We start from the raw sequence: 143,792 nt of genomic DNA on the forward strand, positions 1-143,792 counted from the left end.
GCGTTTTATGTATTATACCGAAAGAGACAACAGACACAAAGTTCAAGAAAAAAAATATTAAAAGATTATTTTCATCCATTTTGACTAAGGAGTAACAGACAGTCTTACAAGCAGTTATCTATATATCAATGTTATTTATGTCCGTATATTCAGAGACATATGTGTATATATGTCTCTGGTATATTATACAAAATGATAGTACAAAAAAATACAAATAGGAAAAAAAATGAACATCTCAATGTGTACATCTCACTACACAAGTTTACTGACATCATAGCCATTACTAGTCCAAACCAGGGAATAGTATATCTAGCATATATATGTTCCAGTCCAAACTTAGGCGTCACAGAAAAAAATAAATAAATAGCCTTTCAAGACATCATATTCGTTTGGATTATGTCATTACAAGGTATATTAGATGTTAGATATACGTCCTTGGTCATTACTACGAAATATGAGCGGATGGAATATTTCAAGGTCTGAAAGCCTCAGTTTATAAATAAAAAGAGGATATAATATCTGAAATTTCCCTTTTCAACTACCAGCCATCCCGTCGCAATATATTGTTTGTCATTTACATAAATGATTTACCAGACATCCTTGACTCAGACTGCTACATGTTTGCCGATGATACCAAAGTCTTTCGACAAATACAAACAACAGATGATAATGATGCACTTCAAACAGATTTATCTCAAGTTTTAACAACAGGGCAACAACATGATAACAACCACAAATACAACCTGTGTAACACCACACTAGAGCATGTAGACAAAGAAAAAGACATCGGAGTATCCATTGACAACAAACTAAACTTCTAGCAACATAGTGAATGAAAAGATAAATAAAACCAACAGTATTATGGGATTAATTAGAAGGACATTTACCTGTCTCAATGAAGAAATATTCCTACTACTGTTTAAAGCATTAGCAAGACCAAACCTCAAATATGCCAACGCTATATGGAGCCCATATAAAGTTAAAGACATAACAGCAATTGAAAACGTTCAAAGGCAAACAACGAAACTGATACCAACACCGAAAGATTTAGAGTATGCAGAACGATTGAAGAAGCTTAAATTACCAACACTTAGATACAGACGCATGAGAGGTGACATGATAGAAGCTTACAAACTAACATCTGGAATATACGATAAAGCGTTGCCTAATTATTATCATACAGCACTACTTCTGCAACTAGAGGACACAACAAGAAACTGGCTATACAAAGGTGCAACAAAAATACAACTTTTTCACCCAACGAATTGCACCAATATGGAACAGCTTGCCCAGCAATGTTGTAAATGCACCAACTATTCTAGACATTCGAGAGCCGACTAGACAAATTTTGATGAGATGAAATCTAACTACAGAGCAAAAGCAAACACAGAACCGGAACCGAAACAAGTCAGCAAATAACTGAAGATCTGAGCTGTATCTGTATCTGTTATATAAATTCTGCCAATGTAGGCACACCTCTTCCGAGTATTTTAGTTCACAACATGAATAAAAATTTTATTCCACCAATATCACTGACTGTACACTATTTACATCATATTCTTGACGATAAAATTAGGCATAGTGGAGTGATCCAGCGCTCAGTTACAGACTATATAAGACTATGTAAGAATATATTGATGATCTAGCACTCTGATTTATTCATAAATATCTATTCAACGTGTCCTTGCGGGGGTTACTTCTAGTAACGTTAAAATAAAAATGTCCTTATCAGTGTAATTTCATGTATTCTCCCCTTTTTCGAAATCGTAATTAAATCGTATCCTTTCAGTCGAAGAGTTATAATTTCATCACTATCAGAGGGTTCAGAGGTCACTGGGTCATTATTTGTGTCGATAAATACAACAGAATTTTGTTACACTGTGAAAAGGTAAATTTAATTCAATTCGTATTCAATTAAAAATTTCATTTAAAGTCAATTATGCATTAAAACACCATAAGCTTTCCTGAGCTTTTCAAATCGACTGAATAACAAAATATAAACAAACATACAAAAGTTTTGAAAACAACTCCATGATTATTTTCATTTTCCTTGTCAGATTTTTCAATGCAAATGTTATAAATAGATTTAAATTACAAGGTCTTACACAATTAATACAAAATCTTCATTTTTTGCCAAACAGTTTGTCACATAGACATGAAGATTTGTACGTAGGTCAACCTACATAGAATATACATGTACCCTAGGTATATATATATGTATATGGGACACACTCACAGAGGGACTCGTCTGGTCTCCACTGGATGTTAAGCAAACAACAAACAATCCCATAATCTATTCTGGTCTCTGCAGATTTAGCTTTACTTCGGGTCAAATATTGGTGTAAGTATAGGTCAGTATAGTATAGTATAGTTTTATTCAGGCAAATGCAAGCACACATACAAAAATTCACAAGACAAGACAAGACAATAATATGTAATATATATACTTTTAAAATAGTATCATAATATATTTTTTAAAAAAGTGCTTAGAAAAAAGCCTGGGATATCCCATAAAAGCTTACATAGTATAGCTTATTTCCAATGGGGTCCCTTGTTTGAAAATATATAAAAATAGTATTTCAATTTATTGTTAAAATTTGACTTTCACAAAAGAAAAGAAAAAAAGATCAAATGTTTCTTAAAAACATATTTAAAATCTCCAGTTTCTATATTTCTTGCTGTTATTTTTAATTGTTCTTTAAATGCAGTCTTAAAAGCAGATCTATTTGATATATTTTTTATATTGGATGGTAGATTACAGTTTTTAATATTTGGTACAAAATAATTATTATGTGCAGCACTTCTGGTATTAAGATTATCTAAATCAAAATTTTCACACAAATACTCTGGAGCATGTCCATGATATATTGAATACATGGTTTAATTTAAATTGACTAACTCTATCTTTTACACATAGCATATTGACTTTGTCTAAAATATCACATGTAATTCTACTCCTTGGACCCAGACCAAGGATGAATCTCACCACCTTATTCTGTACAACTTGCAATTATGTTGTCATCACTTTGCCCAGACTACTATACCACAAAGACCAAGAATAATCGAAATAGCATTGTATCAGAGCTGATGTGAGAGTCACCCTTGATCTAGTATCCAAACATTTTGCATTTCTATATAGAAATCTTAATCTTGCATTAAGTTTTTTTATGATAATGGAAACTATTTGTTCACAATTAAAAAAAAAAATCAACTCCTGAAATAGTTGACACAATTTGTCGATTTGATAAAGTGATCATTACATTTGACCTTAAAATTAGTATTTTGCCTATCATTTTTGGAAGTCCAAAAAGTATAAAATTGAGAATGGAAATGGGGAATATGTCAAAGAGACAACAACCCGACCAAAGAGCAGACAACAGCCGAAGGCCACCAATGGGTCTTCAACTCAGCGAGAAAATCCCGCACCCGGAGGTAGTCCTCAGCTGGCCCCTAAATAAAATTGTGTACTAGTTCAATGAAAATGGACGTCACACTAAACTCCAAAACATATAAATGAACTAAAATTAAAAAACATACAAGACTAACAAAGCCAGAGGCTCCTGACTTGGGACAGGCGCACAAATGCGGCGGGGTTAAACATGTTTTGTGAGATCTCAAACCCTCCCCTATACCTCTAGCCAATGTAGAATAAAGAAACACATAGTATACATTCAGTTTTTCCTAATGACTGATTTTTCTAATTAATCCCATAATACTGTTGGTTTTATTTATCTTTTCATTCACTATGTTGCTAGAAGTTTAGTTTGTTGTCAATGGATACTCCGATGTCTTTTTCTTTGTCTACATGCTCTAGTGTGGTGTTACACAGGTTGTATTTGTGGTTGTTATCATGTTGTTGCCCTGTTTTTAGAACTTGAGATAAATCTGTTTGAAGTGCATCATTATCATCTGTTGTTTGTATTTGTCGAAAGACTTTGGTATCATCGGCAAACATGTAGCAGTCTGAGTCACGGATTTCTGGTAAATCATTTATTTAAATGACAAAAATTACATTGCGACGGGATGGCTGGTAGTTGAAAAGTGAAATTTCAGATATTATATCCTCTTTTTATTTATAAACTGAGGCTTTCAAATAAAACCATGTATTCAATATATCATAGACATGCTCCAGAGTATCTGTGTGAAAATTTTGATTTAGATAATCATAATACCAGAAGTGCTGCACATAATAATTATTTTGTACCAAATATTAAAAACTGTAATCTACCATCCAATATAAAAAATATATCAAATAAGTAAAAGGGTTGATATTATACAAAGGAGAAGACATATTTAACTATGAGATAGAAAGTAGAAAATGTACCAAGTACTACTCACTGGCAGCCAGTATAGTCTCCATTGAATAATTTCTAATTTTAATTCAATACTATTGCATTGGTGATGACATGTATCTCAATGATTGGTTTAATAATAGAAGGTGCAAACAATTATTTGATGAAATGAATTGATATCATAAGATCAGAGTAAAATTACTGTGCTTTTGATATGCTTTAAGTAGACAGTTTCTATGACATTGATTACCAGTAATGGCATGCATATTCAGGATAACACTCATTGGCCATTAGCAAATATTTTCTGCTAGAGGGAAGAAATATAGGAAACTGTACTTTGAAATGCCAGGTACAATTGAGAGATGAGGGTCCTGTTTAAATCTGAAGAAACAATTAAAATTACAGCTTAATGTTTCAGTGTGATTTTTCAACAGACCAGAATGTCATACTAATATGCACATATCAGGACCTTACAATGTACAAACTTTCATGAACATCTGAATAAGTACACAACATACTGATATGCTCATCTTTTTTTGGAACTAAAAATGTACAAATCATGAACACCTGATTAAGTATTTAAGAGGACTTATGCCAACAAAATGCAAAAGGTAAATGGTTCTGTGGAGCCCTGTGTCTCGCCTGCAATTGCTGTCGTAAGTGTAAAAGTGTAATTTTGACTGTAAAAAGTGAGTCCATTTATCAGTAAATACAGAATTTAATAAAAAAATTAAAAGTTTCATTAAATTCTATGAAGGGTCTGTAAATTTAAAAATAAGAAGATATGATATGATTGCAAATGAGATAAGTCCATTTATCAGTAAATTGTGAAAAAATGAAAAAGAATATTTTCATTATTTTGCTCTGGATACTGGCTTTTGACTGGGACTTTTATACTAGTCCCAGCTTTTGATCATAAAAAGCTTCTGTGCAACTTATGTCAAATTTGAAGAAGGTTTGACAACGTTATTGATGAATGAAAAATTTAATCTTAGACTGTATTTTAATGTAACTCAGTCCATTTATCAGTAAAATACGAAAAAAAGAAAATAAAGATTTTCAAATTTTGCTTTTGGTGATTAGATAGTATCTGCAAAGTGGGATGTTCACGGAGAAACTCTTTCAATGCAACTGCTCCTGCAGTATGTAACTTGTTTTCCGCTAAATTCTATGGAATAAACAATTTTGATAAAGATATTACAATACAGCTTATCGTTATAATACTTCTTCAAATTTTCATCCGAGTTCTTGTTTTCAAATTATGAATCCAGTTCATCATTTGTTAAAAATTTTGCATTACTTTGATTTCCATTTTCAAGTCTTTCTACAAATACTGTAGTGGCCTGTAATTAATCAAAAACGAAGATGAAGATCATTGAAGTCTCGAAATTCAGAAAGGTTTTGCCAAATACAGATAAAGTAATCTATTCCTGGGGTAGAACATATCCACACCTTCGTTTTAGGACACCACAATGTACAAATCTCAATGAACATTTGATGAAGCATTTATGAGGAGTTATGTCAATCTGATCAAAATTCTGATCAATATTAACTCGCGTGCTCGTATATGAGGATAACGAAATCAGAGGTCTATATTTTAATTAGATTGGAGTTATTGCACTGCTCGTTGTGGACATAATGTAAGCGTACTTTAATTCCGGGGTGTATTTTTTCCGACATACTTATAATCACTGGGGAATATTGTGTGAAAATAGTGTAATTGAGATTTACTATTATTGATTTGTTTATTTATATAACATGTTACTTTCTTTAAACCGGTTATATAAACAAACACATTGTATTTTGTATACATGTGTATTTCAAACGATTTCGAAAAATGTTTGTTTGATTCTGATAGGATTGATCTGGTCATAGTTTATCAATACGTAAGTAACCAGATCAATCCTAGCAGAATTAACCAAAACATAAATAGAAATGAGAAGATGGGGTATGATATATGTAATTGTCTGAGTTTTTTCACACTTGACTAGCTAATACAATTCACCTATGTTTTTTTTCGTAATTTTTAGTGAAATTCATTATCATTATCTTTTTTATCGAAGAAATAACTAGAAATTTTTATCCATAGCACATCCCCCAAAAAGCTGAGCCTCATTTTTTGTCATTTCCCCTCAAGAAAACCCTCCTTAGAATGTTTGCTTTATCAGGATTGTTACCTGCAGAAAATCACTTGTGTAATCATTCCTTGAGCAAAATCACTAGTGTAATCATTCCTGGTTTTAAAAAAAACCGCTTTTGTAAACATTCCTGGGTTAATAAACACTAGTTAATTTTGTCCATTTTTTACATAAATTACCTATGCAAGTTTTAGTTAATTTAAATATCCCCCAAAACACCAAGCCCCAATTTTTATATATTTCCCCTTCAAGAAAACCCTTCAGAATCTTATGGCGAGTGTTGGATATTTTACACTAGACCCGGATTAAAAAACCTAGTGCATTTTTGTTGGTGGACATAAAACACTAGGAATTTTCATCCTTCGGATAAAGTACACTGGCGGAATCAACCCACTGTTAACACACATGTCTAAGTTCAAAGAAGAATTACTATGTGATTGGTCAACGGACCATGATAGCCGACTAACGTATGCGGCATATTCATGTGAGGGTCTTACAATGTACCTGAGACTACTACTGGTACCTTTGATAACTATTTACACCACTGGGTTGATGCCACTGCTGGTGGAAGTTTCGTCCCCGAGGGTATCACCAGCCCAGTAGTCAGCACTTCGGTGTTGACATGAATATCAATTATGTGGTCATTTTATAAATTTCCTGTTTACAAAAGTATGAATTTTTCGAAATACTAAGGATTTTCTTATCCCAGGCATAGATTACCTTAGCCGTATTTGGCACAACTTTTTGAAATTTTGGGTCCTCAATGCTCTTCAACTTTGTACTTGTTTGGCTTAATAACTATTTTGATCTGAGCGTCACTGATGAGTCTTATGTAGACGAAACGCGCATCTGGCGTATTAAATTATAATCCTGGTACCTATCTCAGAATGTACAAAGGTTTCACAATGCCCCATGTAGATAAATAACCCTTGCAATACTGACTCTGAGGGACCCATGACGGGTGGTCGTTGCAAGGCAAAATTGCTGCCCCTATCCAATTGCAACATACGAATACCCTCATTTTCCGCTGGCAGCCCAAGTTTCCGGTCCGTCATCCCGGTTAACTTACCTATATTAATCGTAAGCTGTACTGAAATTTTCATGACTTTAGAGCATTTTTTCTTGTAAGATTTATTTTGAAATGAGTCGCTGGCCCTTTGTTATAAATTTTAAATACATGGTATATGAACACTATTAACATTCCCATAGATTTTAATTTATTTTACCTTAATATGTATTTAGGGAAATATTATATGTAATCTTGTCAGTCCAAAAAAAAGAATGGAACAGTAATATTTGATGAATATATAGTTTATACAATAAAATGTGTTAAATGCTGAATGCACAGGATATCCATGAAGTCGACGCTATTAAAGCGTTTCCCGTTTCTTAATAACTATCGCGCAAGGGGAGGGGTATAGTAAAGAGAGTGAGAGTAGGATGTACACAATGTATATACAGCATTTATTTCATTGTTTAATTGTTTGCACCTGAGGTTTGCACTGAATAGTAAATTTTCTATTTTAATACCACATGATTAACACTACTATGGTCGTCCTTCTTGTTTCGGGTGAATTTATCAACTCTGATACAATCCTTTGTTGTTTTTTTAATATCGGATATTGCAATAAGGGATTGTATCAGAGTTGATAAAAAAACAAGGTAAGACAAGCATAGTAGTGTTAAGTATGTGGTATTAAAATAGAAATTGAATATTTAGTGCAAACAATAAAAAAAACAAATCCTGTACCCAAGAGCCTGTGCAACGGAGACATCAAAATCGTCCACAAATGTGCAAAAACTACTGGACAGGAATCAAGTTAATATGAGAAATCTTGGTAAAAGCTTTTGATGGGGACGCAAAGTTTAAAATCAGATTTCGATTTGATAAAATATATATTAACAGAGAGCTGAGAACAAACTTAGAATAGGGTAAATGTAATGCCCAAGTATAGGGAACACAAAGTCCCTAAACTGACAAAATAAAGGAGTATGTAATAACATCCTTTATCGTGTTTTCGCATCGTCTCTCATGGCGTTCAAATCAATTCAACAGTCGAGTCACTCAACTATTCTGTGACTTTGAGCTATCAAACAATGTTTCTCGTCATTTTTTAGACAGTAGTCCCACTGTTGCAATCATCAACATCAAAATAGAACCAATTCATTTTACATGTGATCGTAAATTATAAATGTTTTACCTCCACGTAATCATGCTCTCAATTTAATGTTAATGTGTTAATGTAGAAAATGTTGTGTCTTTACAAATTTGTATGAAATGTATTTATTTGGGTATAGTTATGTTTTATAGCCCGATTAATCAGTTTATAGGTTTATTACATGCCATCAGCCCAATGAAGGCGAAATTATGTTTTCCTTAGATATACTTAGATTCTTTGCATTTTACTGCACCTGCTCTTCTTACGTGCTGAGCTGTGCGGTACCAACAAGCATTTTTGTAGTTTCCGGACAATAACTTGTGTGTAAGTGTATGGATCTCTCTGAAATTGTACTACAAGGTTCCATACAACAAAGGGAAGACTGGGATTGAATTTGGGGGTAATTGCCCCAAACGTTCAGGAATAAGGGGCAAAAAAGTGGCCAAAAACAAGCATTTTTTCTAGTTTCCAGACAATAACTGTGTTAAAGTTTATGGAATTCTCTGAAATTGTGCATTTTTCCTGAAAAGAAAATAATCTTCAAAATTAAAAAAAAAATTTGGGGGGTTTCAAAAAAGTTAGGGGGGATTTTTTTTCAATAATTTTTTTTGGGGGGGGATTTTTTGTTCTTCAATTTTTTGGGGGGTCATACTTTTTTCTTCAAGATTTAAAAAAAAATTCAAAATTTTTTTTGCGGGGGAACAAATTTTGTTATATAAAAGCAACAAATACTGATATGGCAGGAGATACACACCAAACAGGGTGTGCAAATTATTATAAATAACAGAATAACTAAGTATTGTGCAACAGCACAATATTGTGCAATAGCACAGTATTGCGCAATAGCACAGTTTTGCGCAATAGCACAGTTTTGCGCTATAGCAAGAAATCTTCAATTGAAAATAAATACAAATCTTTTAACCAATTTCAATGGGGTTAAATTAAGTCTTTAGTTTTTGGGGATTCTAACCTTGTATTACTATTTTGGATATTGGGCCCCATTTTTAAATTGGTCTACATTGAGGTCCAAATGGTCCAAAATTAAACTTTGTTTGATTTCATCAAAAACTGAATTATTGCGGCTCTATGATATGCTGAATCTTATAGTGCATTTAGATTTTTTATTTTGGGCCCTGCATTCAAATTAGTCCATATTAAGGTTTGAAGGGTCCAAAATTAAACTTTATTTGATTTCAACTAAAATTAAAATTTTTTGTGTTTTTTTATATGCCGAATCTAACCATGTTGTTAGATTTTGGATATCAGACCATACTAGGTAAATTAAATGTCCCATTTCAAATTTTTAAGTTTTTTGACCACATTTATTTTGTGTCAGAAACCTATATTATGTCAAAAATTTGATCACAATCCAAATTCAGACAGTATCAAGCTTGAATATTGTGTCCAGACTTGGCCCAACTGTTCAGGGTTCGACCTCTGCGGTCGTATCAGGCTGCGCTCGGCGAAGCATTTTATTTAAAAAGAATTTACAATTTGAAAAAAAAATACTCTCCATTTTTACCTAGTAATTTCATTCATATATTGTGCAAATATAGATGTGGTAGTCGCCATCTGCCGATGGAGTCTAGACGGTGGCAGGGTTTACCAAGAGAAGACAGTCTGGTAATCAAATAATCACTATAAAAACGGCCAAGTAATCACATAATCAAAAACCCCATGAGGGGGCTCTTTTATATAGAGTATGCCGTCTCTATGACTCAAATGACGTTGTTGATGAGTATCATTACATTATGAATTGTAGAAAATTTGAATTAGAAAGAAAGATTTTTTTTACCACAGTACTGTTTGTCAAACCCTAATACCTATACATTTGATCAACTGTTTAACTCATCAAATATTGTTATATTATAAATATATATTCATTCAAGATAAAAGATATGAATTTGACAGACACAATAAATCAAAATAACATACAGTGTTTACCTGTGTTTAAAGTAATTGCAAATGGCTGATATTTTTGTTCGAGCATATTGTTTTTCTTAAATTGTTTAACATTTCATAGCGGTACAACATGTTACTTTTATTATTCTTCCCATAGTTTATTTATTTTGTATTTACATTGTATCATAGGTCAAATTTATTTGTTCAGTGTATGTTCACTGTAGTTAATATGTCCTTTGATTGAGTTAAGCCATTTCAGTTGAGATTTTATAGTGTGTCTTTCTATGTTGTGATGTTACACTATTGTTTCAGAAAAAGGGTGAAGGTTTGGTACCATTAAAACGTTTAAACCCGCTGCAATTGTTTGCACATGTCCTATGTCAGGAATCTGATGTTCGGTAGTTGTCGTTTGTTGATGTGGTTCATACGTGTTTCTCGTTTCTCGTTTTTTATATAGATTAGACCGTTGGTTTTCCCGTTTGAAAGGTTTAACACTAGTAATTTTTGGGCCCTTTATAGCTTGCTGTTCGAGGTGAGCCAAGGCTCCGTGTTGAAGACCGTACTTTGACCTATAATGGTTTACTTTTATAAATTTTGACTTGGATGGAGAGATGTCTCATTGGAACTCATACCACATCTTCTATATCTATATAGCACTAGACATGAATAGGATTTCACAGTTTCAGACACCAAAATGATTTACAGTTATGATTACTAAAAAATATAATTTAAAAAATAAGATTATGGAAATAGTCATTATTTTGATATTTGACTAGATTGTAATAGTTAATTAAATAGACTAGATTTTCAGTGCAGCCTAATACCTTAGGATGACCCAAAAAGTTAATAAAAGTTATTTCCGGTGGGGTCCTTTAAAAAAAGAGACTACAAGTTCACACCATGGTTGACACATATAAATAAAAAAAAATCATTTAAAATCATCACAGATAAAGGCTCCAAGCTTCAGTAAAATTAATAAAAAAACAAATTCACTATTAAAGATGGATTTAAATTTATCCATCAAAATTTTGTTTACTTGTACTTTAAAATTATATTTCTTTGAGCAACTTTTAACTATTTCTGGTAAAATGTTCCAATCGTTTATTCGATTATAAAAAGGTGTTAGATTCACACCGTTAATTCCAGGTATATAAAATCATGTTACTAGATCTTGTGTTGAAAGATGTTTCATTTCGATCAAAATTAATATGCAAATAATTTGGGCATATATTGATAAAAATGTTGAAAACATGATTGAGTCCCATTTGTTTGACTCTCTTACTAATATTTAAAAAACCTAATTTTTCAAATTCAATATATGTCACACTTTTCCTAAGATCATAAAAAATTAAGCCTTTGGTTAACCTTTTACACTATAGAATTGACAATATAATCACCAGTCAGAAACTGATCAATTATTGTTCCCAAATATTTTACAAAGTTTTTGGATTCAATATTAATACTATTACAAGAGATAGGAAAATCACCCGGTATTAGAGACTGAAGTTTTCGACGAGGACCAAAAATTATACTATCCGTCTTTCCCAAATGTAGGGACAATTTTATTGTCAGTTAACCACTCATGGCAATGAATCCAGCATTCTGGATAATTTATGAGCGATGAATTATTATTAGAAATATTATGTAAATTTACCAAAGTTATAAATGTGAAAGTCAGTCTTCCAAATTAATTTCGTTGTATTGTTCACACATGCATGTAATAATTGTACCTTAGGCCACACCAAATAAATTTCTAGTTCTTCGGACACTTTCCTTCGAAAAAGGGTAGCGAGCGAGCGAAATTTTTTTATTTGTTTTTTTTTTCAAAATTGGATTTTTGGCAGGCGAAAGGTTTTTTTTACTAGCGAGCGCTATTATTTTTGAAATATTCAAAAAATAAAGTTAATGAAAAGCATTTTATGCAAGCGAGCGATCAGAAATTTACACAGTTGTGGTGCTTCATGTTTTCATTATCTCATATCCTGGTTCTTGTATTACCCTACTTTGCTTCTCAATTTGTTTTCTGACACCCTGTTGAATTTTTTCACAACATTTCCAGTACAAATATGGTGAATTAGTAGCAAAGCTACAACCTCGTGTAGTCTGCGCTCAAATAAAGATCATGTCTGAACATGAAAAAGTGCAAAAGCTTTGAACAGGCAGACATCCATGTTTGATGTATTACAAAAATATATATACATGTGGATATTGCTCTGTGTTGAAGGCCATACGGTGAATTATAGCTGCAAACCTCAACAAAATTGGTCTCTGGTGAAATGTTGCCTCATTGACAATCACACAAATTCTTATTTTTTAAAATTTTGTTAATTGTAAAGTTGGATTAATGTTTTATATTCAGTTACCACATACACTTTCTTGTCAAACACCATGCTTTAAAACTTTGCAATGATACTAGCAAATATAGACCAAAGATTCAAGGAAAAAACCTTTATTCTTAAACAGATAAAAAAAGTAAACAATAAATATCAACAGTATAATATAAAGAAATAAAAAGTAACAAAATAGCCTCCCTGGAATGTCATTCAAGTATAATACTGTTGATGCAATGTTGTAAATATCATATAAAAAATCAGTAAACAATTATGATATGTAAAATGGTTAAATGACTAGATTTTCATATGGAAATTAATAAAAATTACTAGACTTCAATATTGAATAAATCAAAATGACACAGATTTAATATTAATGGATATATCACTTTCAGTTATGTGTTCTAGAATTTTATATCTTAAAAAGCAAAAACTTTCAATATACTATTACAATTTGAAGGATTCCCAAACATTTATGTTGATTTAAATCATATCACTTGGTAAACTGAAATATGTCAGGAAATTTTTTTAAAACAATGCTACAAAACTGTTTGAACATTATATTTTTCTAGACGAATCAAATTAAATAATAACAATTCACAATAAATAGCAATATCAAATGCACATTTTCTAACTGAAACTGTACATTTTTTGGTATCCTTATAAATACTGGTATAAAATATTCATTTATAAACATACTGGAATACCGAGATTTTACACTAAACCAGTGAAATAATTGGCCTTTTATATGATAATGACTGATGAATTTTAATTTGGATTTTGTAACTTATAAAAATGAACTATTTAAAAAAAGTCTTAAGATATTGATTCGAAAAATTAAGATTTGATTCTGCATTGAGCTCTCAATTATATCATTTAGATTTTCAAAAAAATAAAGACACCATACTCCTTAAACACAATTTATACATCATAATACAGTGCCATAACTCCTATATGTCAAGTAAGAAAGAAATACATCACGTTCCTTCAAACACAATTTATACACCATAATGAATTGACATAATTCCTATTTGTCATGTAAGGAAAAATAATGACTCATAGATCCTTCAAATAGATATAAGAAGATGTGGTATGAGTGCCAATGAGACAACTCTCCATCCAAGTCACACTTTGTAAAAGTAAACCATTATAGGTCAAAGTATGGCCTTCAACACGGAGCCTTGGCTCACACCAAACAGCAAGCTGTAAAGGGCCCCAAAAATTACTAGTGTAAAACCATTCAAACAGGAAAACCAACGGTCTAATCTATATAAAAAACGAGAAACGAGAAACACTTATGAACCACATCAACAAACGACAACTACTGAACATCAGATTTCTGACTTAGGACAGGTGCAAACAATTGCAGCGGGTTTAAATGTTTTAATGGTACCAAACCTTCACCCTTATCTGAAACAATAGTGTAACATCACAACATAGATTATTATTGTTTGTCTGGACTTTTTCCAATGTCGGAGGTCATGGTGTGTTGTGTTTTCCAGTATCTTTTATCAATTACACATGTCACATGAAACTCATACAAGATTTCACCTGTGCATCTGTTGGCACTATACACTATTCTTGGTTTATCGCATTCACCACATAGAATTGCATCTCTGGCTCTACAAGCCTTTAAAAGCTCACGGTTTGTTTTTTCTAATTCAACTGCTGTACCAAAGTCAGTGATATTTCTTGATGAAGGTCTGTGAGTCATCAAGTGGCTGCCCAAATAACTGAAATCATGCATGAATAAATAAATAGCTATCCATAATGAAAATGCATATATGAACAATTGAGCACTCACAAACATGTTTTTCAACACTAAATTTTAAGGTGCCTGGCTGGAGACTGTTATTCAATACTATTTATTATATTGTAAATCAGGCTGCTGTGTTTATTTTGTACAATATTTTACTTTTTGTCATGTCAACTGACAAAGACTTTCATAGCTTACTAAACAGTATAGCTTTTGCTCATTGTTGAAGGCCTTGACCTATTATAGTTGCGTTAAATGTAGATGTATTACATCTAAATTTTTTGGTTTCTGATGGAAATTTTTACATCGCGATGACCGTGAGGGCATTCCTATGTATTGCTATCGCCTAGATTTCCATTGCGTAACATTCGTTTTAGGTTTTTAACCGATCTATAAACATGATAAATACGCGGATATTAAAGAGTGCAAAATAACATTCCTTATCGTTTGTTATAAATACATCTCTTCAATGAATACTGATAAAAATATTTTTGTTTAGAACATAAAATAATAATATGAAAATGTTTTGTCGTTAGATATATATATATAAGTAAAAAATCATTGATATATCTATGCACACGTACCGAAAAATTGAAACATGCGGAAGAATATCTCAAGAACGTTTTGCGACAATTATATTTGAAATATATGAAAATTATATATACATGTAACTGTTATATTAATATAATATATAACAACAAACCAGTGTATACTGATTTGTATCACTACAGTATAATAGTTATTACGGTGAGGTTGAATTTCCTGTCATTTATTCATCATCCACGCACGAAATTGTCACAGTAAAAAAAATATCTCTGTACATTAACCTCAGTCTCAGGTATAGAGATGTGATTTTTTTCTGTGACAAGTGCTCTTGACCATCCACAAGAACTTGCGGTCATCCGATGTTCAGTACTTCAGTAGTTTGATTTACATTGGCAATTAAAGTTATTTTCATTTGAAATAATGGATAGGAATGAATAAAAACATTGTTACATTTGTATGGTTGTACACCTTATAGTGTTATTATTAACATTTGATTAATAGTCATCTTTATTATTTACCAAACCAAAAAAAAGCTGCATTTCTGTCCCAAATATATTGATGGCCTTAGGTGACCTACATATATATTATTATAATAAAGCAGATTCTAAATTGTGCTCAGATCTATGTAAAATAACTCACCTCTTCAAAGGTCTTATATTGTTGACCACTTTCATTGGGGACAGGATATGGTTAAAAAGATAATTTCTCTATCATAGAGTCCTCAATTCTTGGTGGATTCTCGAGACAATATGTACACGGGTCATCTCCCATGCCTTTCATCACTTAAAAGCTGTAGTGACTGCTTTTGCAGTGTTTGGAAATGAAGTCCCGAATTTTAAAAAACAAAAAACATGCTGTAACTAAACTTTGATAACATGTTGAATATTAAATATAATAAAGAGCTGCGCCATGAGCGCATGATATGCCCGTCACTTTTTCAACGAATAAAGTTCCATAACTCCTCAAATTCATATCAGAAATTAATAAAAAAAAAAAAGTAAAGGAAGTTTATTTTAATAGATTTAAACCAGTCACCAAAGTTTCATGAAAACTGCTTCAAGCATTTTTGAGTTATTGTCCAAAAACTGGAAAATCCCCCCTTTTTTTATAGATATAAATCATTTTCCAATATAAACACATAAAAAATTCAAAATTTATAAAAATCAAAAGGGAACTTATGTCAATATAATTCACCAAAGTTTCCTGAAAATTGGTTAAAGCGTTTTTGAGTTATTGTCCGACATAATGACGACGGACAGACGGACGGACAACGGTATAACATAATACGTTCTGTAAACAGACGTATAAAAAAAAGAAATAATAATTTATTTCATAAAACTATAACTGTGTTAGTTGTGTAGCTGTTTCATTATTAATGACAATTAGTTTTTTCAAAACATTACTATTCTTTTATCAAATTGATAAACATATATATTCTCAATATTATTGCGCATTTTCGAGTCTCAACTTGTAGTGATTCAAACAAGTTTGTGAAATATACATAAGATATCGCACTTGGGGAAAAGACTTAATAAACAATCTCAAATTGTATGCTCACGGCAAATACAAAAACATGTCCTTTTTCATAGATCATATTTTTTCAAACAGTAATACATGTAGTTCTGAAAATTTATACTATCTTTTAAATATTATCAAAATCCCAGAGCAGTGATATTTAAAACAAATAACAAAAATATGCATGTTGTTAATAAAGAAACAGACAATTATCAATAGAACCTGGAGTTCTTTGCATTCTCTCAATTCTTTTGTGGAATCCTTAGGGTTCATCCTGTCTGTACTTGCACCAATGGCATCATATAGAACCTCTACAATCTCATTAATCACTTCCTGTGGAACACCTCTGTATACACTCAATGGAGTTCCTTTAAGCTTCATTCGACCAAATCTTCCATTAACTAGCTCTATCACTGGCTGAATACTTGTTTCAAAGGCATCTTTCAATTCCGGCTTGAAAGTGGCAGCATTTCTGATTCCATTTAAGGTAGATTTGTTTTTAATCATTTTCTCAAATTTTTGTGGCATTTCTCCACGCTCTAAAGCACAACGTTGGAGAGCTAAATTCAAAAGTGACATCACACGCTCAGCTGGGTTCACCCAGCTATGGTTTGGTGCAGTACATATTGCTCTCAATAAGTCTAAATCTAAATTCGTAAAGATGTGAATAAGAGATGCTTTCACAGTTTCATATGTGACTATATGGTCTGGACCACCATCTGTTAACATACACATGATAGGGATTGCAAGGTCCCCGTCATCAATGGAGTAGTGATCTTGTAAAATCCTTGTTAACTCGGTTGAATGGCGGAATGGGGAGGATGCTTCAAATACTTTGTCATTTGTAGTGACAAAAACCTCCCCGCTATAGAAACTATCATTTGCGTCCCTGGGAATATTTGTCATCAAAGTTACGGAAGGTACTAGACCACCAAGGTGAAAATCATGGTCAGAAGCTACCAACTGTTGGCCATTTGCTGGTGCCAGAACCCTTTAATGTGCTCTCAACCTAGTGGAAATAGGGATGCCAGGCTCTCCAATAGGAACAATGGCTTTGTCATCCATGCAAACAAAATAAGTTTCAGTTCTAAATTTTACACAGAACTCTTTTGAATATCGGAACGAACATGCGATATACATGTATCTAGCATCAGGGTGGTTTACTCGTGCCTGTCTTGTTTGCACCCTGAATTTAACATCAAATCTATCAGTATACCTTAAAGCTGTTTTGTGTAATGGATTTGTAGGCATAAATTGAAGCCTTATCAGTTCTGAACTAGGTATTGGTATATCATGGTCATCAGGTAAACGTTTTGATACTTCAGTTTTCAAATCCTCAACAGATATGGCTAACGGTAAATACAGTTCATTACCATGACGTCTTTCGTGGACTGACATCATTTGCTGATCAAAATATTTACCCATAGCTTCAAAAAATTCACCAAATTTTGTATCCAAATCTTTTCCATTAGAGATCTATAGTCCAAAAGCAGTTGAGGGTCGTCACCATTAAGCAGAATTTCTGCCTCTCTCTCTTGGATAGCACGCTGCTCTTCATTTTCTATGGCAGTTTCAGTGTTAGTTAATTCATGGTATATGCGCCTTAGAACAAACTTGGGTGCTTTCACATACTGATAATATTTATTTATGAAATGCCTCCTCATTGATCTTGTTCAGACACACAACTGATTACACAAATTAAGAGCATACTTTTGAAACGCGGATATTCCGAATCGTTTTACAAAAATCCGCATGTATTTATCTTTTGAAACAAAAAAGTTAAGTATGTCTGTCCAAAGGATAGAAATGTCCAAGAAACCGAAATTTTAAGTAAATGTCTAAAATTTCGACCCCATTTATCTTTGAATTTAGCATATATATTTTTTTATTACATATTTGAATTAACTAAGTGAAAAATAGCTTGTATGCAAATTTTCGCAAAAAAATCACCGTGGGCTCAAAACTGTATCGTATGCCCTTAAGACCGATGGCTACAGTGCTGAAGTTCCCGGGTTCGAATCTGACTCGGGGCGCTGGAAATTTCAGTACATCAGAAGGGTGATTTTCACCCTCCCACACACTTCTCTGGTACCCAGACCGGAGTTTAAACTAAGATGGGTACTTTGGGGCCTCGGTTGGTCAAAGTTGCCCCCTACTTTGACCTGGAGATCAATCTACTGATATCTCTTCGGTTTGTCTGTTCCCGCCGAGTGCCCCGGTGGTTCTCTCCGAGTACTTCGGCTTCCTCCACTATAATAACAGACTTCCCGGTGTCCTAGCACTCCATTTGGTTGGGGTGGGGATTGTCCTTGTTAATATTGTTGTAAATACGTTAGTGACACATCTCCATTAATCCCGAAAAGGAGTGTACGCGGATTCCACTGTACCCTCGCAGCTCTCGAGGGGTGCTCCGAATAACGGAGGAATCTACCAGTACGTACATACATACTTTTTAAAAAAAGTACTTTTTTCTCGTCGATCTTTCGCAACACGCGGGAAATCCGACGAACGAGGTATTAATTTGGCGTGGCCTTATAGTTATGTTTATATATGTTCTCTGTAACTATGTAATTGTAGTTTTATGAGAAAAAAGTCATTCATTCATAATCCGTTTTGAAAGTGACAGTTTAAATCCGTGTCAATCCCGGTCGTTGCAGAACCTACCTTATTGATTAAAAAGAAACATTTTCGTCTTGAATGTGCATGAAAATGTTACAACTGGACATCAAGCAAACTAGAATCAATAAACAAAAATATGATGAAACAAGAAATGATCAATATCAACAAAACAGCGCTCTTATTGCAACATTTATAAAACATCGTTTTTATTGCTGTACGGGTAAGTCTGAGCAAGAATGAACTAAATAAAATGTCTATGCACCTTACAACAAGGTGAAGAATCCCTTATGGCATATTCTTTGATAAAAATGAACTATTCGACAATAACTATGATTTTCACAGAAGAAAAAAAAACCCATCCAGACAACGCTTTGTATCAAAGGTCATCATCAAGACCTTTGTAGAGAACAAACTAAGGTTGAAATGGGCAGTCAAAATGAATACATTTACACCATTTACCGGTAAATTTCTTATTAACTATACAATGCTTATTATTAATGATCAAATACATGAATTTTAGGGTGTCTTTTCTGTACATTAAATACAAATGATCAAATGTCTGAGAAATATTGAAATCTATATAAATATATTTATGTGCGTTTTGCGGAATGAGTTTGAAAGATTCGGCAATGATTATATAACGGAGAGATTAAATAGGTAGTGTAACAATTAGAAGATAACTGTATTGTATTTAAAGCTCCGACGGCATCAATTGATGTTTTGTTGCCGTCGGAGCTTAAAATACAATATTATTATCTCCATTCTAATGAAACTGACAGAAAACTACGTCAAAACATACATTTCAAATCTGTGATACGTCGTCTGCGCTTGCGCGTACGTTTTCATAACATCAATTGTGAATTGATGCCATGAAAATTGGTGACTTTATCCAATCAAAATGCACGTTACAAACAATGTTGCATTAAAATTGTTGTTATACGTTTAGCTGAACACACCTAGTTCATGGGTAACCAATCTCTAGCTAAGGGGTTCAATTGAAGTTCACATGAATACGGATTTAATGCTGACACATATTATCGAGTCCGTGCATCGTAATTTGTTTATTTTAGACTTTTTATTATTCGGATATACGTTTTAGTATGTTATAAATCAAATATGAGAATTAAGTCAAATCGGTCAACATAAACTTGACAGCTAATGCCCCTTTTAACAAAGTAAATAAAAACAACCTTGATGATGAATTTATTGATACATTTATTTTACTTTTCTTCAGGTTCATGTATGAATTAGTGTAACAAGTATGTGAAGGCACGTTAAGAATCTACTGTGCGACTTTCCTAAGTTTTATGACAATATTTTTATCCGTTGTATCATGGAAATTAAAGTCTACCCAGATGAACCGCTAGTGGATGACAAAATCAGTATAACAATATCTGGACTATCACCACAACAGAAAGTTACAGTCAAATCATCAGTTACTGAAGGAAAATATACATTCTCATGTTCAGCGTGTTTCATCTCAGATTCTAGTGGACATGTCTTCGTTGATAAACAGCCATCGATACTGGGAACCTATACAGGTGATGAAAAAATCTCCTTTACACTGATACATGTACATTATATCTCTTCAGTCTTTCAGTACGTTTAATTTTGTGTGCAAAAGTACAAAGTACCAAAGCTATCATGCGGAAATAGGAGTCACGAGATGATACCAGGGTCAATAAATGAAAAATGCTATATAATGATTAATTAATCGACCCGATACTCCGGTCCATTGTAGTTGCAGTTCAGTATGCACGTAGAGAAAGAGATAAAATTATAAGTGTAATATATTAACTATACTTAGCGGCTTATATCTCATTCCATAAAGGTCAATTTGTCTAGATAAATGGACTTTGAAATTTACTTAACATATTTTTTTCATTAGTTAATTAGCATTTACATTTACATTTGATAACATGATATGCAAAATTAAGTATATTTCTGTAGCAGATATTAATTCATTTCAATACGATATTTATAAATGCAGGCATTCTTCATTAAGTGTTCAAGAAAGGTAAAAAAAAGTTATACATTTTCTTCTGTTAATTGCATATTTGGTTTTTAAATACAAATTATGTATTAGGCGAACCTTTGTTGTCCGTTTGCAGAAATATTTCTGTTACGGAAACTTATGTAATGGTTGATCGATTGATCCTCCTGATAAGTCTTAGCTCCTACCATTTTCTATATTACATTTTGTATGGTAACACGAATCGTAAAGGAATTTACCACTCCCTGGGACGAATACATATATTTATTGGTCCTTGCCAACATTTAAAATGATAATTGTGATGCTCATCTGGCATCTGCCGTCTGTTTTAGCTACAATCACGCAAACAAATCATGAATGTTAGAGACAAAAATTGATTCTGATTTATTAATGTTAAAATTTGATCTTTAAACTACAAGACCCAATGATTTTTGCTTATTGGATGACACAAACACGCAGAATGGATATGGTGTCACACATTATTGAATTGAACCATACAGGTTTATTGATTATTTTTTATTTGATCTTAAATCCCCGGAAAGTATTGAGTTAACTTCAATAGCAGGAATAGTGTATTTATGGTCTTGGGTAAAAATGTCTACATTTCATGTCGGTCAGATTAAAAATATTCAAACCCGACGCTAATTTTGATTCTGATTTGACAGTATTCAAATCTCCAATTCTCTGTTTAAGCTATTTGAATGATTAGTATTTTCTCTTCAAAGATTCCCCATTCAGTGAAAGCCATTTTGTTTGGCTTACAATGTTGCAATGGTGACACAAACTCCTCAATCAAAGGCAACGGGATATTCCTAGTACTTTTGATAGATAAAACAAGTTTTTGTACTTTACTGTTGGTCTTTATCTGCATGTTTTTATACGTATTATGGTGTAGATGTGCCGAAGTATATATAAATTATGGGTTAGCCATGATGTACAACTTAGTCTATATGTTATCCGATGAAGGTACCCATTATTGTTGATCCTGATCCTGTTGATCAATACTGCACAGTAACTGTTGGTTTCCACTATTTTGTCACATTTAGTTTTACCATTTTTACCATGTCATGTATACTTCTATGATACTGGTTAAACAGCCATCATAGAATTTGGATTATGAAATAATGTCTAGAAGAAAAACTCTCATACAATTTATAGGCGTTGATGGTATGGGCTTATTCTGGAGTATGACAGCAGATCTTGGCCAGCAAAAAGGTTTGAGGTATCTAAAACGTGACGTAACAACACCCCAAGTTGTCAATTTATCTGTTTTCGAAGGTCACCATTCCTGGAATGACTGTCACAATATAAACCAAGAACCTTTAGTTTCTACGAAAGTTGAAAGATGGTTTTTGCACAAGACCGTGAAAAGAGAAGTAATTAGAGATGGGATACTCAGGGGAACTTTATTTACTCCTTCAGGTATTTTACTAATTCTTGTTATTTACAATGCATACTGATATTTCTCGATAAATCTTTTCTATGTTTTATTTTAGATTATTTTTTACTTGTTTATGCACGGATCTTTTTTGTATATATATTGGAGGTTATGCTTACTGTTGCCTTCTATTATATATAGAAATTTCAACAGTGAATGGATAAACATTTGAATAAAAATCGTAAAGTTCACTTCAAATCGATGATATAGGCATCCTTATTTAAATTTTGTGTTATTTTTAGCTCACCTGGGCCAAAACCAAACTTGGCCACAATCATCATTGGGGTATCTAGTTTAAAAATGTGTCCGATGATACCGCCTGCAAACCCAAGTGGCCAACATGGCTAAAAATAGAAATTAGGGGTAAAATGCAAGTTTTGTCTATTATTTTGAAAACCGTTATAAATAGAGAAAAATCTGACAGGTGCAGAAATGTTCAGAATGTTGAGCTCTACCAATTGTCCATATACGTCAAAACTGTCAGACGACTTTTTATAGGAGTTATTGCCCTTAAATGACATTACCATTTTTTTTTCATTTTTGCCTATTATCTTGAACTATAATAGATAGAGAGAAACTTAAAATTCCAAAAATTATCAGCATAACAAGTTCTACAAATGAAACTATATGGTCGAAATCGTCATCAGACTCCTTATTAGAGTTATTTCCTTTGATGATGATTTTACTGTAAACATATATTTTGCAGCTATAAGAAATCATTTTAAAGTTGAAATGTTCATTTTATAAAATGATTTACTCGGTATGGTATATATACACGAAGGACTCCTTCAGTATGTGCGTCTTTAATCAAACAAAGTCATACCGTTTACAGATACCAAATTATTATTATCTTCAGGGCCAGGTCCCTTCCCTGGAGTAATTGACATGTTTGGAATGACAGGTGGACTGATAGAGTTCCGTGCAGCCATATTGGCGTCCAGGGGATTTATTGTGTTTGCACTGCCGTACTTTCAATATGATGATTTGCCTAAATATGTGAAAGATATAAATTTTGATTACCTCAAGGTATGTATTCAAGAAAAAAAAATATAACAACCATATAATTCTTCACCAACAAAGTGTGGCTTTCATCATTCTTTTAGTGATTTTTATTCAATTTTTATTATATTGAAAAAACTATAGTAATGAAATACAAATGTGAGCCAAATTGCTACAATGCTGCTTCTGCTTTTGCTTTTGCTTCTAATGACGATGAAGATGATGATATAAATCATAAACATATTTTTTCATTGTTGTACTGACTGTTCAATCAAGTGTTGTAATTCTTTATTGGAAATGATTTTTTTTTCTATAGGAGTCAATTGATTGGTTCAGTAACCATTCAGACGTTATTAAAAATGGTGTAGGAATTCTTGGTGTATCAAAGGGTGCTGAAATAGCATTGATGCTGTCGTTAGAATGTCCTCAGGTGAGTTAACCAGACCATTGCTTTGGTGAAATATCAGCTTTTAAAATAGCGATACATACATTCTTAGATTTTTTCGCAGATTTTTCTTAAAGAAAAAAACTAAATAAATACAAACACTGAACAGTACAGTGTAACTTTCTTGTTATCTTTGTTCATCAGAAGACAAAATAAGTCATTTCTTTAATAATGATACCCTGTATTTATAACTCAATCAAGTCAAATTAATCATAAGACTGCACGAACATATTAAGTATAACTTAATTTAATATTACAAATACAAATTTAGCTTCTTTTAGAGCTATATCAACATACAAATCTAACTTCTTTCTTTGACAAATAAGAATACTTGTTTAGGTATTCCTTCTTGCTGCAGCTCTTTCTCTCTATACATAAATAAAAGGAATGTAGACATCGACCCAACGAAACAAACCAACGAAAGTATCTAGGAGTCAACAATAGCCAGGTGTCAATACAATATATCAAGCTCTTCCCATGTCTTAAAAAAGTGGTGAATAGATAATATTGAAACTATCATAGAGCTACCATAAACACCAAATTGTCGAAATTACAAAAAAATAAAAGATATGACGAAAGATAACCACTGACAAGGTTCCTAGCTTACTGCGACAGGCACATGCATTGGGGACAGGATCTAACTATAATTTTCAAACCTCTATCCTACCCCTTTTAAACTTGATCAGTGAGACTAACAAATGATACATAAAAGAACATAATCTGTATATCAAACTTTTATTTGTTTTTCGTTCATTATTTTGTACATAAATCAGGCCGTTAGTTTTCTCGTTTTAATAGTTTTACATTTGTTATTTCGGGGCCTTTTATAGGTGACTATGCGGTATGGGCTTTGCTCAGTGTTAAAGGTCGTACGGTGACCCATAGTTGCTAATTTCTGTGTCATTTTGTCTCTTGTGGAGAGTTGTCTCGTTGGCAATCATACCACTTCTTCTTATTTTTATATAAACAATATCAAAGAATGCCTGCATTTTTTAAAAGCAATATCTAAGTCCTGAATCTGCTGATATGAAATCATGCAGTCCTAAACTCTAACATCGGTGACTGCACTATATACCTAACGTATTTTTTCTTCTTTAAAATCCCATAATGTCATTACTTTTCATTCTCAAAAAGGAATATAAAATCCAAAACAAAAAAATATTCCTATTTTAGCTACCTTTTTGTAAACATCAAAACTTAAAACAGACTCAGCTATACACATTTTTTGTTTTGCTTAATTCAGAATCTATTTATAATACTTCACTTGCTGCTTGGCTTAGTCGTAAGCTAATTAGATGTTTAAGGCAATATACATGCATCATTTTTTTTAAATTTATTTATAGGTGAAGTCAGTTGTAAACATTAATGGAACTCCATTTTGTTCACATTATCCTCTGGGTCCATTTACAGACTTTGTTGAGTAAGTACAATATGTAGGCAATATATGGACTTCAGTTTACTCTTGGAAAACATGTTTTATTTAAACATGTTAGTGACATTGAACAAGCTTTTGGTAACTGCAAGTTCCCTTGGATCGTTACTTTTATCGTACTCAGAGTCTGTGATCAACAAATCAAAATACCGGATTTGATGTTTCAAGCACAAATATAATACTCCGAGTGCTGAGTAGAGTTTTATGACCGAGGGTCCAGGTTTGGGAGAGTTGAGCGCTCACATACATGTTTAACACATTGCAGGAGTCTGTAATTCAAAGGTTGTTTAATGGGTGTCGTTGGTTGCTGTCTGTCATTCGTTTATTGTGTTTAGTAGCATAAATCAGGTTTTTCTCTTTTGAATTGTTTCACTTTTTGTCATTCCGGAGTCTTTTATAGGTTCACACAGACATATGTGATATCAGCTGATCCATAATAGTCCAGATCCAAACAATCATATGTGACATCTGCTGAAAAAGTATAGTCCAGGTACAAACAGACATTTATGGCATCAGCTGATCCATCATAGTCCAATCACAAACAGACATTTATTGAATCAGCTGATCCATCACAGTCCAGTTACAAACAGACATTTATGGAATCAGCTGATTCATCATAAACCAATTACAAACAGACATTTATGGCATTAGTTGATCCATCATAGTCTAATTACAAACATACATTTATGGCATCAGCTGATACATTATAGTCCATGTACAAATAGACATTTGGGGTATCAGCTGATCCATCATAGTACAGTTACAAACATACATTTATGGCATCAGCTGATCCATCCTAGTCCAGTTTCAAACAGACATTTGAGGCATCAGCTGATCTATAATAGTCCAGTTACAAACAGACAATTGGGGCATCAGCTGAAACATCATAATATAGGAAGAAACAGAAATATGTTTTAATGACAGATGCTCAATTCACTAGCAATTTAACTAAAAAGTCTTATTTTACCAGAAGCTACGATGATCTGAATTGTAACGATTGGTATATGTCGGTGAAACGAAAGGAAGGCTAGATAAACGTATGTGCGGACGTAGATCAGACATCAACAACAATGCAAGCGACATTGTTTACCAGCATTTTAACCAGCCTGATCATTAAATCCTTTCTATGCAAGTTCGCATCATCGAAAACAATATATAACAGGACTAACAATCCTCATCTTGCATCACCTCTCCTTAGACAAAAAGAAACTACTTGATTCGACAATTGGGAAATGCGACACCATTTGGTTGCAAAAAAAGATTGATGGTATAGGTATTCTATCTAGTCCTTCCTTTAGCTCGGTGAATGTGATGAATATTTTTAACTCTACTCCTCGACGTAATCGCAGTCATGGTCATCGTCATTATACATCACCTACTCTCTATGATGTCTCTATTAATGACCTGCCGCCATTTATACAAAAGCTGTTACGTATTCATCATATTCGCACGAAGCTTTATTCATTACCCCTTTCAAAACTTCATTCTCTGTACAACCTATGTTTGGGAACCACTGTTACAAACCCCCATTCAAACCAATACAAACTTACAGCTATCATCTCGGATATTGCAAGTCACAGACTTTTCAAACCAGTTCACATTGGAAAAGATGAAAAGGAGAAAAGATCCTTTCTAAAACTTTCCTTTGCCAACAAAGTTCTCGGTGCCATCAACTTCGGCAATATCCTTCATCATAAATCAGTTCACTTGTAAATGCCTCCCTGTTTTAAAGATCAGTCTTTACCTATCATTTCTTATACCTATACCAAACCAATTACAAACACGTGTTGCAGGATCTCAATATTGACGACTTCAAGTCTAAGCCTCCTGATTGCATCTGTGATAGTTCCCATTCATATATAATCCAGTTGGCCACGTTATTACTGGTGACCTAAACATTGTCATTGTCTAATGTGTTATCCAACGGCCCTAAATATCGTGAGCTTAAATCCATCAATTAGAAACACCAAACTTCAAAATACTGATGGATTCAGTCGAGGATTATGCCAGGTAATGGGTTAAACGTGAGAAAGAAGACGTAGATACTCTCTCCGAATGGATTAAGGTTGTGAGGTCGTTGATACAAATCAGAATTTAAAAAACTGAATGGGTCTGTGAATACCCATGCCACATCAAACTTTAAAGACCAAAATGCTGCAAAGCACCTGTCCTACCTCGATGCCAAATATGTTGTTGTCCCCGTAGATATTGCCCCAACAACATCATTTTTGTGTGTAAATAACATTACATAAACTGCTTGATAAATGAATTAGGTATTGACAATTCACTTGGAAACTCAAAATGTACCCCCACGACACTTACCACGGAGGAAATCCTGGATAATCATAGGTCTGTTCTTTGTTCCTTAGGAATTTCTACCAAAGATGAAGAACTGGTTCTTCCATCACTGTATTGGATACCCAAACTACATAAGTGTCCTTACAAACAACGTTGTATTGCTGGGTCTTCCAAGTGCTCCATGAAACCTTTTTCTAAATTATTAACATCAATTTTATCAGCAATCAAAGCCGGGCTTCAAAGTTATTGTGAAACTACCTATTCTAGAGGTGGCGTGAATCAGATGTGGATACTAAAAAATTCCGAAGATCTTTTACCAACGATCTAAGACTCTTTCATCTTGCAAAAGTATTAAAACATTTGACTTTTCCCCATTCCAAAATTAAAGACAAATTGAAAGAGTTGGTCCTGCTTTGTTTCATAAAAAAAGAATAACCAACGTAAACGATACACTTAGGGAGGAATACATCGTACTTTGTAAAGAATCGCTTTGATTCAAACACCAAATTCTCTGAAACTGACATTATAACGATGCTTGATTTCTTGATTGACAACATATTTGTTTCGTTTGGAGGACGTGTTTTTCAACAAACAATCGGCATTTAAGTGGAAACCAACTGTGCTCCTCGTCTTGCCGACTTGTTCCTTTTTCCATATGAGGCTGACTTCATACAGGAACTTCTTAGGAAGAAAAAAAAAGAAGTTAGCAGTATCCTTTAAATTTACTTTCTGCTATATAGATGATGTTCTCTCACTAAATAACTCAAAATTTGGTGACTTCGTTGAATTCATCTATCCTATCGAACTTGAGATAAAAGATACAACAGATACAATTAAGTCTGCCTCATATCTTGACTTACATCTCGAAATTGACAAGTTCAAAACAAAACTTTACGACAAAAGAGATGATTTCAGCTTCCCAATTGTTAACTTTCCATTTCTATGTAGCAACATTCCAGCAGCGCCTGCATATGGAGTATATATCTCCCAGTTGATACGATATTCCAGGGCTTGTATTTTCTATCATAATTTCCTTGATAGAGGGTTGCTTCTCTCATGGAAGCTATTAAACCAAGAATCCCTTCGTAAATTTTATGGACGCCATCACGAGTTGGTTGACCGTTATGGAATATCCGTTTCACAGATGATAGCGGATATGTTCCAATTGTCGTAACTACAATCCCGTCCCCTTTTCCCCGAATTAAACTTATTACCGGGTTTGTACTAACATGAGCAACACGACGGGTGCCACGTATGGAGCCGGATCTGCTTACCTTTCCGGAGCACATGAAATCGACCCCAGTTTTTGGTGGGGATCGTGTTGCACCGTCTGTATTTTTCTATGTCGTGTTTTGTGTACTGTTGTTTGTCTGTTTGTCTTTTTCTTGTTTAGCCATGGCGTTGTCTGTTTATTTTTGACCTATGAGTTTGAATTTCCCTTTATCGTTTGATCATTTAATTTCACATTCAAATCTATTGATGATGTTCTTTCCATCAACAATCCAAACTTTTCTGACTGGGTTCCATTAAAGGGGCATTAGCTACGAGATATACAAAAAATAAAGTATGATTTTTTTTTTGTTCAATCATTAATGAAAGCGAAAAAGTGAAATAATAATTAATTTTTAGCAGCCAGTTTGGTTCAATTGTGTCCAAATAAGCTTAGAAATATTGCTGGTGAATTATTCACTTGCAAGTGGATAATTTGACCTCACTAAATCCGTATTCATGTGACTTTCAATTTAACCCCTTAGCTGGAGATGGGTTCCGCATGTTTTCAGCTATTAAAAGGAAAAGAATGTCAACATTGAATTGTGAAACAAGGATGAACCATTTGGTTGACTGATTCGATCCATAAAATGTCATTCTTATACAGGTAAAAACGATGATAAACACTTTTTAACCTACAATATGAAATCAAACAGACCTAGACAAATCTAATTACACGTGGTTTCTATCTATTTATATTTATGTTTATATAGGGATATATGACCGTCGTCAGTTTTCGGAGGTCATCTCGATGGTAAATTAGATGACGTCTAGACAAAAATACACATGAAATGTTGATATATATTATCGAGTACATGCATTGTTAATTGTTTATTTTAGATTTTTTGTAATTTAGATATACGTTTTAGTATGTCATAAATCAAATATGAGACTTTGAGTCAAATCGGTGAACATGAATTTGACAGCTAATGCCCCTTTAATATATCCTCCAGAACTAGAAATTAAGAAACAACAGACACGGCTTCCTACGCCTCATTTTTAGACTTATACCTCGAATTTGACATAAGCGGTCATCTCAGTACCAGAATCTATGACAAACGAGACGATTTTAATTTTGAAATTATCAATTTCCCCCACCTTAGTAGCAATTTACCAACTTCACCTGCATATGGGATATACATTTCCCAACTCATTCGGTATTCAAGAGCTTGCAGCTGCTACTCAGACTTTATAATAAGTATCTGAGCAGAAAGTTGATGAACCAATGTCAAAGAACGTCTCGTCCTTTTTGTAAAAATGTTCATCGGAAGATACCAAGACCTTGTTGATAAATATTCCGTATCAACTTCACAAATTATACATGATAGTCTTGAAGTATACATTCTAGGTACTGACGTTGTTTATCATATTAATTATGTGTTATAGTGTACTTTTATTTGTCTTTGTAAATTATTTCCCAAACTGTTTAGTCCATTTTTAGTAATATCCCTTTGGCGTGGCTCGGTACTTATACATCCCGTCATTGTGTTATTGTGCTATCGTCAATTTTCTATTCTTACCTTTCATTTTTGCTTATGTGCTTTGTCTATATAGAAATAAGAAGATGTGGTATGAGTGCCAATGAGACAACTCTCCATCCAAGTCACAATGTGTAAAAAGTAAACAGTTATAGGTCAAAGAACGGCCTTCAACACGGAGCCTTGGCTCACATCGAACAGCAAGCTATAAAGGGCCCCAAAATGACTAGTTTAAACAATTCAAACAGGAAAACAAACGGTCTAATCTATATAAAAAAGGAGAAACGAGAAACACTTATGCACCACATCAACAAACGACAACCACTGAACAACAGGCTTCTGACTTAGGACAGGTGCATACAAGTGCAGCGAATTTAAGCGTTTTAACAGGCGCCAACCTTCACCCTAACCTCAAACAGTGGTGTACATTACAACATAAAAAGACACACTATAAAATATCAATTGAAATTGCTTAACTCGATCAAAAAGACATATTGAAACAAAAACAAGTAAACATACACTGAACGAATAAATTTGATCTATGACACAATATAAATGAATAATAATATTAATAAAAAAGATGTAAAACATTGTCAGAAAGACAACTATAACCTGGGACAAAATGGCGTTAAATAAAATAACGTACACAGGTAAATTTGAATATAATAATTTTGTTGTTAGGAGTATGGAAATATTTTTGACAAAATAAATAAATTTGTTGTTCACAGTACGAGTACAGAAGTGAAAATTTATCGTCATACTAAATACTTATCAAAGGTGATACATATTAAAAATAGTGAGACGAGATATAACACAAAATAAGTAAACATTGAATAACAAAAAGGAATTACAAATTGTGTCAAGAGGTTAAATTACACGAAAGTACGATTTGAGAGTATTCGCAGTTTACTGAAAGCTAGTTAAAAACCAAAAACAATTAATAATAAAAAATCATGCATCAGAGACTAAAATCAGTTGAAACACATCTCAGGGATTTAGTGTTTTAACGCCATGAACAGTCAAAGAAGACATGACTTGTGCAATGCCAAAATAAAATTATCGACAGGCAGTAGGATAGTTAGGAATTAACCTTAAAATAAATATGTATAATGTTATATATAGTTAAAGCAATCTCTTAATAGAAAATAAACGTGGATGTATATTTATACATCCCAGAAAAACCTTTCGAAAAAAATACAAATTTAGTTATGTTTTAATTTGTTGATGACAAAATCGATTTTAGTGCCATTGTAAACAATATTCAAAGATCTTATTACAACATTAATAAGATAACCTTTACTAATAAGTTTGTTTAAAGGTTCGATGAATTTACACGGACCACATAGTGATTTCCGCGCTTTTAGTACAATATTACCGTAAAATTTAGGATGTGAAATACCGTTTTTAATAAGTTTTCTACAGGTACAGCCAAAATTTATTAATCAAATCTTTGTATTTATGAAAGAATTTAGTAAATGTCTTAAGTAATTTATGGTAACGAAATCCCTGACTTAATAATTTACCAGTGATGCATTGATTACGTTCGTTAAAATCTATGACATCACTACACACACGGGCATAACGAACGAGTTGGGATATATAAACACCGTATGATGGAGCCAAAGGAACATCGCCGTCTAAAAAAGGAAAATTAACAATAAGGAATGAAAAATCGTCTCTTTTGACGTAAATTTTTGTATGGAGTTTCCCTTTAGAAATTGAAATGTCTGCCATTTGGTTTTTCTTTGTTGACTTTATAACACAATGTTGATTGCTGTACCCTTTTTTTTTGACTTTTTTACCTATTATGTCTGTTTTTTGTTTCACACATTGTTGTCAATATAACGGAATTTTATGCGACTGTCATACAAGTTAGAGGTTTAACTCGGTATAAAACCAGGTTTAGTCCACTATTTCCTACATAAGGAAATGCCTGTACCAAGTCAGGAATATGACAGTTGTTTTTCATTCGTTTGATGTGTATGAGCTTTTGATTTTTGCCGTTTGAAAACGGGCTTTACGTTTTGAATTTTCCTTGGAGGTCGGTATTTTTTTTTAATTTTACTTTTTGGTATCTTTCGCCTCTCTCTTACATTAGCTGATCCATCAAAGATAAAGAAATGCAACAGTAGTATACTGCTGTTCAAAAGTCATAAATCGATTGAGAGAAAAAAAATCCGGGTTACAAACTAAAACCGATGGAAAAACACCAACTATAAGAGTAAAACAACGGAACAACAGAGACACTGAAGTGCAACAAAAACAAATGCCAACATACATAGAAACGAACTGTTTGAAACAACTGCCATATTCCTGACTTGGTACAGGACATTTAAAGAAAAAATGGTGGGTTAAACCTGGTTTTATGGCTAGCCAAACCTCCCGCTCATATGGCAATGTTAAAAAATATCGCTAAAATGACAACACTACGTGACAGAAATACAGCACAAACAAACGCAAGAACACTCAGCACAGAGAAACGCACAAATAAATAATATAATAGTCGTTACAACATGTAAACCGCAGAATAACAACGAACATCTTCTATTAACGACAGCACAGGACATCACAAACAGTGACGTATTTTTGTAACGAATATATAATCTTGAAATTCATACAATTATTTTCACAATACTAGTCCAAACAATTATCATGACTATGACGGTATTGACGCGCGTCTGTTACAAAATTTCAATCCTGGTATCTATGATGAGTTTTTTTTATTGAAATGTTATTTTGAATAAATGCTGTGACGACGTCATAATTATTTGGACTAACACAATACTTTATCCATGGAAAATGGAAATTAACTCGACTATACTGACAAATAAGACATATGTGAAATGTACCAAAAATACAGAATTCAAACCACAAACGATAAGACATAGCACAATATCCAATCATAACAGAAACATCATAAATAAATACATGAATGTTGAATGTATAAATACCGAGACACGTCGTATATGAATGCAAATTCACACTCGGCAAAACAGTCATATTCGGGACATAGATGTTAAACCACAATCTAAGAAGTGGTAAACATGTCATTAGTTAATTTAGACACAGACACATCGTATAGATCAACCAATTCGTGATGGTGTCCATAAAATTTACGGAGTGTCATTTTTAATCTTTCCTCTTCATAACTCTGTTGATGCAGTTTCTGCGTAAGGAGCACACTCCTGTATATGAAGTCCGTATAGTGTGAACATACACGATCATAACGTATCAATTGAGATATGTAAACACCATACGACGGAGCAGAGTGTATGTTACTGCTGAGAAATGGGAAATTGATAATTGGGAAGTTGAAATCATCCCGTTTGTCATAGATTTTAGTAGAACAGGTACAAACAGACATATGGGACATCAGCTGATCCATCATAGTCCATTTACACACAGAAACGTATGGCATCAGCTGATCTATCGTAGTCCAGTTACAAACAGAAATTTATGTCATCAGCTGATCCGTCATAGTCCAGTTACAAACAGACATTTATGGCATCAGCTCATCTATCATAGTCCAGTTACAAACAGACATTTGGGGCATCAGCTGATCTAATATAGTCCAGTTTTTTAAACAGACATTTATGGCATCAGCTGATCTATCATAGTCCAGTTACAAACAGACATTTATGGCATCATCTGATCCATCATAGTACAGGTACAAACAGACATATGTTACATCAGCTGATCCATCATAGTACAGGTACAAACAGACATATAAGACATCAGCTGAACCATCATATTATATGTACAAATAGACATGTGACTTAAACTGAAACATTCTAGTCCAGGTACAAACAGACATATTTATTTGGCATCAATATGAATGAAATGCAGGTCCTTTGTCTACCCTACACTTATAAGAATCTGAATAGCATGAACTCCAAACCATCGAAATCATTTAGACACAAAATAAGCTTATAACTATTATTTCAGGTTAGGGTGAAGGTTGGCGCCTTTTAAAACGTTTAAACCCGCTGTATTTGTTTGAACCTGTCCTAAGTCAGGAACCTGTTGTTCAGTGGTTGTCGTTTGTTGATGTGGTTCATAAGTGTTCTCGTTTCTCGTTTTTTATATAGATTAGACCGTTTTTTTTCCTGTTTGAATGGTTTTACACTAGTCATTTTTGGGGCCCTTTATAGCTTGCTGTTCGGTGTGAGCCAAGGCTTCGTGTTGAAGGCCGTACTTTGACCTATAATGGTTTACTTTTACAAATTGAGACTTGAATGGAGAGTTGTCTCATTGGCACTCATACCACATCTTCTTATATCTATTATAAGTTTAAACTCAGGGAATTGTCTTAAAAACCATATGAATTTTATGTTCACAGGAATTAGCTATATTCTTTTTCCAATTGCTATGTTCGTTTGTCAGCCCAGGTCAGTTTTATACGCGCATCTGGCGTATAAATATGAATGGCTAGTCTCCTTTTTTTTCCTTGGTTTATATTTTATTTGAAACTTACATTTGTAAGAGATACATAAAGTACCGGTACTTTTCAGTACACAATATAAATTATTTTTTTCTGCAACTAAATTGTACAAGTTTTCATATTTGCCTTCTTTATTTGTCAATATTTCGTAATGTTGGAGAAGTTCATTTTTAAAAATTTGAAACACATTGATTTGTTTTGTTTTCTGCTCGGATATATAATATGTTTTATATATAGTAAAAAGGTATAATTGTTAGAAAATCGTTAATATTGTAATAATTTGTATCGTTTATCTTGTATCCATACATAAGTGATGCATGTGATATTATATGATGTCCTATTTTAAGTTTATCTAGTACTAGTTTTATTTAATCCCAAAATAATTTCAGATATTTGCAGGTCAAAAAGTAATGTTCATAATCTTCAATGACATTACATATGTTGCATAAAGGAGTTTTAGGTATTTTCCAAGAGAAAAGCAATTGTTTAAAAATAAAGTACAACATTTGTTCTCTTTTTCTTGTATTGTGATCTAAATTAAGCAGTCTGTCCCATTTTTGAAATCCTATTGCCTTCTAATAATATCTATTTAAAAGGGAGATGTAAATGTCTATGGAGGAAAATATTTTTATTGATACCATTTTTCCTTTTCTATCTTGAAATTTAAATTCGGAGTCGGTAGCAACTTTTGTTTTAATTGATTCTTCCTTTGTTAGCTCTTGAAACCACTGTTTTGGTATTGCTTTCATCAATTTAGAATATTCCGAAAATCAATTAGCTTGGCAACATAGTTTATCTAAAATCATATTTTGATTAATTTTTCCTTTATCATCAATTATGTCATTTACAAATTAAATTTTACTGTTTATCCATTTTTTGAAAATAAGACATTTACTATTTAATTTGATATGTTTATTGGCCCTTATAAGTTGCTGTCTAATATATTTATATGATAGTCGGTCTGGTTCTTTTTCAGAGTTTGAATCCTTTAAGTAAAATTCTGGAACAATTTCTTTTAGTTTATTAATCGAATTCATTTTAAATATAAGGAATTCTTGTCCAAATTTGTCCAAGTAGAAATTTGGTAAGACTTTCCAATTGGGTGATTGGTTTTCGTTATCAATGAGTCTTTTTACCCAATTAATATTTGTGGATTCTTTATATTTATCTATATCTATCATTTTAAGCCCGCCAGCATGATAATTTTTACTTATAATAACTCTTTTAACTTTTTCTGGTTTATTGTTCCATATAAAACTATATATTATTTTTTTTAAATTTTGCGAGGTATTCTTTATCAATGTCTGTTACTGATGCAACATAAGTGATATTCGGAAGGATTAATGATTTAACAAGAGTTATTTTTCCTAACATAGTTAATTTTCTTTTATTCCAGGCTTTGATTATTTTTTTCAGATTTTTCGTATTGTCGTTGTAAGTTTAATTTTTTTCACTCATTTTTATTAAGTCCAAACTATATTCCTAATACTTTTATCGGTTCTTGTGTCCACTTAATGTTTTCAACCTTATCTTTACAGGACTTTAAATTTCCGAGCCATATCCCTTCTGTTTTATTTCGATTAAGCTTTAGGCCTGAAAGTGATCCGAAATTTTCGATAATGTTCAAAGTTAATGAAACTTCTTGTTTTGAATTTAAAATTAAAGTGGTGTCATCTGCAAGCTGGCTTAACTTTAGAGTATGGGTTTTATAATCTAGTTTAATTTGAAAACCTTTAAATTTTTTATCTTGTCTTAATCTACAGGCTAAAATTGCAACAGCAATAATGAAATTTATAGAACTCGCGGGACACCCTTGACGGATCCAGCACTCAATGCTGAAGGGTCTTGAAATCCACCCATTATTTAATATGCAACCCTTTATATATGTATATAAAGTATTTATCCACTTCATTAAAGATTTCTGAAAGCCAAATTTCTTTAATGAACAATACATAAATTCTCATTCTAACGAGTCAAATGCCTTTGAAAAATCTAAAGAAAGGATTGCCCCATCTACGTTGAATTTTTTTGAATAGTCTATAATATTTTTGATTTGTCTAATATTAAACCCAATATATCTGATTTTTATATACCCGTTTTGATCACTGTGAATAATTTTATGCAATACTGGTTTAAGTCTTTGTGCACGAGAGTATGCTATAATTTTCTGTATCTACATTTAATAAAGTAATTGGTCTATAATTGTCTAAATTTAATGGGTCATTTTTCTTGTAAATAAAGGTAATTAATCCTAGTTTCTGTGAATTTGTCTATTCTTTTTTCTCATAGCAATGATTAAAGACATCTACGGAAAAATATTGTAAGTTGGACCAAAAAGATCTATAAAATTCAATTGGAAGACCATCAATACCCTATGTTTTGTTAAGTTTCATTTTTAAGACAGATTTTGTACATTCCTCTATTGCCAGCTTTCCATCAATTTCATTACTTTCGTGTGTAGTTAGTTTGCAGTTTATTTTTGTATGTTCAATATAATTCTCCATTTCTCCTAAATCTGGCTTAGTTGAAGTATATAAGTTTACATAATAATTCCTCCCCGTTTCTAATATTTTACCTTGATCTTCAGTTATTTCCCCTTCACTGTCCCTAATAGCAGTAATATTTTTCCTTGTCTATCTAGATTTCTCTAATCCCAAAAAAATATTTTGTATTTTTTCGCCTTTTTCTATCCATTTAACTCTTGATCTTATTTGTGCCCCTTTTATTTTATCAGAATATAGAGTTTGTAGCGTTTCTTCGGTTTTCTTTATTGAATTTATTATATTCGGCAAATTATTTTTCTTTTCATCAAGGTTGTTATCATAAATTGCATTCAAAAGTTTTAGTTCTTGTTCTAATTTTTCAATCTCATCTCTTTTATGTTTAACTTTAATTTTGCAATGTTCAATTGTTGTCTCCTTTACCTCTATTTTAAACAGATCCCACACGATTGCTAAGCTTTTTCGATTTCTCAATTTTTCATATTTATCTATTAAAGTGTTTATTTTCATTTTGTAATGTATGATTCGTCTTTAAGAATACTATTGTTTTATTTGAAATATCCCTTTCATTTTTCCCCCTGACAATGATTAATTTTAAGTGAAATCGCTAAATGGTCTGTATATTGAATTGTAGCGGGTCTTATATCAGCGTGGAGTACCCTAGTTCTAACGTCTTGACTAACGAGAATATAATCAATTCTACTAGCTTCTTCATTATTTTTTCTTCTCCATGTATATTGTGATTTATTTGGATTTATTACTCTCCAAATGTCTGTAACTTTTAGTTTCTTTATCAAAGTTTTCAGCCCATTTGTCTGATTTTTTATTTTTTGTTTATCTTTTCTACTACTTTTTCTATCCTTTATATTAAGCGTCTCATTCATATCTCCCCCTATAATAATTATACCAAGACTATATTTTTCAATGACGCTTAAAGCTTTTTTAAAGAATATATTTCTATCTTTACATGTGTTTGGGGCGTAAAGGTTTACAAAAGTAAATATATTTTTTATCAATTTCTATGTTGATTAAAATAATTCTTCCCTCTTGATCTACATACTTGTCAATAATTTTATGTTTAATTGTTTTTTTTTAATGTAAATCGAAACACCTCTTGATTGTGTACTTCCAAAACTATGATATAACTCTCCCTTGAATTCTTTGTCTATAGAATTATCCAAAAAATACGTTTCTTGTAAAAATATAATATTACATTTCTGTTGTCTCATCCATTCTTTTAGTGTAATTCTTGTTTTCATATTTTCTTAACCCCTGACAATTAAAGGACATATATGTAATAGATTAAGTTACATCTTGGTTATGCCCCACAAAGGGCATTATGTTTTTCGGTCTGTGCGTCCGTTCGTCCGTCCGTCCGTCTGTCCCGCTTCAGGATAAAGTTTTTGGTCAAGGTAGTTTTTGATAAAGTTGAATTCTAATCAACTTGAAACTTAGTACACATGTTCCCTATGATATGATCTTTCTAATTTTAATGCCAAATTAGAGTTTTGACCCCAATTTCACGGTCCACTGAACATAGAAAATGATAGTGCGAGTGGGGCATCCGTGTACTATGGACACATTCTTGTTTTAAATTATTCGATGATAAATAGAAATTATAAATAAAACATGCAGGTATTTACAACTATAGAGTTTAGAGACAACATGAAAAACACATGCAAGATAAAAAGGTATAAATAGATCAAACTGATTTGTTAATTTACATTCGTTACACAGGTGAGTGGAGATAACGATGTGTATAATTTGCATATCTACATAAATAGCCGAGTGTTGTAGTACATTGTCAATATGTTTATAGAGATAGAAAAAGCACCTTGCAAAATTCTTTAATTTTACTTTCAGATATATTGATGATGTCCTATCACTGAATAACCCATATTTCAGTCAGTACTTGCATCTCATATATCCCAGTGAACTTGAAATTAAGGATACTACTGATACAAGAAGGACTGCTTCATACTTTGATCTTTTCCTCAATATTGACACAGATGGACGACTTCACACTAAAATCTATGACAAACGGGATGATTTCAACTTCCCAATTACCAATTTCCCATTTCTCAGCAGTAACATACCCTCTGCTCCGTCGTATGGTGTTTACATATCTCATTTGATACATTATGCTCGTGTATGTTCACACTATACTGACTTCGTATACAGGAGTGTGCTCCTTACGGTGAAACTGCTCCAACAGAGTTATGAGGAGGAAAGATTAAAAATGACACTCCGTAAATTTTATGGACACCATCACGGTCGAATTGGTTGATCTATACAATGTGTCTGTGTCTAAACTAACTAATGACATTTTTACCACTTCTTAGATTGTGGTTTAACATCTAAGTCGTCTGTCTGCTTAGTACCGAACGTGACCTATTCCCGAATATGACTGTTATACCGAGTGTGAATTTGCATTGCTATACGACGTGTCTCTGTATTTTGTACATCCAACATTCATGTATTTATTTTTGATGTTTCTATTATGGTTTCTGTTGGATAATGTGTTATGTCTTATCGCTTGTAGTCCTAATAATTATTAAATAGCCTTTCAATACCATCATTGTCATGAAAATTTTTTGGACTAGTATTGTGAAAATAATTGTATAAAGTTCGAGATTGCATGTTCGTTACGCAAGTGCGTCACTGTTTGTGATGTCCTGTGGTGTCTGTCGTTCATGGAAGATGTTCGCTGTTGTTCTGCGGCTTGCATGTTGTGTCGACTATTATATATATTTTGTGCGTTTCTCTGTGATGAGTGTTTTTGCTGCATTTCTGTCACGTAGAGTTGTCATTTTAGCGATATATTTTTTTAATTTGCCATGTAAGCGGGAGGTTTGGCTAGCCATAAAACCAGGTTTCAACCCACCATTTTTTCTTTAAATGTCCTGTACCAAGTCAGGAAATCGCAGTTGTTATCAAATAGTTCGTTTCTATGTATACTGGCGTTTGTTTTTGTTGCACTTCAGTGTTCCTGTTGTTCCTTTGTTTTCCTCTTATAGTTGATGTGTTTCCCTCGGTTTTAGTTTGTAACCCGGATTTGTTTTCTCTCAATCGATTTATGACTTTTGAACACCGGTATACTACTGTTGCCTTTATTTATAAACTTTTCTATACATTAAAATACATCAAAACAAAAATAAGTTATTACATATTCATGTTTAACAATACTAGTCATTTCATATATGGCTAGTTTTCTTGTACAATTTAATTTCCCTTTATAATGAGGTTAAACCTTTCATTCACTATGTATCCTAGATTTAGAATACAGTATTTACATTAAATACTTTGTTTATTAGAACCTGTTTATTATTTCATTTTCTTATTAGTTGTGATATTCTTTCTTTTAAGGTCAGATTTTTCAAGATTTGAATTTACAGATGAAGGTGTTCATTTGTGGGATGCTTTGAATTCAAATTTCAAACCTGACAATGTTTTAAATGTGAGATGTACTTTTCTTAATGGTACTGTATTTTATAGAAATTGGCTTTGGGTACTTGAGATAAACTTTAAATTTACAGTTTAGTAAAGTTAGTTTAGAACATGTAAAAGGCAAAAGTTTTCAATACAATAATTCAGTATTTACAAAACAATAAACCAAATTTAAAAAAATGTTTTGCCATGTATTTTCTAAAAGATCATTTCTGTAGAAACTACTTTTGTTGAAGACCTGGGAATCAGATGTGCAGATTTTATACATTATCGGAGATGATGACAAGTCAGCAGATCCAGACTATGCTAATGTGGTGTATAAATGCTATCCTGATAACCAAAAACATAAATTGACTATCAAAAAATATCCTAAAGCAGGACATCTTATTGAACCAGCCTATTTACCAGTTTGTAGATCTTCCTTTGACAAAGTTTCTGGTGAGAGCATTAATACAAAACGGAAATTGTAAAATTACAATTTTAGAAAGTTAAGTATTCATTTATCTTCATTACTCAAAGTGAATGTCCATTCTGAAAACACCAGAGATATTCAAAAATAAACATTGCTTTCATGAAACAAACAAGATTGTTTAATTAATTTAGTATACAAATTATGTTTGATAAATACATATTGTATGGACACATGTCTGTTGTTAAAGACCATATATTGACCTCTGGATGTCTTTAGGTGGTTTTGTCTCGTTTAAGTGCTATGCTATTGACATTTACCCCATATCTCCTTTCATTTATATCAATTTAGGGGGAAATTCCATTTCGACTTGGAAAGGATATTATTTTTCTTAATACTTCAGAGCAATCAAATTTTCTTTAATTATTGATGCAAAGCAAGCAAATTATAATAAACTTGGACAATCGTAAAAGTTGAAATGTTATTTTTTTTTTTAAAAAAGGGATAGAGAAAAAAGCTGTATATTTTATTTTTACTTGAGGCTTTTGGTGATTGATTATATGGTATTATAGAGCTAAACGCTTTACCCACACTGATGGTTATTGCACCATTTTTACATACCTAATGTTATTCCACCAATCAAGTTTTGAAGGGGAGGGTTGAGTTGAGATATGAAAAAAACTACCCCCTCCACACACACATACATACTGACTATCATATGTAAGCCAGGAGCCCTATTTCCAATTGGTTGTAATTTCTTTCTTATTTGCTTATTTGAATGTTCTTTTTATAAATAATATAAATAAGAAGATGTGGTATGAGTGCCAATGAGACAACTCTCCATCCAAGTCACAATGTGTAAAAAGTAAACAATTATAGGTAAAAGTACGGCCTTCAACACGGAGTCTTGGCTCACATCGAACAGCAAGCTATAAAGGGCCTCAAAAAGACTAGTGTAAAACAATTCAAACAGGAAAAACCAACTGTCTAATTTATATAAAAAAAACGAGAAACACTTATGAACCACACCAACAAACGACAACCACTGAAAAACAGGATCCTGACTTAGAACAGGTGCATAAAAATGCAGCGGGTTTAAACGTTTTAACAGGCGCCAACCTTCACCCTAACCTGAAACAGTGGTATAACATTACAACATAAAAAGACACAATAAAAAATCAATTGAAATGGCTTAACTCGATCAAAAAGACAATACACAAAATCAAGTAAATATACACTGAAAGAATAAAAGAGGGACGAAAGATACCAGAGGGACAGTCAAACTCATAGATCGAAAACAAACTGACAACGTCATGGCCAAAAATAAAAAGACAAACAGACAAAATATAGTAGAGATGACACAACATAGAAAACTAAAGACTAAGCAACACGAACCCCACCAAAAACTGGGGGTGATCTCAGGTGCTCCGGAAGGGTAAGCAGATCCTGCTCCACATGTGGCACATAAGTTTCATCTATGACACAATATAAATCAAAAAGATGTTTTGATGTCAGAAAGACAGCTTTGACCTAGGACAAAATGATGTTAAATAAAGTAATGTACACAGGTAAATTTAAATATAATAATTTTGTTGTTAGGAGTACAGAAACATTTTTTACAAAATAAATTTGTTATTCATAGGACGAGTACAGAAGTGAACATTTTTTCGTCATACTAAATACTTATCAAAGGTGGTACATATTAAAAATAGAAAGACGAGATACAACACAAAATAAGTAAACATTGAATAACAGAAATGCATTACAAATTGTGTCAACAGGTCAAATTAATACGAAAGTACGATTTGAGAGTACTCGCAGTTACTGAAAGCTAGTTAAAAGCCAAAAAACAATTAATGATAAAAAATCATGCATCAGAGACTAAAATCAATTAAACACATCCCAGGCAGGGATTTAGTGTTTTAACGCCATGGACTGTTTATTGTTTATATCCTTTCGTTTTTTCAAAATCTTTTTAAGAGAATATAGAACTAGAGTAGCTGAGTGCAGCCATGTTTTTATTGCTAGTGTGGTTCTATCTTTAGTTTTCTTGTGTAATATATTGTGAACAGTTGTGCTTTTCTTTTAGCTGTGGTATTGTCAAAATTTCTTCGTCTTACCATTTTTGATTGCTCTTTGTTATCTTACTTTTTATCATTCTATGAATACTACAAGTTTTTGATATTCTTTAAATGTCTTTTTCTATTTGCATAAAAGTTTTTATATATTTTTTAGGTATGGTGTTTGTATGGGGAGGGATAAAGGAAGATCATGCTAGAGCACAAGAAGATTCCTGGAAATCTATCTTGAATTTCTTCAAAAGTACATTGTTAACTAACAAAACAGGGAGTAGTTTTTCAAGTCAGTTGTGACACACAGACCTATATGACTAGTGTATAGTATTCATATAGAAAATGATACTTTTATTATTCAGTATTCTCATAAAGGAGATTTAGCAAGCATTACTTATATAAAATTGCATACTAGTAAATGAATAAAGTAATGACATATTATTTTTTATACATTGTTATTTGGAACACAACAAAGTTTTATTTAAGAATTTCCTGAGAACTACAAGACTGAAGGTACTCGATCATTTGTTTGAGGGTAACTATATACCTGACATTTAAGCTGCAGATTCAATTTTTTCTCACGAAAATTCTCATGGTAGTTGTAAACACTCATACTCAGTATTATCTATTAACTTGATGGGTACCTGAGAAATGCGATTATGGGTAGACGAATTTATATGTGTATGTTATCATTCGTAAAACCGTCTGTACATCTTATAATACATATAACAAATAACAGTAGTCACAAAAATTGCTGGGCAGTACAACATATCACCAACACTCAAATCCCGTGAAGAAACAATCTGATTGAAATACACATACAGATCCTGCATCCACGCATCAATTACAAGGCTTTGTATTTAAGCAAAGCTTTGACGCTTTTTTTAATCAGATAGCTGACGAAAAATAGACGGACAAACAACAACTATCAACACATGGTCCATATTATCATGAGCCTGACCAAGTATAGTTGAATGGGTTGACATTCTTATGTGTAAGTGTTAGTGTTATTAAGTTTGAATGAACTTAACCCATATATTCATTTATATTTTTCTGAAGCTGACAATATAAATAACACACCGATAATTACATGTCACATCAATTCACATTAATCTGTTTAAATAATGAATTTAAATTATTATTTAAACCTTTACTAAATACACTAATTAATTAATATACTATTGATATGTCAGTATAACTTTATTTATGAAGCACATTAATCATGAAGAATATTTCACAGAAGGGACCGTGCTGCACGCAATTGGTGCTATATGACTTGATTATCAATTTTCGTTTGTCAAATAAGTTTTTTACACTAAATCTCTTTTTCAAGTTTTTTCGTTGACAGGTTTGCATTGAATGTGATTATCACATCTTGATAACGTAACCTTTAAAGAATGTTGTATAACCATGGGGTGTTCAGCTAGATGAATGGTGTCAACAAGCAAGTGGAAATCATGAGGAAATAGTAATGTCTTCTCTGAAGATATTAAAAAGAGAAGCGAAAGATACCAAAGAGACATTCAAACTCATAAGCCAAAAACAAACTGACAACGCCATGGCAGAAAAAAAAGAAAAAGACCAAAAGATAAACAACAGTATACAAAACACCACATAGAAAACTGAAGACTGAGCAACACGAACGGGCTATCAAAAAAACGGGGGTGATCTCAGGTGTTCCGGAATGGTAAGCAGATCCTGCTCCACATGTGACACCCGTCTTGTTGATCATGTAAGTACAAATCCGTGATGGCGCACATAAAATTGTCAAAGGAATGATTTCAACTTCACCTCTGGAACTTTTGGTTTGATAGCTTTCCTGTGAGCAGCAACCCTGTATCAATGAAATCTTGATAGGAAACGCAAACCCTAGATCAATCTTTCTAAGTCTTCGCGTCATTGTTGTGACCTAGGAAGCCGTTTAGATATCTTATTTTGATTTGGGTATCTATCATAACCTGAATAAATGCAATGTTTGTGATGTTGTCCACTATGAAAGGAGGCCTGTTTTTTGTACTTTATATTGTAGTTGCAATTAATATATCTAACCGTTTCTTCAAATTCCTGCCAATCCTTTTTTGGAAAGATTATAACTATTGTTCCAAGTATTTCCTAAGGCACCGGCCTCCCAAGCAAGTAGTAGCACAGGTAAGCTACTAAATTTACAAAACGTATACACACTGAAATACAGTTCCCTATAATTATCATGTCTGTGTACATATGCACATATGAATTGTGAAAATTTGGGTTATATCTTTGTAGCAGGTCATTCAAGCATGTATGTCTTTAAGTTTTGTCAGTTTGCAGGCTATTTTTGTTATTTTTATCAGGTAAGAGTAATGATACAATACCAGTATGATTGACAGCTGCCATGATCACCAAACAATCAGAGATAAGGTGGGGCATTAATTACAATGTCCCACCTCCTTAAATGCAATCATATTGACCAAATTACTAATCAACCTCAATCTTGCATAATTAAACAGACCCTTCATTATACATCTCAATACACAAATACTAAACCTCATTATTGAATAAACAAATATAAGATGTTCGATATATAGGAACGAAAGATTCATGCATTGCCTATTACTTTTGATCTACACACTTTATAAAGTGATTTTATAAATTATGTCTGAAAGCTAAATGATTAAGGATTATTTTAAGATCTTTTTTTTTCAAAAGAAAAGGCAAAATATAAAATCTTCTTATAGAAAAAAAAAGATATTCAAGTGTACAGGAAGTGTATTTTTGCAATTAAGAATGAATGCTAATGTCAATGAAATAAGTTTTTTTCTGTTTATGTTGAATAAGTACATTTTCAATGCACTTTTCCAGAAAATATTACTGTAAATTATAAATTGAATTAAAATACCCTCAAACTGGTAATCTTCAGTGTCATATAATCATGATACATGTAATTGTTTTCAAAATCAATAAGCAATTCTTAGAGGAGAAAAATAGTATACCTAAGTTTCAACCTACAAAATACCCCCAAAACAACCTTTTCTATTATTTTTTGGAGACAATAAAGGTCTTAGTTCTTTCAAGTTTATTTGTTTGTTATGTATCTTACAAGGATAATTGATAAACTTTATTGGAAAAATCTTTATTTGGTGAAAAAAATGAAAACAACACGTTTTGAATTTAATGCGTCCGAAGTGCTTTTCTGGAACATGTATTACGGAACATTATTTGGTTAAGATATGAAATTGCAATTTAAACGACATTGTTGTACAAACTAAGGGTTCCGCTATCATTGATTCACACTTAGCTCATTTTATCTACTAAAAAAATGCTTATCTTTCTAAAGACATACAGTTAATGCAATTGTCTGCAATAGTGCTGTATTAATGTTCTTTTTTTGTCCACACCGTATCTAAATATGATTTGAAAATATTTAAACTACTCTTCCAATCTTTCCATTAGTGATTTCCATCACTTTGATTATATTTAATCATTCTTCAGCAGCGGGTAATGTAATAATCTATTTTGAAACTGATGAAAAATTGACCAAATTTTGTGGATAGCTTGATAGTCATGAATATCACAGTTGTTTTCCATTCGTTTCGTTGATTGATATAATCAGACGTTTGGTTTTGTCAGGTTTTATTGATTTCCACAGGTTTAATTTACCTTTGGATTTCGGTATTTTTGTTCATACTTTTTATGCACCAAAGTTTGGTTAACATCAAACACCAAAGATAGTTGTTGAAACATATAGTGATATCTAAACCACATTGAAGGCATCAAAAGACCTATCGCTCTATTCGTTAGTGCTCTCGTGATGATGTATTCATTCCATTGTTAGATTTTGTTATTTATGTTATGCCCCTGTTGGTGATCTAGTAAAAGCCCTTCACCTGCTGTGCCCTCTCAAATTCAGGAACTTATAATCATTGACTTTCCCCTTTTTTTTGTATGAACGTTCCTGATGAAGGTAGATACAAAAAGCGCTTCGGACACAGCAAATTTATAATATGCTATTTTTTCAACTGCATAAGTAATTTGATCGGGTTGGATGATCTGACTATATCATGTGAAAGGAAAACTAAACAGTGTGCCTTTTCATTTTCTTCTTTTTTGCTCAACCTTTGAAGTAGCGAAAATATTTTATGTGGATATCATTTACATATATTGATTTAATTTAGGTTTTATTAAATACCTAAATTATTAAAAGATATCTAAAATCTGGCTTCCTTTGTGACAAAAATTACTTGCTGACTTACAGTTCGAGAGGAGGCATTACAGTGGTTATCACTTGCTTGTTGCACCACATATCTATTTGAACACGCATTGTTATCCCATATTCCTTAAGACGGTTAAACTATCAAAATTGGATAATTCGTCATAAAAAAATAATAATAATGTCAACGATAAGATTCGAGAAAAAAGGGTGTATGTTAAACATCCCATTAGACGAATGAAAAGTTAACTATATGATTTCGGCTCATGGTGAAGATGTGAACTTTTGATCGGAAAACAGCGGATCTATCATTTTAAATGTTTCAGAGAGGAGTGACTCCATATTTGTATTTAAAGGAGTCATAGAACTAATTAATAAAACCTATAATAACATATTTTTAGAGGGCTAACACCAAGTTAACTTGCCAATTTTTGGATAAACCGATATGTTACTTTCCTGATTCGGTGTGACGTAAACCTTTAAGGACAAGGCAGAATACTAACAAACAAATTAAATAGCTTAAATGTAATATTAAGAAATCAAATCAACAGTTTGCATCAAATGATTTTAATGTTGATCAGGCACTTAGTACGTCGGACTAGAATATTGTATCAATAAAAAATATCAAATGTCACTTATCTATGAAATATATAATCCAACTATAATTATCACTAAGTGTAACTGCCTGTAATGAACTGTACTGTTTACTTGAAGGTTCCGATTTCCTTTTTATATGTGAACTGGTCGGATCCATTGACAGATCTTTCGGTGGATCACTTGGGCTCCGATTGAACTGATTGTGTTAGCAACAGGAAACGCCACAATTCCCCTTTTCCAGGATTTCTTATTCCAGTAAAACGGTATCATAAACGAATATGATCCAACATGGAATGATATAAAATCTACACTAGTGGTTAATCACATCGTTCTATCTATAGATATTCTATATTTATTTCTATCGTAACATAAAGTAAAAAAAAGTGATATCACGAGCGGAGAATATTGCAAATGTTTGATTTTAAATCAAATGCCGGAAAATTTCTTTACTATCATATCCAAATCTCAATAATTTCATTTATGCACCTTTTTCCTTGTTCGGGAATTTCTGTTCGGTCCTATTCTATTTAAAAAAATCCTCTGAATTCAAGTCTCTGGTAACGTTTTCGGTAAGGTTTTTGATTTTTATCCCATTATTATAAATGCCCGTGATATACTGTTAAATATGTCGTATATCTTTGTCCTTCTCCTGAACATGACAAACAGTTCACTCTTCCAGGGATCCCGAGTCAAAATTACCATAGACATCGATATTTTGAAATAAATCTTCGCCTAATGTATGAAGTTTTACACCTCAAACATTAACATTGGATATGCAGCACAAAATTCACAAAAATTAATAAAATTGAGAATGGATACGGGAAATGTGTCAAAGAAACAACAACCCGTCCAAAGAGCAGAAAACAGCCAAAGGCCACCAATGGGTCTTCAACACAGCGAGAAAATCCCGCACCCGGAGGCGGACTTTAGCTGGCCCCTTAACAATAATGTATACTAGTTCATCGAAAATGGACCTCACACTAAACTCCGAAACATATAGATGAACCAAAACTACAAGACTAACAAATGTTCATTACAGCCGTTCCTAATTTTTCAGCGTTTTCAACAGTGAATCTACTCGGCTAAGCACAGGTCTCCAATCCGGCATTAAACTATAGTAGCTATCTTCTGTGATAAATGTTCTCCTGAATCCGGTTTCAACTTTCCAAGTTATAGCGGACCCCTCAATCATTCCGTCAATCATCATTCTTGAATTTCCTTTCAGTCTAGCGTTCACTGTTACATTATATTGCCTTTCGTTCGTCTGTATACGTCTAGATACGCTTCCTTCACATTATAGTGCACAAAACGAAGTTCCAGTTTCTGCAAGTTCGTAATATTACTTTCGGGTAAACCATGCACATAAGCTTCTGATTGACCTCTTAAGGTAGCAAGAAAAGCAAGCCGTTTTTTCTCTTCTGTCCAGCTGTTCAGTCTAGCAATGTTTTCATGATACCGTAAAAAGTCAGAACATACATCTTGAGTAGTCCAATTAAATATTCCTTTCACATTAATTTCGGACTGCTGAGTTGATTTTAATCCGTCTTTACCTAAAAATTGTAAAATTTATTTACATGACCCTTCTGGCTCGAATGGTAATTTCTTCTGCACTGGTCTTTTTCCTAAAAAGACTTTTCTGGAGGAAAAAATCCTTGCATTCGTATTCTGCACAGCACTAAGTCCATACACCGTATCCTTGCGTGTTAATTTTCCTCTGAAATTTTTACAGTCACTGTCAGCAAAAATAGAATACTACTAAACACGGTTGTACAAATCACTACACAGTTTACTTTTAACCAGCACACAAACTTGTGCCACGAATTCGTATTTATACCGGTAATTCCACTTATTAACACACTAACAAACACCACACACCTAGTTCATTTATTGAAAAATCATGTCCATCCAATTAATGTGGCTCACCCAAATAAGGATCCCAGGTAGAAAATTTTTATTTTCACATATTTTGTAGATCTTTTTATGCTGCATCCAAAGATGCAAAGAAAAAGGGTCACCAGGCTCGTTTTTTCCTCAAAACGGAGCGAAATGAGCAATTTTGACCCTTTTTCAAGCATTTCCAGCCTTTCAACAATAAGCGCTTCATCAAATTCAGAGACTTTGAGAACTAAGTCAGTATGATTATCATGTGTAAAAACATTAGAATTCTAAATTTAAACGTTTTCCCTGGTTGTCTTAGACTTAAAAGTCCTTTTATTTGTAGATTTATGTCCAAATTATGCCATTTTCTAATTTCAGTTTAAGGCAAAAAAAAAAGGTTAAATCGATTTTTAGTAAAATTTCCCCGGTGATTTTTTTTTAAAAACGGATATGTCAAAGTTATGGACATTTGTTTTACCCTCTGCACCATATGGTCTGATTTCAATACACTCCATTAATTACTTTTTTTGTGAATTCTCTATTGATTGCTTTAATAAAATAATGTGTGCAATTATATGAATGGACGATATCTGAATATTAATTTGTTTAACGTATGATTATTTGTAATTACAAAGCGAAATTTAGATTATTTTGGTGAAATACGATAATTTTGTCAGGCGCGAGTTGTTTCCCTTTAATTTGGCGCCAAAATCGGACAACAGATATTTCAGGGTCGCCACACACCTATGATGAATTCGACCATGTACGTGAAAAACAGACATAGTGGCGAATATACAAAGCTGAAGGTAGAGTTATTGCATATAAAACATAGATTTTATTATTCAGGCAGCCAAATATTATTATTATCACGAAAAATACAAATAGGGGGATTGTCTCAAAATACTCGTTGCTCCAGAAAATATCTGCGGCTGAAAACTTCCATGGGTTGAAACATGAATAATGTTTGCCTAACGTATTCTAGATGTCTTTTTCTAGTTTTAAATGGTATATTCGTAATGACTGGCTATCCTTCTGTGAACATGTAACCTGGTGGTAAAAGAATTTGTGCCAAAAAGTGGAATATGATTGTTGAATTTGTTGGCGAGAATATTAATGGCCTAATGTAAATGGGAACCCCTACAGTATAAGGCAATATATTTTATTAGTTGTTTGGTCATGATCATTAATTGTCAACAGTTACTCCCTCCAAGGATTTGTTATTTACAAATCTTTGCCCCCTCCCCCCTCTTTTGGTAAAACTTCATCAGGTCCAAGGTATAAACATAGAACTCATCTAATTTACCTAATATTAGTAACACATACATATTAGTTTGAGGTTAATCTTCCAAACTCACAACAAGTCCATATTTATTTTGCTCAATATATGAAATACAAAATTTGTGAATCCTATATCCCAAACAGGGTGTTATACCCATTTGGGTGACTTGGCCTGTCCTATTTACAGTAAGAACTTATCAAAAGCATACACTTAATATATACATTATAAATATGTACACCTAAATAAAACATTAAACTTTAAGGTTAATGAATTGCAACAATACAAAGATTTTTCAGTTTCCATTCTAAAACAACTTTTAAAAAGATAATTTGAAAGAAAAAACAATCTACTAAATAATGCCTCCTCTTAAAAGATGAATGATCAGGCCAAATAAAAAATTGTAGTTCCTGTTACATCCAAATAAAATTTGAAATTTGACATTGAAAATTGGATTCTTTTAAATGTACATTACTACAAGTAACCTCAATATTGGTTGATGAGGAGTACAAATATGGATTCAGTATTTGACAGAGAAATTACTTGTCCCTGGCAGCAAAACAGCCTGGCCTCAGAAGTATTTATTCTGGACCACCTGTTCTGGACATGTTTAGAGGTGTTTGATGGATGAAAATCACTAAAATATACATTAATTCTGTTTTGTTGACTCATTATTGAATGAACACCATAACTTCTTCATTTTTGTCTCACCTTGACGGAGTCTAAAAGTAAACATACAATGTAGGTATGCTGTTTCCGGCAGCGGCGACGGCTTCAACAAATTATTAGTTTGTGATTAGGTCAGTTTATGGGGAACCACTAGTTGTAGGTCAATGATATTTGAAGATCGTTAAGTGTTGTTGAATTTATCATTTATCGAATTTAAACAGATCTTTACTGAGTTTGGCCATAAAGTGTGATTCATAACAGTACAGGAAAAAGTCTGCTGTTAAAGGGGCACAATTGGTGCCCATAGGAATACCTACAATTTGCCGATAAACTTTATTGCCGAAACGTACATAAGCGTTGTCGAGGAGAAAATTTACAGCTTTAATCATTTCATCACACCTTCGGTAAGTAAATCTAGCAAAATATTTACCTTTCTCATTAGAGAAAAAGGCTTTACATTAATTGCAGCAAAACAAATTGCTATCAGATTTATTCAACTACCATTTCATCAAATCGGAAAACTTTTGTTTGATAAGATTGTATGAAGTGTAGTATAGTAAGCGGAAAAGTCAAAACTGTCAACTGAATGAAAAGGGCCATCAAAAGCACGTAAATTATCCAAAACATCCAAAGAATTTTTTACACTCCAAAAAAAGTTGATTCCACTATTTTCATATGTTTTTTTTACAAAAGTTAATAAGTTCTTTGATAGTAGTTAAGGAACTCGTTAAGAGCACCGAAAGATTAGTAGTAGAACACTTACTAGAAGTCGAGATAAAACGATATTTTACGGGTTTTTTGTGTAGTTGGGTAACCAATACATAGTGGGGAAATTCAAATGTTCAGACGAGACTTTAAGCTGAGCTAAGGTTGTGGCACGATTAATTACTATATGACTCTCTGTGGAGCGTACGGCCTTGAATGTAGTTGAATGTATAATTTGATTCTTAAGGACTTCCGTGTAGTATTTACGTCATACCACCACCACATTGTTGGCTGCTTTGTCGGCAGGTACGAACACAAAACGTTTTGCGAGTACTTGATTATTTGTTTTTAATCCTAGAAATGGGCGTATTACTTACTCTTTTATTTACTTTTTTGCTCAGGGGGTTCACGCTTATATATTGGCGAGTTTTGGAAGCTTCTATTGGGCCATTCGATATCCTCGGAAACAAGATTCTCGGAACGTCTCGAAAATTTTCGATAATTTATACAGGTAGTTATCTATGTCTTTGATACGGTCCCTCTGTTGATATGTTACCACGTGATATTTTATTAATATTTCGACAACCAAATTAAAGTTCATTTGTAGATCGGAAAATAAAAGATTAAAGAATAGCTTGCAGTAAGAAAGCCATTTATATATTACAACCTATTTGCTTTTGACAGCATATGCGTTTTTATTTGAAAGTGTATATAATTCATGTTTTGAGACGGTCCCTGTACGCATTGTTTGTGTAGTATTTAAGGTTAAAAGGAAGTAATTAAAGATGATGACTGGCGCCACCTAGATTTCACACCCAAGATAATAGGTAGAAGTAAATTTATTTTCTGCTGCCCTGGTAATTAGAAATCAAAATTGAAATAGTGAGAAATGAGTGTTGGTCATTGGTGTAGAAATAGCGAGAAATTTGGAGGAAACTCTCTGTGACGAACAACATTTTCAATGCCAAATTAAGCAAGGGGTGTTCTTCATTTATACTATTTCGAAAATTCTGGAACCGTTGAGTACCCTTAAAAAATGCCATTTTTCTATCAAAAAAGCTGCGGCACCATATGTGTTTTGCAGTTTTATTTACACCCAAAGGTGTTGATAATTCAGAATTTGACATTTTTTTCAATGGATCTTTTATAGTGAAAACGCAGGACCCCAAAAGGCTACCATTGTGGCCTATATAAATAATTACTTCATTGTAACCTTAATACAACGTGCTATTGTCCATTGTGACAATACACCTGGGAATAATATACTAACATTAAATTGTGTTCCAGAATAATCTGATTATTTCTGAACGTTTAACATGTCATATTTGTAATTCCACCATAGCCTGAGCAAATGTCGGAATACAAGAAGAAAATGAACAAAACGATATTACTGTTAAAAATATTTATGTTAGGTCGGAAAACAGAAAGATTATTAAACAAAACGGTATTGTGTCTAAAATAGTTATTTTCATTAATAGATACTAACATACCAACGGAACATTCATTAAAATTATTAAAGTTTAAAATGAAACTAAATTTATCATTTAGAATATAATTAATGTTATATTATCATCCCGCGGGTTTAAACAGTGAATACATTTATGAAAATCATACGCAACATATGACTACCAATTATCAGGAATAAACACAAATAAATTAGTATCTAATGTTTAAACTGTAGGGAATGAAAATAATAGTTGCATGGTTATAATTCTCAAGAATTTTGAATCCTTGCATTTCAGTCACAATAAACGTAATTAATATTTTACAATAATCATAATTACTACGTATACGTTACTAATTTATACCGTTTACGTATGGTTTGATAAGTCTCTGCTTATATTGTGTATAGAAATAAAATAGAAAGTTAGAATTGAAGAAGAGATTGATTTGATAAAAAAAATTGCCATTAGTAAATACTTGACGTTTGTGTTTATTGATAGTATATCTTAAATTTCTGGAAAAGATTTATTGACAGTTAGGAATGTATGTTAATTGAATTTTAATTCTTTTTTTTTTGTTTTTAATAGTTCAAACTTATAGCATCTAAAACTTTGCAATGATTGTGCGATTTTGAAAATTGTATGCATTGTGTTGACCAGCTACCCTACAAACGTCTTGCCGTTTATTTACATAATATTACTTATTATTACACCCTGTTCACACGATACAATAAAATCTGGTTTGACAACAATATTGGTTTGCGTTGACACAAATTCCGGATTTAATGGTAAAGAATCCGGAGTCAAACCACTTGACACCCGAATTCAACTAACATTAGATTTTAACCTAGAATAGATAAACGTGATGGCGCAAATGCATATTCTTATCCAGAATATCAGTGCGTATGCTTGCCATTTACTATTTCTTGCGCAAGAAAACTACGTGCATGCGTAAACATTGATTTAAGACGTGGTAGGTGATTTTTTGCATTTTTATCTAAATCTAGGACACGGCAGTAAGAGCTTAACGTGATTTTGAAGCATGCTCATCATTGAGGTACTCCGACATCTAGTTGTTTTTCTTATCTTTTTCTGTCTTTTTGAGTGACCGTCCTATTATAAATTTTGAAATTTTCGAAATACTAAGGATAAACCGAGGAATAGATTACCTTGGCTTGCAAAACCTTTCGGAATTTTGGGTCCTCAATGCTCCTAAACTTCTTCTATATTTGGCCTTTTTTAATGTTTTGTAGTCGTAACGTGCGTCTGGCGTACAAAACCTTAATCCTGACCACGTGTCCATGATGAGTTTATTGACTTTTACCAAATATAAATTGGTTCTTTTGAGTGCATGTTCGGGTATTCACAAGACTTATGAAAACAAGATATTTTTCAAAACTAAGTCTTCCTGTCGAAATGTTGAATTGATTTAAGTTACTTCAGGAAATCCTTAAAATTTGAAATGTTTTATCTGACCAAATAATTGTAAGTATATAAGAGGTCCTAATAAAGCTGGTGTGTTACTTCCAAGAACAAAATACGAAATATTCTTATAATTTGTGTCACAGAGTTACACTTCACATGACAATTGGACTTTCAATTTCTCTATACAACCTCTTCCATGAGTACAGACAGCTTCAATGAGTATAGGAATAATTTAAAGCATCCAGGAAACAAAATATGAAGACATGAAAAACAAAATAAACGCATCCAGATTATGAAGCAAACTGAGTGCTGAACTTTATATCTTGATCGGTCTGTGCAATTTGCTTTAGACATCCGGTTTGCAGAAATTGAGAATTGCAATAGGATTAGGTCTTTGTACATAAAACACGGAGAACAAATTATGTACATTCCCAAGTAATAAATAAAATAGTCAAGCCTTAACAGATCATTTCAAATGGTAGCTGTATACAATTTTCTATTTACAACTAAAATCCAACAGTGCTCTTAATTGACTTGTGCTAGAATCTACACACAATAACATATTTTCAATAACGGTGTTTTAATATCTTCATTACCTCATTCTATTAACAGTCATTTATTTCAAATCAAAAGCAAAAATAAATTCAGCAACAAATATTTGGTGACCAGTCAGCGGTCTCGGGTTCACGTATTGCTTTTCTTTTTTAATGAAAGCAACTTGTTATACACACATTTTTGCACCTCAATATTTCATATTTTGGGATGAGATAAGTTTTGATGGTTTTTATCTGTGAAATTACTTTATTTCCTCGATACCCAATAGGGTAAACAAAATTTCAAAGGAAAAATATCAGAAAGAGGATATTTGTGACAAGAAAGTGATGCCCTTTTCAACAAAAAAAACCCCCCAAAAAATAGATACGGATAACAATATTATCACTTTTCAACTTTTCAACAAAACTTTTGCCCGAAAAAGACAGACTAGAGACAGAAAAGTAGTTAGGATTACATTATATTATATATTATAATTGTTAATATGTAAACGAGAAGTGTGATCGAGGCTAAAAAAGGCTTGAAAAACTTGAATTAACTTAGATAACACATGCTTTTTTTTTTTTAGAAATATTCACTCTAAAACAAACACCTTTGCGTAAACGCCACAAAAGGAGACAAAATTATATGCAACCAGCATTTAGGATATTAAGTTAAAACACATTTCAAAGTGGCAATTGCTTTCCTGTATTTGACAGAAGAGAAAGCTGTCACAATCCTAATGACAAGTTTTACTTAAGGTGAGACAATACGTACTAGGCTATCGATACAAACTACATGTGATATGAGATATATTTAGAAGCAGGTAACTAGAAACGTATTTGCTATTGTTAAGTTGCTGTCTCGATGACATTTACCCGGTTTACATCCCTTTTAGTTAATAGTTTGAGATACTATTCTACATACTGGTAAATTCATTTTTATCATTAAAAATCAAGAATAAATAAAGTATGTCAAAGTCAACTTAGATTTTATTGATATAAAATCCAAAATCTGGATTGTCATCAAGTATGTCAAAGTCAACTTAGATTTTATTGATATAAAATCCAAAATCTGGATTGTCATCAAGTATGTCAAAGTCAACTTAGATTTTATTGATATAAAATCCAAAATCTGGAATGTCATCAAGTATGTCAAAGTCAACTTAGATTTTATTGATATAAAATCCAAAATCTGGAATGTCATCAAAGACAAAATAAAACAAGAATTACGTATTATTATCATACATATTAATATATATATATATATACATATAAAAATAAGGAGATGTGGTAGGATTGCCAATGAGACAAGGCTATCAAACAGAGTTCAAATGGCGTGGATATATGCAGTTAAAGGGCGCTGAAGGGTGCATCTATAGGACATATCAAGTATATATACTATTTCCAGACCGTTGGTTTTCCTGTTTGAATGGTTTTACACTAGTCATTTTTGGGCCCTTTATAGCCTGCTGTTCGGTGTGAGCCAAGGCTCCGTGTTGAAGGCCGTACTTTGACCTATAATGGTTTACTTGTACAAATTGTGACTTATATGGAGAGTTGTCTCATTGGCACTCATACCACATCTTCTTATATCTATGTTCAAGAAAAAAAATATTAAAAGATTATTTTCATCCATTTAGACTGAGGAGTAAGTCTTACATGCAGTTATCTATATATCAATGTTATTATGTCCGTATATTATAGAAAATGATAATACCAAATTATACAAATATGGAAAAAAAAAAAAACATCTCAATGTGTACATCTCACTTACACAAGTTTTCTGACATCATAGTCATTACTAGTCCAAACTTAGGCGTCACAGAAAAAAATTAAAATAGCCTTTCAAGACATCATAATCATTTGGACTAGTGTGTGATAACATTTTGTGAGGGAATTCGATGTTTGCTATACCACGGTTCATTTCAACGCCCTTTATGACAATACCACTATACCAATCAGAATGAATTATTTTGCAGTGTTTTAAGAAACTATTTTACTTTGTATCCATGTATTATTTGTGAAACATTAAATGTTTTGAAAGGGCGAATTTTCTGTATAAAGTCAATAATTATGATGACTTTTGAAGCCCAAACTTTCTATTGCCTTATACGCAAATGAAATATCCGAAAACTATACCATTACAGAACGACATGTTTTTGAAATTATAGCAAAACTTTTGGTTGACAAATTTTTATTCGTTATTGCAAAAAATTAACTTAAAATATCTGTCATTTTCTCCCTACCCAGTTTACCCCTATTACTTATTATGATGTGGACCGGTCATTGCTATTGAATCTTACGCAATTTGATTGGATTATTAGTTTACCTTCAAACTGTTTATATGAATTTTTTTTCATACATGTATATTGATTAAATCAGAACATGCAGGAATGTGTACAGTAACTTAAATGACCTCCAAACTGGACACTGAACGAGTCCATATTATTTTTTATCGACGAAACTAAAGGTATGAAAGGTAAGAATTGCCACTTCTTATATTTTCACAAAATTTTCCACATATAGAGTAGACAAGGATTTGTAAAGTAAGATCCTTGGAGTAGATAAATATTTTTTTAAATAGCCTATTCCGGAGAAAAATGAGAAAGTTTACAAAGCAGACGTTTTATTCCATTACACAAGCCATTTTTCGAAGAGAAATGCCGAAATATATTTTACGCACGGCTACGCCAGGTAAAATTATTGTTGATCTTAACAAAAATAAAACATTTTTCAGTCTCATTATAATGGTATAATTACAATTAATCCCAAACAAAAATATGTCCGATCTGCCTATTTTTGGACATCAAAATTCAATACGATCGTTTTAACCCTCTTAATGCCAAAGCGACATATATTTCGTTTCAGTGTTGATGCCAGTGCGACATATAAGTCGTTTGGGGGTTTGATGCCAAGGCGACATATATATATATATATATATATATATATATATATATGTCGTTTCAGCAATATTACAATAAGTATATATTATAAATCAAAACTTTGCAACCTATACTACACTAAATAATTAATGCTTTATAACATTGTTGACCATCGGTCATCTAAGTGTATTTTGGAGCAATAACGTAATATCCATGACGTCATTGTGACGTTATGATTATGGCAAAAGTAAATTGAGTTTTCTTTCTCTGAAAAAAAAACCGTCTTCCAGCGGCAAATGACAACGTTGCTTTTTATATTTGCATGCACACACATGACACTGGTGCTGACGTTTTAAAGATTGAAATAAGAGGAGGAAACAGAAGATAATTGAACAACAAGACCGGGCCGCCCTTTTTTGGCATTGTAACTTATCAGACTAACATAATATAAAACACTTTATTGACCGCATATCCGACATATTCGTCAGACTGTGTGTTGAAAAATACTTAGAAAGTTTCGCACATTACGTATGTTCGAATAGTAATGTTTATGTGTTTACCCTCTCAGTCCGAAACGGGAAATCGGTCCACCCATGACAGAATCATGGCCCAAGAGAACGCACAGTTAGGACTCGGTAAATATTAAAAGAATATTGAGATTTGGAGTTATGAAAATTTAGAAAAACACTCATTTTAAACATGGAACTCAACAGAAATTCCCTAACATTGTCGATAAAATACACACTGCCAATGCCCACATTTTCTTATCTAAATTGTATTCCTTTTATCCAAATGGTGTTTGACTGATAAGCGACAAATACTTGACTTTAATTTGATAAACAAAATTTCGTATTTATTAGTTTTCGACAATTGAAATTTAACCATGTTTTTTACTCCTTTTGATGTTTCAAAGTGTTCTTTATTATTGCTAGCTGAGTTCCTGCCGTGAAGGAGGAAAGGGTTAATTCCATTTTTTACAAACATATATTTCGTGAACTTCGACTGTTTTATTTGTGTGAACACCGCAGGAAAAATATTTTACAAACATTTCAGAATGAAATCGTGTCATTAAACATTATATGGTGCATTATTGCCGGACACTTTCAGTCGGCTTCTCATAGTTGATAGACGAAATATTTATTGATAGACGAAATATTTAATTCAAATTTTAAGTAAAGCTATTTTAAAACTGAATTTACGATTAATTAATTGCATGTCATTTAGTTCAGCGACCAATATTTCATACTTATTATGTAAAAATAAGGGAATGTGGTATAACTGCCAATGAGACAACAATCAACCAAAGTTGAAAAGAAGTGGATGTCAGCAATATTGCAGGCAACCGTACGGCCTTCAACGATGAGAAAAACAATACCACTAGTCGCCTATAGAAGGCCCCGAAATGAAAAATGTGAAATGATTCAATTGAGAAAATTAATGACCTAATTCATAATACTATATAAGGTCTTATTAAATAAAGACTAGGCTGTAGTGAAAAACCTCATCTCTAATACTATATTTGGCTTATTCATACTCGTGTACAAGTATAACACATAAGTATTTAATCATTTATTGAAAAAAAATGAAGGTTACTGAATTTTAACCTTTAAAGAGATGTTACGGGTTCTGTATTTCTATTTCCAATAGGATTTCAAGGAGATGGTATTGCTTGATCATAAACAGGGATCATTCATCAACATTTAGCATCAGCTTGGTTATATTTCATATAAACCCTTTACAGATCTTTTTTTTTACATAAAGGTTCATGACATTATTTTGGTATTTTTAGCCATGCATGCACCATCTGTATCCAGCTTGAAATTTTAAAGCCTGAGGGACCAGTATTTTTTATTTGAAATCTGACTTTTCCGGATTTAACAGAAGCTAGGGATTTGAATTTCACTAAACAGATACCACAGACCTGGTCATGAAATATTCATAAATAAATTATAGAGAATAAACTGATGAAACAATATGTTCTCCGAGTGTTCGAAATTCATTTTTGTGATTTAACTTAAAAGGATCTTGTCGATAATAGTATTCTCTATTTCTCTGTGCGATGATTCACATTAAAAAATACAAAATGAACACCCAATGTCTTTGCATTCGTTAGAAGAGAACACGAAAAGATATATAAGAGGAGACACCCTCTACTGGCACATTTTTTTTTACACAAAACCAGCAGCGGTTAATACGGCCTCTAAAATCTGGAACTATTTTTAACCTTTTGATTCGGTTAAAGATGTGAAATATACTATTTAGAAATAATATATGTTGTTTTGCAGGTGAAGAATACAAGGAGTATGGGTACTAAAATTGTTTTCGATAATAGTTACGGGCAATACTTTCTTTCATACTGTTTTTCATTTGCTGTATGTTTTTGAAATTGAGGTTGTTCTACAGAAATTTACACAAAAGGAATCTCGTCACCTTCAATACCCCATCTCCAAGATAAAAAAAAAGTGGTATAGGCCTACATCAAAAGACATAATAAATTAAAAAAAATCATGACAAACAGAGGTTGCCAAACATTCAATACGCAATCACATCTATATAACTTCATATATTAAATAGTCCCGTGTCGAGACAAGTTAAGATAAATTTAAGCCCGTCTTCTGAATGTATCCCTAAACATTAAATGCAAGAAAAAAATGTTCTTACATGTAATATAAAAAAAGACTACTGCTCACATGGTTTATGTATAGAGACAGCACAGGACAATGTTGCGAGGTTAAAATATCACGACATTACTCGCCTCCTTTTTTATCGGTAATTGTTAAATCAAATGTTACTTATAGAAAAATAAAAGTTCTTGAACATGGGGAAAACGATTATAACTGACCCTTCATTACCCTTTTAGAAGAAATTATGTACAAACCCTTTTTATACAGTGGCCGAGAAGTATTTTTCACGAACAACTTTAGGCTATATATTACAGTTTTTAAATATAAATTTTATAAAGTTATTTCTAATTGGATTTCAATCAACCAATAGAAAAAAATTATCACAAATCTATTTGTTTATAAGTTATATTCATCCTTGGACAATTATCTTTTACTGGTGATATAAACAATAATTTTTTATCCCGAAGTTTGCCATATATTTTACCCAAATTAATTTGCAAAATATTATTATAAATGTTCACATCAGTAGAAAACAAAAACAATCGAAGATAAAATTATGACCAAATAAACAAATATACTGACTACCGACAATTCTGTGTCTTTCAACTCATGGTTTGGTAAAATCCGCCCATAAATACCATAAAATATCTTTTTAAAAACTGTTATGATATGAAAATATATAGCCAAAATTGTAGGTGGCAAATACGTATTGCATAATACTTTACAATATTCCCTTGCAATTAAAAAAATAGCTTTTAATAATTGGTCTTGCGTTTTGGAGAATTATATCAGTCGAAATTTTAAATGGGTAAAGTAATTTACACGTAAATTGCACAAATTCAACAGTATTTTCAAAAATTTATCAGCTAACTCTACATTCATGAATCTCCTTGGTCCATCAAGAAGCAAATTTGTATAGAAAGATTTTAATCGGTCAATATAGCATTATCAAAATGATCTCCTGGTCACCGCCATTGTGAATGCCGTTCGCGTAGAAAAAACAACTATATAAATCAATAATTCTTATATGGTTTGCATGTTAGAGAATACGTTAATATGATTGGTCGAGAGGGCTTCCGGTAGTGGATCTTGACGTTGTTTATTTTTCGATAGACGACGTTGACCGAACTACTTTTTGTAACCAATGTAAACAAGATGCACATCCGGTTGTCCTACTGATGGCGGCGATAATTACACAATCCGGCTCGACGTTAAAAATATTTATGTTCACTTCGCGCTAATCGTTGAATTAAATAATAAACACAAAAAAATTCATTTGAATGATAACAAGTTATTTTTGTAGTTTATTTTTTTATCAGATAGCAAATTTCACGGAGTACATATTTTTGCGTTAACCAACACATATATTCATGCACCAGGCCAATTCAATAACACAAATATACAATATACGTGTGATAGAGGTTACGAATGTGGAAAAATCAATTCTTTATCTCCATTTTTAAGAATTATAAGGATTAAACGCCTTTTTAAAAGAATTTATTGGTGTATAAACTGGTCAAGTCACTCACAAACATATCATAAAAGGCGTTTAATCCTATAATATGAGAAAAAAATACGTCAAAAAGACGACGTCAAAAGAATTTGGTACTGGCGACGTCAAATTGTCATTGCCTATTGGGGTATTGGCAACGTCGAAACGTTGATTTTTTTAAATGTGGCATCAAGAGGGTTAAGGTCGATTTCGTCTACCCAGAGACATATATACGTATAGATTATTACATGGCATTTTTCATATCAGACCCTTTATCGGCCCTAGGTCATGATATCAGCCCAAGAGCAGCAGCAGAAATACAGACAAGAACTATTAATTAAAATTTTGTCTTTCTATGAATTTTTAGATAATAATTTACAGACAACCAAATACAAATTTCTTAACTTTAATTGTTTTTATTGATATTAGAGGGGCCTCATGGGGGGGGGGGGGGGGGGGGAGGGGGTCTCATCACGATTCACGAGTTGAGTTTTTTGTCAATCACGATTCACAGAAAATAAATTTCAATGATCACGGATCACGAAAATATAAAAAAAAAAATCTGTAGAAAAAAGGATCACGATAGCGAAAATGCGCCGATCACGAAGAATCAAAATAACCCATCAGGCCCCTCATATTACAAGCATTTTATTTATCTTGTCACAACAATTATCATGTTCTTAGTTTGAAATTTGCTCCTCAACCATTTTGTGAAAAGTCTTAAATCACTTGCGGTTTTCCGCACTGTGTTGTCGTTTTCGAACAAATTTCCGGAAATGCACGTAGTTGCATGTGATAAACGTCACGGAAATTAACGGAAAGGCATGTGATAACATTCCGGAAGCAGTCTATAAAGGTTCCTTTATCAGCCCGCTGAGGAAATTCTTAGGAATCTGGTCAATAAACCTAGTAATCCTTTCATAGCCTTTTAATATTTTTAAATGTTATTGAACAGTAAAATTTTGGTAATATTTTATACAAGTATATGATGAATATGTTTATCACATATTTGTTACGAATACGTTGGGCCACGGTTTTCCATATGTAATAACCTCAAAATTGTCCGGGGCAAAAAAGAGGTTATTGGTTATTGTGCCCTGATTCCAAATGACGTGACGTCATTGTGTCCTTAACGACAATGGCAAACAATGACGGTGCTCGTTTCATCGCAGTGGAGGAAAGCGATACGACAGACTTTGTAGAGCAAATGAAAAACGCTAACACAAGGAAAACAACTGAAAGTGACATTAAAATTCTAAAGGAGTGGTTAAAAAGTGCCGGAGAATTACGCAATTGTGTATTGCCATATTCCAAAATAAGTGGAAATGTGACAATAAATTTCTCTGTGGAGTAAATGATAAAAACTAAATTTGAAAATGTGATAAAACTTTTGTGATAAATTTTTAAAGATTTTACCTGTTATATTTCATTAAATTGTTATAATTGAACTTTTTTCTCTTTTCTGCAGAACTAAAATATGTGATAAATAGATTATAACATGTCTTTTCCACAAAGCCTCGAGGCCGATATGGGAGTCTCGAGATGATACCAGGGCCAATATGGAAAAGGGCATGTTATAATCTACACGTATATACACATGTGTATATATGTCTCTGGTCTACCTCACAAAATCTTGTTATGCACTACAAGGACGTATATTAGATGTTAGATATAAGCCCTTGGTCATTACTACGAAATATGAGCGGATGGAATATTTCAAGGTCTGAAAGCCTCAGTTTATAAAAAGAGGATATGATATCTGAAATTTCACTTTTCAACTACCAGCCAGTCGCAATATATATTGATGATCTAGCACTCTGTTTTATTCATAAATATCTCTTCAACGTGTCCTTGCGGGGTTACTTCGGGTAAAGTTAAAATAAAAATGTCCTTTCCAGTGTAATTTCATTTATTCTCCCCTTTTCGAAATCGTAATTAAATCGTATCCTTTCAGTCGAAGAATTATAATTTCATCACTACCAGAGGTCAGAGGTCACAGGGTCATTATTTGTGTCGATAAACACAACGGAATTTGTTACACTGTCATGACTGTGAAAAAGGTAAATTTAATTCAATTCATATTCAATTAATAATTTAATTTAAAGTCGATATTCATTAAAAAACCATAAGCTTTACTGAGCTTTTCAAATCGACCGAATAACAAAATATAAATACACATACAAAAGTTGTGAAAACAACTCCATGATTATTTTCATTTTCCTCGTCAGCTTGTTCAATGCAATGCAAATTTAAATTACAAGGTATAATGTTTTTGGGATTAATACATGAATTTATTTATTGGCCCCAGTATTCCTACCTGGGTCATAAAACACTTGGTTGTCCATAATCCTCTTCCAAGGTCTTACACGATTAATACAAAATCTTCATTTTTGCCAGCTTGTGACAGTTTGTCACATAGACATGAAGATTTGTACATAGGTCAACCTACATAGAATATACCCTAGTTATATATGTATATGGGACACACTCACAGAGTGACTCTTCTGGTCTCCACTGGATGTTAAGCAAACAACAAACAATCCAATAATTTCTTCTGGTCTCTGCAAATTTAGCTTTACTTTGGGTCAAATATTGGTGTTGGTGAAGAATGTCCTTATTCACTTTTGGATATTTATATCTCACGTATATACTCAAAAGGAGAAGGTCCGGTAAGGGTTAATTTTGGCCTAAAATTTGAAGTGCATTTGTGAAAGATTTTTGACATTTTTTAAACACCTAAATGTAAGAGTCTACTTCAGTCGATTCAATTAGTTTTTTGGAACAGGTTTGAACTGATTTGGTCATTAAAGACGCTGAAATTCAAGCTTAAATATGAAAAATCTATCAAATATGCCATAAAACGTCACTTTTCAGATGGTTTTTGTCTAAAATGAAAGTGGCCGCATTCGTGTTCAGTCTCAACCTTTATATATGTTATGTAATATCATCAAATACAACATATATTTAAATATGACTGAACACTTCAATTTTAGACAAAAACCGTATAAAAATTAGCACAAATGTTAAAATTGTGAAGATTTCAGTAATTTTGCATGAATTAATGATGCTAGTACCTGATGCATGTGCATTGTATTGTCAAAAACAGCCAATATTTATGTAGCAAAAGTATTCTGCTTTCCAATGAATAGCTAAAAGTTTACATTTTAACAAATTTGTAAAAATGCTATATTTTGTGGCCAAAAGGGGGTCTTGCTGGGCCTACTCCTTTGCCAAAATATATCAAAATTGCATTTCAGAGCTATCGTTCAGCACTTCTGATTTGGTAGCATGTTAATGAAATTGATTTGTCAAAATATTGCTTAATCCTTCAAGTACACACATGAAACTGTGTTACTATTACTGAAGGTTGAAGAACTTTTATAAGTCTTAGGAGTAAAATGGTTGATATTATACTAAGGAGAAGACATATTTAACAATGGGATAGAAAGTAGAAAATGTACCAAGTAGTACTCACTGACAGCCAGTATAGTCTCCAGTGAACAATGTATAATTTTAATTCGAAACTATTGCATTGGTGATGACATGTATCTCAATGATTAGTTTAATAATAAAAGGTGCAAACAACTATTTGCTGGAAAGAATTGATATCATAAGTTTAGAGTAAAATTACTTTGCTTTTGATATACTTAAAGTAGACAGTTTCTATGAGATTGATTACCAGTAATGTCATGCATATTCAGGATAACACTCATTGGCCATTAACAAATATGTGCTAGAGGGAAGAAGTAAAGGAAACTACTTTGAAATGCCAGGTACAATTGAGAGATAAGGGTCCTGTTTTTTGAAGAAACAAGTAAAATTCCAGCTAAATCTTTAAGTATGAGTACTTATCCTATCTATGGTTGTGGTCACTTGCTTTGTAGTTTTTGGAGATCTATATTGGTCCCAGGCTAAAAAATGTACAAATCTTATATTTTTCAACAGACCAGAATGTCATACTAATATGCACATCTCAGGATCTTACAATGTACAAACTTTCATGAACATTTGAATAAGTACACAACATACTGATATGCTCATCTTCTTTTTGGAACTAAAAATGTACAAATCATGAACACCTGATTAAGTGTTTAGGAGGATTTATGCCAACAAAATGCATACTAAATAGTAAAAAAAATGTGAATGGTTCTGTGGAGCCCTGTGTCTTGCTGCAATTGCTGCTGTCAGTGTTAAAGTGTAATGTTGACTGTAAAAAATGAGTCCATTTATCAGTAAAATACAGAATTTAAACAAAAAATTAAAAGTTTCATTAAATTCTATGAAGGGTTGATAAAGATATTGATGACTGAAAAACTTTATCCCTAGACTGTATCTACTTGTTTTCTGTAAATTTATAATTAAGAAGATGTGGTATGATTGTAAATGAAATAAGTCCATTTATCAGTAAAATGTGGAAAAATGAAAAAGAAAATTTTCATTAATTTGCTCTGGATACTGGTTTTTGATCATAAAAACCTTCTGTCCAACTTATGTCAAATTTAAAGAAGGTTTGACAACGTTATTGATGAATGAAAAACTTTATTCTTAGAATGTATCTTAATGATTACTGTAAAAAGATTAAGTCCATTTATCAGTAAAATACGAATAAAAGAAAATAAAGATTTTCAAAATTTGCTCTGGTACTGTCTTTTGGTCACAAAAAAGCTTCTGTCCAAATATCATAAAATTCCATGAAGGTATGACAAAGTTATTGAAGTTTAAAAAAAAACCCACAAACTGAACCTAAATGTGAACACCGCCGAATGACGACGGAATCTAGGATCGCTATGTATCTCCCTTTCAGCGCGACATTTATTTCGCGGCCGACAAAAGTAGACAAAACTCTGGAAGTTGTTGGCTTCCCATAATGTCCTTATATGTACACTCATCATTGATACCCGGATTAAAAATATTGTACGCCAGACGTGCGTTTCGTCCACAAAAGACCAGGGGCGGATCCAGGATTTTGGAAAGGGGGGGCGTAGTATGTAAAGTTCGCCGAGCGGAGCGAGGCGAAATTTTTTTTTATTACCTTTTTTGGGATAAAAAAACATAAAATAAATGTAAAATGCACATTTTTAACGATTCCTGACGTGGGGCATGTATATTTTATAGGACATTTTTGATGCTGCATTCTCCCCATTAATTGTCTATTATAAAATGATTGAAAGGATCCAAAGCTATGTACTAATATATTTGATGTGGGATTTGTCAGTAAAAAATGAACATGGAAAATTCTCGTTTGTTGTATGGTTAATAAGCATAACCTCACAGATTTCTTGTTGTAAACATGATATACGGCTATTCAATGAAGTTTATAATACGACCGACACGAACAAAGACAAACAAGCAATTTTTATCCAAATGTTTGGTTGAAATGTTTCACCCAACAAGGGAAGTGATGGGTTCCAAATCAACCAAAGGCTACGAATGAGTCTGAAAATCAAATGCCAACGAAGTTGTGAATGACGGTCGACAAATGGAGACATAAAGGCCACACCCAGCAGGCAGGTTGCAGTTGGGCCTTGAAAAAGTATTCAGTATATCAGTTCGGCGAAACAGACATTCCGGTCAGATATGGGATTTACATGCAAACCCCCCAAAAAAATTACGCCCGTTTTTTGTTCACCACGTTCATTTAATGCTGAATAATTTTGTTGGATTTTTTTTTTTTCTTATTTCAAAAAAGGGGATAATTGTTTTCAATACAGATACGGCCAGAACTTTTGTTTAAGGCAAAAACCAGGGTCAAAATTTGTTCTCTAAAATATCTCAGACTGACCTATCAAATCAAATGGTCCGAACCTTAGACTTTAAATCTATCTAGAGCTTACTGACTGGGGATCATTATTCAGCAATGTTATTAATTGGCTGGGGCGTGTGGGGTTACACATATTTTCGTAGGTGAATAATATTGCTTTGAAACTTTTTTTTTCATGAGAGTGTAATAGAATATTACTTTCTGTTGAGTGGAATTGTGAAATAGAAGTCAATACGTTCTTGCTCAATCCTTTGTCGCTTTGAAGGCGTCATGCTTGTCATCTTCCGACTAAGCAATGTGTTACTGTAATTTGAATTTCAAAGTGCATGACTGAGTGTCGTTTTTTCGACGTACTGATCAACTCCATCGTAGCGAATCACATGACTTCAACATAATCAATAATATATTACAGTAAATACGAGCGAAAAATATCTTTATAAGTAAAGAATTGTCGCATAACAATTAAATACACTGCCGGGAAATGGCAAAGTTCACTAAGTCTAGTCTGATTAATAATTTTACAAAAAAAAAAAAAAAAAAGTTCAGGCAAAGGGGGGGCGTACGCCCTCTACGCCCCCCTCTGGATCCGCCACTGAGACTCATCAGTGACGCTCGAATCAAAAACGAAGTTGAAGAGCATTGAAGTCTCGAAATTCCGAAAGGTTTTGCCAAATACAGCTAAAGTAATCTATTCATGGGGTATAACATATCCGCACCTTCGTTTTAGGACACCACAATGTACAAATCTCAATGAACATTTGATGACGCGGCATTAATGAGGAGTCAGTATGTCCACAACGAACACACACATGTCTAAGTCCAAAGGAGAATTACTATGTGATTGGTCAACGGACCATGATATTAAGCCGACAAACGTATGCAGCATATTCATGTGAGGATCTTACAATGTACAAAGTTTTCACGATGCCCCATGTAGATAAATAACCCTTGCAACACTGACTCTGAGGGACCCGTGACGGGTGGCCGTTTCAAGGCAAAATTGATGAAGGCTAATCCTGACAAATTCCAGGCTATAGCCATTGGAAAAAAAAACAAATAAACATAATTTGATATTTAATTTAAATGGAAACAAAATTTTTTGTGAAGAAAATGTTAAACTTCTTGGAATAACTATAGATTCGGACTTAAACTTTAACAATCATATATCTGAAATATGTAAAAAGGCAATTTTAACTATTGTCCAGTAATTTGGCACTACTGTAGCGAAAAAAATTCTTTTAAAATGGAAAAAATTCAAGAAAGAGCTCTAAGATTCATTTATGAAGATTATGATAGTCCATACGAAAAACTGCTAAAAAATCTAGATTACCATCTTTAAAAATAAGAAGTCAGAATAAAAACAATTGCAATAGAAACATTTAAAATAATTCACAAAAAAAGTCCAAGCTACCTTCATGATTTGATTGATATAAAAATTAACAAGTATGATTTAAGATCACAGGAAACAGCAGTACTCCCAAGAGTCCGAACTACTAAGTATGGCTTAAAATCGTTTCGCTATAATGCTGCACAAATCTGGAATGAGCTGCCGAACCATTGTCGAATGGAAACATCTTTTGACCAATTCAAAAAATTGGTACAAACATGGGATCCAAGTAACAGCTCATGCCAGTGCAGTGCATGCATATAGTGTTATCATGACCTGTGTTTATTTTTTTGACTATTTGATTTGTGCAATCTTATTATTAACTTGTGCCAAGTTTTAAGCGTACTATGCTTTTAACTTATATTTGTCATTTATGGTATCTTACTATGCATTATATGTTTAAAATTGTATTGTTTTCATGACTTTTGTATGTGTGTATTGTATTTTGTTATTAAGTCGATTTGAAAAGCTCACTAGAGCTTGTGTTTATGTAGTTTATGGAATATCGACTCTAAATAAAACTTTGAATTTTGAATCTTGAATCCTGCTGCCCCTATCTCATTACAACATACAAATACCCTCATTTTCCACTGGCAGCCCAAATTTCCGGTTCTTCATCCCGGTTAACTTACCTATTGTATATTAATTTGTTCTCGTCCAGAATATGCATGAAATATTTGCCACTGACTTTGGGCAAGCAATCTAAAGTTCCTGGGGCATAACACCGAAAAAGTCAATGGATAAAAAAAAACTTTTTGCTGGAAAGTTTACTCATCTTAATATTATAATTGTATAACGTTTGGTTAAAATCGGACAAATAACTTAAAATTGGATGGACCCTTTAAATCCTCAAAACTTGGCGGGGTCACCATGATGAACATATTATAGATGTACCATACTTGCAAAGCAGGGGCTTTTTCACAAAAGAAATTCTTACGACAAATATTGATCGTAAGCTGTACTGAAATGTTCATGACTTTAGAGTATTTTTTCTTGTAAGATTTTTTGTGAAATGAGTCGCTGACCCTTTGTTATATACCATATAAATGTTAAATACATGGTATATGAACACTATTAACATTCCCATAGATTTTAATTGATTTTACCTTAATATGTATTTTAGGGAAATATTATATGTAATCTAGTCAGTCCAAAAGGATGGAACAATTCTATTTGATGAATATGTAGTTTTATACAATAAAATGTGTTAAATGCTGAATGCACAGGATATCCATGAAGTCGACGCTATTAAAGCGTTTCCCGTTTCTTAATAACTATCGCGCAAGAGGAGGGGTATAGTAAAGAGAGTGAGAGTAGGATGTACACAATGTTTGTACGACATTTATTTCGTTGTTTAATTGTTTGCACCTGAGGTTTGCACTGAATAGTAAATTTTCTATTTTGATACCACATGCTTAACACTACTATGGTCGTCTTTCTTGTTTCGGGTGAACTTATTAACTCTGATACAATCACTTGTGTTTTTTTTAATATCTGATATTACAATAAGGGATTGTATCAGAGTTGATAAAAACAAGGTAAGACAATCATAGTAGTGTTAAGTATTTGGTATTAAAATAGAAATTAAATATTCAGTGCAAACAATGAAAAAATCCAAATCCTGTACCCAAGAGCCTATATGCAACGGAGACATCAAATCGTCCACAAATTTGCAACCACTACTCGACAGGAATCAAGTTAATATGAGAAAACTTGGTAAAAGCCTTTGATGGGGACGCAAAGTTTAAAATCAGATTTCGATTTGATAAAGTATATATTAACAAAGAGCTGAGAACAAACTTAGAACAGAATATATGTTATGCCCAATTATAGGGAACACAAAGTCCCAAAATTGAAAAAAATAAAGGAGTATGTAATAACTTCCTTTATCGTTTGTTCGCATCGTCTCTCATGGATTTCAAATCCATTCAACAGTCGAATCACTCAACTATTCTGTGACTTTGAGCTATCAAATAATATTTCTAGTCATTTTTTAGACAGTAGTCCCACTGTTGCAATCATCAACATCAAAATAGAACTAATTCATTTTACATGTGATCGTAAATTATAAATGTTTTACCTCCACGTAATCATGCTCTCAATTTATTGTTAATGTGTCGTTAATTAGAAAATGTTGTGTCTTTACTTATTTGTATGAAGTGTATTTTTTGTATAATTATGTTTTATAGCCTGATAAATCAGTTTATAGGTTTATTACATGCCATCAACCTAATGAAAGCGAAATTATGTTTTCCTTAGATATACTTAGATTCTTTGCATTTTACTACACCTGCTCTTCTTACGTGCTGAGCTGTGCGGTACATATGAATACGCATCTTATAAAATATTAATCTGATAATTCCCGACAGTGCCATATTCTCTGCACGTAAAAGCCTTGTAATTAAATTTTAGGTGTCCTTAAGAGAGCATTTTTTTTTAAAATTCTGCCCTTACCTAACATGCTTTGCTTTTGTTGCAAAATCGCCTAAAATTATATTTTATCGTATTTTTAAAAAGAATTTACAATTTGAAAAATACATTTTTACCTAGCAATTTCATTTATATTGTGCAAACATAGATGTGGCAGTCACAATCTGCCGATTGAGTCTAAGAGGGGACTGGGTTTACCAAGAGAAGACAGTCTGCCGTCTCTGTGACTCAAATGACGTTGTTGACGAGTACCATTACATTATGAATTGTAGCACATTCGAATCAGAAAGAAACAAATTTTTACCACAGTACTGTTGGTCAACCCCTAATACCTATATATTTGATCAACTGTTTAACTCATCAAATATTGTTATATTAAATATATGTATTTATTCAAGATAAAAGGCCTGAATTTGACAGACACAAGAAATTAAAATTGCATACAGGTATAGCACTAGACATGAATAGGATTTCACAGTTACAGACACTAAAATGATTTACAGTTGTGATCACTTAAAAAAATATAATTTAAAAAATTAAATTATGGAAATTGTCATTATTTTGATATTTGACTAGATTGTAATAATTAATTAAATGGACTAATTTTCACTGCAGCCTAATACCTTAGGATGACCCACAAAAGTTAATGGAACTTATTTCCAGTGGGGTCCTTTTAAAAAGAGACTACCAGTTCACACATATAAGTAACAAAAATCATTTAAATTTATCACAGATAAAGGCTCAAAGCCTCAGTAAAATTAATAAAAAAACAAATTCACTATTAAAGATGGATTTAGATTTATCCATCAAAGTTTTTTTACTTGTACTTTAAAATTATATTTCTTTGAGCAATTTTCACTATTTCTGATAGCGAGTTCCAATCTTTTATTCCATTGTGGATTCACAACCTTTAATTCCAGATATATACAAATTCATATTGCTAGATCTTGTGTTGAAAGATGTTTCATTTCTAACAAAATTAGTATGCAAATAATTTGGGCATATATTGTTAAAAATGTTGAAGACATGATTGAGTCTCAGTTGTTTGACTCTATAATAGTTTTAAAAAACCTATTTTTTTCAAATTCAATATATGTCACACTTTTCCTAGGATGTATAATTGTAGAATAAATCTCAGAATCTTATTTTGTGCCACTTCAAGTTTATTCTTCATTTGTTTTGATATACCTTCATACCAGCATGCACATGCATAATCAAAATGACATTGAATCAGAGAAGAGCACAATGTTTTCCTTGATTGAAAATTCAGACACTCTTTCTTTCTATATAAAATTTAAGCCTTTGATTAACTTTTTTCACTATAAAATTTCCAATAAAATCACCAGTCAGAAATCGATCAATTATTATTCCCAAATATTTTTGGATTTTTGGATTCTATATTAATACCTTTACAGAGATAGAAAAATCACGCGGTATTAGAGACCGAAGTTTTCGACCGGGACCAAAAATTATAATCTATTGTCAGTTAACTCCAGCATTCTGGATAATTTATGAGAGATGAATTATTAATAGAAATATTATCATATGTAAATTTATCAAAGTTATAAATGTGAAAGTCAGTCCTCCAAATTAATTTCATTGTATTGTTCACACATGCATGTAATAATTGTACCTTATAGTTATGTTTATATATGTTCTCTGTAACTATGTAGTTGTAGTTTTATGAGAAAAAAGTCATTCATTCATTCAATTGAGAGTTGTCTCATTGGCACTCATACCACATCTTCTTATTTATATAATCTGTGTTGATAGTGACAGTTCAAATCCGTTTCAATCCCGGTCGTTGTAGAACCTATCTTATTGATTAAAAATATATATTTTCGTCTTGAATGATTCACAGAAGAAAATAAACAACAACAACAAAAATTCCACCAAGACAATTACGCTTTGAATCAAAGGTCATCATCATTCAAGACCTTTGTAGAGAACAAACGAAGGTTGAAATGGGCAGTCAAAATGGATACAGACACAATTTTAATTTCTTTTAAACTATATCGAAAATATTAAATATTTTCATGGAATGCTTATAATTATTGATCAAATACATCAATTTTAGGGTGTCTTTTTTATACATTAAATTCTAATAATAAAATGTCTGAAAAATATTGAAATACAGATTATAACCATGATGATGAATTTATGATTAAGATTTATATATTTTTTCCTTTAGGTTTATGTATGAATTAGTATAACAAATATGTGATGTTTAGAAGGCAAGTTAAGAATCTACTGTGCGACTTCTCAAAGTTTTATAACAATATATTCATCCGTTGTTTTATGGAAATTAAAGTCTACCCAGAAGATCCGCTAGTGGATGACAAAATCAGTATAACAATATCTGGACTATCACCGCAACAGAAAGTTACAGTTAAATCATCAGTTACTGAAGTCAAATCAACATTCTCATCTTCAGCGTGTTTCATCTCAGATGCCAGTGGACATGTCTTCGTTGATAAACAGTCATCGATACTGGGAACCTATACAGGTGATTAGAAAATCTCCTTTACAATGATACATGTATATTATATCTCTATTATAGGCTCTCTGTACGTTTAATTGTGTGTGCAAAAATACAAAGTACCAAAGCTTTCATGCGGACATGGGAGTCTCGGGATGATACCAGGTTCGATAAATGAAAAATGTCATATAATAATTAATTAATCGACCCGATGTTCCGGTTCATTGTACTATATCTGGACTGTCTGCTGTTCAGTATGCACATAGAGAAAGTGTAACATCTTCACTTATATTTAGCGGCTTATATCTCCACTTATAAAGGGCAATTTGTCCAGATAAAAGGATAAAACTTTGAAATATACTAAACAAATTTTTTCACTATTTAATTAGCATATACATTTACATTGGATAACATGATATGTAAAATTAAGTATATTTCTGTAGTAGATATTAATTCATTTCAATATGATATTTATTCATGCGAGCATTCTTTATTAAGTGTTCACGAAAGGTCAAGATAGTTTTTACATTTTCTGTTTATTTGCATTGTTGTTTTTAATACGAATTATTTTTGTAGGCATATCTTTGTTGTCCATTTGTAGAAATTTTTCTATCACAGAAACTTATGTAATGGTCTATCGATAGATCCTTCTTATCGAAAAAGATAAGTCTTAGCTCCTACCATTTTTTATATTTGTATGGTAACATGAATCGTAAAGGAACTTTCCACTTCCTGGGACATGTACTTTTATTTATTGGTCCTAGCCAACATTTAAAATAATGATTGTGTTGCTCATTTTGCATCTGCCGTCCGTTTTATCTCCAATTACGCAAACAGATCATGAATGTTATAGAAAAAAAATTGATTCCTATTTGTTAATATCCGAATTTCATCTTTATTTAAACTACAAGACCCAATGACTTTTGCTTATTAGACGACACAAACATGCAGAATGGATATGGTGTCGCACATGGTTGAATTGAACCATAGAGGTTTATTAATCAAATTCTAATTTCATCTCTGAAATTCTCGTAGAGTATTGCCTATTGGGTTAACTTAGCAGGAATAGTGTATTATGGTCTTGCGTAAAATGTCTTCATTTCTTGTAGGTCAGATCAAAAACATTCCAACCCGAAGCTAATTTTTTCTTTAACAGAGAAATGTGATTTTGATTCTAGTATGTTCTCTTCAATGATTTCTAATTCAATGAAACTCATTTCGTTTGGCTTACAATGGTGACACAAACTTCCTATTTATAGGCAATGAGATATATCTAGTACTTTTGATAGAAATAAATTGTTTTTTGTACTTTTCTGTTGGTGTTTATCTGCATGGTTTTATACGTATCATGGTTGTAGATGTGCCAAATAATGTTTTGCTGTATGAATTAGTGAATTTTAAGAAACTATTAATGTCAGTTTAATCACGATACATAATGTACTGTGCTACAATTATAGACAAAGCATACCAAGGTAAGGCATTACTCCACTAACGAAGCTATATTTTATTTATCATAGTTAGACGTGTGGCCTAATGCACTGGACACAGTGCTGAGGGAAGAACAAAAACTAACGCAAATGTATAGATCTTAATTTCAAACAAAATGTATATAAATAATGAGTTAGCCATGTACAACTTAGTCTTTATGTTATCCGATGCAGGTTCCCATCATTTATAAGAATTAGATCCTACTGATCAATACTGCACATTAACTTTGGTTTCCAAAATAAAAAAATTGTCACATATAGTTTTACCATTGTTACCATGTCACTATACTACTGTGATACTGGTAATACAACAATCATAGAACTGGGATTATGAAATAAACGTCTAGTATAAAACTTTCAACATTTCATAGGTGTTGATGGTATGGGCTTATTTTGGAGTTTGACAGCAGATCCTGACCAGCAAAAAGGTTTGAGGTACCTAAAACGTGACGTAACAACACCCCAAGTTGTCAATTTATCTGTTTTCGAAGGTCACCATTCTTGGAGTGACTGTCACAATATAAGCCAAGAACCTTTAGTCTCTTCGGAAGTTCAAAGATGGTTTTTGCATAAGACAGTGAAAAGAGAAGTAATTAGAGATGGAATACTCAGGGGAACTATATTTACTCCTTCAGGTATTTTAATGATTCTTGTTCTTTACAATGCATACAGATATTTCTCAGTTAAACTTTTCAATGTTTTATTTGAGATTATTATTTATTACTTGTTTATGCACGGATCTAGACTATAGTCATAGGGGGTTATGATGCTTACAGTTGCCTTTTATTATATTGAAATTTCAACAGTGAATGGATAAGTATTTGAATAAAAATCGTATAAGTCACTTCAAACCGATTATAAAGGCATCCTTATCTGAATTTTGTGTTATTTTTTTTTACAGTTTACTGCAAACACATTTTTTGTGCAGCTATAAGAAAAAATTTAAAAAGAGTTAAAATATTAATTTTATAAAATGATTTACTCGGTATGGTATATATACATGAAGGACTCCTTCAGTCTGTGTGTCTTTAATCAAATATAGTCATACCGTTTACTGATTCCAAATTTTTATTATCTTCAGGACCAGGTCCATTCCCTGGAGTTATTGACATGTTTGGAACAGCAGGTGGACTGATAGAGTTCCGTGCAGCCATATTGGCATCCAGGGGATTTATTGTGTTTGCATTGCCGTACTTTCAGTATGAAGATTTGCCTAAAAATATGACCGATATTAATTTTGATTACCTCAAGGTATGTCCAAAAAAAAATTATTACAACCATATAATTCTTCACCATCAAAGTGTGACTTTCATAAAACTTTAAGTGATTTTTCATTAATTTTTTTTAGATATTGAAAAAACTATACAGAAGTTTTAAAATACAAATGTTAGACAAATTGCTACAATGCTGCTGCTGCTACTGATGATGATGATGATATAAATTATAAAAAATATTTTCATTGTTTTACTTAATGTTCAATCAATGGTTGTAATTCTTTATTTGAAATGCATTTTTCGATAGGAGTCAATTGATTGGTTTAGTAACCATTCGGACGTTATCAAAAATGGTGTAGGAATTCTTGGTGTATCAAAGGGTGCTGAAATAGCATTGATGCTGTCAATGGAATGTCGTCAGGTGGGTTACCCAAACAATTGATTCGGTGAAATATCTGCTTTTAAAATAGCGGTAAATACATTCTGAGATTTTTTTGAAAGAAAACTGAATAAATACAAACACTGAACAGTAGAGTGTAACTTTCTTTTAATCTTGATCATGATCTCTTAATCATGAGAAGACAGTACAAGTCATTTCTTTACTAATGACATCCTGTATTTATAACTCAAATTAATCAAGATGCTGCACGAACACAAATATAACTTAATTTAATGTGACATCAAGCTATAAATGTAGCTTATTTTAGTGCTATATCAACATACCAATATTACTTCTTTCTTTGAGAAATAAGAATACTTGTTTAGGTATTCATACTTACTGCAGTTCTTTCTCTCTATATATGAATAAAAAGGATGTAGACATCGACACAACGAAACAAACCAACGAAGGCATCTAGGAGTTAACAATAGCCAGGTGTCAATACAATATAACAAGCTCTTCCCAAGTCTTAAAAAAGTGGTGAATAGATCATACTGAAACTATCGTAGAGCTACCATCAACACCAAATTGTTGAAACTACAAAAAAATTTTAGTTATGATAAAAGACAACCACTGAAGAGGTTCCTAGATTATTGTGGCAGACACATGAATTTGTGACAGGATTTAACTATATTTTTAGGTCTGTATCCTACCCCTTTTAATCCTGCTCAGTGGGACTAACAAATGATACATAAAAGAATATTAACTATATCAAAGCATATCTGATCTTTTTTTCAAAGCAGTATCTAAGTACTGAATCTGCTGATATGAAATTATGCAGTCCTAAACTCTAACATCGGTGGCTGCATTATATAGCTACCTTTATTTTTCGTCTTTAAAATCCCCAAATTTCATTACTTTTCATTCTCAAAAAGGAGTATATAATTACAAAACAAAAGATATTCCTATTTTAGCTACCTTTTTGTAAACATCAAAACTTAAAACAGACCCAACTATGCACATTTGTTGTTTTGCCTAATACAGTAACTATTTATAATACCTCACTTGCTGTCTGGCTTAGTCATAAGCTAATTAGATGTTTAGCGCAGTATACATGTAACATTTTTTTAAATTCATTTATAGGTGAAATCAGTGGTAAACATTAATGGAACTCCATTTTGCTCATATTGTCCTCTGGGTCCATTTACAGACTTTGTTGAGTAAGTATAATATGTAGGCAGTATATTGACTTCATTTTACTCTTGGAAAATGTGTTTTATTTATATGTTAAAGTGATATTGAACAAGCTTTTGGTAACTGCAAGTTCCCTTAGATCGTTACTCTGTGTTTTTGTCTTTTTGTTATGCTAATTTTTCTTGTTTTACTTGATGTGGTAAGCGCTTTCTAACCGACTTTTACAGTTTGTTCTTATGTTGTGCTGCTGTACCAGTAACTGTTATAGTACTCAGAGTCAGAAATCAACAAATCAAAATAGCGGATTTGGTGTTTTTCAAGCACAAATTTTGTACTCACAGTGCTGAGTAAAGTTTTATGACCGAGGGTCCAGGTTTGGGAGAGTTGAACGCTCACAGACATGTTTAACGCCTTGCAGGAGTCTGTAATTCAGTGGTTGTTCTGTGGTAGTCGTTGGTTGCTGTCTGTCATTCGTTTATTGTCTTTAGCATCATCCAGGTTTTTATACGCCCGTTTACGGGACGTATTATGGTATACCGTTGTCCGTCTGTCCGTCCGTCGTCAACATGTCGGACAATAACTCAAAAATGCTTTAACCAATTGGCATGAAACTTTGGAGAATTGTTTATATCTATTGACATGAGCTCCCTTTCGTTTTTTATAAATTTAAGATTTGAAGTTTCCGAGTTACCGTTTTTTTTTCATCAAAAAAGGGGGATTTTCCAGTTTCGTACAAAACTCAAAAACACTTACACCAATTTGCAAGAAACTTTGGCGAATTGTTTATATCTATTGGCATGAGCTCCCTTTCGATTTTTATAAATTTTAGATTTTACGTTTCCGAGTTATGGGATTTTATTCATAAAAAAGGGGTGATTTTCCAGTTTTCGGACAAAATTTTTAAAGTGCTTTGAGCAGTTTTTATGAAACTTTCGTGACTGGTTTATATCTATTAAGATAACCTCCCTTTAGTTTTTCATGAATTTCTGATATGAAATTGAGAAGTTTTTGAACTTTATTCTTTGAAAAAGCGACGGGCGTATCATGATCTCGTGGCGCAGCTGTTTATTCTCTTTTGAATTTTTTCACATTTTGTCAGTCCGGAGTCTTTATAGGTACAAACAGACATATGTGATATCAGGTGATTCATAATAGTCCAGGTCCAAACAATCGTATGTGACACCAGTTGAAACAGCATAGTCCAGGTACAAACAGACATTTGTGGCATCAGCTGATCCATCATAGTCCAGTTACAAACAGACATTTATGGCATCAGCTGGTCCATCATAGTCTAGTTCTAAATAGACATTTATGGAATCAGCTGATCCATCATAGTCCAATTACAAACAGACATTTATGGCATCAGTTGATCCATCATAGTCAAGTTACAAACAGACATTTATGGCATCAGCTGATCCATCATAGTCCACTTACAAATAGACATTTGAGGCATCAGCTAATCTATCATAGTCTAGTTCTAAACAGACATTTGGGGCATCAGCTGATCCATCATAGTACAGGTACAAACAGACATATGTGATATCAGTTGAAAGATCATAGTCAAGGTACAAACAGACATATGTTACATCAGCTGATCAATCACAGTACAGGTACAAACAGATATATGTGACATCAGCTGAAACATCATAATATAGGAACAAATAGACATAGGTCTTATTTTACCAGAAGCTACTATGATCTGAATTGTAAGTCAACGAATGTCGTCTACGGATTAGAGTGTAACCATTGCGGATTGGTATATGTCGGTGAAACGAAAGCAAGGCTAAAAAACCGTATGTGCGGTCATAGATCAGACATCAACAACAATGCAAGCGACGTTGTTTACCAGCATTTTAACCAGCCCGATCATTCAATCCTTTCTGTGCAAGTTCGTATCATCGTAAAAATATACCACAGGACTAACAATCATCATCTTGCAACACCTCTCCGTAGACAAAAAGAAACTACTGGATTCGACAACTAGGAAATGCGACACCATTTGGTTGCAATGACAAAATTGATGGTTTAGGTATTCCATCTAGTCCTTCCTGTAGTTCGGTGAATGTGATGAATATTTTTAACTCTACTCCTCGACGTAGAAGCAGTCATGGTCATTGTCATTATACATCACCTACTCTCCATGATGTCTCTATTAATGACCTGTTGTCATTTATTCAAAAGCTGTTAGCTAGTGTTAGGTATTCATCACATTCGCACGAAGCTTTATTCATTACCCTTTCAAAACTTCATTCTCTGTACAACCGATTTTTGAAACAACTGTTACAAACCCTCATCAAACCAATACAAACTTACAGCTATCATCTCGGATATTTCAAGTCACAGACTTTTCAAACGAGTTCGCTTTGGAAAAGATGAAAAGGAGAAAACATCCTTTCTAAAACTTTCCTTTGCCAAGGAATGTCTCGATGCCATCAACTTTGGCTATATCCTTCATCATAAATCAGTTCACTCGAAAATACCTCCTTATTTTAAAGATCAGTCTGTACCTATCATTTCTTATACCTATACCAAACCAATTGCAACTCAAGAAAACAATTTAAGAAAAACAAATATGACAGATGTCAACCAACGATCGAAGTCATCCCTTTGTAAATTTTACGGACACCATCACGAATTGGTTGACCGTTATAGAATATCCGTTTCACATATGATATCGGATATGTTCCAATTGTCGTAACTACAATCCCGTCCCCCTTTCCCCGAATGTGACCTACCGAATGAGACTTATTACCGGGTTTGTACTAACGCGAGCAACAAGACGGGTGCCACATGTGGAGCAGGATCTGCTTACCCTTCCGGATCACCTGAGATCACCCCCAGTTTTTGGTGGGGTTCGTGTTGCTTAGTCTTTAGTTTTCTATGTTGAGTTTTGTGTACTGTTGTTTGTCTGTTGGTCTTTTTGTTTTTTAGCCACGGCGTTGTCAGTTTATTTTTGACTTCTGAGTTTGAATGTCCCTTTGGTATCTTTCGCCTCTCTTTTACATCAGCTGATCCATCATAGTACAGGTACAAACAGACATATGTGAACTATTATAGTCCAGTTACAAACAGACATTTGGGGCATCAGCTGATCCACTGTAGTCCAGTTCCAAACAGACATTTATAGCATCAGCTGATCAATCATAGTCCAATTACAAACAGACATTTATGGCATCAGCTGATTCATCAAAGTACAAGTACAAACAGATAGATGTGACTTCAGCTGAAACATCATAGTCAAGTTACAAACAGGAATATGTTACATCAGCTGATCCATCATAGTACAGGTACAAACAGACATATAAGACATCAGCTGATCCATCATAGTACAGGTACAAACAAACATATAAGCCATCAGCTTATCCATCATAGCACAGGTACAAACAGACATATAAGACATCAGCTGATCCATCATAGTACAGGTACAAACAGACATATAAGACATCAGCTGAACCATCATAGTACAGGTACAAACAGACATATAAGACATCAGCTGATCCATCATAGTACAGGTACAAACAGACATATAAGACATCAGCTGATCCATCATAGTACAGGTACAAACAGACATATAAGACATCAGCTGAACCATCATAGTACAGGTACAAACAGACATATAAGACATCAGCTGATCCATCATAGTACAGGTACAAACAGACATATAAGACATCAGCTGATCCATCATAGTACAGGTACAAACAGACATATAAGACATCAGCTTATCCATCATAGTACAGGTACAAACAGACATATAAGACATCAGCTGATCCATCATATTATAGGTACAAACAGACATTTGTGACTTCAACTGAAACATCCTAGTCCAGCTACAAACAGACATAATTATGTGGCACCAATATGAAAGAAATGCAGATCCTGTGTCTACGCTACACTTATAAGAATCTGAATAGCATGAACTCCAAACCATCGGAATCAATTGGACATAAAAATAAGCTTATAAGTTTAAACTCAGGTAATTGTCTTAAAAACCATCTAAATTTTATTTTCACAGGAATTAGCTATACATGTCAAGTTCCTTTTCCAATTTCTATGTTCGTATGTCCGTCAAGGTTAGTTTTATACGCGCATCTGGCGTATAAAATTTTAATCCTTGTATCTATGATGAGTTTATTTATATGAATGGCTAGTTGTCTTGTACAATTTAATTTCCCTTTATAATGAGCTTAAACTTTTCATTCACTATGTATCCTAGATTTATAATATAGTATTTACATTAAATACTTTGTTTTATAAGAACCTTTTTATTATTTCATTTTCTTGTTAATTGTGATATTCTTTCTTTTAAGGTCAGATTTTTCAAGATTTGAATATACAGATGAAGGGGTTCATATCTGGGATGCTTTGAATTCAAATTTCAAACCTGACAATGTTTTAAAGGTGAGATGTACATTTCTTAATTGTACTGTATTTCATAGAAATTAGCTTTGATTACTTGAGATGAACTTTCAAATTTAAGTTTAGTAAAGTCAGTTTAAAACATGTAATGGCAAATAATTTCAATACAATAATGCAGTATTTACTAAACAAAACACCAGATTTAAAAAAATAATTTTTCCATGTATTTTCTAAAAGATCATTTATGTTGGAATTACTTTTTTTGAAGACCTGGGAATCAGATGTGCAGATTTTATACATTATCGGAGAGGATGACAAGTCAGTAGATCCAGACTATGCTAATGTGGTGTATAATTGTTATCCTGATGACCAAAAGCATAAACTGACTATAAAAAAATATCCTAAAGCAGGACATCTAATTGAACCAGCCTATTTACCAGTTTGTAGAGCTTCCTTTCACAAAGTTTTTGGTGAGAGCATTAATACAAAACGTAATTTGTAAAATTACAATTTTAGAAAGTTAATTATTCATTTATCTTCATCACTCAAAGTAAATGTCCATGCTAAAAACACCGAGATATTCAAAAATAAACATTGCTTTGACGAAACAAACAATGAATGTTTAATTAATTTAGGATACAAATTATGTTTAATAAATACATATTGTATGGACACATGTCTGTTGTTAAAGAGCATATAGTGACCTCTAGATGTCTTTAGGTGGTTTTGTCTCGTTTGAGTGCTGTACTATTGACATATACCCCATATCTCCTTTCATTTATATCAATTTAGGGGAAAATAACATTTCGTCTTGGAAAGGATATTATTTTGCTAAATACTTCAACACAATCAAATTTTCTTTAATTATTGATGCAAAGCAAGCATATTATAATAAACTTGGACAATCGTAAAAGTTGAAATGTTATGTCTCAAGAAAGGGATAGAGAAAAAAACGTATATTTTATTCTTACTTGAAGCTTTTGGTGATCGATTATATGGTATTATAGAGCTTAATTCTTTACCCACACTGATGGTTATCGCACCATTTTTACATACCTTATGTTATTCCACCAATCAAGTTTTGAGGAGGAGGGTTGGGATATAAAAAAAACCTCAGTTATCCCCCCCACTCCCCCCCCCCATCGCACACACACATACTGACTACCATACCTCCTAAGCCATGAGCCCTATTTCCATTGGTTGTAATTTCTTTCTGATTTGAATGTTCTTTATATAAATAAGAATGTTTGTTGTTCATTTCCATTCGTTATTTTTAAATCTTAAGAGAATACTGGAACTAGAGTAGCTGAGTTGACCCCCGTAATTATTGATAGTGTGGCTCTATCTTTAGTTGTGCATTTTTTTAGCTATGGTATTGTCAAAATTTCTTCGTCTTACCATTTTTGATGGCCCTTTGTTATCTTACTTTTTATCATTCTATGAATACTACAAGTTTTTGATATTCTTTTAAATGTCTTTTTCTATTTGCATAAAAGTTTAATATATTTTTTAGGTATAGTGTTTGTATGGGGAGGGATAAAGGAAGATCATGCTAGAGCACAAGAAGATTCCTGGAAATCTATCTTGAAATTCTTCAAAAGTACATTGTTAAATAACAAAACAGGGAATAATTTGTCAAGTCAGCTGTGACACACAGACCTAAATGACTAATATATAGTATTTATATAGAAATAAATACTTTTATCATCCAGTATTATCATAAGGAGATTTTGCAAGCATTTACTTATATAAAATTGCATACTAGTAAATGAATATAGTAATCACATATTATTTTTTATACATTGTTATTTGGAACACAACAAAGGTTTATTGAAGAATTTCATAAGAACTACAAGACGGGAGGTACTTGGTGATATGTTTGAGGATAACTAGATTCCTGACATATAAACTGCAGATTAAATTTTGCTCACGAGAATACTCCTGGTAGTTGTTAACATTCATACACAGTATGACTATTAACTTTATTGGTACCTAAGAAATGCGATTCGGATTATCGGGTAGACGAATTTATATGTGTATGGTATCATTCGTAGAACCGTCTGCACACCTTATAATACATAAAACGGATAACAGAAATCACCAAAATTACTGTACAGTACAACATAACATTAAGGATAAGCTAGGCAGAATACTAACAAACACATTGAATAGCTCAAATGTTCTATTAAGAAATCAATATAATCACAGTTTACATCAAATGATTTTAATGTTAATCCGGCACTTACCATGGACTAGAATATTGTATCAATAAAAAATATCAAATATCACTAATCATTGAAATATATAATCCAACTAGAATTATCACTAAGTGTAACTGCCTGTAATTAACTGTACAGTTCACTTGAAGGTTCCGTCTTCCTTTTCATATGTGGACTGGTCGGATCCATTGACAGATCTGTCGGCGGATCACTTGGGCTCCGATTGGACTGAATGAATCAGCAACAGGAAACGCCACAATTTCCCTTTTCCAGGACTTTGGAATTCCTATTCCAGTAAAACGGTATCATAAACGAATATGATCCAAAATGAAATGTTATAAAATCTACACTAGTGATTATTCACATCGTTCTATCTATGGATGTTCTTTATTTAGTTCTATCGAATCATAAAGTCAAAAGGTGATATATCGGGCGGAGAATTTTGCGAATGTTTGATTTAGAATAAAGCGCCGGAAAGTTTCTCTACTATCATTATCAAATCTCAATAATTTCTTTTATGCACCTTTTTCCTTGTTCCTTGTTCGGGAATTTCTCTTCGGTCCTATTCTATTCCAAAAAATCCTCTGAATTCTAGTCTCCGGTAACGTTTTCGTCAATAGCATTGATAATCTGTGAGTTTTGAGATTTGCACTTATGGTCAATAATTCATGATATTACTTTTGTCACTACCAATGTTGTAATTTCTAATCCAATCTTTTATGTCTCTTTTGAATTGTTATACACATAATTCCGCGGTAAATTGCACTGTGTACAGAATTCTTTATTATCCACAACTATTCTAGAAAGTGCAGTTGCATTTCCATTCTTCGAACCTGTTCTGTGAACAATCATAAAGTCATTACTGCTAAGTTGTTGTATCCATCTCATTACTTCACCGTCCAGGTCCTTGAATTTGTAAAGCCAAGTAAGTGAGTCGTGGTGCGTTCTCAGTATGAATCGACGACCAACTAATGTCTAAAATATTGAATGAAGTTAACTACCGCTTACAGTTTTTTCGTGTTACACAATGATTTCGTTTAGCTTTGTTTGAAGTCCTGCTTGAGTATCCTATCACACCCTCTTGTCCTCCTTAACTGAGACAATCCCAAAATGACTCGCATCTGTATCCAATATCAACTCTTCTCCGTTGATTTATGGATATATGCAAGTACAGGAGAAGTTGACATCTTATCTTTGAGTTAACGGAAAGCTTTTTCAAAACCACATGCCATCGCCCTGGAGCTTTTAACTGCAATAAATAAAAAAAAAAAAACACTTAGCAAGTTCCAAAAAATCGTTGATAAATCTTCTGTAATAAGAAATCAGTCCACGAAAGATCTTAATTAAGAAACATTTGTCGGGGGCTTCATCTTGACTATTATCCTTACCTTTGAAGGATTCGTCTGCACCCTTTCTGTTGACACAATATGTCCGAGATACTCTACCTTGAGTTTAAAAAAACTACTCTACGCGGCAAAAATTGACATTCATTTGGCTCCACTCAGTGCGTCAATATTATCATCTGTTCTAGGGATCGAATACGCATCTTTAATCGTCTTATCGTTCAATTTCCTGTAATCGACACACAGGCGCCACAAAAGATCGTTAGTTACTACTAAGCTTGACGAGCAGGGGCTATTGGACTTGTCAATAAGTTTCTCATTCTTCAACTTCTTAATTTTATCAATCGCTTGACGTTTTTAAAGAGGTATTCTTCATAGAGGCTCCTTTACTGGAATGTCTTTTTTCAATTTGATACTATGCATACCATTTGTTGTTTTTTTCTGGCTCTCCTGCTGGATCATAGAAAGTATCTTTATACTTCAACAGAACTTCTTGAAACTTCTGGCTTCCACTTTCTGTAAGGTTTTTTCCCCATTATTATACATGTCCGTGATTTACTGTGGAATACGCCGTATATCTGTCCTCCTGAACATGACAAACAGTTCATTCTTCCATCAATTCAATGTTATCCACAATTTTCTGAGCTTGAACAAATAATCCATTATGAGTTCCTTTGTAAAGAATAATGTCGGTATCACAAGGTATAGGATTCATGATCCTCGAATAAATATGCGAAAGTGATGCATTCACTAAAACTCTTCCAAGGGCTAATCCGTATTCATGCAAAAATGGGCTCAAAATTCCAAACACCTCCGAATTCCCTTCAGCATAAAGTTCTCTAGTGAGCTTTGTTTTCACAATTATTTCATGTCTCGCAGAAATGTCTATGTTTCCATTGCTATAATACGACTAGATCGCACATTGAAACATTTTAGTTCAAGCGGTGTTCTTAATCCGTGTGTATCTAGGGATCCCGAGTCGAAATTCCATTGACATCGATATTTTGAAATAAAATATTCGCCTAATATATGAATTTTCACACCTCAAACATATCAACATTGGATATGCAGCACAAAATTAACAAAAATTAATAGAATTGAGAATGGAAACAGGGAATGTGTCAAAGAGACAACAACCCGACCAAAGAGCAGAAAACAGCCCAAGGCCGCCAACTGGTTTTCAACACAGCGAGAAAATCCCGCACCAAGAGGCGGACTTCAGCTGGCCCATAAACAATAATGTATACTGGTTCAGCGAAAATGGACGTCACACTAAACTCCGACACATATAAATGAACCAAAATTAAAAAACATACAAGACTAACAAAGGCAGAGGTTCCTGACAAAAATGTTCATTACAGCCGTTTCTAACTTTTTCAGCGTTTCCAACTGTGAATAGATATAAGAAGATGTGGTATGAGTGCCAATGAGACAACTCTCCATCCAAGTCACAATTTGTAAAAGTAAACCATTATAGGTCAAAGTACGGCCTTCAACACGGAGCCTTGGCTCACACCGAACAGCAAGCTATAAACGGTCCCAAAAATGACTAGTGTAAAACCATTTAAACAGGAAAATCAACGGTCTAATCTATATAAAAAACGAGAAACACTTATGAACCACATCAACAAACGACAACCACTGAACATCAGGTTCCTGACTTAGGACAGGTGCAAACAAATGCAGCGGGTTTAAACGTTTTAATAGGCACCAACCTTCACCCTACCTGAAACAATAGTGTAACATCACAACATAGAAAGACACACTATAAAATATCAATTGAAATGGCTTTACTCAATCAAAAGACATATTAAAAAAACAAGTGAACATACACTGAACGATTAAATTTGATCTATGACACAATGTAAATACAAAATTAATAAAACAAGGGGGAGTCAACTCGGCTAAGCACAGGGCTCAAATCCGGCATTAGACTATAGTAGCTCTCTTCTGTGATAAATGTTCTCCTGGATCCGATTTCAACTTTTCAAGTTAAAGCGTACCCCTCAATCATTTTGAATTTCCTTTCACTCTAGCTTTCTTTCACGGCTACATTATATTGCCTGCCGTCCGTCTGTAAATATTTACTGTTCGGATTTCAACTTTTCAAGTTAAAGCGTACCCATTCAATCATTCCGTCAATCATTATTCTTGAATTTCCTTTCACTCTAGTTTTCTTTCACGGCTACATTATATTACATGCCGTCCGTCTGTAAATATTCACTGTTCGGATTTCCCTTTTCAGATTGGGTGTATCGGATTCTTGAATCGCTTCATTCCTTTTAGAATTGTCTATTGACACTCACATATATTCTCTCTAGAAATACTTTTCGTACTGGAAATATCACTGTTAACACTTGTTCTAGGCCTCATATAAGCTACGATCGGAACATGACCTACTGCCCCGACTGGGTGTGTTTAACTGTGGTACTCTCTTTCCCCCGTCCGTTTTTACAGGCGGAGAACTATTTCCCGTCTGCAATCGACTTCACTGGTTCTGTAATGTACAATTTCAACAATTATAACATGTAACATTATGTTCAACCTTCGCTTTCCGATAATTAGGGATTCTTGAAACAAGTCGTCTTCTTTGTGCTGAATTTCAGTTTTTCTCCTAAAATATTGATCCCTGTTTGTTTTTTTCAACGGAATACATAGTCTTTTTTCACCAGATTGTTGAGCCTTTCACTGAGGCTGATGCATTCTTTCTCCGTGGTACTCGTCACGGATCTTCTCAAGTTTTTGTTCGAGAAAGTTTAACCGATAGTCTAAACTCCTCTGATTCGCCACAAGCATTAAGGGAAGTCTTTAAACTATAATCACGAAAGTAAAGTCTTTATACTATTTTTCTTAACCGTATCTGGGCTATATATATCAGGATAAACTCGTCTGTACAGGTATTCAATGGATTGTCCTAGATCCCAAAAAGAAAGTCTCTCCAAATTTACTTTTCCTCAGTTTTACTTCAACTAGATACGCTTCCTTCATATTATACTGCCCAAAGCGAAGTTCCAGTTTTTGCAAAAGAGAGTTCCAGTTCGTAATATTACTTTCAGGTAAACCATGCACATAAGCTTCTGATTTACCTCTTAAGGTAGCAAGAAAAACAACCAGTTTTCTCTCTTCTGTCCAGTCGTTCAGTCTAGCAATGTTCTCGTAATACCGTAAAAAGTCAGACCATACATCATGAGTAGTCCCATTTAATGTTCTTTTCACATTAATTTCGGACAGCTTAGCTAAATTTAATTCGTCTTCACCTAAAAATGGTAAAAATTAACTTGACCCTTCTGGCTCCGCATTGGTCTTTTTCCTGGAAAGACTTTTCTGGGGGGAATAAAAATTCCTTGCATTCGTCTTCTGAACAGCACACAGTCCATACTACGTTTCTTTGCGTGTTAATTTCTTCCGACATTTTTACAATCACTGTCAGCAAAAATAGAATAAACACGATTGTACAAATCACTTCACAATTAACTTTTAATCAGCACACAAACTCGTGCAACGGATTCGTAGTTATACCGGTAATTCCACTTATTAACACACTAACAAGCACTACACACATAATCAATTAAATGAATAATCATGTCCATCCAATTGAATGGCTCAACGTCTGTCAGCCAAAGCTGAACTTAGACGGTTTTGTGTGTTCTGTTTATGCCCTCTTAGTTTTTTGCTCTCAAACCTTTTATATATTTGCATTCCAAACTTTTGGTCACGAGCGTACATAATAACGGTTATTTCCAAAAACATATGTCTAGACATGAAACAGCAATTTTTTTTTTTAAGTTCCAGCTAGAGCCAATCTGATTAAATCAAGTTGCTGCGTTTAGCTTATAAGATGCTTTATCGTTTAAAGTCCATGTGCATTTCGGATTGCCGAACAAGTAATATTGATATCACACCATTATGCATGATTAACACATCTCTAGAAAATATATCACCTTAGCATAACTCCATCATATAATGCCAGATGGACAAGTCAATTACATGATATGTATACAAAAGCTTTTAGACTTCTTAAAAATTATAAGATATTAAAAAACTAAGTTGATAGACAGTCTCTAGAAAGACTCTATATTGCCTTTACTAGACCTATATTGCAAAATGGGAATATAATCTGTGGTAATTGTACAAAAGGAGGATGAGACGGTACAATTGGATGACTGAGATGCTTCAGGAATTGTAACTTGTCTTGTAAAGGGAAGACCTAATTATGTTGGGATTCTCCTCAGAATAGGCGACAGAAAAAAAATTATATTTAAAAAAAAGTTATTTCTCAAGAAACTCCCAGATGCATTGCTGCTGAGATTTTGTTGTTGTATGCAAACACCAATGTCAAGTATGATCTGCGACAGAATGATGAATTTATAACTCCGCAGTGTCGAGCCATCGCCAATAAAAAAAAAGGTGTTATCCCACATACTATTGAACATTCATGGCATTCGGTAGATGGAAAAGTTAAAAAAAATAGTGACAGCATAACATGATTCAAATGAAAGCTGAATGATGATATTATTACATATCTAGTTTTCTTTTCCCGGCATGACTGGTTTGCCAAATAATAATAAATATAATTTTTGACAGTTGAAAAAGGAAGTTAGTGTTTCAAAAACATCACCATTTGTGTGATCATTTGTTGTACACCTCTGCATGTTTCTGTGAGAAAAGGTAGAAGATAATTACTATTTATTTTATGTATGTCCAATTTTTATCAGATATAATTACATATGCCCAACAAATTTATACAGAAACTGGAAGATTTTTTTATGATATTTGGTGTATAAATATAACCAGAGACATTGTATTTTATGTCTCTGATATAGCCGTCTAAAGTTTCATTAGCCTATAACCACAGTGTTGTTACAATTTTCTTCTCTAGCTCAAATACAAATGTAACATATTGTACACAAAAATCAAAATGTATTACTTGTATCATCAGTTTGCCGCGAAATATTTTTCTATATCATATTCTATGTTCTTCTATTAATTAAAATGTTTTAAAAAATCATGATATTAAAGACTGTAATAAGATGGTATACTATCTACTGAAATATGTATTGGAAAATAAGGGGCAACAATTGTAACTATAGTATGCGTAAAACAACTTTATTACAGTGAGTTAGTGAATTTGAGTAATTTGAGTAAATACGTTGTTTAATTCTCACCCTAACTCATTGATGTGATCTGGGAGTATAATAGTCCCAGGTGTGATAGATAATTTAAAAATATTTATTTGAATTTATAATAGTGAACTGCCAAGGCTTCACTTTCAACCCAAATAAAACAGAAATAATGACCATTTCAAAAAAGCACCATAAACCTCATCACCCACAAGTTTATATGAATAATAATAACATAAAAGAAGTAGAGTCGCACAAGCATTTAGGGTTTATTATAAATGAAGATGGAAGCTGGAATAATCATGTAAAAATGATTATTGATAAAGCTATTCCACGATTAGCATTATTCCGAAAGCTGAAGTTTAAACTAAAAAGGAAGAATTTAGAGACTATTTATTTATCTTTTATACGCCCAGTCTTAGAATATGGTGATATTGTCTGGGATAATATCCCTTGTTATTTAAAAACATCTTTGAAAACTTACAACTAGAAGCAGCAAGAATTGTCACGAGTGGTACAGAGATAACATCGAGACAGTTGCTGTACTATGAAACAGGTTGGGAAACTCTCCAGTCTCGGCGTAATAAACATAAGTTGTTAAAATTTCACCAAATGTTTCACAGAGATTGTCCTGATTATCTTTCTGTATTAGTTCCAAACCAGAGGCTAGATCTACATGACCACAGGACTAGGGGGTCTTCATATTTACAAACTATATTATGCAGAACAAGCTATTACCAGAAGTCATTTCTACCAGCCGTTATAAACCTTTGGAATAATATTCCAGACGACATTCGTTTAAATCAATCAAAATCTGGTTTTAAGACGTATCTCTTTCAAAATATTAATAAAATACCTTTGTATTTTCACTTAGGCTGTAGAAGAGAACAGATATGTTTAGCAAGACTCAGACTCCAAAGTAGTGTTCTAAGGGACCATCTATTTAAAAAAAATCTTATCGAAAACGCACTGTGTTCCTGTGGTCACGTAGAAACTACCTCTCATTACTTCTTCAAATGTCTAAAATATAATGAAATTCGAAGGGATACTATCGGGACAGTCTCTTGTATTAATCTTAAGATTATCTTATATGGGGACAGTTTAAAGTCTGGTGAGGACAATATGCAAATATTTCATAAAGTTTCTGAATATATAAAATAAACAAAACGTTTTGAAGGTTGACCTTGTATATGTTTTTATTAGTTAAATACATTGATGTCAAATCGAGTGGATTGCCCATAATCGACTATAATCGGACATGTGTGGTGGCTCCAGTGACTGTCTATCAAGAAAGTAAGTTTACTGTTTCGTTGGGTTTTTTTTTATTTGTTAGTTTTGTTGGTTTTTTTGGTATTTATTCAAATTTATTATATGCTACCTTAAACCTGGGACTATTATACTATTAGTATAACAGTCCCAGCTTAAACTGAATATACTGTTGGCACGTCATATTGTTTATTTAAAAATAGATGTTATTATTAATTTTTTTTGGGAGACGGATTTATAAAAGTTTTTCCAGACTTGTTTCCGAATCACATATTTGAATTTCATGTAACATTGTAATACTTTATTGTTGTAATTTTTCATTAAAAAATACTGTTTAAACTAAGGCTTCACTGATAGTGTATTAAGTTACCCGGAAAGACTGAAAAAACTTAAGCTGCCAACATTGTCATATAGAAGGGTCCGAGGGGATATGATTGAGACGTATAAGATACTTAACGGAAAATATGATCCAGAAACTAGTACATTTCTCAAATTAATTTCAAACACCGAAAATAGGCATAGCACAAGAGTTAATAGCAACAAAATTATTCACCAACGATTTAAAACAAGTCTGAGGAAAAACAGCTTTGCAGTAAACATTGCCAAATTATGGAACAAGTTACCAGATAAAGTAACAAAAGCGCCATCTATAAATGCATTAAAAAATAGATTAGATAATTACTGGGAATACGAAGAAATCTATTATTCTGATTATCGAGCTGAAATAACCGGAAGCAGCAATTGAAATAATAGAGATAATAATTCACTATATGAGTCTGGTGAAGAGGAACCGTGAGGATCCTGTACCGGAAAACATCATTAAGTATCATTAAGTAAGTATATCTGGGACTTACACTAACTGTATAAGTAGTATGCATACCGAATCCATCTTGTATGGGAAAGCATTTGTAAAACATTTCCCTTTGTTTAAATGTACATTCGATGGATGAAACGTGAAATACTAGGTAATCTTGTAATCTTCTAGTTAATTTTAAAAGTGAACAGCCGCTTCTCCTCCGGTTACGGGCTGCGCCGGTTAGCTCCAATCAAACTAGTTTCCGTTCTTCTTTTTGACGGTAACTTTGGTGTAATTTCCGTTTAAAGTGAAAGTTGAATAAATCATAAATTTACTTTCCTTTTTTCAAATTTCGGAAAATGGTAGATTTCAATCTGACATTATGAACTACGAAGGTAAATAGGGTAAAATAATATTTTGCTTTCTAAAACATTACACTGAAAAAGCTGATATGGAAACTGAAAATTTATCTTAAATGACTCAAAAGTTGTTATCCTGCACATCCACATGTCATGAATTATCTATGAGAATGAACTTGATCTCGGCCATAGTTGTGGTGTGCATTGTAAAACACTACTGACAATATATGAATAAGAAGATGTGGTATGATTGCCAACGAGACAACTCTCCGCCAAAGACCAAATGATATAGACATGCAAACCTCTATTTTTAGACTGGGAGAAAGTCCTTTATATGTCAAATCACAAGGTAGAAAGCTGGTGAATGGTGTTGGTTTTCTTTACTACATGAGATTAACAAATGACAAAAAGAAAGTAGTAAACGAGTAAAGATTACAAATATTCTTGAACAACCATTATTTACAGTAACCAGAATAAATGGCTACAATAACACGAGGAGGAGAGTATAAGAAATGGAGAGGGATTAATTACTCATAATTGCTGTTTGTCTGTCATTACTGGCCATCACAGACATTCCCTTTAAATTCTGACATCATAAGAGAAAATGTCTGACGCAACAATGCAAAAGTGATTGTTGTTTGACGTCAGTAATTCAAGTGTTGCTAATCTCAGGTCAAGTGTCGCAGATTCCAAATATCGATAAGGTCTATTATTCAAGTTTTAATAACAGTACTAATTTAATATGAGATAGAGTTTCTCCACCTTTTGGATAATTATGGCCACCATATAATGATATTGTTACACAAGGAACTTGTTTTCATGATTAAAAAATGCGATTAAATTGTCAGTAAAATGACACAAAATCCTAAATTACAGTCTTACTCTCTATACTATCAATTTCGTCTTGTTTTTGCACTATACATTTTGGTTTTTGGTCCACATGGTCCAGTATAATAGGGTTTTGATGGGTTTGGGGATGGGGTGGGTGCTAGGGCTTTAATAATCAGTCAGTGCAGTACATGTAATTCTGTAGTAGTTATTTCTTCTAAAGGAGTAGGCCCACTAAGACCCCTTTTTTGGCCCCAAAGTATAGCATTTTTACAAATTTGTTGAAATTTAAACTTTTACCTATTTATTGGAAAGTAGAATACTTTTGTTCCATAAATATGGGATGTTTTTGCACATGCATCAGGTAATAGCAAATTAAATTCATGCAAAATTACTTTAATCTTCACAATTTTAGCATTTGTGCTAATTTTAAGACGGTTTTTGTCTAAATTGGAATTGGTTGCATTTGTGTTCAGTCTTAATATTTACATATATCTTGTATTTGATGATAATACATAACATATATAAACATGATAAAGGTTGAGACTGAACATGAATGCTGCCACTTACATTTTAGACAAAGACCATCTGTAAAGTGACGTTTCATGGCATATTTGATAGATTTTTCATGTTTAAGTTTGAATTTGAGTGTCTTTAATGACCAAATCAGTTAAAATCTTTTACATACACTAATTGAATTGACTGAAGTAGACACTTATGTGTTTAAAAAATGTCAAAAATCTTTCATCAGATTTTAATTACCTGAGGTTGAATTGAACCTTGATGAAAGGTGAAAATGAACTGTAAAAAAAGGCAGACACAGAATCGATAATTATGTTAATGATGACATTTGAACAATGCAGTTTAGAGGAATTCACTGTATTTAGACTTATGTCTAAAGGATGTTAAGCAAACAACAATCAGATAATTTTTTTTTTATACCTGTTATAGTTTTATCATAAAGATTATAATATGTTAATAATTTAAAATTTGATCTTCATGTAGATAATACTTGTAATCTGCTTTTTTGCCAGATTCTGATAGTGATAGTGATAGTGACAATGAAAAACTACAAGTCTATGATGGAGGCAATGGGGATGAAATTGGTGCTGGAGAGCCAGCAGCCAAGAAGGCTAAGACATCCAGTCAATTGGATGGGTATACTGATTTTGCCAAACGGATGATGGTATGAAAATTATACTGACTTTGAGTCCTCAAAAAACAGAATGCAGGAATTTTTCATCAAAAATTGTTTATTGAATGGACCAAATCCTTGTTATTTTTTTTCTTTAAAATCATGTGTAACTACAATCCTGTCCTCTTTTCCTTGACTGTGACATCAACAAATGAGACTTATCACCAGATTTGTGCTTGCATTAGCAACATAAATGGTGCCACATGAAGAGCAGGAACTGCTTACCTTTCTGGGGCACCTGAGTTCACCCTGGTTTTTTGAAAGATTGGAACTATTGTTCCAAGTCTTTCTTAAGGCACCGGTCTCCCAAACATGAAGTAGCACAGGTTAGCTACTAAATCTACAGAATGTATACACACTGAAATATAGTTACATAATGTCCCCAAAACAACCTTTTAAGATTATTTTTTTAAGACAATAAAGATCTTAGTTTCAAGTCTATTTGTTGATATCGTGTCCTACAAGGATAATTGATAAACTTTATTAGAAGAATCTTTACTTGGTTATTTCTTCTGTTTCTAAAGATAAAATGTAAAAGGTGAAACATGTAATTGTCAACATTTTTTGGTTAAGTTATTAATTGCAATTTAAATGAAATTGTTGACCCACTCTCATTAATTCATATTTTTCTCATTTTATCTACTGAAAAAGTGCTTTTCCTTCTAAAGACCTGTAGTAAATGCAATTTTCTACAATAGTACTATATAAATGTTCTTTTTTGTCCACACCATACATGGATTTAATTTTAAACTATTCACACTACTCTTCCAATCTTTCCATGAGTGATTCCATCACTTTGATTTGATACAGTTTGTGTTGCACAATCTTTAATTTTAAGTTTTTGTGAATTTGTTCGTCTTTTCGTTGTTTTAGTTTTTTGCCCTGGCAATGTCAGTTTTTCTTCCATTAATGAATTTTGAATGTCCTCTTGATATCTTCTGCCTTTTTTTTTCCGTATATGTCAATTTTTATGCCTCCCACGGGGGCATTAAGGTTTACCATTGTCTGTACATCTGCCTGTATGTATGATTGTCCGTACGTATGTCCCGAAATTGGTTTCCGTTCTCTAACTTTAGTATGCTTCAACTAAATGCTATGAAACATATACACAATGCTTATTACCACAAAACTCAGATTAAATTCAAATTTGGGTGGCGTCACTTTTACCGTTCTGGAGTTATGCATATTTATAACGTTATATGCAAGCAGAGTCATTTTCTGTGTCCCATGGACACATTCTCCATTTATTTTTTTATTTTACAGCTAACATTTCCATTTGCAGTAAACACAAAATTTTGAATGTTTCACAGTTGTATGTCATTTTGATTAAGGAAACGAAAGTTTAGGTCTTTGATGAAGTTCAAGGCATCATCCAATTCCGAACTTTGTTATTCTGAAAATAAAACCAAAACAGTTTTCTTTGATGTTTTGTTGATTCCAATTAATCTTGAAGCTGAAAAGCCTTGACTAGGTTGTGTTGTAAATTAAGTTGACTGAAGTAAAATGTAATGTATACATGTATTCATTGTTTTTTTAAATTATATTTGAAGAATCTTCTCTGTTTATGATTTCTTTTTTTATCTGTATATAACATATAGGCAAAGATGGGTCACACAAAAGGTTCAGGTCTAGGAAAACATGGGCAAGGTATTGTAGACATCATAGAGGCATCCAAGCAAAGAGGACGTAGAGGCTTAGGATTGACACTAAAAGGTTTAGAACCAGCTGATATTGATTGGGATTTTGAACAAGAAAAGGTAAGATTTATCCCATGTGAGATTTTTATTTGTAAGAAATCTTCATATAATTATTATACATTAAATTAAAAGTGCAGAGGAGGTCTAGACTTTCTATTTTGGCAAGCAATGAACTCAGAATTATTTATTTTTGTTCATTTGAATTTCTAGTCAGTTAATTTTGCCATCGTTATCTTAAGGTCTGAATTTAAGAAACAAGCAAAAATCTAACTTAGCAGACTCAATTTTACTCTGTTAATTTCTAGATGTGTATTTTTTGTTTCTCCTTGACGGGAGTCAAAAAGCAAGACATAGGTATGCTGTTTCTGGTGTCGTTGGCGGTGACAACAGTGTATTATTTTGTGATTAGGTCTAGTTTATTGTGAACCACTAGTGGTAGGTCAATAATATTTGTATGCAGTTATATTAGCATTGGCACATCTCATTTCCATGGCGATTGTTTGGCCCTGCCCCCTAAAGTCATGGTCCATTGACTTTGAAACTTGCTTTGTTTACATATATTAGTTTGTGATTAGGTCAGTTTATGGTGAACCACTAGTGGTAGGTCAATAATATTTGGTATGCAGTTGTAAAAGAATTAGCACATCTCATTTCCATGGATATTGTTTAGCCACGTACTTTCAGTCATGGTTCATTGACTTTGAATATTTTGCATAATTTACATGTTAAAGTATTGCTATTTTGATTTCAACATTTACATTATCAAAATTACAAAAATGCAAGACATATCTCTGTGTTAACAGTTTATTTACCATTGTTCTTAAGTATTTTAAAAATTCCACAAAATGGTGGAAATGATTGTTTTATACTTCTTATTCATTTCAGATAGTGCAAGCAGAGACAGTAGAGTGGGTACCTACTTGTACAGAGGAGAAACCATCCATAGAAACTTTAAGAAGTTGGAAAAAAATAGGAAATGTAGGTACTTGTCCTCATTTTTTTACAAAATATTGTGGAATATATACAATGATTATTCTTCTGAAGTTAAATGTTACAACCTTTATCTAATGAGTGTTTCTTTTTTTAGTTATGCCCCGCCGTAGCTGAAGGAGCATTAAGTTTTACCCTTGTCCAACTGTACGTCCGTTCGTCCATCCATACGTTCAAAAATTGTTTTCTGTTCTCTAACTTTAGTTTGCCTCGAGCAAATGTTAGGAAACTTATTACCACAAAACACAGATCAAGTTTGAATTCGGGTGGCGTCACTTTTACCATTCTAGAGTAATGCCCCTTTACAAATGGAAAAATTGATGAATTTTTCATTTCCATTTTTTAACTTAAGTTTGCCTCAACCAAATGTTATGAATCTTATACACAATGCTTATTACCACAATCCACATATGGAGTTTGAATTTTGGTGGCGTCACTTTTACCGTTCTAGAGTTATGCCCCTTTACAAATGGAAAAATAGCTGAAATTTTTGTTTCCTTTCTCTACTTTAAGTTTGCCTCAACAAAATGTTATGAAACTTATACACAATGCTTATTACCACAAAACTCAGATCAAGTACAAATTTAGGTAGCTTCACTTTTACCGTTCTTGAGTTATGTTCCTTTATAATGTTATATGCAAGCGGGGGCATCATCTGTGTCACATGGACACATTCCCCATTCATTTAATTTTAAAAAGAGCTGTATTGCAATACATCAAGATTTCTCTTGAATTCAACTAAAGCAAGCTGTATCACCTGAGTACGGTAATATTGATTTGAATACATAACATGTATAGATAGCTCTAGGTAATATTTAAATTGATCTGTCCAGGCAAAAGATATTCAAGAGAACACAAAATATACCTTTTAAGTCCAATTTTTAGCCCATTTTAGCCAAATATGAAATTGTCAATGCTGATTTAAGGACAGGAATCAATCTGTAGTTTCTTTCTTTTTGTGAACTCAACTGTAACAAGTCCTTTCTTGCCTGTTATAAAGACACCAATTCTATGGAAAAGATTACTTAAATAGTAAATAGTCTAATTATTTTATCCATGAACATATTTTTGTGCAGTACATGATATTTGCAGAACATCTCTGTGCAATTTAATGGACTTTCAATTCTTTGTAGATTCCTATTTATATGCTATTTAAAATGTCTTATTAGACCAAATAAAAAAGGTTTGGACAAAAGAAATTACAAGAAATAAATGCTTTTAAAATCTGACAATCAGAAAATGATAAATATATCTTCATGATAATTGGATAACTTTGTTTTCAGAAAAAGAGAACAATAGATGATGAGAGCCAATTTTGTGATGACAAAATTTTAAAGATGGTTCTTAGTAGTAAGGTAACAGATATCCTTAACTTTGAATAATTTTATGCCCCACCTATGCTATGATAGTAGAGGGCATTGTATTTTCTAATCTGTGCTTCTGTTCAATATTCTGTCTTATCTGTGTGTAATAAGGGCCACATAAACAAAAAAGCAATTCTCCAGTACTATGACGCATTATGTAAAATTAATATTTTTAAGTTTATTGTATTATTTACACAAAAGAATAAAACATTTTGAGAGCTATTTTTTGGTTCACAAATTATGTAGATATGCACATTACATTTTCAAAAATGTTGGGAACTATTTTGAGGTAAAATATTTTTTTACTCAAATCTTAATTTTGAGAATAAGATTTGGTGATCGTAAAATTCCTCTTAGTATTCCTTGGAGTGAAATGAATTTGATATTAATTAAGCATCACATGAAACTTTTATTGCAGAAAATAACTTTGAAGAAATTTAAATTATTTTGAAATATTATTATGGTTGTATAATTTATCATTGTTCTAGTCTGTATTCACAAGCAGTTTTTGATGTGTCAGTTATCCTGTTAGGCATAATATTCTTTACAAATAATGAACAGTTTAAACACAAATAATGTAAATAAGATTAGAAAAGCTATACAAATTAAAGATTGCCTACATTTTAGAGTATATTTGATAACTTGGAACCAGAAGAAATGAGAAGAGCTAGAACCAGATCAAATCCATATGAAACAATAAGAGGTGCATTTTTCCTGAACAGGTATATTTTCAATTTTCTTAACCAGGTTTTTTTGAAGGAAATCATACTTGATTCAGGTTTGTACACCAGGTGGGTTGCTTGATGGGCTCTCTTGGGAACTGATGGCACTAGCTGATTTGTGGAATAAATCTTTAACCGTTCAAAAATGGATCTTTTAAATATTTTGTTAAAGAGAGCAGCAAAAGATACCAAAGGGACATTCAAACTCATTAAATATGTTGTTACTGATGACAAAATATAGGTTAAGTTTGATATTGACAATTCACAAATGATTGGAAAATAGCACTTTTTGTTGTATCTGTGCAATAATTTGAGAACTGTTAAACCAATTCTTTACAAATTTTAATGTGTTGTTGCTGATGCCAAAACTGAGCTCAAGTTTGATATTGACAGATTTCACTATTGCCATTCAGGAGTTATAGACCCTTTATTAATGTAATAAAAGCTGGGTTAGCTGTTGTTTTTGACAGTCTCTTGTTTACATAGTTTATTTGCTCAGGGATTTAAAAATGCACTAGGCCAACAGGCAGAGCTAGTATTTCTTAATGTGCCAGACTATCAATGTTTGTAAGTCAGATGGGTAAATAAGGAGAAATTTTGTCTAGTCATTTTTGCATGATATGAAATTCCCAGTAATAAATATAGCTACTTTTATAATAGCAACTAATCAGAATTATATTCAATTACCTTGATATATCTATTTTTGGAATGAATTCATTATCATGTCATTGGGATATCAGTATAGATGAAATTTGATACCATACCTGGGTTCTGTTGCATTCTACATTAAACATCAATGTCTACGTGTAATAACATTATTGTAAAACAGCAAGAAGTTTGAGGTTGTTTCACATGTGTAGACGAATGATAAAAAAATTAATTAATGTATCTCCTGTCAGGTAATAGTGATTGCTAAGCAAGCATTCTTTTGAAATTCATGTGTCAGAATAGAAACAAAAACGAAAAGGTGCAATAACAAAAATTGAAAGAGTTTATGTGGTGAAGTTTATAAGCATGTAGGAGCACACATATATATATATATATAAGTCTAAATTGAAAACAACGTTTCAAACCTATGATTGCGTTGGATGAAAACCTCAATTTTTATACGTACATGTAAAACAAATTTCTTGGTAGAGGGGTCTAAATAACAATTTCCAAAAGACCAAAAAAAAAAAAGTATACTTAAACAAAACGCATTTGACAAACAGGTCGAAAAACGGATGTCCTTAAACCCTGCTGACTGCCATTGGCGATTGCCAAATAAACGGATCACAAGATGTAACAAAATGGATCTTTAATATTAATTTAATATCAAACAGAAAACAATAAACTTGCGAAAAAGATGGTATACCGCAAACATGAGGTGCAAAATTTGTACACCATATCAGGATTTCGACAATTAATGTCTCTTCAGTGATGTTAGGAATCGAAACGGTATTTGGAAGGCCATATAATTTACCTTAATTTAGGATAGACTCTTGAATTTTGAAGAGTTGAAATAGGATGAATGGATCATATAAACCCAATGGCAAATATAATACAAGCCCAAGCGAAAAAATATAAATAAGTCTAAATTGAAAACAACGTTCAAACCTATGATTGCGTTGGATAAAAACCGCAATTTTTATACGTGTGCATGCAAAACAAATTACTTGGTAGAGGGGTCTAATATATATACATTATTTTCTGTTTAGTATTAAATTAATAATTAAGATCCATTTTTTACATCGGTGATCCGTTTGTTTGGCAATCGCTAATGGCAGTCAGCAGGGTTTAAGAACATTTGTTGTTCGACCTGTTAGTCAAATGAGTTTTGTTAAAATATACTTTTTCACTTTTTTGGTCTTTTGGAAAATGTTGTTTGTGCTGTATATATATATATATATATATATATATATATATATAAAAGTCTTAATTGAAAACAACGTTCAAACCTATGATTTCCAAAAGACCAAAAAAAAAAAAAAGTGAAAAAGTCTATTTTAACAAAAAGCATTTGACTAACAGGTTGAACAACTGATGTTCTTAAACCCTGCTGACTGCCATTGGCGATTGCCAAATAAATTTATCACCAGATCTAACGAAATGGATCTTAATATTAATTTAATACCAAACAGAAAACAATAAACTTGTGGAAAAGATGGTATACCACAAACATGAGGTGCAAAAATTTGTACACCATATCCGGATTTCGACAATTAATGTCTCTTCATACGTCTAAACATGTGACAACTTTATGACAGACATTTTCCATTGGATAATCCGTAATTATACAGGGCTAACACCATAATATATATATATAATTCATCTCAAATTTAGCCCTGTTAATTTGCATTCGCAAACATTTGTTCTTCCCTCAGCGTGATTTGAACCCTTGAATCTGTGACATCGTGGCAACTCTGCCTATGTATATACATGAATAATGTTTGATCTCAGTTTAACATTTCTAACTAAAAACTGCTGTTATTTTTCAGAGCAGCTATGAAGATGGCCAACATGGATGCCATATTAGACTTTATGTTTACAAAACCATTAGATGTTGATGGAGTAAGTCAGTTTTATCATAGTCCTGATTTATTTTCCTCTTAAAAAAACTTGTACACTTAAATACAGTCTTTATGCACATTACATGTTACAATGTAAAATTTCAAATATGATGTTTAAGAAATAATTCATGGGGGATTAGTTTATACTGATTTTACCACGGGTTGACCCTTTATGCTAAATATATTTTGTAGCTATAGCGAGGGTAAAATATTGGCGTAAAGTGCAAACCCGTGGTAAAATCAGTATAAATTCAAGCCCCATTAAATATTTCTATTCTAATAGGACAAATACAGCAATTCTTTTGGATCGAAGCTCTCTAGGTCAAAGGCAAATGTTTGCTGTTCCCTTAATTTAAGACACTATTAACATTAAGGTAAAAGATGAAAAAACTTTATTAGTGACATGCTTTAACGATTTAAAATAACATACATTGTACATGGACAGTTTGGACGAAGTTAAATGATTATCTTACTTTTATCTATGACCATTGGCATTCAACTAATTTTTATCATTGTTTGTTTATATTTCTGTGTTTTGATGGCATTCAGTTTCACATTCATGCATTTTCCCGTAGAATGCTTATATTCTTACGTCATCGTTCAATAACCTCCTTTACACTATGGGAACAGCCCTAAGATATCATGACGTTGTTGATCAGCTAACATGCAATATATTCATATTATACCACAGGTGTGTACTCAAAAGCATTTGAGGAACATCATATTAAAATGCTTTTTATATAGATTTATGATACATGAAGACAAAATAGAAACACATGCTGTTTTATTATACCCCACACAACGAGTTGCGCAGGGTATAATGTTTTTGACCCCTCCGTCCGTCAGTCCGTCAGTCCTATTTCTTGTCATCGCAACTCCTCTCAAACCACACAACAGAATTTCACGAAACCTTTTTAGATAATAAGGACATACTATGTAGTTGTGCATATCGACAGGAAATTACGATTCAATTTTTTTTCTAGGAGTTACGCCCCTTTGAACTTATTTACTTTAATGTACTACTGCAACCTTTTGTCATCGCAACTCCTCTCAAACCACACAACAGAATTTCATGAAACCTTTTCAGATAATAAGGACATACAACGTAGATGTGCACATTAACAGGAAATTACGATTCAATTTTTTTTCCAGGAGTTACGCCCCTTTGAACTTATTTGCCAAATATACTACTGCAACCTTTTGTCATCGCAACTCCTCTCAAACCACACAACAGAATTTCATGAAACCTTTTCAGATAATAAGGACATACTACGTAGATGTGCATATCGACAGGAAATTACGATTCAATTTTTTTTCCAGGAGTTACGCCCCTTTGAACTTATTTGCCCAATATACTACTGCAACCTTTTGTCATCGCAACTCCTCTCAAACCACACAACAGAATTTAACGAAACCTTTTCAGATAATAAGGACATACTACGTAGATGTGCATATCGACAGGAAATTACGATTCAATTTTTTTTCCAGGAGTAAAGCCCCTTTGAACTTATTTGCCCAATATACTACTGCAACCTTTTGTCATCGCAACTCCTCTCAAACCACACAACAGAATTTCATGAAACTGTGTAGATAATAAGGACATACTATGTAGATGTGCATATTGACAGGAAATTATGATTCAATTTTTTTTTCTAATACAATTATTTTTTCTTACACTTATTTTATTTCTCCAATGACAATGTGGGGACGTGGGGTATGTGAGCGCGGTCACTAAGGTTCTTTAATTGTTTTAGAAACCATTGATGAATCATTCAGAATTGTTATATTTTGCTGATATTTGTGCTGGTCCTGGTGGATTCAGTGAATATGTACTGTGGAGGAGTAAAGCTGAAGCAAAAGGATTTGGGATGACATTGAGAGGGCCATGTGACTTTAAATTGGAGGATTTCTTTGCAGGTCCTGCTGAAATGTTTGAACCATATTATGGTAAGGACTTAATATTTCTGAAAGAGGGGAGTTATGTTAACATGATAAACATGTATATGTCATTATACCCCACGCAACACAGTAGGTAGGGTATAATGATTTTGACCCTGTCTTCTGTCCGTTTCTTACTCCTGTTCTTGTCGTCCCAACTCAACAGAAATTCATGAAACTTTGTAGATGATAAGGACATACCATGCAGATTTGCATATCAACAGGAAATTATGATTCATTGTTTTTCCTAGGAGTTATGCCCCTTTAAAGTTAGAAATTTGGCCTTAATGTACTACTGCAGTAGTTTGTCATAGCGACTCCTCTGAAAACACACAACAGAATTTCATGAAACTTTGTAGATAATATTGACATATTATGTATGGTAGATGTGTATATGGACCAGAAATTAAGATTCATTTTATTTCTAGGAGTTGTTATAAAAAGGTATGATTGCCAATGAGACAACTCTCCACCCAGAGACCAAATGATATAGACAATTTCTAAAGCAGTTGAAGAATTCTTATAAAAACTATAATGAACACCTGACAGAATGATGTTAGTAAAACAAAACAGACTTATAACAAACACTGGCACCAGAACACAGTTATTTCATAGTGCATTTCTTATAGACAAAAAATGCAGATTAAAAAAATCGCACCTGCTCTATCCAAAAAAATACTTTTATAGTGTAGTGTACTACTTTTGGGACAAATTACATATATCATAATTATAGAAAAGTCTATCTGCCTTTACTCAAAATATGGACAATTTTATGTTGAGGGCGTCTATAATTCAGTTTGACAGCTTCAGACATACTAATTTTTTACCTTTTCAAACTGGACCAAATCATCACTTTACCTAAAAGTTCATGCTCTAAATTGATTATTTTTCTATGAGTTATACTCCTTTGAACTTTGAATTTTGGTATCAATATACTACTGCAACAGTTTGTCATTGCAACTCCTCTAAAACCACACAACAGAATTTCATGACTCTTTATAGATGATAAGGACATACTATGTACATGTAGATGTGCATATCGACAGGAAATTATGATACAATTTTTTTTCTAGGAGCTATGCCCCTTTGAACTTAAAATTTTGGCCTAAATATACTACTGCAACAGTTTTTCATCGCAACTACTCAACATGAATTTCATGAAACTTTGCAGATAACAAGGTTATATTATGTAGATGTGCATATTCACAAGAAATTTTTATCAGTTGACTTTTTAAGGAGTTATGAGTCTTTGAATTTATGAATCTAGTTAGATTTTGTTTGCCCAGTGACTATGTGGCAATATTACGATAATTAATATCACCTTGAAATGTACAGCTTTGTTTACATCAGTATAATTTATTTGTAAATGTGCCTCACACAAAAATGTGCAAGCAAGACTTCCCATGGCCAACAAGTAAGTGTTCTAGTTTTATTAAAGTTTTTACATTCTGAAATATTTTTTTAAATTTTGATATAATTATACTTAATTGTTATAACCTACAGGAGTGGGAGGTGCAGAAGGTGATGGTGACATATTTAACCCAGATAATCAAGCAGCTTTCATACAATTTGTTAAAGAAAATACAGATGGAAAGGGTGTACATTTTGTAATGGCAGATGGGGTAAGAATAGATAAATGCATCTACATGTACAGTCTGACGTCAAAAGTGTTTCCAACCTTGAAAATTGTGCTCTGTATATTTTATATAAAAACACATGTTGTACAATAATTATACCCCACGCAACGAGTTGCGAAGGGTATAATGTTTTTGACCCGTCCGTCTGTCCGTCCGTCTGTTTGTCCGTCAGTCCGTCAGTCCGTCAGTCCTATTTCTTGTCATCGCAACTCCTCTCAAACCACACAACAGAATTTCACGAAACCTTTTAAGATAATAAGGACATACTATGTAGTTGTGCATATCAACAGGAAATTACGATCCATTTTTATACAACCGCAAAAAATTTTTGTGGTCGTATATTAGTATGACGTTGGCGTCGTCGTCGTCGTCGTCGTCGTTGTCCGGCTTCGTCGTCCGAAGACACATTGGTTTTCGCACTCTAACTTTAGTTTAAGTTAATGGATCTCTATGAAATTTTACCTTAAGGTTCAATACCACAAAAGGAAGGTGGGGATTGATTTTGGGGGTTATGGTACCAACAGTTAAGGAATTAGGGGCCAAAAAGGGGCCAAAAATAAGCATTTTTGTAACTTCCAGACATAACTTGTGTGTTAGTGTATGGATCTCTCTGACATTGTACCACAAGGTTCCATATCACAAAGGGAATGCTGGGATTGATTTTGGGGGTAATTGCCTCCAAATTTTAGGAATTAGGGGCCAAAAAGGGGAAAAAAAACATTTTTCTAGTTTCATGACAATAACTTGTGTGTAAGTGTATGGATCTCTCTGACATTGTACCATAAGGTTCCATATCACAAAGGGAATGATGGGATTGATTTTGGGGGTAATTGCCTCCAAATTTTAGGAATTAGGGGCCATAAAGGGGCAAAAAACAAGCATTTTTCTAGTTTCCTGACAATAACTTGTGTGTAAGTGTATGGATCTTTATGAAATTGTACTACAAGGTTCCATATCACAAAGGGAAAGCTGGAATTGATTTTGGGGGTAATTGCCCACAACGTTTAGGAATAAGGGGCCAAAAAGGGGCCAAAAATAAGCATTTTTCTAGTTTCCAGACAATAACTTGTGTTCAAGTGTATGGATCTCTCTGAAATTGTACTGCAAGGTACCAAACCACAGAGGGAAGGCTGGGATTGATTTTGGGGGTAATTCCCTAGAAATTTGAGGAATTAGGGGCCATAAAGGGGCAAAAAAACAAGCATTTTTCTAGTTTCAGGACAATAACTTGTGTGTAAGTGTATGGATCTTTATGAAATTGTACTGCAAGGTTCCATATCACAAAGGGAAAGCTGGGTTTGAGTTTGGGGGTAATTGCCCTAAATGTTTAGGAATTTGGGGCCAAAAAACAAGCATTTTTCTTGTTTCCAGACAATAACTTGTGTTCAAGTGTATGGATCTCTCTGAAATTGTACAGTTCATACATGTGAACCTCCCGACGGGAGTACAATAATCCCGTTTTCAGGGGTCTCCTCCCGACCTCCCATTGAAGACAAACAAATCCCGTGTATATATATCTGGCGTAACTGACATTACTGAAGTTATATTTTACCTGTAAATCAATTAACATGCATAGTTATATGGCCTCACTTGTCACCTTGGGTGTCAAACATACTGGTAATAAACGATTTTTACCTCAGGCTAACTGCCGTTGTGTAATAAAACTTTGTTTATTTAAAATGAATGTTGGGTTACTTCCCTTGATTTATCCTGTTTTAAGTTACTTTCCTTTAAATAATGTAAATTTTTAAAAGAATATAAATAAAATATAAATTGAACAAATAATCATAAAAGGATGGTAATTAAATGATTTTAAATGTTTTAGGACAAATAAAAAAATAATAATTTGAAAATTATTTGAGGGTTCTATACTTCCTTTCAAGGCTTAAATTGAAATTTATATAATTACTATGACCCATGATTACAGTTTGAATGTGTTACTTATCATGCATTAAAAATCTACTTGCATAAAGATAAAAATAAAAGATCTACTTGCAGATAGATAAGCAAATGTTCTGATTGCAATGAATAATGGTAAAAAAGATATGACCTAAGAAATTTAAAGAACATACTGAAAAAGAAGAATGTTAGATTGAACAAGTTGAAAGTTTAAAAAGATAGAGAAAATTTATAAGTACAAAGGTACTATAAACATAATACATTCGGATGGAAAGTTGAAGAAAACACACTTTAACAGACAATTTCTACAGCACACGGTTACATTTACGACAGAATTTATGTCACTTAAAAACATCCTGATCTGAGTCCAAATCTCCAAAACTCCTGATCTTAGTTTCACAGTCCATCACATTTGTGTGTACTGCAAGGTACCATACCACAAAGTTAAGGCTGGGATTGAGTTTGGGGGTGATGAATCATAAGGGGGTTAAAAAAATTTGGGGGGGGATTTTTTTTTCCTTTTTTTCCTTTTTTTCTTTAAAATTTTCCATTTTAAATTGGTTATTTCTGATTTATATATAAAAGCAAATAATAATGATATGGTTTGAATAGATAAATTAAAAATTTTTAAGTTCTTAGACCACATTTATTCTGTGTCAGAAACCTATGCTGTGTCAAATATTTAATTACAATCCAAATTCAGTGCTGTATCAAGCTTGAATGTTGTGTCCATACTTGCCCCAACTGTTTAGGGTTCGACCTCTGCGGTCGTATCAAGCTGCGCTCCAGCGGAGCATTTTATTTTTCTAGGAGTTACGCCCCTTTGAACTTATTTACTTTAATGTACTACTGCAACAGTTTGTCATCGCAACTCCTCTCAAACCACACAACAGAATTTCATGAAACCTTTTCAGATAATAAGGACATACAACTTAGATGTGCATATCGACAGGAAATTACGATTCAATTTTTTTCCAGGAGTTACGCCCCTTTGAACTTATTTGCCAAATATACTACTGCAACCTTTTGTCATCGCAACTCCTCTCAAACCACACAACAGAATTTCATGAAACCTTTTCAGGTAATAAGGACATACTACGTAGATGTGCATATCGACAGGAAATTATGATTCAATTTATTTTCCAGGAGTAGCTCCTTTGAACTTATTTGCCAAAAATACTACTGCAACCTTTTGTCATCGCAACTGTTTTCAAACCAAACAACAGAATTTTCACGAAACCTTTTCAGATAATAAGGACATACTACTTAGATGTGAATATCAGCAGGAAATTAAGATTCAATTTTTTTTCCTGGAGTTACGCCCCTTTGAACTTATTTGCTTTAATGTACTACTGCAACAATTTGTCATCGCAACTCCTCTGAAACCACACAACAGAATTTCATGAAACCTTTTCAGATAATAAGGACATACTACGTAGATGTGCATATCGACAGGAAATTAAGATTCAATTTTTTCCAGGAGTTACGCCCCTTTGAACTTATTCACTTTAATGTACTACTGCAACAGTTTGTCATCGCAACTCCTCTGAAACCACACAACAGAATTTCATGAAACCTTTTCAGATAATAAGGACATACTTTTTAGTTGTGCATATCAACAGGAAATTACGATTCATTTTTTTTTCTTAGTGTTACGCCCCTTTGCACTTATTTGCTTCAATGAACTTTTGCAACAGTTTGTCATCACAACTCCTCTGAAACCACACAACAGAGTTTCATGAAAGTTTGTAGATAATAAGGACATACTATGTAGATTTGCATATTGACAGGAAATTATGATTCAATTTTTTTTTCTTATACAATTTTTTTTTCTTACACTTATTTTATTTCTCCAATGACAATGTGGGAACATGGGGTATGTGAGCGCGCTCACTAAGGTTCTTTAATTGAAAGAGAAAAGAGAAACATACCCAGGAACTCCAATTAGTTGATAAAGAACTTTAAAATTGTCACTAAATAGCTAGTGAAGATGGAAGAATCCATCAAACATAGAAATTTGGAGTACAATTATCGTACTCAGACTCAGAATTCAACTAATCAAAATACTGGATTTTGTGTTTTGAGCACAAATTTTGTACTCCAAGTACTGAGTAAAATTTTATAACGTAAGTACAGATAGTTCTGTAGTTAATGGAAAAACAATCATTGAAATCAGACAAGAAATAACTTAGGGACAATTTAAAAAAAAAGTTTTTACCTCACACTGTTGATCTCTGACTGTATATAGAATAATAGAAGCCTGAATATATTTGAATCATTTGACCAGATGTGAAATTGTACAGTTAAAGTGAAAAGTATATTTATTTATTAAAAAAAATGCAACATTAATTGCAACACTTGCAAAAATTAAATTGACATTATCGGTTGATTTCAGGGATTTTCAGTGGAAGGACAAGAGAATATTCAAGAAATTTTATCTAAGCAACTGTATCTTTGCCAGTTTCTGGTGGCCATCTCTATTTTAAGGACAGGTAAGTATAAATTAGGACTGACAAATGAAATTATCATAACATTGTTTTGCAAAATGAAGATAAAATTAGATTTGCAATACAAAAAAATTACAAAAATACTAAATGAGACAGAAAACCAACAAGTAGCTGAGACTGATAAATAATTATACCAAAATTTATAAAATGAATTTTAATATTGCAGACACCTTGTCTATTTCAGAAAAACAGTGTAATCAAAAAAATATTCAGAACTAGCACTTTTATGTGGCAGTTCTTCCACTTTGTGTATTCAGACATAAATTTCAACACATTGCACATTAAAGTCTGAAAAAATATAAGATGTACCATTGTGAATGGCAATGTTTACAGAACACAATGAAAATACAGTACTATGGAACTAAATTTGCTCGGTATATTGAATTTAAATAGGATGATTATTCACCTTTGTGTGATAGTACGCAGAATGTTACATTGTTTATTTAATGCACAACTTTTTTTCAGGTGGTCATTTTGTATGCAAGCTGTTTGATTTATTCACACCATTTAGCATAGGTCTTGTATATTTAATGTACAGAATTTTTAACAAAATCTCCATTATAAAACCTGTAACCAGTAGACCAGCAAATTCTGAAAGGTAAATTGTCATAATTTGTTTATCATTATCTATTTATGTCTCAGTTTATTCTATTCATATTGAAAAAAGAGTTCACTCAGCATATAATCACTGCGATAAATAAGTACAAACAAAACAAAGTTTAAAGATTTTAATCCTGCATTCTGTGAAATTTAAGCTTTGCATCATAAATGTTGATTTATAGGTACTTTCATTTGTTTAATGAAATGCGCTTGTGTTTTATATGCTCAGTTTCGTCAAAGAAAAAATTCTCTATAAGCTGTTGCTGCTATTTATAATTTAAAAAACTAATTATATGTTGTTTCCCTCATGACACCAGGGGGAACTACATAAAAAGAGAGAGACAATACCAAGGAGGCAATCACGCATCATAAATTCAGTTAAAAAAAAAAACACTATAGGTTGCACTTTGTAAATACAGCTGTTTCTCAAACCACGCCTCTTTAGGGCATTTGAGGCAGTAATTGTGAACTTTCATTGACAAATAGGCATACAGTAAGATGTGGTCTGGAGACAGAGGCAGGATTGGATACTTTATATAATCTTGAATGTTGGAATGATTAGCTGCTAAACATTACATTTATAGTGTTCTGAAATGCTTTCAATTTGTTATCAAAATAGTTTCAAACAGGTTCTAGACATTTCATGTCAGAAAACATGCTCATAGGGTAAGCTGGAAATAATTAAAGTCTTGTTTTCAAATTCTTTAAAAAATTGATACAGGGGTGGGGGTATAAAATGTACTGTAAAAGAAAACTTGAGTATATGCAGTGATTTCTTTAAGGCTATAATTCTGATAAATAAGTATTGTTGTGAGAAAAAGTGTTTTTAGAAAGTTTTCTATAGGAATAAATGTTATTATAGGTTGCATTTTGTAAATATAGCTGTTTCTCAAACCACGCCTCTTTTGGGGAGATCTATAATATTCATAGATAATTAATTTTGTTTATGTTCTGGTTCCCGGATATGATCTCTATGTTTCATCTCGTAGAGACATAACTTGGGAATGTTACCAGTAAATATACATATTCATAGTGATCAAGTTAAAATCTGTGGGAATCCTTAAATGAAGGTAGGGTAGTATAGAATTTTAATGTAAGTTTAAAATCTTAGAAGTTGGGGGCATATAAACGTTGAAAATATGCCGCACAGCCCTATATTTTGACCTTTGAAAAAAATTGTAGTGCATATGAACTTTACATTCTAGGATGTATTTTTTTTTCAAAACTTCAAGGTAAAAGTGGTACAGTTTTAGCCGTGAAAGGAGTTCCTATAGGAAATTGCATTGTTGATATTTACAGAAGTGCAACCTATAGCTAAAATGTAAAACCACCCTTCATATAACTCATTAAAAGTAAAACTCATTTTGTTTTATGACAATTAAGGATAAGAGGACAGGATTGGGGTTGTGAAATATATCCATTGTCATCTGTGACACATATATTCCATAACTCAATCAATACATGTACTGTAAAGTTTCCTTGTAAACAGTATCAAGGAAATCATGAAATAAAATGTAAGCCCTTGAATATTGTATCAATTGGAAGATATCAGCTCTTTAAACAGGTGCTGCTGGAATGGAAATGGAAGGTTTGCAGTGAGAAAAATTAAATCATCTCTTTTGTCGTAAATTTTAGTTTTCTACCAATCCAATTATTACTTGTAAGTCAAGATATGGGGCAGACTTATATCTGTGGTGTCCTTTATTTGAAGTTCATTGAAATAGATGCAGTCAACATATATAGTCACCAAACTTTGAAGCATTACTTTATTGTATATTTTAAGTTTTTATAATAACTTTATGTAGGATTTATAGATATCAATAGTTTTTTTTTACTTTCTTTCAGATATATAGTGTGTAAAAATTTATCAAATGATATAGACACTGTTCGACAATATTTCCATGAGATAAATCTTGAGTTGAATAAACTTTTAGTATCAACATCTTCACAGGATATCAATGAGATAGTGCCTTATGATGTGTTAGAAGAAAGTGAACAATTCTTTACATACATGTTTAATTCTAACAATACGTAAGTGTTATTTGTATTTAAGTCAAATTTTTTAAAAGATTTTCATGTAAAGATTGTACAAAGTTTGTATTGTATATGTATTTTTACAAATTTAAGATATGGAAACTCACAAGAGGAACTCAGAAAAAAATATATGGAAAGAATAAAAAAAACAATTGCAAATGTCAAAGTCTAGTTTTACCCTAACACATATTGATGTCTTAAGTCAGGAACCTTATAAGTGGCTGACTTTTGTCATATCTTAATTTTTTTAAATTGGAGACTTTGGAGTTGACAGTACATATTTGATAGTCTCAGTTAATTTGTTGGTAAACTTTTTTTTAGACTTGGGCCATTTTGAATTTTGACATATTGTATAGCCACTGGTCAGTTGTTGAAGAGGGTATGTTGACCTTTGTTTTTTTATGTTGTTGGCGTTCTGTTCCATTGACATATACCCCACATCCCATTTTATTCTAATATGGATTAAAATCATCTTGTTCTTTCTTGAAAAAAGATGTTTAATTACAAATTATTGTTTTCTTTCTTCAGGTTAGGAAAGATGCAGATAGCTGGATTAAAGAAAATTCAAGCATTTACTCAAAATACGTAAGTAATTTTTATTCTGTTATATAATTTGTAATTAAAAGCATAAGAGTCTACTTGATATATGTATTTACTCATTTGTTTTTTGTTTAATGTAAAAACTTTCTCTTTTTTATATCATTATACCCCTGCTTTAAAAAAAATGGGGGTATACTGTTTTACCTCTGTCTGTCCGTCCGTCCATCCGTCCGTCCGTCCATCTGTCAGTCCGTCCATCCGTCCCATGAATATTTTTTGTTGCATCTTTCTCAGGAACTACATCATAAGGATTTCTGAAATTTGGTTTCAGTGTTTATATAAGTCAGCTATACCGTGTGATGCGTTTAAGATTCATCACTCAACAACTTCCTGTTTACCGAACACTTGCATATTTTTACACTATTAAAATTATCCAGTTGCGGTGGGGGTATGATCAGTGAGCAGTAGCTCACAGTTTCACTTGTTAATAATGCAAATCATTGAATAAAACTCTAGATACAGGAGACAGAAACTATCTAGAAGTAACCTCTGTGAGGACAGATGAGCTCCAAACTAATGTTATATTTTCCGTTAATTTAACATTCTAGGACTTACTCTCTTACTGATCTTAACATTGCACTATTTGAAATAGGGACATTGTTAAAACAATCAGTTTTTATCTGTGTCATAGAATAATTCCTTTTTGTGACATGAAAAAAACCTGCAGGAAAACACCTTTTTTCCTGTAATGGTGGACAACCATAAATTTGTATGTAAATCCAGTTCATGTTTCTTACAGTAAACTAGTCCCAATAAACAATATGAATATTTAATAATATATATATCGAATTTAAACAATTAACAATTGTTATTGTGTTCAGAGTCTACTTCTTTTTGTTCAATTGATTTGGAAAGATTGAGTGTATTAAAAAGGTTCTCTGTGAAATATTGTTTACTACATATATTATATGATATTTATTTATTTATAAATAGAGAATTATATGAAGCCAGACAATCAGATACTAGAAGTGAATGTCTTGTAAAGTGGCAGGTGAGAAATTTTTAGTTCATTTCTAAAACTAATGAGAGTTTTTGTTTTTATTTTTGTTAGATTACTTACCAGTAATTTTGACATGAAGAAAAGACATGTTTCTAACAATATAATGCATTGTATTTAGTAATGACAGTAAAAAATATTTTATGCATTTTTCTTCCCCCAATTTTTGTTCCATGGTAAATCATATCAAGTTGTGTGTCTTGATAGGTCTTGTTTTTGTGAAGATAACAGAGAGCCAATTAAGTATTAATCACCAGTTTCTATAATGGCTGATGAGTGATGTTTAACTAATTTTAATAATGGAAAACTTATATCTTATTTTAAAACAGCCCTTCAAAATAATTTCTGAAGTAACTTATGTATTCTTGACATTTTATGAGTATTTTGATTCATAGGTACCAGATGAAGTGAGAACAGCTCCTTCTAAACAGCCACCAGCAAATGCATTTTCAGATTTAATTGGGGTGAGTTCATCTGACTTAAACAGTCCTTTTTAGCTCACCTGGCCCGAAGGTGTCCGTCGTCGTCGTCGTCGTCGTTGTCGTCGTTAGCTTTTTACAAAAATCTTCTCCTCAGAAACCACTGAGCCAAATTTAACCAAACTTGGCCACAATCATCATTAGGGTATTTAGTTTAAAAAATATGTCCGATGACCCCGCCAACCTTACCAAGATGGCCACCATGGCTAAAAATAGAACATAGGGGTAAAATGTAGATTTTGGCTTATATCTCTGAAACCAAAGCATTTAGAGTAAATCTGACATAGGGTAAAACTGATTATCAGGTCAAGATCTATCTGCCCTGAAATTTTCAGACAAATCTGACAACCTGTTGTTGAATTGCTGCCCCTGAATTGGTAATTTTAAGGAAATTTTGCAATTTTTGGTTATTATCTAGAATATTATTATAGATAGAGATAAACTGTAAACAGCAAGAATTTCAGCAAAGTAAGATCTACAAATAAGTTGTCATGACCAAAATTTTCAGTCGACCCCTTTATGAGTTATTGCCCTTAATAGTCAATTTTTAACAATTTTTTGTAAATTTTTGTAATCTTTTACAAAAATCTTCTTCTCTGAAACTACTGACACAAATTTAACCATACTTGGCCATAATCATTATTAGGGTATCTAGTTTGAAAAATTTGTCCGATGACCCCGCCTTCCAACCATCATGGCCGACTTTGTTAAAAATAGAACATAGGGGTAAAATGTAGTTTTTTGGTTTATATCTCTGAAACTAAAGCATTTAGAGCAAATTTGACATGTGGCAAAACTGTTCATCAGATTAAGATTTATCTGCCCTGAAATTTTCAGACGAATTCGACAACCCGTTGTTGTGTTGCTGCCCCTAAGTTAGTAATTTTACAAAAATTTTCATTATAATATCTAATATCTAATACTATTAATTATGATTTTAACCTTATTTTACATGATTTTCAAAGCATTAGTAAATTCAGGTGAGCGACACAGGCTCTTGAGAGCCTCTAGTTTAGCATTTACAGTTAATGTTTATTAGTGTGTCTCCTTTATTTGAGTATAGGATGGATATATTCATTACATATGCAAAAAGAGATGTATAATGATAGTAAACTTCATTATGACTTGAAAGAACTTTCTGAGGCTTGTAGTGTGCACTCAAAAATGGTGAATGAATAACAATCAGCATGTCATTGGATAAAGAAAAATTAACTAACACTTTCCATGAAAATAACCCTTTCCCACCCTCAGACAATGAAATAAGTTTGTACCACGATAAACAATTGAAAAGAATTCTAATTTTGACAACATTTTAACACAAGAAAATATGAAATGTTTTTTTTATAAATTCGCAGGAGCATTAATTTTCAGTTCAGATTATATACTTCTGCGATAACTTTAGTCATGATTCTACTTATACTTCAGACAGAAGACACAGACTACATTACAAATGATATAGACAAACTTTCACCAACAGATTTACATAATATTAAAAGTGCATTCGATTATCGCTGTTATGTGATAGGGAATGTTGAGAGAAAGAGATGGTATATGTTAGGCTGTGGAGTAAGTTTATAATTTAGAATACAATTATATATTGTCTATATCCTTCATGATACTTCTGTGGTTAAAGAAGCATTTCATTAAACTAATTTTCTTTTTTGTTAAAGTTCTTTATCTTTTTCATAATAAATTGTGCACAACTGTTCAACTTCTTTTCATTAACAGTTTTGATATTGATACAATAGCTCTATAAAAACTCTTTCGTATGATTTATTTGGTAGAATGGGCAAATTTTGGAGTACCACAGTTTTGCTGATCTGTGTATTTTTGTTTTTGGCCTATATTTTGCCAACTATATGTTTGCATCTAATTGGAATTTATAATTAAACTGTGGATTACTTGGCCCAAACCTGTCTTTGGTTATTTATTCAAGCCTTGAATACATTTCCAAGGTTTCATCATTAACCTTTGAACTATTAAACTCAAGACGGTTCAGGACCTGGTTGGTACACCTTTGCTTAGAAATCACAAATGCACATATAAACATTGAAAACAAATTAAAGTATCTTGCAAGGGGACATTACAGGATTTCATTGAACCTTACACACTTTTATGCACATTGGCTTCTTCACCAGAGTCCTAACTCCATTAAAGTTCTGAGTCTGGTTGAGATTCCATGATTTTGGAGAGGTAATGGCGAAGGCAAGCACAGTACATGTAAAAACTTACCATGAGGAAGGGAGGGGGTGGATGCTAAAAGAGTTATGTTTGGATTAATATGGTTGAATAGTAGCAGTTTATTTATTTCTCTCTGAGAAATTGTGTGAATGACCATGAAGCAGAGAATTAGAGGAATACATGTGTGTTATCAGAAAAGAAGACATTAGATAATTTGCAGGTCTATCCATTAATATCCAGTGACTGCTCATTTGGAAGAGATTAATGATGACCTGGCCTTGTTTTTAGACGCCCGCCAAATTTTGATGGGACGTATTATGGTATACAAATGTCCGGCGTCCGTCTGTCCTTCTGTCGGGCGTAAACATGTCGCACCGTAACTTGAGAACATCTTATCCAAATTTCATGAAACTTAATATAGTTGTTTGTTATATATGATGGTCAAACAATCTGTATACTTTTTGGTGAAAATAAGATTAAAGGTTTCCATATACATCCCACCAGCAGCTTCACTAAATAAAGGGGGATTTCAGAGGAATGAGTCAGGATATACTTAGCATGACTTCCTGTACAACCCCCGTGTTATTCCAAAAACATTTATTATGTTTTTTTCACAAGACGACAGGCGTATCATGCGCTCATGGCGCAGCTGTTTATTCATTTAGAAAATGTAATTGTACTGTTTTATTAAAAAGAAACTGCATGTAGTGTTTTGAGTTCTTTGATCACTTCTTGGAAAAAAGTCCTTCATTTCTGGAATTTAAGGCTTAAGAGAAATACAAGTTTACAGAAGGTAAACCTGGAACTAATTATATATTTTATTTGTAATTTGATAAATGTAAAATTTTCTGCAAAATGAATCATTGATTACTTTATTTATATTGCAGAGGTCACATGTGTTTAAGTGGGATGGTCGAGGTAAATGGAGGAAATTAGACGAGGACAATATACATGTTGAATTACCAGCTAAAACTTTAATAGAAGTGGAGTTTGTTCAGGAGCTTAAAGGAGAGGTATAATTAAAACAATGAACAATTTCTTTTTATGTTTTGATGTCTTAAATGATTAAAGTCATCAACCAAAGAAATAAACTTTATTTACTCATGCTATCAGTATTTCACTTTTGGTTGCCTTACACCTATGAAAATATGTAGATGCACCACAGGTACAGAGACGGAGAATCCTATATTTCATACTGTTTACAATAAATTTCAGTCTTATATACTCTTTAGATTTCACTTATTTTTTTAAGTTAAGTAAATATCCACTTTATTTCCTTAAGAATATTTTTTGGTTACATATATATAAGACTGCCGTCAGGGCTCTGAGAAATAATAATGATGTAAGTTGTTGTCTTGAATCACTAAAACCGTACAGTTAAAAACCAAAAGAGAGGTATATTTTCCTGTTTGCAGTCATACAAAATACCAAAAACCATGAATAAACATTCTTCCACAATCTACATTGTGTATGGTAATTAGTCAAGAGAAGACCTAATTTTTTATTTATCTTACATTGATGTGATTTTATATAAGACTTTGAAATTTTATGAAGCCCTTTGATAATTTCTGAATACTACATCATTATCTTATTGTAATGAAAATTGATGTTTGAATTCATTTTCTATCTGATTTTTTTTATGAAGAATATTAAACAACTCAAAATAGATGTATATGCTTCATGTTGCTTCATAATTATTATACAAATAGTAGAAAAAATCAATTGTTATATTGTTAGGGTATGGGACAGAAAAGGTTGATGACAGTCCATGTTTTAGATGCTTTATTTTTATATGGTAATGATGTTAGAAAACTTCATTTCACAGACAGGTTAGTAATTGTCTCGCCTACAAACAGTGAAAGAGAATGCAATACATATAGGGTACACTAATCTGGCAGCCTTATTAGGGCTTTGCTATTATATTCCAGAAAACCGGGCAATTTCATATCTTGTATATATTTATACTTTATATCCTGAAATCTCTCTCTGGCATATGTCTCAATTTTCATGGTTCAGCAGCTGCTTTAAAAAACAAGTGTTTTGTCAAGAGTTATTTTATTCATTTATTATGAGTAATTGGATAACTATATTTGATATATATAGAATAATTGAAGGTAAACATGTCTGTCAGACATTGTTCACCTGACCTTGACCTCACTTCATGGATCAATGTTAAGTTTTTTGTGATGAGGTCCCTAACTCAGATACTTTAAGCAATATCTAATCTATATTTGTTGTATGGAATGATTGTAAGTTGTACATCTGGCAGGGTTCATCTTACCTTGACCTGTTTCATGCCATATGGACCCTTGTCAATTTTCTGTATGATTTATCAGGATTATTTAAGATAGTAGTCAAATACTTTAACAAGAAAAGTTAATTATGACTCTTTCTTTTTTAGTCAAGGTTGTTTTCACTTATGCTTTGGGTTCTGTACTTTTAATTATTTTAATTATACAAAAAGTATTTTCAAAGTTATCTATTCATTTTTCTTTAAAATTTCTTGAATAGAATGTGCATTTACGTACTAGTTAAATTTAGGCCATGTATTATTATTTTTATGTGATATATGTCATTTTGATAGGATGGAGAAATTGAAAAAGTTTGTAAAGTCTGTGACAAAGAAGACCAGACCAAATTTGACACCTATTATTGCTCCAAATGTCTACAGGTTTGAGCAGATAGGACAGATATTTGAAAGGTGAGATTTATATTTTTAAACCTTTTAAAGTTAATTTGTTCCACAACTATACCATTGAAATATGAAGTTAGCATTTGATGGTACCAGAATTTTCATTAGTTGTAGGCAACTTTAAAATGATTTATAGCCTTTGCACATAAATTGGTAAAATATTAAAAATCCTAGTTACTTTTTTATACCCCTTTAAAGGACCAGGTTATTCTGGTTTAAGCCCATGATCTATCAAACAGTAAGAACATTTCTGTTTTATTTTCTAATATATTTCTCTGTATTGCTCAAAGTTATTTTCAAACTGAAATTCCTTGATCCACTACAAGTAAGCATTTTTACAATTTCAGTTTTTAGCTGATTGCAAGTAACAAAGTTCTCAAAAATATTCCATTTTATTGTCACCAATATTTTAGATGTATGGCACCGGGTTTCATATGTTTATGCCATACCATGTGAACCATTTTCTGCAATATTCTACTTTATGTTTGCCAAATACGTCATGCACATATATGGAATGTAGTCATTATTTTTCATCATAGCTTGTTAGCTCACCTGGCCCGAAGGGCCAAGTGAGCTTTTCTCATCACTTGGCGTCCGGCGTCCGGCATCCGGCGTCGTCCAGCGTCGTCCGTCATCGGCGTTAACTTTTTACATTTTGAACTTCTTCTAGAGAACCACTGAATGGAATGAAACCAAACATGGCATGAATGTTCCTTATGAGGTGCTCACCAAGTGTTGTTACTTTGTAGCCGATCCATCATCCAAGATGGCCGCCAGCGGGGGACTTAGTTTAACATAGGACCCTATGGGAAATGCATACAAATGACTTCTTTTAGAGAACCACTGAATGGAATGAAACCAAACATGGCATGAATGTTCCTTATGAGGTGCTGACCAAGTGTTGTTACTTTGTAACCGATCCATCATCCAAGATGGCTGCCAGCGGGGGACTTAGTTTAACATAGGACCCTATGGGAAATACATAAAAATGTCTTCTTTTAGGGAACCACTGAATGGAATGGAACCAAACATGGCATGAATGTTCCTTATGAGATGCTGACCAAGTGTTGTTACTTTGCAGTCGGTCCATCATCCAAGATGGCCGCCAGCAGGGGACTTAGTTTAACATAGGACCCTATGGGAAATACATACAAATGTCTTCTTTTAGAGAACCACTGAATGGAATGAAACCAAACATGGCATGAATGTCCCTTATGAGGTTCTGACCAAGTGTTGTTACTTTGTAGCCGATCCATCATCCAAGATGGCCGCCTGCGGGGGACTTAGTTTAACATAGGACCCTATGGGAAATACATACAAATGTCTTCTTTTAGAGAACCACTGAATGGAATGAAACCAAACATGGCATGAATGTTCCTTATGAGGTGCTGACCAAGTGTTGTTACTTTGCAGTCGGTCCATCATCCAAGATGGCCGACAGCAGGGGACTTAGTTTAACATAGGACCCTATGGGAAATGCATACAAATGACTTATTTTAGCGACCCACTGAATGGAATGAAACCAAACATGGCATGAATGTTCCTTATGAGGTACTGACCAAGTGTTGTTACTTTGCAGTCGGTCCATCATCCAAGATGGCCGACAGCAGGGGACTTAGTTTAACAAAGGACCTATGGGAAATACATACAAATGTCATCTTTTAGAGAACCACTGAATGGAATGAAACAAAACATGGCATGAATCTTCCTTATGAGATGCTGACCAAGTGTTGTTACTTTGTAGCTGATCCATCATCCAAGATGGCCGACAGCAGGGGACTTAGTTTAACATAGGACCCTAAGGGAAATGCATACAAATGACTTCTTTTAGAGAACCACTGAATGGAATGAAACCAAACATGGCATGAATGTTCCTTATGAGGTGCTCACCAAGTGTTGTTACTTTGTAGCCGATCCATCATCCAAGATGGCCGCCAGCGGGGGACTTAGTTTAACATAGGACCCTATGGGAAATGCATACAAATGACTTCTTTTAGAGAACCACTGAATGGAATGAAACCAAACATGGCATGAATGTCCCTTATGAGGTTCTGACCAAGTGTTGTTACTTTGTAGCCGATCCATCATCCAAGATGGCCGCCTGCGGGGGACTTAGTTTAACATAGGACCCTATGGGAAATACATACAAATGTCTTCTTTTAGAGAACCACTGAATGGAATGAAACCAAACATGGCATGAATGTCCCTTATGAGGTTCTGACCAAGTGTTGTTACTTTGTAGCCGATCCATCATCCAAGATGGCCGCCTGCGGGGGACTTAGTTTAACATAGGACCCTATGGGAAATACATACAAATGTCTTCTTTTAGAGAACCACTGAATGGAATGAAACCAAACATGGCATGAATGTTCCTTATGAGGTGCTGACCAAGTGTTGTTACTTTGCAGTCGGTCCATCATCCAAGATGGCCGACAGCAGGGGACTTAGTTTAACAAAGGACCTATGGAAAATACATACAAATGTCTTCTTTTAGCGAACCACTGAATGGAATGAAACCAAACATGGCATGAATGTTCCTTATGAGGTACTGACCAAGTGTTGTTACTTTGCAGTCGGTCCATCATCCAAGATGGCCGACAGCAGGGGACTTAGTTTAACAAAGGACCTATGGGAAATACATACAAATGTCATCTTTTAGAGAACCACTGAATGGAATGAAACAAAACATGGCATGAATCTTCCTTATGAGATGCTGACCAAGTGTTGTTACTTTGTAGCTGATCCATCATCCAAGATGGCCGACAGCGGGAGACTTAGTTTAACATAGGACCCTATGGGAAATACATACAATTGTCTTCTTTTAGAGAACCACTGAATGGAATTGAACCAAACATGGCATGAATGTTCCTTATGAGTTGCTGACCAAGTGTTGTTACTGTGCAGTCGATCCATCATCCAAGATGGCCGCTAGGGGGGGGGGGGGGGGCTTAGTTTAACATAGGACCCTATGGGAAATACATACAAATGTCTTCTTTTAGAGTACCACTGAATGGAATGAAACCAAACATGGCATGAATGTTCCTTATGAAGTGCTGACCAAGTGTTGGTACTTTGTTGCCAATTTACTGTTCAAGATGGCCACCAGGATATTTTATTAAATAACGGGACCAATATTAATCCAAATTTGGCCTCAATCATTATTTGGGTATCTGTTATGATTTTTATCTATCTTTACATGATTTCTAAAACCAAAGTAGAGTCAGGTGAGCGACACAAACTCTTGAGAGCCTCTAGTTGATAAAGGGCATCAAACTTCATCTAGTTATGCCATACCATGTGACATGTTATCAGTTCCAATAATGTTCTACTCCCTGTTAATGTGGAAAATTTAATTAATACTGCAAAACAAAGTCAACAACATTGAGAAGGGTTATAAGAAGTGAACATAGCTCACAGTTCATCGTGTTGAACCAAAATATTTTGCAGCATTTGCAAGGGACGGTTGCATTGCATGTATTAACGTTGTTCATTATAACCTCATTCTTAAATGTATTAGAGACAAATAACAGTCGTAAGTTTCAGATAGGTACTTGAAGTCTTTAATCTAGCCAGTAACATTTCAGATTGACATTCTCCTAATTATAAAATGAATATGCCTGTATTCATAAAATTTTACAAAAATATAATTGAAATATTTTAGATTAGAATATAAAAGAGTGAAAGGTTCAGGTCAACCTCGTTTGTGTTATTTCCCACCAGAAAGGCCTGATGAAAGATGTTTCCTTCCTACTGGTGTTTGTATTATGAAGACTGTGAAAGGTGGGTATTTAAAACAGAAAAAAAGGGATTATACCTTAGTAAAAATATTAACAAGCAAACTTATGAGGATTTTTTTTTTTTGTAATGGAAATTGATTAACCAATCTTATCAAGAAATAGAAAGTACTGTTATACTTGGATTCCAGTTTTCATGGTTGGAAGAAAATTATTTTTTTTATATGCAGTTTCTGACAAATCAATAGAAACTGAATTTTCACTTTTTTGGGAGTTATGGAGCTATTTTAATCACTTGGTGTCAGTAATGTTTTTTATTCTCATCTACCATCTACTGTTACCCTGTGAACTAGCATGATGAAAATTGGCTCAGCTTGTTGTTCAAGTATTTATTCTAACTACCGGTAATTGATTCTTGTCCAAATATACATGTATGCCTTATTGTGTTGCTGTTCCATATTAAAACATGTGTTGCAATTAAAGGGAAAATTTAATGTTTGTGATTGGAATTTCAGAACCCTGGACAATTGCCCTGAGTAAATCTGCAAACAGGAAATATTTTTACAACCTGACATCCAGGTCATCTACATTTGAAGCACCTCCAGATAGTGTAGCTTCAGCTAGGTATGTATTAAAGTTAAACGTTATCTGTAATTAAAAAATTCCACATGAAATAATTCAGTCATCTTTCACTAAAATTCAGCAAAGACTGGAAATTAGTATTTAGGTGGCTAATAGTAACATGCTTGCCTCATGGGTTTGATCCATGCTTGGTCAAATCAGACTTAAAAATTTGCATTTGCAGCTTCTGTCCACTTAGTATTAGACATTTAGGAGTAGGAGCAAAGACTGTTACCCTGTGAACTTGTATGATAAAAAAATGGCTCAGCTTATAGTTCAAGTAATATTCATATTTATTCTAACTAATTGGTTCTCGTCCAATATGCATGTAGTACTTGACACTGGATGTTAAAACCAATCCATCCATCCTAGTATTTGAGAGAACGAAGTTATACTTCCATGAATGTGGTACTATCTTGAAGACCATATTGACAATTTGAGGAATTGAGGAATATTTTAAAGCTGATAACTAGCCACAGTTATTTAACCAGTAAATGCAAATACATGTACTCCCATATATTCTGATTTGAATTTGTTCAACAATTATAAAAAAAGAAAACCAGTATACATAGCTCTTGTAGCCATGTATTGATTGTTAACTGAAGCAAAATAGCTGTTGAAATGATAAACACAAAAAAGATAACAAATTCAGTTGGTTTCTGATGGTTTTCAATATTGATATACTTTACATAATTTATTTATTTCTTGCAGAGAATGTAAACTGAACAGTTATAGATGGGACTTTGAAATAGGAGTAAAGATTCATCCAAATCAAACATTTGAACCAGACAATAACAAGATTTCATTGACTGACATGTTGAGCCACATACAGAAAATAATGCCACATTGAAATTCTCTGACAGAAGTTTTTAGAATAATGATTTGTTTGAAAGTTAGTTTGACGATGAGAAGGGCGAAAGAAATATTTGTTAGTAATGCGAGAATACCCAATGTGTTCATATTTTATGTTTCAAAGTTCAGAATACTGTAGTTATGGTCATGGACTAAACAAGGTCATAGTGTTGGTGACCTTTACCATAAGTACCTGCCCATAGTTGCATCCATAGAATGAGGGTATTGGTATCTGGCACTTTGAATTTTTTTTTCATATATTATGAAAAGATGAAGATGCTCACAGTTTGAATCAAATTTAATGCAGGAAACCAGGCAATAAAGGAATTTTGTTCTAATTAATGAAGTGGTTGGATATTAGCTCTAGCTAATAGGACCATTATTAGCTGTATTTATCACAAAACATATTTTGCGTGCTCTGACCATCAGAAAGTGTTAAAAACATTGTTTTTCTGTTGAACACAAATGACCTGAATATTCAAGTCACTTGTTATTTTTAATCATGTATTGGTTTTGTTTTCAGAAGCATAACGCTTTTTATTCATACTCATATCATATAGATCAGATTAGATAACATAGTTTTTACTCATTATGAAACATACTTTTAAAACATCTAGCATTCTTTACATTTTTCACTGATAAAAGAAAATTACACACCCTTTATTGGAATCACTTTATCCGTCCAATTTTTATGCCCCCGCTGTAGCGGAGGGGGCATTAAGTTTAACCCTTGTCCGTCTGTACGTCCGTACGTCCCACAATTGGTTTCCGTTATCTAACATTAGTTTGCCTCAACCAAATGTTATGAAACTTATACACAATGCTTATTACCACAAAACACATATCAAGTTTGAATTTTGGTGGCATCACTTTTACTGTTCTAGAGTTATGCCCCTTTACAAATAAATAAATTCCTGAATTTTTCGTTTCCGTTCTTTAACTTTAGTTTGCCTTAACCAAATGTTATGAAACTTATACACAATGCTCAATACCACAAAACACAGATCAAGTTTGAGTTTTGGTGGGGTCACTTTTACAGTTCTAGAGTTATGCCCCTTTTCAAACATTGATACTGAAAGTATGTTATTAATTGATTAAGGGTGACTGAAATAAAAAGATATGGAAATCTAGAGTCCATTTGTATTAATATATGATAATAATAAGTTTGTTGGTGAACTTATAAGTTGCCGAGATTTCATAATTATATACGATGGCTTGGTTGTCTGACAAAGCATGAATATTTCTAGACTCTGATTAAATAAGAAAATGGACAGGGATAGCTGCAGAACACAGTAAAACCTAATTAAAGAATATTGTGCAAGTTGGCACATCCTTAATTCTGAATTAAATCTATATTTTTGGTCTCCTCAGTCCTGAGTAAATAAGAAAATGGACAGGGGTAGCTGTAGAACACAGTAAAAAACTAATTAAAGAAATATGCACAAGTTTGCACATCCTCAGCTCTGAAAGAAATCTAAAGAAATCTAAAGAAATCTAATTGGGTATGAATAACTGACATATGCTAGCAAAGACAAATGACAATGTGTAGATTATGCATTGTGCTAAGCAAAATTTGCACATAGAAGATTGTAATGCATTTAAGAAACAGCTTCTACTATTGTCATAAATCATAAAACATATAACTGTAATGACCATATAGTTTTTTGTCTCTTCTGCCAAGAAAGTCGCAGAAAGCGAGACATAGGGATTGCTTTTCCGGCAACGGCTGCGGTGACGGCATCAACAATTGTTAAGTTTTCAGCTTAAGTTAGTTTGATAAGAATTACTTGTGATAGATCATTGATATTTTATACAAAGTTGCATTACTATCAGTACATATCAGTTTGACGACTATTTCCAAATCCTGCCCCCTAGGTCATAGTCCAGAAACTTTGAATTAATTATCAATTTTCAATGTCAAGTTTTTCTGCTTAAGTTAGTTTGATAGGAAATACTTGTGATAGATCAATGATATTTAATATTAAGTTGCATTACTATCAGTACATATCAGTTTGACACCTATTTCAAGGCCCTACCCCCTAGGTCATGGTCCAGTGACTTTGAAATAATTAGCAATTTTCAATGTTAAGTTTTCTGCTTAAGTTAGTTTGATAGGAAATACTTGTGATAGATCAATGATATTTAATATAAAGTTGTATTACTATCAGTACATATCAGTTTGACAACTATTTTGAGGCCCTGCCCCTACGTCATGCTACAGTGACTTTGATTTGAATTAATTAGCAAAAAGTAAAATAACCAAAATACCGAACTCCAAGGAAAATTCAAATTGGAAAGTCCCTTATCAAATGGCAAATTCAAATGCTCAAACACATCAAACGAATGGAAAACAAATGTCATATTCCTGACTTGGTACAGGCATTTCCTTATGTTGAAAATGGTGGATTAAACCTGGTTTTATAGCTAGCTAAACCTCTCACTTGTATGACAGTGGCTTAAAGTTGCATTTCTATCAGTACATATCCTGGGTCGGGTGCCTGGTACTGGTGTGGTTCATAAGTGTTTCTTGTTTCTCGTTTTTTATATAGATTGGACCGTTGGTTTTCCTGTTTGAATGGTTTTACACTAGTCATTTTTGGGGCCCTTTATAGCTTGCTGTTTGGTGTGAGCCAAGGCTCCATGTTGAAGGCCGTACTTTGACTTATAATGGTTTACTTTTACAAATTGTGACTTGGATGGAAAGTTGTCTCCTTGGCACTCATTACACATCTTCTTATATCTAAATATCAGTTAGACGATTATTTTCAGGCCCTGCATACTAGATAACGGTCCAGCGAATGAATTCTAAATCATGTTGCTGTCCATCAGATTATCTTTTACAAAATTATATGCCGACAGGTGAGACATATCTCTGTGTCAACAGTTTATGTTACTTGCTGTTTGTTGTTATGGCTTTTGAGATAAAAATAAAGCAATTGATCTGTAAATTTTATTTCTTTTATTTATTGGAATTGCATAAGGGCTGATAGTTTTAAAATGGAAGCTCATTCCCTGTATAAAGCATAGTTTTAATTGAAACATAAAGCATTTTAATTTTTTTTAATCTATATTGATGCAATTTTGCATTATTTTACTTAGTAGTAAAATGCATGATTATTTTAAAATGGTACTCTAAAGTCAAGAGTTCAAAAGTTTGAAGTTGATCACTTCAACATAAAATTGAGAATGGGAATGGGGAATGCGTCAAAGAGACAATAACCCGACCAAAAAGCATAAAACAGCCCAAGGGCATCAATGGGTCTTCATCACAGCGAGAAAATCCTGCACCCGGAGGAGGGCTTCAGCTGGCCCCTAAACAAAAATGTGTACTAGTTCAGTGATAATGGATGTCACACTAAACGTCGAAACATATAAATGAACTAAAATTAAAAAAAACATACAAGACTAACAAAGGCCAGAGGCTCCTGACTTGGTACAGGCGCAATTAAAGAACCTTTGTTAGCACGCTCACATACCCCACGCCCCCCACATTGTCACTGGACAAACAAAATCTCACCAGATTCCTAAGTTCAAAGACTCGTAACTCTACAAAAGTCAACTGATAAAAATTTTCTTGTGGATATGCACATTAACATATGTCCTCATTAACTACAAATTTTCATGAAATTCTGTTGTGTGGTTTCAGAGGAGTTGTGATTCCAAACTGTTGCAGTAGTATATTTAGGCCAAAATTCTAAGTTCAAAGGGGCATAACTCCTAGAAAAAAATTGAATCATAATTTCCTGTCGATATGCACATCTACATAGTATGTCCTTATTATCTACATAGTCTAATGAAATTCTGTTGTGTGGTTTCAGAGGAGATGCGATGACAAGAACAGGACTGACGGACTGTAGTATAATGAGGCCAAAAAGTTCAAAGGCGCATAACTCTTAGAAAAAAAATTGAATCATAATTTCCTGTCGATATGCACATCTACATAGCATGTTCTTATTATCTACAAAGTTTAATGAAATTCTGTAGTGTGGTTTCAGAGGAGTTGCGATGACAAGAACAGGACTGACGGACGGACGGACAGACAGACGGACGTGTCAAAAAACATTATACCCGAGGCAATAAATTGCGTGGGATATAAAAATGCGGCGGGGTTAAACATGTTTCGTGAGATCTCAACCCTCCCCCTATACCTCTAGCCAATGTAGAATAAACAAACACACAGTAATATGCACAGTAAAACTCAAAACTTAGTTTAAAAGAAGTCCGAACCCATATTTCATGTTTAATTGCATATATCTTTCTGAAACCATCTTTGATTTATTAGATTTAGTTTTTGTGGAGAAATGTATTGTTGAGGTAAAAGGGTAAAAGGAGGGGGGTGGGGTTCCAAACAAATGTCCCCATTCTAAAGCACTGTTCGTCAAAAAAAGGGGGGTTCCAACCCCCTGGATCCGCCACTGCTTCTGATTGTTATTATTCAATGCAATGTGCTGTTTCTTGAAAAGTTGATTCATTTATTTTGTTATCAAATCTTAAATACCAAATAGGGTGAACACAAAGACAACTTCCTTGAGAAAAAGGAACTAAACATGTTGTCTTTTTGCAAAGAGAAATAGATTGAAGAAGTTGATTAAAGAGTTGTGTTTCACAGATTCAGTCGAAGATTCACTGAAGCCGACTAGTTAGGGTTGGAGTAATCGCTGACCATGTTTTTGCGAACACCAATCAATTGTTTTAATCAAACAAATTAAGTAGGATGTACAACTTCATTTCTGGTGTGTCAGTTCACATTGTGCATAACCTGCCACATGAAGAAATATTGGTAGAAAATTGATCGTATTGCAATGTGACCCCCAACAAAAAATCTGTTTGATCAAACATAGACTCACAGAGAAGGGATTTTGGTAATGTTATCTAAGAATGTTTTAAATGTTATGACACAGTTACACTTTTCGCCTTTCCCTTTCTAAATACAAATTAAATTTCATCCCATTATTTATATACCCAACATTAATACTTTTATAACAAGAAAGAAGGTGATCCATGTGCAGAACAAACTAGATGTGTCGGCAATGAATGCCCCCACCCGTCTTCCCTTGACGATTACTTTTTTTACAAGGAAGCTTTTGAACGTTTAATTGTAAAGAAACAGCCATCTCGCTAAAGGTGTCAGACCACCAATTACTCCCTCCAATTTAGAACGTATGTGAAAGTAGGCCTACTCGGACAAAAAATAGTGCATTTGATGTCATTGTTTACTTAAACTAACCAACAAATTAGCAGAAATGAAACTTTTGGTGAAAGAGAAATATATTAATACCATTTGAGCCAAAATTTACTTGTCTATGAGTTTGCATACAACATAAAGGATTAATGCACTCCATAGTATACTAATTTAAGATTTCCAGAAAACCAGGGGTTATTTTTAGTGGTACCTCTATTCAGGAGACCTCTGCTTTCTTATATGATTTTAAAGGTATGTTGAAAATTAGCATGTGGAAAGCTGATACATGTACAATTCAGGATATACCTGGTTTCTATGAAGTTAAACCTAAGGTTAAATATTAAGACAGCTGTGAAAATTGCAAAATTTGGTTGAACAGATAGGGACTTTTAATTGGTGGTCTGACACCTAAAGATTTGATATCTTTATCCTGATTTGGTTTAAATATAACAACAGATATGTTTGAATTACCATCAGACTTGTGCTTGTCATGATTAACACAAAAGCTGCCTCTTGTCTTATGTCCATACCGAAGCACCGGAGTGCACCCCCTTTTTATAAAGTTTGTGTTGTTCGGCCTTTGGTTTTTATATGTAGTGTTGTGGATTATTCTTTGTCTTTTTTCTTTTGACCTTGGGTTTTCTGTCTTTCTTCGACTGAATGGTTTTAATTGCCACTTCCATATCTTCTTTTTAACAGTGTTAAGAAATTGGGGTAAAAAAATCAAAACGATACACGAACAATAAGAAAAATAGTTATGAGAGTTATGAACCGAAAAATAGGGTCTGGGAAATAAAAAAGCTAAAGCTTTCGGCTCTCACAAAACTGGGATGGATAAAACGCCCATCATATTTCCTTGGGACGAAGGACGATGATAATATGTTTTACAGTACACTCAACTGATAGCGATCGACCAATTAGACAAGTACCTTTTGTTGTGATTTTACAATTAAGGCCGAATATACTCTCGACGGACTTTTTTAATATCGACTGTGCTCTTTCAACGCATTGCAGTAATTAGAAAAGTAAAATTAGAATGAAGTCCTGTCCCGGCGGCAAGATTTGGCGTAAGATAATTTTACACGCCCCTCTCCGAAAAATGGTCCCCAATTTTAGGGGCGCAAGACATTTGGGCTAAATCATAACCGTGACCATGGTATTATTTGGGCTAAACAATTTTACAAGATTACATTTGGGCTAAAGAAATTGTTTTACCTTTACAGGGTATTTGCAGATAAAAATTTCTATATCGGTACTAGTATTTGATACAAAATATATAAATATCACTTAAAAATAGTTTTGAAAATACAACCTGGAAAGAAAAACTGTAATTTGAAAAACATGTATGTTTGAAAAGAAAAGTTTGACACCATTTAATGGAAATGAGTTTACAGTTGAGATCAGGCAGTTTCAGAAGATTACAGTTTTTAACGGCTGTTAGTTTTAAATCAAAAGCAACAACCAATCTTTGAGAATATATTAGTTGTACTTTTTACACCTTAACCTACCTTTTTTTATACTTGCACGTTGTACAGAGTTTAAACAAAGTTATGTAGTGCAATTAGGACTCACTTGCTCAAAACGCCACCGTGATGAGCAGGAGCAGATACCGTCTTGCAAACTGAAGGATACTTCAACATGAACATGTTTAAAATAGAATGTCATTTATTACATATTGAATGTTAATCTACATGTATAATTAAAATATAGATAAGATACCTGTAATTTATCTGTACATGGGAGGATTAGCCCAAATGTAGACTTTAAAATCGAGCGCAGATATCGACTTGCTATTGGCCCAAAACATAACATATTTTTATCCTAAATGTTACATCAATTAGCCCAATTGTGTATTTTTCAATTTAAGATTGTTTTAAAAAAAAAAAACTAATTCAAAGATTTTGTGAGTGGAAACTTCATCCAAATTTGAAGAGGATGTGACAAAGAATGAAGGCATTATCTTGGCGACAACAATGTCAGGACGGCGGACTGGCAGACATAGCAAAACACTACATCCTCCGATGAATGATAAATTGAAAAAGAACAATTGGTTGAAATGGGTAATGATCGTGTCCATTGGCACGAAAAAAATGTTACGACTTCAATATATGTTTAGTATTCAACTTTATCGAAAGACAATTTTTTTAATATAAACAAATATTCTAATTAATATTTGATTATATTTATGTCATATATATATAGATTAGACTGTTGGTTTTCCTGTTTGAATGGTTTTACACTAGTCATTTTGGGGCCCTTTATAGCTTGCTGTTCGGTGTGAGCAGAGGCTCTGTGTTGTAGGCCGTACTTTGACCTATAATGGTTTACTTTTACAAATTGTGACTTGGCACTCATACCACATCTTCTTATATCTATATACGGAGAATAAACTTTATCAAAAAACATATAAAGAATTTTATTCACTCTAAAATGCCGCCAATATTATAAGATTTGTTTGAAAACCAACAATTGGTTCGCTGGCGGCAAAACTAGCGCTAGTCGTTAGAACATAATATAATGTAGAACATGCATTTGTGAAGCTATTACAAATCATGATGTGTCCACTTCCCTCTATATGCCCAAATTCGATAAAAGAATGTCGTTCAATTGTCATGATCTTAAACATCTCTTTAATATTATTGTTCCGTTTTCCTTTAATATTTAAACAACATCTGGAAAGAAGCGGCCATGAATGGTAAAAGGAAGTGATGTATTTAAGTAACCTCTGTTCATTACAGTCATTGTTGTAGCATTTAGTATCATGAGATAACTTTCTTGCTTTGCTCCATCTAGAACCGGAGTAAGTAGAACGCCATCATCCTCTCCCGTGGAGTTAGATCTTGGAACAAACCACATCTCCATTGGAAAATGTCCATCCAACGACCAAACATTGTCCTTATTATTGCCACAAGTGTCTTTTTTAACAAGAGCAGTTCTAGCGAAAGATTTGAAGTCTTTTTTAAATGAAACGCCGTACACGAAACAATGCTTTTTATGTCTATAATTTTCATTGATAGCGGGAATATCGAAATAGGTTAAAAAGGGAAACGACGAATTTGCCGGAAATTTTGTCTCCATGGCTGTTTTTGATTCTAAGTCGATGGTATATCGACTGAATCGTAACGTAAAGTCTACCTTATTTCTTTTGTTGACATCTCTAATTATACCAACCTCAAAAACTGTGGCGAAAAATGGATCTTTAGAAGTGCATATATCAATAATAATTTTGTTATCTTCTTCGTAAGCATTTGCATGATGTGTAGGGTTAGTAATTGGTGTGGAGATAGTAGTAACTTTTCCAGTTTTGATCTCAATAACGTAAAAATTGGCTTTTTCCAAGGGAAACCATTCGAGGCCAGAATAGGCATCTCCATTTTTCAACATCCACTCTACATTGACAAAATATGGTGCAGCAAGTAGAATGACGTAATTGGGAGTAACAGAAAACGAATGTATATAAGGCGCCTTGTCAACTCCCCATTGTGCAACTAATTCCCTTTCAAATGTAGATTTTATTCGCATGACTGATAATCGACTTTGAATTCCAGGAATAACACTTAAGCTGGTTAAAAAAGTAAAATGGTGTCCAGTGCCGTACTCAGGCACTGGATGGGCAGACGACATCAAACTAACGAAGTTTTCTGGAACAGATGGTTTCATTGCATTTACAGGTGAAATGGTACCAACCGTTAGTGGGTCTATTTGGTACATTTTCCACGTATCTGATAAAGTTGCATATTCATATTGTCCTGTGCCTGAATTTAAAAATCGATAAACGTTGATATTCATATTATCCATTCCCTTCAGGATCCCGATTACTTCTTGCTTTAAAGAAAATGGTGGAGTAGGCTTCTCGAATGTTAAGTAATTGTCAATATTGTTTATTTTTATGGAATTGTTATAGACAGATGAACGCACAAAATTCGTTGAAAAAGATGCTGAACCATTACCATAGAATTTCCAACTATGAATCTTGGAAAAACCATCAAAAGCATGAGTGAAATTTCTTGGTCCATTCCCAAACATCCCGGGACCTGTTCGTACCTGCAAATAATGTTAATAAAAATGTTAGTTCGTGATGGACATTTAAACTAAAACCTAAAGGTTTTTGATGTTTATATAATAATTTTTTACTTTGTTATGAAAAGGAGGATATTTTAAAGTAATTTCTCTATTTTAATTCAACAGTATACATATTAGTTTACCTCAGAAATAAATATAATGCGTTCATCTTCACTACTAATTGTTTTTATGGAAACCAACTTTATTTATCTTCTCTCCATATAAATTAGAAGATGTGGTATGAGTGCCAATGAGAAAACTCTCCATCCAAGTCACAATGTATAAAAAGTTAACAATTATAGGTAAAAGTACGGCCTTCAGCACGGATCCTTGGCTCACACCGAACAGTAAGCTATAAAGGGCCCCAAAATGACTCGTGTAAAACAATTCAAACAGGAAAATCAACGGTCTAATCTATATAAAAAACGAGAAACACCTATGAACCACACCAACGAACGACAACCACTGAACAACAGACTCATGACTTAGGACAGGTGCATAAAAATGCAGCGGATTTAAACGTTTTAACAGGCGCCAACCTTCAACCTAACCTGAGACAGTAGTGTAACATTACAACATAAAAAGACACACTATAAAATATCAATTGAAATGGCTTAACTCGATCAAAAAGACTTTTAAACAAAAATTAACAATAAAAAATCATGCATCAGAGACTAAAATCAATTAAAACACATCCCAGGTATTTAGTGTTTTACCGCCATGTACAGTCAAAGAAGACATTACTGGTGCAATTCCAAAATAAAAGTATAGACAGGCAGTAGGATCGTTAGGATTTAACCTTATAATAAATATATATAATATCATATATATATAAAGCAATCTCTAAATAGAAAATTAACGTGGATGTGTAGTTATACATTCCAAAATAAAGGCAACAGTAGTATACCGCTGTTCGAAACTCATAAATCGATAGAGATAAAAACATATCCGGGTTACAAACTAAAACTGAGGGAAACGCATCAAATATAAGAGGAGAAAAACGACACAACAAAAACACAACATAAAAATGTAACACACACAGAAACGAACTATAATATAACAATGGCCATTTTCCTGACTTGGTACAGGACATTTTAAGAAAAAAATGGTGGGTTGAACCTGGTTTTGTGGCATGCCAAACCTCCCGCTTTTATCAAAAACCTTTCGAAAAAGGATACAAATTTAGTTAGGTTTTAATTTGTTGATGACAAGATCAATGTTAGTGCCAATGTAAACAATATTCATAGATCTTATTACAACATTAATAAGATAACCTTTACTTATAAATTTGTTAAAAGGGTCGATGAGTTTACACGGATCAAATAGTGATTTCCGCGCTTTTAGTACAATATTACCGTAAAATTTAGGATGTGAAATACCGTTTTTAATAAGTTTGTTTACAGGTACAGCCAAATTTACTAATCAAATGGTAACGAAATCCCCGACTTAATGATTTACCAGTGATGCATTTATTACGTTTGTTAAAATCTATGACATCACTACACACACGGGCATAACGAACGAGTTGGATATATAAACACCGTATGATGGAGTCAAAGGAACATCGCCGTCTAAAAAAGGAAAATTAACAATAGGGAATGAATAATCGTCTCTTTTGTCCTAAATTTTAGTATGGAGTTTCCCTTTAGAAATTGAAATATCCAAATCTAGAAAAGGACAACTACTACTGTTTATGTTATATTTATTCAAAATAAGTTCCTTTGGGTAAATTTCGGTAGTATATTTAGAGATCTCTGGATTATTTAACGAAAAAATATCATCTAGATAACGGTAAGTATTGTTGAATGTGTCAACCAAATGTAACAATGAGAGCCTGCTTCTCTTTTCGCTAAAAGCAGACGTCACAGAAGGACTTCTCAAGAAGAATGAAAAGCCTTTTATTACAACTTCCGCTTTAAATTACACTTCACTGAATATTTCAACGTTTGATGACAATGTTGAAAGCATCTCTACCATTAAACTTGAATTAAAGGGTACCACAGATAAAGTTAGGCCTGCTTCATACCTTGACTTGTACATAGAAATTGGCAGTGAAAGGCAGTTTGAAAACTACAAAACTGCAGATAAAAGAATAAACACATTAATGATATTTTTTGTATACTGACTTCATCATCTCGTCTTAGCGGGCTCGTTTGATATTCTTGCTGATAAGGTCAGTATTAACAACAGCAATGCAATTATTCTATATAAAGATCATAGCAGTGTATGACGCAATTGATTGACATTGTTTTATCAAGTCAGGTGAACCATTAGTTTGACGCGACAACAGGAAGAACGAAACTCGTTCACGTGAAAGAAATGCCAAAAACACAGTTTTGCTATCTGCTATGTTAAATCAGATAATGAACTGTTGTCAATATTGGAGTGCAGAACAGCATGATTTCTGTAGCAGGGCAAATACTTTGAACTTGCTTTCAGTAACTGCTATATAACATTCTTTTACTTGTATCTGTGTTTTTGGTCGTCTATAACATCTACATTGTTAAGTTATGTGCTTTTTGGAAGTTACTTTTCTTGCATAGTGTTTTTAATATGTACCTTTGGTGGTCCCGATAATATCACCAGCACAGTAGCACAGAAGTTGGTAACTGTCATGAAAATACAGATATTGTTTTATTGAAATTGGCTGTTATAAAACTTAGAAAAATCATTGAAATTATACAAATGTATCTCCCCCATGCATATACCTGATTCCTTGTATGGGTTCGGCTATACTTTTGGTGCTTTTCGGTTATATCGCCTCTTCCATGTTCATATTAGGTTTTGGATTGTCGAATTTTTTACCTCGAGTATCACCGAAGAGACATTAATTGACGAAATGTACATATGGCGCAGTAAATGGTACCGTTTAGTGTTTCGAATATTCCAATAATTTGAAGATTAAAAGAGGCGACTGCTTAAAACTGGTTTAACCCAGTCATTTGTTCATTTGCCTGTCCTATGTCAAAAACATCCTCTATGTTAACCATTTTTCGTCTTGTAATGTGTTTTTGTTTTTTCTGTCCATTAAGAAATTTGGTGCTGATTTACATGTCTGCGATAATCTCTGTTAAATTTATTAACTACTTGTCTATACTCGGGTCGATTTAGAATAGATATTGGCATATTGTATATTCAGTTTTCTCCAACACTTGATCGATTTATTCTTTTCAATACAGGTTGACCCTTTCTGATAACCAACGTGTAGCTCGCAGTTCTTCATTGGTCAAAATTCAATTTTGACGTCATGAAAGTATGTGATCATGTCTGGTGACTTCACATAGAAAGAACACAGTCTTTTGCATCTTCCATTGAAAAAGACAGATACAGTTCGCCATTTTTATAAATGACACCTTTTTTCATCTATAGCAGTAAAATTGATAACGGTAATTTTATTTTTCAAATTATGAATATTCAATAAATTATGAATAATACATAAGAATTATGGGAAAATAAAGATGGGTTGGTGTGCTTGGTTTTAAGTTAAAAGCATTTGAATAGAAATTATGTCTCCACATTTATCTTATAAAATGTTTGTGACAAAAATAATGTTAAAATGTATGAGAAAGATCAAGATTTTCAAAATACTTTTCCAAAAGTGTATTTGAGATGTAGGTCTTTAAATTATTGAAAATATATGAGTTGCTGTGCAATGTTTTTTAATGGTCAAATGATCTGGAAAAAGCAAGAGGGGATACAAAATTTTGAGAAAAAGTTGAAAACATGAAAGCGAATTTCCCCAAAAAATATAAAAGCTATTAAGATGGAGACAAATAATCAATATGTATTCCAGAAATTGAAAATATCTTACCAAAGAACCACGTAGCCATTTCGGTAGTGGATTTTCAAAGAATTATCCGTCTATCTACAAACGTTTCTTTGTTGTCATAAAAGAGCTGGCTGTAATTATCTTCGGTAGAACTTGAAAAGCCAATAAAGACGGCCGCCAAAGCAAAAATAATGAAGTTCATCATTTAAGGGATGTGTTTCAACCAGTCCTGTTAGTATCACTGAACAGAATGAAGTGAATGTAATATGTGGACATCCACATGTACATGTATTTGGTATCTTACTTTTGATAGTGATATCATTTTTATATCATAAACTGACGTGACCTATAGTTGTTAACGTCTACGTCATTTGGTCTCAGGTGGACAGTTGTCTCATTGGCAATCATACCACAGCTTCTTATTTTTATAATGAATATCGATATGAATACATTGAAAATAGTGCTTTGTCATTTGATAGACTATAGATGAGAATACTAAAACACATTTTAATAGTTTTTTTTTTAATTTCAAATCAAATGGACTTGTTTTGAGATAAATGTATTTTTTTGGCTTTAAATTTGGCTTTATTCAGACGAGTCATTATTACATTCTTTAACAGAGGAATCTGACAGTAGAAACTATATACAAATGCAAGTATTTTTCGTTATCGATCAAAGTCGCCTACTAACCAAGCAGAACAATTATTAATAACACGTCTAGCGGTAATAAAATCTGATTCACTGAGATGACAGTTCTTAAATTAATTTTGTTGCATGAAAATTGTTCTAAGAATATTTTTGTATTGCACGAGCTTGCGAGTCAAGATATTTTTTACGAGGGATGATATTCACTAATGTTCATGCAAAAACCCTGTTATTGCAAAGCTTGAAAAATGACATTACTAAATTGAAGCTTTATTTACACTAGTTCAAAATAATATATTACTGCACGCAAACTTTCAGTTGGTGCATGCTTTATATTAGATAAAATTGAGAATGGAAATGGGTAATGTGTCAAAGAGACAACAACCCGACAAAAGAGCAGAAAACAGCCGAAGGCCACCAATGGGTCTTCAACACAGAGAGAAAATCCCGCACCCGGAGGCGTGCTTCAGAAGGCCCCTAAACAAAAATGTGTACTAGTTCAGTGATAATAGACGTCATACTAAACTCCAAAACATATAAATGAACTAAAATTAAAAAATCATACAAGACTATCAAAGGCCAGAGGCTCCTGACTTGGGACAAGCGCAAAAATGCGGCGGGGTTAAACATGTTTTGTGAGATCTCAACCCTCCCCCAATACCTCTAGCCAATGTAGAAAAAACAAACACACAGCAATACGCACAGTAAAACTCAGTTTAAAAGAAGTCCGAGTCCAATTTCAGAATAGGTAACAAAAGAAACTAAGCAAAATGACAATGATACATAAATTAACAAAGGACTACTAGCAGTTACTGACATGCCAGCTCCAGACCTCAATTAAACTGATTGAAAGATTATGTCTTCATCATATGAAAATCAAGCACAGTCCCTCCCGTTAGGGGTTTAGTATCATACCATCATAAAATATATGAGAAGAACATAACCCGTATCATGCCAACAACTGGTTTTAGAATAAATGTGTTTATTTCCGATGCAAAGACCCTATGAATGAATCAATATTAAAACCAAAATATGCCATCTTTAATGATCTGACAACAGTATCGTAACTATATTCCTTCTTAATAAGTCTATTTAAAGGATTAGTTAGCTTTTGAGGTGAATGCCGGCATTTTTGTGCTTTATAAAGAATATTACCATAAAAAATTGGATGTGAAATACCTGAACGTATAAGATGTCTGCATGTTGATTTATATTTACGAATGATGTCCTTGTGCCGATGATAAAATTTAGTAAATGTTTTGACTAGTTTGTGATATCGAAAACCCTGGTGTAATAATTTTTCAGTAATACATAGATTTCTTTCGTTAAAATCAAATACGTTGTTACATACACGAGCGAATCGAACAAGTTGAGATATATAAACACCATAAGATGGCGACAAGGGAACGTCACCATCTAAAAAAGGATAATTAACAATAAGAAATGAAAAATCATCTCTTTTATTATAAATTTTGTTAATCAAAATGACATCAGTAATTATGCTATGATTCCGAAGCACCAATTGGATTACTGCTAGTGCATTTTGAAATAAAAGATTTGATGCATTATTTGTATTCGTTTTTGACCAAAGAAAATGTGACACATACATTCGTCGCATGTTTATATCGCATCAGGAAACATTTGGACAGTGAACCAGAGATAATAAAAATACTACCAATGACCAAATCGAGATAATAATATCGTTAACCGGGTAAGTACAATAAAGTCACGGTAAGCATGATTAGATATTTTTTGTCAAGGATTTTGTATATTAAGAGTGCATTTCTTTCTAACCAAAATTTTGTAAACGTTGTGTGGCGTTTGTTATCGTATGCTAAACGCTACAAAAGAAGAAACAAATGCATCGTTTAATCCGTGTTTTCTGACCCTGTTTTGAACTTTCAATAATGCATGCACGTGTTGTTGGTAAAAAGATGTATCCCCAATAGTGAAATCAAATTCAAACCAGTCTAAAATATTACAAGAAAGGTAAAATATAGGGGATACTTGATGAGGATAGGCCTAGGTCTACATGACCATAACCGAAACACCTCTTTGTAATACTGGTAATAAAAACACATACCAGATATGAATTTCTATTCTTAAAATACACACATAAGTCTCATACTACAATCATGCAAGTATGAATTATGAAAAATGTATTCCACAAGAAAAAATATGTATCATTCACAGAGTTATACCAGCTCTAAATTACTCTAAATATATGCACATAGAAAATGGATGAATTACGAAGGATTATAATAAGATATACTGGATTGGTCCTGGACCCGATTTATTTTAATATATTAAAGGTTGAAGTTAGAAACAAATGTAGCGTTTGTACTAACAAACGACAAACGACAAACTGCAGACGCATTTTTAGCGAGTGCATAGTTTGTCAAAGTTTATGTAAGCTTTGCAAACGTATGTTTGAAACAAATGATCAAAACATGTGCGCGTTTAGTCGTTTGCATCGTTTGTGCTAGAAAGAAATGCACTCATTATCAACAGTTCTCTGTGAATGACTAAACAAAGTGTCGTGTCGATTATCGTGGGGTTTTTTCATACTGTAAGATATCAGCTGAGAGACACAGTATGAAGCATATAATTGAGTGAGCGCAAAGAACGATATATTCTTTTTTCTTTACGTCTTTAATTTTTGTTCCACATGTAACACTATGGACGATCTTTCAGAACTGTGTCTCGTTTTTAAGGATCAATTATATTTTTGAGAATATTTGTTTCTGTTGACATTTTGTTTTGTTTTAGAAACTAGCTTTATACGGTTTTTTTTTCATTCATATCTTGGTTAATGTGAACTGCCACAGTATTTGGTTCTAGAATGTGACAATGCATGTTCTACTGACTAGATGGTTATGTGCATGACTTGATACCTTTCAATACGTATTTCATTTGCCAGTTTTTCTCCGTGTCTGGAAATTATCATGGTCTTGTTTTAAATATATTGAATCTGCTGGTGGTCGCATCTTTCGCATCTTTCTACATAGGATATGATTATAGTAAATAATCTCGGTTTTGA

At 32.9% G+C, this 143,792-nt stretch overlaps 4 protein-coding genes and 1 long non-coding RNA gene across 16 annotated transcripts; 3 read left to right on the forward strand and 2 right to left on the reverse strand.

Moving 5' to 3' along the window:
- Positions 1–1,810: 1,810 nt before the first annotated feature.
- Positions 1,811–86,163, forward strand: LOC127738212 (acyl-coenzyme A amino acid N-acyltransferase 1-like). Of its 7 annotated transcripts, none has more exons than XM_052249383.1 (9): positions 1,831–1,888; positions 20,492–20,798; positions 22,409–22,672; positions 23,545–23,714; positions 24,004–24,117; positions 25,476–25,552; positions 83,827–83,917; positions 84,144–84,345; positions 85,389–86,163. In XM_052249383.1, exons 2-9 carry the CDS (start codon positions 20,591–20,593, stop codon positions 85,523–85,525), a joined length of 1,263 nt encoding a protein of 420 aa, XP_052105343.1. In that variant the 5' UTR covers positions 1,831–1,888; positions 20,492–20,590; the 3' UTR covers positions 85,526–86,163. The 7 variants fall into 7 exon arrangements, with proteins under 7 accessions (XP_052105347.1, XP_052105343.1, XP_052105342.1 ...); XM_052249382.1 differs by lacking the exons at positions 83,827–83,917; positions 84,144–84,345; positions 85,389–86,163 and adding exons at positions 40,918–41,008; positions 41,217–41,436; positions 43,643–43,917; XM_052249384.1 differs by lacking the exons at positions 83,827–83,917; positions 84,144–84,345; positions 85,389–86,163 and adding exons at positions 40,918–41,008; positions 41,235–41,436; positions 43,643–43,917.
- LOC127738213 (histidine-rich glycoprotein-like) lies at positions 82,155–83,810 on the forward strand. Of its 4 annotated transcripts, none has more exons than XR_007999960.1 (3): positions 82,155–82,546; positions 82,897–83,211; positions 83,257–83,810. XR_007999960.1 is itself a non-coding variant. In XM_052249388.1 (3 exons), the coding sequence occupies exons 1-3, from the start codon at positions 82,776–82,778 to the stop codon at positions 83,319–83,321; spliced, it is 456 nt and encodes a 151-aa protein (XP_052105348.1). In that variant the 5' UTR covers positions 82,658–82,775; the 3' UTR covers positions 83,322–83,810. The 4 variants fall into 4 exon arrangements, 3 of the variants coding, with proteins under 3 accessions (XP_052105348.1, XP_052105349.1, XP_052105350.1); XM_052249388.1 differs by lacking the exon at positions 82,155–82,546 and adding an exon at positions 82,658–82,851; XM_052249389.1 differs by lacking the exon at positions 82,155–82,546 and adding an exon at positions 82,658–82,851 and having other exon boundaries at positions 82,897–83,166.
- An 8,735-nt stretch (positions 86,164–94,898) lies between the features above and the next one.
- LOC127738211 (cap-specific mRNA (nucleoside-2'-O-)-methyltransferase 1-like) lies at positions 94,899–130,042 on the forward strand. Its single transcript, XM_052249379.1, has 22 exons — positions 94,899–95,014; positions 96,841–96,992; positions 98,600–98,758; positions 99,584–99,676; positions 100,972–101,043; positions 101,680–101,774; positions 104,252–104,324; positions 106,078–106,270; positions 107,765–107,883; positions 112,193–112,289; positions 112,770–112,902; positions 114,750–114,935; positions 115,467–115,523; positions 116,472–116,529; positions 116,931–116,999; positions 118,440–118,580; positions 120,083–120,208; positions 120,933–121,024; positions 121,780–121,896; positions 125,549–125,667; positions 126,137–126,245; positions 126,954–130,042. Exons 1-22 carry the CDS (start codon positions 95,002–95,004, stop codon positions 127,090–127,092), a joined length of 2,412 nt encoding a protein of 803 aa, XP_052105339.1. The 5' UTR covers positions 94,899–95,001; the 3' UTR covers positions 127,093–130,042.
- LOC127738216 (uncharacterized) lies at positions 105,113–111,393 on the reverse strand. 3 transcript variants are annotated; one of them, XR_007999963.1, is made up of 3 exons: positions 111,374–111,393; positions 110,821–110,870; positions 105,113–105,688 (listed from the first exon to the last, which is right to left on the reverse strand). It is a non-coding gene; the product is annotated as an uncharacterized LOC127738216 (long non-coding RNA). The 3 variants fall into 3 exon arrangements; XR_007999961.1 differs by lacking the exon at positions 111,374–111,393 and adding an exon at positions 111,207–111,367; XR_007999962.1 differs by lacking the exon at positions 111,374–111,393 and adding an exon at positions 111,038–111,072.
- A 4,895-nt stretch (positions 130,043–134,937) lies between the features above and the next one.
- LOC127736953 (beta,beta-carotene 15,15'-dioxygenase-like) lies at positions 134,938–135,660 on the reverse strand. Its single transcript, XM_052247515.1, has one exon. The coding sequence runs from the start codon at positions 135,658–135,660 to the stop codon at positions 134,938–134,940; it is 723 nt and encodes a 240-aa protein (XP_052103475.1).
- Between the last annotated feature and the right edge of the window lie 8,132 nt (positions 135,661–143,792).

This window comes from Mytilus californianus, unplaced genomic scaffold (assembly GCF_021869535.1).
Source record: "Mytilus californianus isolate M0D057914Y unplaced genomic scaffold, xbMytCali1.0.p SCAF_4, whole genome shotgun sequence".
Classification (NCBI taxonomy): Eukaryota; Metazoa; Mollusca; class Bivalvia; order Mytilida; family Mytilidae; genus Mytilus; species Mytilus californianus.

Bases quoted from the DNA above. Each gene is read 5' to 3' on its own strand.
- LOC127738212 (XM_052249380.1), top strand. From the start codon at position 74,990: ATGTTTAGAAGGCAAGTTAAGAATCTACTGTGCGACTTCTCAAAGTTT. The intron at 77,368-77,813 runs GTATTTTAATGA...TATTATCTTCAG, and splicing joins AACTATATTTACTCCTTCAG to GACCAGGTCCATTCCCTGGA. The intron at 83,918-84,143 runs GTGAGATGTACA...CTTTTTTTGAAG, and splicing joins AACCTGACAATGTTTTAAAG to ACCTGGGAATCAGATGTGCA.
- LOC127738213 (XM_052249388.1), top strand. From the start codon at position 82,776: ATGTTACATCAGCTGATCCATCATAGTACAGGTACAAACAGACATATA. The intron at 82,852-82,896 runs GTACAAACAAAC...ATCATAGCACAG, and splicing joins GCTGATCCATCATAGTACAG to GTACAAACAGACATATAAGA. The intron at 83,212-83,256 runs GTACAAACAGAC...ATCATAGTACAG, and splicing joins GCTGATCCATCATAGTACAG to GTACAAACAGACATATAAGA.
- LOC127738211 (XM_052249379.1), top strand. The intron at 99,677-100,971 runs GTAGGTACTTGT...CTTTGTTTTCAG, and splicing joins GTTGGAAAAAAATAGGAAAT to AAAAAGAGAACAATAGATGA. The intron at 126,246-126,953 runs GTATGTATTAAA...TATTTCTTGCAG, and splicing joins GATAGTGTAGCTTCAGCTAG to AGAATGTAAACTGAACAGTT.
- LOC127736953 (XM_052247515.1), bottom strand. From the start codon at position 135,660: ATGTTGAAAAATGGAGATGCCTATTCTGGCCTCGAATGGTTTCCCTTG.